The sequence below is a fragment of the Lagopus muta genome, chromosome 4, assembly GCF_023343835.1.
Source record: "Lagopus muta isolate bLagMut1 chromosome 4, bLagMut1 primary, whole genome shotgun sequence".
In the NCBI taxonomy this organism is placed as follows: domain Eukaryota; kingdom Metazoa; phylum Chordata; class Aves; order Galliformes; family Phasianidae; genus Lagopus; species Lagopus muta.
The window spans coordinates 66,034,479-66,176,653 of NC_064436.1; the positions used below are offsets into that span (position 1 = coordinate 66,034,479).

At 44.4% G+C, this 142,175-nt stretch overlaps 5 protein-coding genes across 7 annotated transcripts; 4 read left to right on the forward strand and 1 right to left on the reverse strand.

Annotated features, from left to right (window-relative positions):
• The first annotated feature begins 7,671 nt into the window (after positions 1 to 7,671).
• On the forward strand, positions 7,672 to 18,376 carry LOC125692442 (uncharacterized). The gene is made up of 8 exons (XM_048942949.1): positions 7,672 to 7,733; positions 9,661 to 9,808; positions 11,047 to 11,139; positions 13,842 to 14,181; positions 15,334 to 15,471; positions 16,729 to 16,858; positions 17,510 to 17,676; positions 17,902 to 18,376. The coding sequence occupies exons 2-7, from the start codon at positions 9,722 to 9,724 to the stop codon at positions 17,661 to 17,663; spliced, it is 942 nt and encodes a 313-aa protein (XP_048798906.1). The 5' UTR covers positions 7,672 to 7,733; positions 9,661 to 9,721; the 3' UTR covers positions 17,664 to 17,676; positions 17,902 to 18,376.
• Positions 18,377 to 31,998: 13,622 nt separating this feature from the next.
• On the forward strand, positions 31,999 to 40,172 carry LOC125692077 (octopamine receptor-like). Of its 2 annotated transcripts, XM_048942181.1 has the most exons (7): positions 31,999 to 32,048; positions 32,681 to 32,839; positions 33,598 to 33,779; positions 34,958 to 35,060; positions 35,163 to 35,448; positions 37,646 to 37,822; positions 38,409 to 40,172. In XM_048942181.1, the coding sequence occupies exons 4-7, from the start codon at positions 35,036 to 35,038 to the stop codon at positions 39,085 to 39,087; spliced, it is 1,167 nt and encodes a 388-aa protein (XP_048798138.1). In that variant the 5' UTR covers positions 31,999 to 32,048; positions 32,681 to 32,839; positions 33,598 to 33,779; positions 34,958 to 35,035; the 3' UTR covers positions 39,088 to 40,172. The 2 variants fall into 2 exon arrangements, with proteins under 2 accessions (XP_048798138.1, XP_048798139.1); XM_048942182.1 differs by lacking the exons at positions 31,999 to 32,048; positions 34,958 to 35,060 and having other exon boundaries at positions 32,494 to 32,839.
• Positions 40,173 to 40,299: 127 nt separating this feature from the next.
• Positions 40,300 to 81,678, reverse strand: EIF2AK3 (eukaryotic translation initiation factor 2 alpha kinase 3). The gene is made up of 17 exons (XM_048942163.1): positions 81,321 to 81,678; positions 75,801 to 75,930; positions 60,249 to 60,443; positions 57,558 to 57,688; positions 55,328 to 55,562; positions 54,871 to 55,033; positions 53,820 to 53,957; positions 53,190 to 53,312; positions 52,815 to 53,035; positions 52,375 to 52,487; positions 51,207 to 51,329; positions 49,892 to 50,041; positions 48,107 to 48,893; positions 45,113 to 45,280; positions 44,486 to 44,587; positions 42,559 to 42,621; positions 40,300 to 41,140 (listed from the first exon to the last, which is right to left on the reverse strand). The coding sequence occupies exons 1-17, from the start codon at positions 81,560 to 81,562 to the stop codon at positions 40,964 to 40,966; spliced, it is 3,261 nt and encodes a 1,086-aa protein (XP_048798120.1). The 5' UTR covers positions 81,563 to 81,678; the 3' UTR covers positions 40,300 to 40,963.
• Positions 81,679 to 86,377: 4,699 nt separating this feature from the next.
• On the forward strand, positions 86,378 to 101,477 carry RPIA (ribose 5-phosphate isomerase A). Its single transcript, XM_048942185.1, has 9 exons — positions 86,378 to 86,650; positions 89,537 to 89,597; positions 91,241 to 91,296; positions 93,890 to 93,949; positions 94,836 to 94,900; positions 95,009 to 95,077; positions 95,568 to 95,709; positions 97,013 to 97,112; positions 100,276 to 101,477. Exons 1-9 carry the CDS (start codon positions 86,465 to 86,467, stop codon positions 100,371 to 100,373), a joined length of 837 nt encoding a protein of 278 aa, XP_048798142.1. The 5' UTR covers positions 86,378 to 86,464; the 3' UTR covers positions 100,374 to 101,477.
• A 13,644-nt stretch (positions 101,478 to 115,121) lies between these two features.
• Positions 115,122 to 129,981, forward strand: SUCLG1 (succinate-CoA ligase GDP/ADP-forming subunit alpha). 2 transcript variants are annotated; one of them, XM_048942184.1, is made up of 9 exons: positions 115,122 to 115,255; positions 120,915 to 121,018; positions 121,926 to 122,042; positions 122,572 to 122,784; positions 122,871 to 122,928; positions 125,291 to 125,374; positions 126,212 to 126,363; positions 126,805 to 126,993; positions 127,664 to 129,981. In XM_048942184.1, exons 1-9 carry the CDS (start codon positions 115,204 to 115,206, stop codon positions 127,688 to 127,690), a joined length of 996 nt encoding a protein of 331 aa, XP_048798141.1. In that variant the 5' UTR covers positions 115,122 to 115,203; the 3' UTR covers positions 127,691 to 129,981. The 2 variants fall into 2 exon arrangements, with proteins under 2 accessions (XP_048798141.1, XP_048798140.1); XM_048942183.1 differs by having other exon boundaries at positions 115,130 to 115,342.
• Positions 129,982 to 142,175: the final 12,194 nt, after the last annotated feature.

Here is a 142,175-nt window from a genome sequence, read left to right on the forward strand (position 1 = left end):
AGTGCAAGAGGCTGATCGCTGACAAGTTGAGAGATACCAAGAAGAAGAACTTCAGTTGCATAATTTCAAAGTCATTTGACTTAATGTGTTGCAATAGCTATGTGGAGTGCCCTAGGGCTATATGATATGTGTAAGGAGCTGCTGAAAAACATTATGAAGAGGTGAGGTCAGCAGTCCTGGTCAAGAGCAAGCTGAACAACTGGTTCATCACAATGACTGGTAGCAGACAGGGTGACCCGATAGTTCACAGCGACTTCTGGAGCTGCCTGTAGAAAGTGAAGGATGGAGTTATAGTCACCAAATATTTGGTGCAAAGTCAGACAAGGAGATCAAGAGCCTCAGGATAATCACGTCTTCTGGTGGTGCCAGTTCATCAGATGTGCCAAGTCAGGTTGCTGTGTCCCACGGTAAGTGATGCAGATTAAAAATTGATGTGGGCCAGACAACAACCAGGAGGAAAGGCAGAACGGATGAAAACTACACGAGCAGGTAGCAACAGGGCAGACAAGATGGACAATCCTATTTATCTGAGAAATTTCATCACGCAGAACAGCAACGGATATCTCTACGGTGATCTGAAGGGGGGTGCAGCTGATGCCTGTGGATGTAGACCACCTGAAACAGTCACAAAGAGACCAAGAAAAATGGATACAAAAATCAAGCTAATCAGCAGTCCCTGTTCTTACTCTACGTGAAGAGAAATGGATTTTCAGGAAGTCAAATCACAAAAAAACCCGGTTGGTATTTGCAACAAATTATTAGACTGTCAGACCATGTCAGAAATAAAACAGTGTGCAATAGAACTTAAAGAAGTAAGTCAGTGAGGTGCGCAAATTCCTGTGATCTGGCTGCTGGATGGCTGGATAATCACTTTTGAGGTACCCTGCTATGGTAAAGGGAAAAGAACTAAGATGGTGGTGGTAGGAACACAAGTATCACTTTTCATTTTGATTTTTATTTTCTTTAACATTTTGTCAACAGAAAAGCAGGCCTTTGGATACTGAACTTATACCTACCTTTGTAAGATGATGCTTCTTAACCGTAGTTCGTAGACACTTTGGGTCTGCGGTATGTGGACCTGAGAAGGAGAATAGATGACATAAGGAAATGAGTCTGTATTTGCTGAACACAGTGGTGTGCTTATATGGCCACTAGTCAATGGGACAAAAAAAAAAAGAGAAAATGTCTCTGAAAATGCAAGTGACATAGACAAGGTAACTGAGAAGGAAATATAAGTCTTTTACATGCAGTAGTTTCAGGTTCATCCTTGGGCAGTAAAGCCACCTGGAGTTTCCAAACACTGGACCTGGACCTATCTTTGTCTGTGACACCAGGTCGCTCTGATGGACCAGATGGAGAGAGTTCTGCCAGACAGCAATCAACACCAAGCAAAGAAGAGGCAAAACCACATTTCCACATTCTCCTCTTGATGAATCTGGGTAAGTAAGTCTTTTTGCAAGTCTCTGCTAAACAGAAAATTCATGTTACATAGTCCCGAATTTTTGGATGGGAAACCTAAAAAAAATTATCAAATGTGCAGCACAGAGAGAGCCAGATGATTTAATCTGGGTTGCAGGAAGGGTGAACATGATAGAGGTGATTGAGCAGCATCAAAGGATGACAATCAATTTGAATTTCCCTAGAAGTGATGTTGATGCCTGTGTTGCTTCTCCCTGTGCTTTCTCTTTAATTAAATACCGAATGTTCCGTTAGTAGTTGGAATAACACGATGTTCCTGGGGAAAAGAAAACCCGAGTAATCCCTTTATCTGCTAAAATAGATGATTTCTAGTAGATTAAACAATGGCCTTTCAGCTACCAGAGCAGAGTTCAGGCCATAATTGAAGTCCTCTCCTTGGCCTCTCCTCGGTCCCTCGCAGCCAGCAGTCCGTAGAGCCCCATCATCAGAGATAACCTCAGTGACTCTTGTCTGCAGTGAGTGTTTCTCCAGATGAGGAGATTAGCTTGAGATAAAGCATATTACCTGAAAATAATAAGTGATTACGGTCCCGGACTGTCTCTCCACATTCATTTCATGCTGGTTAACCCTTGCAAAACTGGCTGTTGGCAGGGTTTTAGGTCTTTAAAGAAGGAGGGGGAGGTGAGGGAGGGTTTCCCATGTCTGAGCAGAGAAAAAGGAGATTTTTTTTCCCTTTCACTCTCTTCTCTTTTTTCTTTTTCTTTTTCTTTTGCCTTGTATGGATGTTCCTGGGCATGGCAACAAGCACTCAGCTCTGGTGTTGCTTCAGTCCGTGGTGCACAGAGGGGCCAGGGCTGTGCCTTGGAAAAAGACAAATGTGCAGTGCCATCACCCTTATTCTGTGGTTAGCAGTGCTCTCCCATTCCCTGGCACAGCACACAGGCTACAAGCTTTGCAGTGGGCAGTTTTCATGGGACCAGTTTTCTGGGATGTGAGCTCAAGGATGAAGAACAGCCCTCTGATGGTTTTTCTACCATAGATGTAGCTGTTGTGATAGGACAAAAGGAAGTGATTTCAGACTAAAGGAGAGGAGATTTAGACTGGATGTGAGAAAAAAGGTTTTTTTTATGATAAGTGTAGTGAAACATTGGCACAGGTTGCCAGAGAGGTGGTGGGTGCCCATCCCTGGAGACAATCAAGGTCAGGCTGGACGGGGCTCTGAGCACCTGATGGAGCTGTAGGTATCCCTGCTCATTGCAGGGGAGTTTGACCAGGTGACCTCTAAAGGTTTCTTCCAAATCTATGATTCTGTGATTGTGACTTGACAACATGATATTCATTGCTTCTGTTCCCATCAATAGGAAATCCAGAGAAATGCCAAAGAAGCTCGCAGGGGGTGATGGCAAATTGTCTGTTTATCCATGAGGAAACACATGAGTGTGTCATGGGTTTCTCGAAATTCATGTTGTTTGCCTAGAGAGGATGGAGAGAAGAAATATAAAAGAAAAAACTCAGACTGAAGAAATGCCTTGAAATCTGCTTATGGGGTGTTGGTGTTGTCACTCCTGGGCATATGCTCCTATGCTGCAGAAACTAAATGTCCTGATGGGAAAACCTTTCGGCCCTGTTCGAGCGGCTGGGAATTTTGTTAATCACTCAGTAGGGGCACTGCCTGCATTTCATTCCCAGGAGGCACCTTCCCAGCTCTCATGCCATTACAGCATCCTCTGTCTGTCATCGCGCTGGTCCCTGGGAGCGAGGGACGAGCAACTTCATCCTTCTTCCTCTAAACGCTTCATCAGCCGCTCCCCTGAAAACTGTAAATAAAGGCCGCTGGGGATAGCTTTTCTGCTTGACCCCTCACCTGAAATGAAAATAGAGGTGGCTGGATTTCATCCTGGTGTGGAGCTCCTTCCCGGGCCGGCTCTTTCCCGTCACTGTTGACAGTTACCTGCCAAGCCCCACAGTTACCTTTGATTTCGCCGTAATGACATCTCGGTACTTAGGATGGCTCTGGGCTTATAATCCTCTCTGCAGCCTTAACCAATTTATGGGTAACCTGAGAGCAGGCTCTCACTTCCTTGTGATTTTGCCTCTTGTTAAATACACTAAAGGTATCAACAAACTGAGCTCGCTGCAGTAATGTGGCTATTGAATGCCCAGAGTGTGCAATTATTTGAATGCACACCTGCTATAAATCTCTGCTTTTAGAGGGTAGCTGCATGTGCTTGCCACATTAAAACTGCATTATGTTTTCTTTTCCCAGTGTGTGCTGCTGAAACAAGTGCTTTGTTAGCAATAAGCAGGCAGTGCTCCAAAGAGATGCTAAGAGCAGGAGGGAGCATTGAGCAAAGCGGGATTTATCCACAGATTTGCTTTGTCTGTGAGTGCTTTGTCTTTAAAATCCTTCAAGACAAAGTCCTCTATCTGTCTGGTGTGTTTGGAGGGTAAGCACTTCAGGGTTTTCTGTTAGCCTAACAGCTTCTATAATAACTCTGTCTGATCTCTGGAGGACCTACCTGTGCATGCACAGTGCACTTATAAAAGAGCTTCGTGGCTGTGAGCAGTCTTGGAATTAGAGGAGGACAGAAGCCATGACTCCCCATATGCATTAATTGGCTCCTCTGAAGGAAATTTCTGGGCAGATGATTTACACAGGGGCGGAAGTAGGAGGGGGATCCCTGAGGAAAGCAAACACTTGAGACTTCAAGGTGAGGTGAGTTTGGTGGCACGCTTCTCTAATGTCCATCTGATCCAGGAGGTGCCCACTTCCTAAGCACAGATCAAAGACAAAAGGTGACTTCTGAAATGACATGCAGCCACCTCTCGCATTGCTTAAATTCTCTCCCTCTGCTAACGTTTGATCTCATTTTACTTCTCCTGTCAGTGGAAGCAGGTGGTTGCTTTATTCTCCCTGACAAGTTTGGGTCAGCTAATGGATGCAGTGGGAAAGAGACCTGGATGTGGAATCAATCCAGACCTTGGTTCAGTCAGTGCAGAGGCTCCTCTTCACTGCACTTGCTTTTGGGTGAGCTCTCGATTTTGACTGGTTGTGATCCTGCCAAACCTTTAAGGTGTGATTGTGTATCAACGTGGGACTCACAAAAGCCCGGACAGCTACAATCTAGCTGATAGAAAGAGAGGGAATATCTTCAGGTTGCACCAAGGGAGGCTGAGGTTGGATATCAGTAAAAACTTCTTCTCCAAAAGAGGGGTAATGCATTGGAACAGGCTGCCCAGGGAGGTGGTGGAGTCACCATCCCTGTAGGTTTTCAAGAAGCATGGAGATATAGTACTTAAAGACATGGTTTAGTGGGCAGTATTGGTGGTAGGTGGACAGTTGGACTAGATGATCATAGGGGACTTTTCCAATCTCAATGATTCTATGACTCTATGAAGCTCCTTGACATGGAGGCATATGTGCTGAGGACTTTCCATGACACACCACAAATGCACAGCCCCCTTGTATTGACTGATGCAAAGGGCTCATGTTTGCTTTTCTATGCTCTCAGCTCTCCATGGTGGCTCTACTGATTGCTGGTGAAAACACCAGACTCTTGATCAGCAAATCTGTGGCACATGTGATTGCAGGTGGCGGGCACAAGCCAAGCCAATATTGTTGAGTTAGATCAGGAGCCTCTCTGAGACTTGGCTTGTTTGCAAAGCTCTGCTCTGATTTGGCCTGCTATTCTGTAACATACGAGGCTGTTCTGCCCTGCTCCTTTAGCCTAACTCCAATTTTAACCTTCTCCTTCCAAGGAGAAAGGGTAGCAGAATTTACTAACAGGCAAGCTCTTAACAAAGCCTTGGATATCTGATACATATAATGGTCCCAGAGGCATGTTTACTTTGGACTGAGTGAGTGAGTGAAAACCATTCTGGAAGGGCTTTTTCACCCCCAGTGACTTAAACCTAACGAGGAGAAAAGTGATGTGGTTAAAGGGCTATTTAAACAGCAGCATTAGTGAGCAGAGTTAGGTTCTCCAACAATACGTGTATGTATTTACCTCCCACAGGTGCATAAATATGCATTGATTTGTATCGTGGCACACAGAATACTCACACATAGGCAGTGATGAGATTTTAGCAGTCCTCTGCTGATGGATGCTTGTTGGGGGAAAGAGTGTGAGCAAACAGTGGATTGTTTTTAGGAAGCTACAGCAGAAGTGCCTGAAGACTTGGGACATGACCACTGAGTTCACCAGCTGCAAGGAGACTTTCAGCGATGTGATTTAGGTGGCTGGAAGAGAGCTACAGGTGCCCAAGTGTGGCTGCAGGTGGAAGGGCACTGATTGCTTCACTTGGTGCCATAAATGCCTGCACCAAAATATGCAGAAAATTGGAGAAAAGCATGAAATAAACTCTATGGGGAACCCTGTCATGCTGGACTTGCTGCACTGTGACAAGAGTTCATGTTTTTAGACCCAAATGGATGACTGACCTCGTGCTGACAGAATGGGCTGTCAGCACTCGTCCCTTGAAGAAGAGTCTCCCCTTTGCACTTTATCTCCTGGTGGTGATAACGGGAAGGGAGATGTGCAGATTACACCCTGCCTCTTTCACACGATGGGGGTCCTGCTTGCCAAGCACTTCCCTCTTTCAACAACCTCACAGGGGCAATGGATCTTATTCCCAGCCCAAAGAGCACCTGTCAAGAGCTGGGCTGACAGGAGGTATGTCCTCCTTGGCCATGTTTTCTTGCAGTTAATTCATAATAACTGAGATGGTTGACCCAAACCTTGCCAGCACCCCGCACAAGAGCCATGCAGGCTTAGATAGCAGTGTTGCCATCTCAGGAGTGGAAAAAGACAGCAGGTAGAGGAAGATAGGGCCAAAGTGAAGTGAAATCTCTCTTTGTGCTACCAGGGTCTCACTGAGGCTATGAGACTGACTTTGTAGAGGTATGTAGCTACCTCTGAGCACAGGAAAATGTCCAGCAGTGTGCCAAGAAGGAGCTGTACTGATCAGGTACACAAATCTCATTGCTTTATTTTATCACTGAGGTCACTGACTGTAATTTAAACTCGTCAGGGCCTGAACTCTGCTGTCACACACTTGGTCTCTGGAAAACTCGCTCCAGATGCTGTTAAAACATACCATTTGCCTTTGACAATCTGGTCCCAGCTGGCACATTGGCCTTGCTGTGGTTTCATTATGCCCACTCACAAAGCATGATGTGAAGGGGTCAAAAGCATCAACATCCTCTGGAAACTTTTCTGGTTGTTTGAGGTGATCAGTGCCTGAAGAAACAGGGGCACTTCCATTCAGGTGCCTGATTTATGCCCCTGACCCTGGAAATCTCACCTCTCTGGAGTACTGTGAAAATAAACCAATTATCTTATTAGATAAGATTTCTTCTGCAGGTGTTTATAAAGCAACGCTGATATCAGTATTAGATTCTTCCTTTGTGATGGGCAGCCTGCTATAGAACCAGCATGTTGGGTACAGTCATGTGGGGTACAATGAAGCCTTCTCAATGGACTGCTCCAAGAGTAGGGGTGCTTTCAAAAACATATGGAAAGTGTTCAGCTGGGAAAAGATGGGGAGGAAAATGCACAGCAAGAACTGCCTGGCCAAACAGCTGCCAGCCAAGCAGCCCATTCACAGACTCATAAAATCATAGAATCATTAAGGTTAGAAAAGACCTCCAAGATCATCTAGCCCAATCACCAACCCAACCTTACCATGCCCTCTAATCATGTCCCTCAGTGCCACATCTCCACAGTTCCTGAACACCTCTAGGAATGGTGACTCCACCACCTCCCTGGCAGCCTGTGCCAATGCATTAGCACTCTTTCTGATCCCTTCTTGTGCGCTGAGCAGTGTGCGTGGGGATGCCAGGGAGGGATGTGATGTGTGAGCATCCTTCTGCCAGTTCCTTTGTAATGAGAGTCGTGGGGAACATTTCAGGGAGTTGGTATCATGGGAGAGGTAATGGCATTACAGTGCATAGGCGCCTGTAAGGAAGTTATGAAAGAAGTTGCTAAGTGCATAAAAACACTAAAGAAAAGAAAGGCATGTGGTTTGTTGACTTTTTCTTCGTATCTGAATTAGCAATGGAGAGGCACATATGCTCACTCAGAGCAGGGGAAGATGAGAGCTGGATATTAGGTTCCCACCCACTTCTAATTGGGATCCTGTTGGTAATTATCAGCTCCACCATTTGGTATCAGGGAAGAAGAAATGGGAAGCAATAGTGGGCTGCTCCTGCATGACCTATGCTGGCAATGTGCCTTTTAATTTCATGTGAACTGCGCCTGCGAGAAGACGGAAGGATCAAGCCATCATCAAGGAAGATTAGAATTTGGAGCCAGGTTTTGGAAATTGTTTCCTATCTCAGTAATGAATCAGACACCTTAGGTAAAATTCGGATCCTACTGAATAAGCATTTTGGGTTTTTTTAAGTTTAGCATGGCCAGGATTTCACTAATGACACCAAATGTAGCCAAGCACTGGTGTGCCTGCAGCTTGGAGCTAGCACCAGTATTATACCCTAAAACTGTATCACATTTATATTAGTCTCTGGATCTGATTCTGTTCTCTCTGTATGGGAGTTTGTCTGCTGAGTTAAAGGTGATGGGACAGTCCCTCCTGTGCTGTGGTGCTGTGCAGGATGCTGAGATGGTAAGAGTGAGTTTTCTCAATGTATGTAAGTCTTGATTATTTTAGAGTGCAGATTGGTTTCATTTACATCAGGAAGAGGATTCTTTCTCCCTTCTCTGGAAGGAAGACACTCTTGAGAGCTTACTGATATTTTTGTGTTTGACTTTAAGGCAGAAGTTTGTTCCTAATTAATTGAATAAGTGCTTTAATCCCTGGCCTGAGGGCTTCCCATAGAGCATTAGCTGTATTAAGAAGGAAATGGAGTGTAATCCCTTTAATATAAGCACAGGAGAACACGAGAGTTTCACATTTCTAGAAATAATTTCTTTCCTTGTTTTTCTTGTTTATCCTGATATTCATCTGCATAAAATACAGCAGGGATGAAGGGCTTCTCCTTCTGCCTGGCTCCCGTGCTGAGGTGCCAGCAACACGTGGCTCTGGCAATGGCATCCTTGGGCTCCGGTTATGCACTGATGCATAACGGGGTGAAAAGAGAAACAGCTCTGGAATTCAGCTCATTCCAATGGTGCCTGTGAACCCAGCTCCATGACTGCTTTGCTCTGTATCCAGTGTGCTACGAGTGCAGAGCAAAAAGGGATTTTCTGTCCCAGTGTGGGGAATCAGAAACCCTTCAGAAATCAGCTCCCATAGGCCAGGGCCCTCTCCACATCCTTCCGAAGAAACTGCTTTTCACTGCTTTTCAGTAAAGTCAGACCAGGATCCTGGAGCCGAGATGTCGTCTTTCTGACTCATGCATCATCACTGGCATTTACCACTATCTGCATTAACTGCAGTGCAGGAGAATCTCCTCTCTGCTCTGATATCCAGGCTCAAATGTGGCTACAGAAATTGGACTCTTGGATGAGATTCAGCTGACCAAACCTATGCTTTCCGAGAAAGCAGTTTATTTCTTCCCAAAATATGTGTCTCCACTGGTCACATGAATCAGGCTAAATGAGCCAGGAGGCCAGGAAGGTTCAGCTCAGAGGGAGACATCCTCTTTGTAGACATCTAAAATGAGTTGAAATTAGTCTTGGATGAGATGGATCCAAAGGTAGTTAATGCTTGATGTTTATGAAAGAGTAATTACTGCTTTGTGGGTATGGGACAGAAGACTGCCCCCCCTCAAGGGCTCAGAAAGGGGCTTTGCCCCTCTCCCGTGTTCCCAGCTTTAGCTGAAGGAGCAGGTAGCAGCTCCCCGTGTTTGCCTTGAGGTGGCTTCTCCCCAAGAAGCCCTCATCCCACACATCATGGGGTAAGGTCCCCTCCCACCAAGGCCTCCAGTGTTCTAGATTGCAGGTGTCTCACAAGGGGCAGGAGGTTTCCCTTCTCCATGGAAACCCTGCTGCCCTCAAACATATCCCACCGTGCACATACCAAGGCGCTTCTCCTGTCCTGGGAAGGGACACGGAGGTTCACCTCTCTGCCTTTTGGCAGCTGGTGGTGAGGTGCTGTCATCTCATCTCTTCTGGGTCCTGCCAAGCTTCATCTCCTGAGCTGTCTGGCTCCATAGGTGCTCGTTGCTGGATGTGCACACTTTGCATCGCTGAGATTGGATGATGTCAGTCATACTCCAAACACCGGTTTGGGGTACACAGGGGTCCTACAGCCACATCTGAATCCCCTTTTTCCTTCCAGGACCCACACCAAGTCTCTAGATCCCTTGCCTCTTGGGGCAGTGGGGAGGAGAAGATCTGGTATGCTGGCTGTTGATGGAATGACTTCTTCTGGTCCAGGTTCCTGGTTCACCACAGAGGATGCAATGAGGAAACCAGTGCATTCGAAGGTGAAAAACAAAAGGGGTTCCCTCCCTCCCTGGAGTTTGAGTAATGGAATTGCAGTCTGCCAGGTTGGGAAGATAAGAGGAGCTGGTGACAACAGGCTTCTGGGTCCTGGCCAAAGGCAGCCACTCGTCTGGGAAGCCCGGAGGGAGAAATGAGTGAAATGCTGGAATAGAGTAATGAGGATATAGAATATGTTCTTGCACATAATGAATGACACTGCTGGCAGGGCACAAGGAACCTTCTTAAGATGCTGTGTGCTGGCACAGTTATTGGTTCCTTTTATCTCAGTAGGCGCTTTAAGTATTTCAACTTTGTCCAAAGCACCAAAATGAGCCTGAAGGCTCATCTCACCCGCTTTCCTGTCTCCAGCAGTGAGCTGTGGCAGATGCCAAGGGGAGAGCACGGGAAACAGGATGAGCACATAGTGCTTCCTCCCTAAAGTCCTCTGCACGTCCCTAGAAGTTTACACTGCATTTGTTTTTGGTCTCCAGGCTGGTGTTGCAGCCTTAATATCCCTTGGTGGAATTTTCCTCCACAATTTCTCCGGTTGCTTTACAAAATATATATTGACATTTGCCAGTGCTTGACTTTAAAGATGTGAGGAGCACACAAGAAGTACTGAAATGTGAGATGGAAGCTTAACCTGTGTGACACTGGACCTCAGCAGTGATGAAAGTATATTAGCAGCTTTATGCTTGTGCATTGAGTATCTCTATACTTGTGCCCTGAGCCGTCCAGGGAGGCTTGAGAAAGGCACTATGGTGGTCTTCCTGGGACTAGAAGAACCTGAAAGGTTCTTGCCAAAAGATCTTGGACCTTCCTCGTCACCCTTCTTGAGGTTTAACTAAGCGAGGGCTTCCCCTGTTGGACTGATCCCAAGAGACACAGATTGCATTCAGGAGAGCAGTTTGTCCTCCTCTAAGCATAAGTAGGCAGGGGAGGTTCAGGTTGGATATAAGGAAAAATATCTTCTCTGAAGAAGAGGTAATGCATTGGCACAGCTGCCAGGGAGGTGGCGAAGTCACCATCCCTGGAGGTGTTCAAGAATTGCAGAGATGTGGCAGTGAGGGACGTGGGTTAGTGGGCATGGTGGGGTTGGGCTGGTGGTTGGGCTAGATGATCTTGGAGGTCTTTACCAATTTCAATGATTCTATGATTCTGTGTTTCTGTCACCACCTCTAGGTGACAGAAGGTGACCAAGCCCTAGCAGTACCCTTTTGTTTGCTTCCTCTCCTTTCAGCCGCCTGTGTCGCTGGGTATGTACAGGAGCATGTACAAGAAGGAGTACAAATGGCATGAGGAAAACAAACCACCCACTGAGGAGGACGTGAAGGTACTGTGGGCACTTCCTTGCTTTTCTCCATGCCCTTTGGTGCCAGCTCCCAGCTCTTGGCTATGGGACAGCCAGGGACTGGGCGGGCCTGAGGTTGGGTGCGTGCAGATGTGTGAGTCCCTTTGGTTCACTTTTGTCCCTACTGCTGTGACCCACCAGCAGTTCCATCGTCCCCAAATACCCAAGGCCTCTGTCCCCATCCCTTCTGTGGGAAATCCCCCTTGTGCCCTCCAGTGAACGCATTTGGGCGGGCTGTGCTAATTACACTCATTAAGCCAGGGCATTAACGACTGCATGCTGAACCGCACCTAAGCCTTGGACTCCTATTGCTCCCTGTGGGGCCGATGGAGTGATCAGGATCAGATCCATCCCAGTGCCGCCTTTAGGAGGGGGATTGCATTAGGGATGGAGATGTCTCCGTGCCCCGACACGGGCCTGCGAAGGCTTCTGCGGGGAAGCTTACGTTGTTTTCTTTCTAATCCCCTGGCGGTGCGAGTGACCCCCTGAGCTTTTTAATCTGATTTGCTGCGCTCCGCCTGCCCTGCCCTAATTGCTTGTGGCAGCCCGGTGGGGACAGCTGTGGTTTGCACCGGGCCACTGCCGAGAAGTGGTGGGGGGCATGTTCGCTTGCTAAAGCACTTTGGGCTCATTCACTCAAGAGAGAGAGGGAAAAAAAAGCATTTGGGCTGGGGAGGGAGAGTGGGCAACAACAGAGGAATCATTGTGTGAAGGTGCCCGCTGGGGCTGTCTGTGCAGGAGGGTGGTGGTGGCTCTCATCCTGCACGTCAGGCTCTGGCCGCACTGCCGTCCTTGGCCCTCTCCTCTCCTCCCCTGTTTCCCGGCTGCCAGCTCCCCTCCTCCTGCCCTTGGGAGCACTCCTGCTGCCAGCAGCCTTCATTAGTGGGGCTCTGCTGGGCTGGCGAGTGCTTCCCGGAAAGCCCAAGCCTCAGGTGGCCTCCAGGAGGGCAGGGTTAACCCCTGCCTGCTGCGGCATGGTGAGAAGCAGTCGTGGTGCCCAATCCACGCACCTCAACTTCTTTTATTATTACTATTTTTCTTGACAACTTTGGAAGGCTGTATGTATTATGTGGAAGTCCTCGTGGATTTGGAGGGAGGAAACAACTGAGATGTGACTGCTTTCATTGGGTTGCATCTCCCATTGACTCTTCATTGACCCTCTATTAACTTGCAAGGAAAGCTGTTCCACTGGGCCAAGCGCCGATGAGGTCCTTGGGAAGCCCAAGTTTTGCTTTTGCTTTTGTTAAGTGGATAAAACCACCTGGGGGATTTTCTGTGTGAAATGTGGGGTGATGTCCTGCTGGAAGCTGAAGACATCCTTGGGTTAAGACAGAAAGCACCATCTGCTCTGTCACCCCCACCATAGGTCTCCAGAGGCTCTTGTCCCTCCAGCGATGCCTCATGAGGAGCTCTTGCCATCCCTGTGGGAGGAAACTCCCAAATACAAGTGGTCCCCATAGATCAGCAGCCTCCTTGCCCTGATCTAGGCATGGTGAGGAAGTCACCTTGGACTGAGTGACGGCAAGGATTTATGAGGCCAAAGGACAAAGGGAAACTTGTTGAGGTCCAAAGCAAGAAGTCACAGATAGCTGATAGACAAAACATGGTCCTGGCAGAGCAGAAGTTTCTTTGGCTGAGCCTTTAGCAAGGATCAGTTGGCTCCACACAGAGCAGTAGCATCTGGAAAGATGCTGAAGCTGGCAGATTCCCTGAGCAGCTGTGCCAGCTGCCACCTCAGCCTTCCCCTGCCATGAATCCTTGTACGGATCTGTCCCTTCTGCTGGAAAGATCAGCAGCCTTCCTTCCCTGCTTCATGGGTTGTGTTATCATTGCTAATGGTTGAGGAGCTGGCACCCTGCAGTCAGGTCACTGCCTCTTCCATCCTCCTGCCCTGCTCATTGCCTAGGGATGTGCTCATCCACCATGGAAAGACAAGGAAAGATGGAAAGACAGAGGAAGATGGAAAAAAAAGTGGGCAAGAGTGACCAGCCAGAAAATCCCAACATGAAATCAGTTGTGGATTGAGGCCACAACCAGAGAGATCTGGGCTTGGTGCTGTCCTGTTGCAGGTGGTCTCAGTGCCCAGCAAGCCATAAGAAGACAGAAAGAAGAAGACATGAAGACCATCTAAGGGCTGGAGCACCTCTCCTATGAAGAAAGATTGAGAGAGTTGAGCTTGTTCAGCCTGGAGAAGGCTTCAGAGAGACCTTCCTGTACTTGTAGGGAGCTTATAAGCAGGAGGGGAGCGACTATTTATATGATCTAATAGTGACAGGAAAAAGGGGAATGGCTTTAAACAAAAAGAGGGGAAATTTAGGTTAGATGTTAGGAAGGAATTCTTTACTCAGAGGGTGGTGAGGATCTGGCACAGGCTGCCCAGAGGAGTTGTCTTTGGAGGCATTCAGTGCCAGGTTGGATGGGGCCCTGGGCAGCCTGATCTGGGGGGTGGTAACCAGCCTACGGCAGGGGGGTTGGAAGCAGATGATCTTTAAGGTCCCTTCCAACTTAAGCCATTGTATAATTCTAAGAAAGAGGCAGCCTTAATATTCTGTGCATTATTTAATGATACTTGTGTGGCTTCTTTGTGGCTGTGGTGTCCCTGTGGGCAGGTAGCAGTGTTTAGTGACGCTTTAGTAATTGTCCTCCTCACCACGTCTCCACTCACACATGACTTCTTTCTGCAGAAGCTCAGAGCCAAGGAGTTTGCCGTGCCCCAAGAGCCACGGGCAATGCCATACTATGACAAAGCTCTCGGGGAAGGGAGGGATGTCACACAAAGTGAGAAGCAAGAAGGCATTGACCTCAGTCCCAGTGTGCTGCAGCAGGCTCATGAAGAGCAGAGAAAGCACTTCAGTTCAGACCTCCCCCTTGCAGAAAGCCGTGCACCAAAGCAGTACCTCACCACTGAACTGACAGCAACCCAGGCGGACAGACCAGAGAAGCCACAGGCTTTCAGTGGGCTGGAAAAGGAACTGTCTTCTTCCCAGCACCTTCAAGCTGCTGTTGGTGGCCCAGGAGCAACAGGTAATCCCACTCAGCTGGTGCCAGGCAGATCCAGCATCTGACAGCTGTCTGCTGGGCTGTGCTATCCCAAGTCCCCCTGCCCCAGGCTGGCTGGGCACCAATGGGCTGCAGATTGGCTTAGCAGGGTAGCAGGCTCATGGCCTGCTTGTGTGGGTTAAAATGCTAATACAAATCCTTGCTAGCACATCAGAAAAACAAAATCAGTGCTCACCATCCGTGCTTGATCTTCAAAAAGCACAGGAGAGCTTCCTCTGAGTTCCAAGGTAGAAGGGAGGAGGGCAGCACTGCTCAGCCATTCTCCAGCACCAAGCAGGGGGATATGGGTAGGATGTCCTCTCTGAATTCCCATCTTGCACCATAGGATGTCTGTTTGGAGCTCTCAACTCTCCTCATGGTCAATGGGGAGAAAAGCCACAGATAGTTATTGTAGCCTAAATGCTGCCATGAAGATCCTAGGATCATAGAATTGAGCTGGGAGGGACCCTTAAAGGTCATCTGGTCCATCTCCCCTGCAAAGAAGAGGGACAAATACAGCTCCAGCAGGTGCTCAGAGCCCCATCCGGCTTGTCTTTGAATATCTGCAAGGACAGAGCATGAAATAGAGTGAATCCTGGCAGGACTTCCCTTTCTCCATGCACTAGAAGGAGAGCTGGGATAAGTAGCTCAGATGGACATGTCTCCATTTGGACAGATAACCATTTAAAGATGTCTCTTAACAACTGAAGGCTTCAAGCATCTCCTTGCTGAGCCCATCTTACACTGTATTGTGCTAGTGACACAACTGCTGTGGGCTTTTTCCTTCTTGCTCTACCCCTCTATAGTCCAGCAGTGCTGTATTTCTTGCAAAGTCTCTCATACAATTACCTGCAAAGGGTCTCAGCTCCTTTTAGCACTCCGGAGTGCCATGGAGACAGCATGGCTCCTTCCACTCACTTCACATCACCATAAATCTTTCCCCCACTGGCTTTGTGAACCAAATCAATTCCAAATTGATGCAACTCAGCAAAGCTCTGCTGAAGGGAATGAGCCTTCCCTTGATTTATACCAGCTGAGGCTCCAAGTTGTTATTTGCTTGCTCCCACCCGAGGGCAGGATTTGGGTAATTGATAGATTTTCCTATCTAATGCACTGTTGTCTTCTCTCATTTCTCAGGGATGTTGCTGTATAGGCAGAAGCTGGATCCCACCTGGGGTACCTACCAGCACTTCATGCTGGAGACAGGCCAGGCCCTGCGAGATGAGGCTCAGCAAAACAAGAATGTGGCCCTGTCCTCATCGGTTTTGATGGAAGGTCAGTGGGTGGAGGCTGTGGCAGATGACTTCAGCCTGACCTTGGGCTTCTTGAATTTAATGCAGGAAGTGAATGAAGGAGGTGAAGTAAATACAGTGGGAAATGCCTGCAGGATCCCCACAGCCATCCACCTGTTGGTGGGAAGAAGTAGGGCAGGGAAAATAATTTTCATCCAGAAAAGGTTGGAGCATCGTAAATAACATCTCTTCCATGCCCATTTTCGTATGGGCCACTCCAGGTGGTGCAGCTGAAGTTGGTGGGTATGTGTGCATTCTCACTGCTTTGCTGTGAGCGCTGACAGAACGTTTTCAGTAGGCAGGTCTATTTGGTCAGAGGGACACACGTGAAGGAGAGCACATGACAGCCCTTCAAGCCAGCTCCTGCATGGATTTTTGGGGGACAAAAGCAGAGCAGATGTGATGATCCTCACCTGGGGGCTGCCCTCCCTGCATGCATCCCCCCTGGTGTGGGGCTGAGCTGCTGTCCCATCTCCAGATATCGGTGGTTTCTGCACTAAGAGCAGCCTCTAGCAGCAGATCTACAGCCTGCAGACAGGGAGCATGTTTTTACCACAAAGTCACTGCAAACTGGTTTTATTTGGGGGCACTCGTGCACTTATTTCCATGCACCAAACATACAAATGGAAATAATGAAAGAGCCCTGCATGAACACCCAGTTCAGCCACACATCAGTGTCCATGCATCCTCTTGTAGTAACGTTGCACAAGATGGGCTGTGAAGTATTTTTCCTTTTTCTGCAAAGGAACTCATCCTTGTTTTACTCCTGATGAAGTAAGGCAAAGATGTGTTGCTCTGGCATGATAAAAGAGGAAAATGTAGACAGCAGGAGAAAATACATTGCAGCAGACCAGACAGTGTCCACAAGGGACAAGACACCTTGTGTGACTTCCATCACACTTAAGAGGCCATAGGAAATGAGTGCTAAAATATCTCCATCCCTACCAAGGAATCACTTGCATTTTCCCTTGGTTAACTCATGGTCATGGTAGCTCCAATGGGAGTGCTAAGAGCATGAAGTGCTGAAGGAGCTCAGGAGGAGGGGGAATGGTTGGACTGCAGGATGCAGGGGATAGAGACCCCCCCAGAATAGAATTGTAGAATCGTTTGAGTTGGGAGGGACTTTGAAAGGCCATCAAGTCCAACTCTCCTGCAGTGAACAGGGGCATCTTCAGCCAGATCAGGTGCTCAGATCCCAATCCACTGTGACCTCTTGATTGTTTGTACTCTCCTTCACTAGAGTGCTGTGACCATGACTGCAGAAGTACCTACAGCACCGACTTCCAGCACCAGCCTGCAGCCTGCACTGGAAGCTGTATAGCAAATAAGAATCTATCTCACATTTTCACTGAAGATGAACGCTTCCACCAGTAAGGGAAAGCTGGGCTGGGGGAATGGGTTGGGAGTGAGGACAGGGTCAGACTAGAAAAGTGTGGTTTTGGAGCTGGTTGGGGTTGGAAGGTGTTTCTCAAGTGTATTTCTCCATGTCTACATTATGCAATGTGTTCAAATGAATTCCCTTAGGGCCACGGCCTTTCACAAGGCTCAACCTTTTCTTGAGAAGTTTTATAGTGGGGTTGGTGTGATCTGGGAAGCTTTTCCTGGGGCAACCATTGACAGTTCCCCTCAGGAAGTAGGAACTGAGGTCCCTGTGGGATGGGCACAGGAGGGCACATCTCAGCATTTCGGTGCCTGGGCTTCTCCTGGGAAAGGAAGCTCTTGGATCAGACAGGGCAGGAGCTGTTTGTGAGGTGACTCATCTGCACACTATGAACAAACAGGCATAAACTGCTCCTGAGCTCTGATTTCTCACCTGGAAAGGTAATTCCTCCCCGCTGCCTCATCCCCTCACCTCCCCCTAGCATATATATTGCAGATGTACACTGAAGTCCTGATTTTGATTCACGATCTCGGATATAGGTGTGGGCTGCAGATGGAGCTGGTGCAATGGTTGACCTAGGTGGGTGACTGGTCCCTGTGACAGTACTGACTCCTCATGACCTTCTCCATGTTCTCCGCAGCAACCACTGGGTGTCTGAGTACAAGGACAACTACAGCATTTACTTGCAGAAGCTGAACTGGGCATCTCAAGGCCACACTGCAGAGCTTGGCTCTGCCTTGAAGCCCCAAGGGCTGCCTTCCCAGGGTGAGGTTTCACCAGACACAGCCCAGTGAGTGCTGCTGCACGGTAAGTGGCAGCATTACCCGTGTCTGTGCTGGGTGACGCTGTGCTGGGGAGTCAGTAGGATTGCAGAGGCAGAGGGATTACAGGGGCACATTCATGAGGTGAAGAGCCAAAGCCTGAGCAGCCTCATTGAGCTGGCCCTGCTTTCAGCAGGCTTGAGCCAGGAGACCTACATTGTTGTTCTGATTGATGTGAGGATGCATTACCCATGCTGTTTTGTGATTGCAGCTCCCTGTTCTCCAAGCTGAGGGAGATTTTCCACCAGAGATCCTGGAAGCCTGGAAACCTCTATTCCAAACCCACCGTTACCAAATATTTTTCAAGTGTCCAGCAGAAACGTTTTTACACACATATTTCATGAAGAAACCTGAGCTTTCCTCATTGTCAGAAATAGAAAGGGTTTTTTGGACAGTGCAGAACTAAAAGCACTCATCAAAGTTAAGTTTATGTACTTATTAAAAAAAAATCTGTGTTCATTTACTGTCTTAAAAGCCTTTTGAATGTTACTGAGAGCAGCCAGCGTTGATTTTGCTGTGTGTTTTTGGGGTTTAGGGTAATATCAAGGATTTGTGGAAGGAGCGAGGCTGCTACCAGCCTGAAGGTGGCATTGCAGGGCTGCAGATGCATGGAAGGTTCTGGGAATGGCTGGTGGCCCTGATCCCACCCAGCTCTGCTTTGGGATCTTTTGAGTGGGCACCAAAAGTGTCCTAGAATAGACAGTGTAGAAACCTTCCTCAGCATCTCAAACATGCTGCTTTTCATGTTTATTTGGTACTTTATTTTTTGTTTATTTGGGCTTGTTTATGGTACTCAAGGATAAGAAAGATACTTTGGACGGATACAGACAAAATATGGAAAGATAACAGTGACAACCAGTAACCTCTTTTACAGTAATAACACACCTAGACCAGGAGCAGGTGGTGATGGCATCTACAGACAAAGCAGCACACTGGTCGCTGCCCCAAGGAATTGACTGTCAAAGGAATCAGCTCTTCTGCTTCTTTGCATGCCACTGGCGTTTCACTCCATCACCACATCCCAGTGACAATTTTTGCCATTAGGAAAGCCACCTGCTCTCATCAAACAACAAGAAATAATGGCCTTAGGTTATGCCAGGGGAGGTTCAGGTTGGATATTAGGAAAAATTTATTCTCTGAAGAAGTGATAATGCATTGGAACAGGCTGCCCATGGAAGTTGTGGAATCACCATCCTTGGGAGTGTCCAAGAACTGTGTCAATGTGGCACCAAGGGACATGGTTAGTGGGCATGGTGGGGATGGGTTGATGGTTGGACTTGATCTCAGAGGTCTTTTCCAATCTAAATGATTCTATGATTCTGCTTAGACATGCAATAGAAGGATTCTTGGGCATGGGATGTCACTGATCCAGTCAGCATGGCATTGGATATCATAGAGATTCCCACTGCAGCTGTGTACAATGGGTAGAATTTGGAAAGCAAAAACAATGAAACGGCCTTTACCTTAAAAATAGGAAAAAAATAATACTTTTTGACAACATAAGTTCCAGAATTTGTTTGAATTCTTGGGGAACGGGACCATGAGAGTAGCAATGTTCTTAGTGGGACATGCACTTTTTATTGGTTAAAACAAATCCAATGATCTCACTGATAAGTTTACCTTATGAAAAAACGTCATTATCCTGACTCCCCATGCTGGAGACAGGCTCCTTAGACATGCTGGCACTGCTCCACAGCAACAGTCTGATAGGCAGACAGGGTCTGCGTGGCGATGAATTATGTATGTAAGGTAATTTCAAGTCATCTCCCCTGGGAAAAGAAAAATACACTGCTAATCACTAATCAACATGGGCAACCATGATGGAAACAAATGTCCAGACTGGACGATGAAGATATCAGAGTACTAACGAAGATGTTCAGTCAGGCAGACTGATGGGGTCTTTAATTGTGTGCTTATCTGCAATGAATGGTAAACCAGCAGGGGCACCTTGGAAGGTCCTCAGCTTCACATTGGCTCCACTGATGTGTGGCACTTTCAGTCCGTGGGTTATTCCTTCTCTCCTGGCAGCTGGGGGACTAAGGCAGATCAAATCACACCTCAGGTGAAAAACACAGAGCCACTGCTCTGGCCACAGAGCATTCTGCTATTTGTTTTCCCAGAATCACATTTGTTTTCTTTCCTATGTTAGTTTTTCCATCCCAAGAGACCTTGCTTTCTATGGAGGGGCCTTGCACTAGCAACGAAGTCGAATGGAAAGACAAATCAAAACCAACCAACCAAAACCACCACCAACAACAAACCGAAACAGCAGAGGGAAATAAGTGAGAGATGAGTCAGACTGTGGCTGCTGAAGATCAGGATGCATTTTCAAGAAGCGTGTCACCCCAGTACTGCTGGTTGATACTATTGATACTAGGAATATTCCTCCAAAGCATTTGGTGCTGGCCTGTGTCTGAAACAGGGAAGGCTCCCAGATGGAGGCTGGCTTGATCCTGTTCTCTGGAATGTAGCAGTGAATGTAGTTTGGAGTTTTCTCCTCAGTTCATGCATCACTTCAGGGAAAATAAGTTCTCAGTAGGGCTGAAGTGAAGGATGTTCTGTGAGTGCCTTGGTGCCATCTCCTGGGTGGAAGGGGAAATTCTCCTTTTAGGGGTGAATGTGTCCAGACTCCCACTTGGTCCTGGCTGTGCAGGCTGTCTCCTGTTAATGGGGTGTGTGAGTGTGGCACTGGGGTATCAAACTGTGCCCCATCCACTTTACTGTCCAATACTTTTTTTCCTTAAGATGCACAGTGAGGATGTCTGCTCTGGGAAAAGGATGCTCCATCCACCGTCATCTCCACAGAGTAGCATTTCCCTCTTTTAATTTTGTCTTTTGTGTTTCCAAGCATGGAAGAACAGACTGAATTCTGACCTTACTCCACACGTCCTTTATGGGAGAACTCGTTCAAAGTGATTGGGCATTAGTGCAGTAAGGACTGTTAGAAGTGAACTGAACACAGCAGAGCCACAGCAGTGAGATCAGATTGGTATAATGTGTCATTTGTAAAAGAACAGAGCCAGGTCCCTCCTCAGCTCAGCCACCAACCCAGCAGAAATTATAAGCAAAGGCCAAGAGCCCAACTTAGGAAGTGATGTATTTCAGCAAAACTATTTTCATTCATTAGGGGATGTCAATCAGAGCTTTGGGAGCAGTATGTCTTTAATGTAACTTTGCCAACGATGGGGCTCAGAAGAGATGGACAGAAAGGACAAGAAGAGAGAAAAGTTTGTGACAAAGCAGCTGATGGCTTGATAGCTGGCAATAAAGCAACCGTCAGCCACTCCTCCCAATTTTCATCATATGGCCTATAGAAGACACAAGCACTGCCATGCTCCCAGGGAAAAATGGTGCCATCCAGCCATGCTTTCCTCCTCAGGAGTCAGTTTAACATCAAACCAAGCCTACAAGCATCATTTCCTTCTATTTTTTAACAGTGTCTAATTGAAACACACTATCATATTTGCTGTCTCAGTTTTAATTCTTCCACATCCAGCTGGAAACAGACAGATGTTATGTGCTACTCAGTGGTAGAATGGGATGCCAAAACAATAGGAAAAATAAATAGATTTTATTTCTCTACAGGCTATTCCAGCAGATGAGACAAGGCTCCTGGCCAAGTTGCTAATAATAAGCCAATTAATTTAGTATGTTTGCAGAGCAAATGGTCACATCAGAAAGCTTCTGATCTAATCAACATTGGAGAGTCTCCCAGCCTGGCTGTGCTAAATGTTAGCACTGTCGATCTCAGTTTGCAGTATGAGATTGCTCTGCATTTACCAAAGGAATGTGCAAGGATGTCTGGGACTGGGGAGTGGTGGTGAGTGGGGTTAAATCCAGCTGGCCATTGATCTCAGGTGGTGCTCCTCCTCAGGGGGATTAAGTGCACCCTCAGCAACTTTGCAGATGACATCAAACTGGGAGGAAGTGTTGATCTGCCTGAGGGGAGGTCTTACCAAGGGATCTGGATAGACTGGATCGAGGGGCTGAGGCCAACTGTGTGAAGTTCAACAAGAGCAAGTGCTGGGTCCTGCAAAAATAAAAATAAATATTGGTGAAGTAAAGGAAAAACAGATGAGCAGCAGCTGATGGGCCTGGGGAATGTGATAAGCTATCGGTCCATGTGGCACGTGGGGATGGGGTCCTGTGCAAAGAAACCTGGGCATCTTACAAAAAGACCATGAAGCTGGGAGGAGGACCTCAGCAGGGAATGCCCTTGTGCTGTCCATGGAGCAGAGGCCACACTGCCAGCCAATGGCCGTGGCGTTTCAAGGACATTAAGGTGTGCAGGAAGGTGGCTGAGGGCACTGTGCAGTGGGATGTGCGCCTGAACATGCTGGTGCTGAACATGAAGATGCTGGCGATGAAACTCTTGGTTCTATCACTGCCTTTGTGCCTGCTCAGTGCTGCCTTGAAACCCAGCCAGCAAGCATGTGAGAGATGGTAGGCATTTATCACTTCTGTTTCTTGCATCTGTTTTCTGGTTGCTTAATAAGAAGCAAATGGTTTGTATTCCAAATGGAGCTGTGCAGCCAGTGTGAGAAATACCAGCTATTACCTTTGGTGCTTTGGCTTTAAATACAGTTCTTCCTCAAACCAGCCATGGGCACGATGCTGTGTTTGCAGGAAAAAACATCACTGTGCCATTTCTGCTGCAGTTTAGAGTAGTTTGGGAATGGGCTTTGAACTGGAATCAGGTCATCTTCTTTCACTGACACATTTTTAGCTTTCTAGGTAGAGGTCAGGAAAGCAGAAGGTCTTAAGAAAAGGCAGTATTTAGTCTTTTGGAAAATTATTATCATAGAATCATAAAATGGCCTGGGTTGAAAAGGACCACAATGATCCTCCAGTTCCAACCCCCTGCTATGTGCAGGGTCACCAACCAGCAGACCTGGCTGCCCAATTTGCCCAATCACCAAAGCAGCACCTTAACTCCCCAAGACAAGCTGCTACAGAGGGCTAGTCCTGATTAGTGTGCATGAAAGCCAGTTTAGGATGCTCAGCTTTATGGCTAGGGTTTGGTCGTGATCATTTTCTGTCTAACATGAGTGTGTATTCATGTGTATGGATGAATATTTCTACGTGTGTGTGTGCTTCAACCCAGTGATAGGCACAATACTGTATTTGTAGGAAAAACAGTATCCAGATGTCAAGCATTGCCAGAGATCTCACTGGGTGGGAAGAGGGGTGCTTTTGCTTATTTCAGGAATCCCAGGAGCATCTCCAGGATAAGCAAGAATACTTTATTTAAGTTTAAACCCTTAATGCGTTCCTGCTGAGAGCCATGGCTCAGCAGTGGGAGTCTGTGCATCCCTGTGGTTTGGGTAGCAAGGATCTCCAGGGAGTTGTCTGTCTAACTAAGGAATAGGATCCCAGTTCCTCTTTGGGGATGGTCTGAGCCCAGCTGTAATTCATACTGATGGTATCGCCTTGGTTTGGGACTGACATACAAAATAAAAACTAAAGTCAGAGCACCGAGGTTAAAACAGGCTGTTTTTCAAAGTTGGCAGGCTGTTTTTCACACATCAAAGTTGGAAGTGAAAAAATACAGATTGGCTCCAGTTCTGGATTTTTTATCCCACATTTATCAGGGATGGTGATGAGGACAAACCACAGGAGGACAGTGACTGTGGCTGTGTTTCCAACAACCCACAAATGATTACACCTGGATAACTGTGGCTTCTTTAATCCTCTGCTCAAAGTAAATCAGTGCATTTGGTAGTCTACACCTCTGGAAGCTCACAGGCTCTCCTGGGTATCCCAGGAGCATTTTCTGGGTTAAAATGTTCTGCTCATTCAGCTCCTGGCATTAGCAATCTCCCTGCAAATGACTGTGTGAAGATTCAGAAATGTTTCCCTTTCCCTGTTACCAGGCACAAAAGGCTGGGGTCCATTCCTGCTGACAGAAACACTGTCTGCAGCCTGCTATCCAGTTGGTATGGGATTTTTGTGCATTAAGGAGACTGAAGCTTTTTTTTTTAACATCAATCTCATCAACTGTCTCTTCTGGATACCAAGTATCTGAATATGTTCTCAATACCATCTGTTTGACCAGAGAGGTGGTGGATGCCCCATCCCTGGAGACACTCGAGGTCAGGCTGAACGGGGCTCTGAGCACCTGATGGAGCTGCAGGTATCCCTGCTCATTGCAGGGGGTTGGACCAGATGGCCTTTAGGGTCCCTTCCAACTCAAACCATTCCATCAAGGTCTCATTCAACTGAAACCATTCTCAGATACTGCCCAGAAGAGCCTTTATAAAACATATTTTTAGCACATCTTTCTGTTTTGAATCACTTCAGACGCTTTCTACTTTTCCAGACCGATCTTTTAAAAGTATCTGTTATCATTCAAATGGTGGAGGATGCTGGTGCAGGTCAATTATTCAACACACTCTTGCTTTAACAGCTGAGCTGTAGAATTGCATGTATTGCCCTTACAGACGTGCAGTGCCCACAAATGAGGTGCTGGCTGCTTTTAAAATGACAAACTTGCTATCGGAGGAACCTGGGGAATACGATCAATACATAAATCAACACCCTGGGGAAGAGAAATGGGATTGCAGGGTTTCTGCTCTGAGAGAACCAATTTTGTGAGTCACGCAGCTCACGAGTGAATGTTAGAGGAGTTCTTGGGCTTTAACTTTTTGCAGTGCAGAAGTTGCCAAACTCAACTGATTGCTCGGCCTATGAAAAAAGAAATGAAATAATTTCATCTGCAAGGTTCCCCTCCTAATGCGTGTTTAATTAAAAACTTAATTGACTTGAGCTAAGTATTTTTGGACCCTGGTAAAGTAAATGAACATCTAAAGCTCCCTTGAGGCCATTATAACAAGCACTATCCAGAAAAAAAGGCTTTACCATGACACAGAGCAAAACCAAGATGTATGAAACAGCCAAGATGGTGGTGGGTGGGTCTGAACTGGGCAGTGGGCACCCCTCACTAGGGCAGGGTTTTGTTCTGTTACTGGAAACTGTTCTGGTTTCTGCTCTCCAAGAGATTTTCTTGCCTGTGTTTCTATTATATATAATACATGTATTTAATGGAGTAGCATTTTGCAAGTAGTCATCTCACTGGAAAAGAGCTTGAGCTGTTCTAATTAGTGCAGCCTTTGAGGACATCTTGTGTTTTCACTGAGAAGGGAACAGCACACAGTGCTCTCTGTTAATGGTCTTGTAACAGGAGCTTTAGGAAAGAAAGGGGAAAAGCCCCATAAGACCAACAATTAGAAATGCCATCTTGATATCTCTGGGCTGAAATAATCTAGGGAAATTGCCAGGTAGGCTAACACCTGAAGATCCTTTGAGAGGACCCATTCCCCAGGATGCAGCTTTGGGAACTGCAGCTTTCTGTATCTGTGGGCTTGGTTTCCAGCAGGGTCTCAGCCAACCATCTCTGCTGGGGTTGCACGCAAACCTTGGAGACCACTTAGCAAAGAGAACACAGGGACATCCACAGAGCCACATGCAGCTATTTCTATATTCAAACGTTACTTCAAAATTAATTAAAACTGATTCAGCAAATCTGCTAATATAAAGAGTCTGGTTTCAAATTCTTTGAATCCAACCTCCATTCACCCAGTATAAACTATATTTGTCTAGCAGAAGTTATCAGCAGAATTTAGGCCTAAAATCCAAGCAGCCAAAGCACAGATTGGACTGAGAACTTTGGGTAAGCACCTAGCTATACATCTCTAGACTGATGCTGCTGGGAATTCATAAATAAGCCAGGTCTGTGGTTAATACCTATAACAACCATAAGCAGCGTGTTAAGGATGCAGAGATGGGAGCAGCTGACACTGGGGTAACAGTCTAACACAAAAGATATCTGCAGGAGGAATCATAGAATAACGAGGTTGAAAAGACCACCAAGTGCAACCCCAACCCATCCCACCATTCCCACCAACCCATGTCCCTCTGTGCCACATCTCCATGGCTCTTGAACACCTCCCAGGACTCCACCACCTCCCTGGGCACCCTGTGCCAATGCATTACCAATCTTTCTGAGAACAGATCCTTCCTAACATTGAACCAGAAGCAATCAGGCTTATGGTGCTGCCTCACAGGACCGCTCGGGTTCCTCTTGATCTGGACTGTGCTGTAGAAAGGCAAATTTCACAGGACCAGGAAGAAACAAGGCAAGAAGCAGCTTGTCTAATGGGTACCTAGGGAACTCAGTTTTTAATGAGGAAAGCCCTAGGGACTGGTATTTTAGTATGGTTATGCAGATTATCTATACAGATAATCACTGAGTAAAATACAGAACGTTCATAAAGGCTCAGAGCTGGACTCTCTTCACTTCCAGAAGCTGCTCTGGTCATGATGGAGAAGTGTCTTTCCAAAGATGCCTCTATCTGCATGATGAGATCCACTCTCAGAGCTGGATGCCTTCTTTTTCAGCCTGAGAATTATGCATTTGTGAGACGTTCAGCTTTTGCTCTCTGTGTTTTATCTGGTGAGAAGCTTTCTGCTGTGTGCAGACAATGGGATTTGAGAGCAGTGCCACCGCAGCTCTGACAGACTCTAAATCATACGGGCTTCATTCCAGCACTCTGCTCTCCCAAGGATGGGAGTAAAATTCATGGAAGAAAGCAGAGGAGGAAGAATATTGTTCCATTTATTATAGAAATAATATCTTAGTAATGGTGAAGCCTGACTTCCCCTGAAAGCAGTCTTTTGATTGGAAAGCAGAATGTAGCCACCCTCTGTTGTTATGTACAGAGACTTTTTTTAGTACCTGCACACATACATTCATAAATAGATATATAGTACATCTTCCCCTTCTTAGTGTTACTCCTTCCTAGACACTCGTGTGACAGAAGCTCAAACAGCAAAAGCACGTGGGATGGAAGTGGGAGCAAAGTGCATATTGTCTCACTGAGATGAGAAAGGTGTTCAGCAGAATTGAATGTTTCCAAATTTCATTAAGATCAGGTTGCCAGAGCCAGAGCTGGAGCCAGTCATGAAAAACAGTACAGTAAAAAGAAGGTAATTTTATGTTTTACTATTCCAGGTCAGGCAGAGGAAAGCAAGAAGATCATTACTGTGAAAGGAGGTCTTCTGGGATCCTTAGGACTCAGCCTGACCAGCAGTACATTTTTGGGCTTTGTTCATGAGCTCTTGACTAGATAAAGCGATTCGTGCTACAGTTTTTCATTCATTTCTCCATTTGCTCCTGGAAAGATGAGATTTTGACATGATGGATTTTTGTTCTGTTCCTAAAAAGTCATGTATTCCATCACACAGTAGTTCATCTTAGTAGATGAGGTGCCCGGTCCATTTTAAGCCTCTTTCATGGTATAACAGATGGATTTTCCCTCTCTGCTGCTCTTTCTGAGCCCAGCAGCCATGCATTGGGCACAGCTGGGCAGCACAGCAGAGGTGCCAGCATGCACTTCAGTATCTGACCAGCATGAGTCATGGTGCTGGCTGGCTCCCCCAGCAGCTCCATCTCTTGCATTCCTGTACTGACCTTGCATCCCTGCCCTTCTCCTGTCATCCAGATTTTATGATCTCGTAAGGTTCACACATTGAGTAATAAACCCTTGAAATCTAATGCCTGATTTCCACCACATGCTCCTTCCATCTCCCCAAAGCTTGCTTACTTGTGAAGCAAAACACCGCAGCCAGTTTGATTTCCCATCCAAGTGAAGCAGCGCGTTTCTCATTCTGTGAGTTTAAATTCATCCTCATTTCACCTAACACTTCTGTGAGTATTCAGATCAGGTGTGTGTTCCCAGCACATCTGTGGGCAATTATCCCACACAGATCCTGCATTGCTCTGTTCAGTTTTCACCCGTGGAGCTGCAAGACATGGCGTGGCATTAGTTAAGCTAAAGACAAGTGATGCTGATTTTGAGATCCTCAAACATATCCTGAAGTGTGGAATGCTACCAGACAACTTCTAATTCTTCATCTGTGAATCACATCGGTAAAAAGACCCTGGCCTATCCTGGATTTGGGAATGCCTTGGAAAAAAATAGGATCCATTTGCTGTTGCTTCATTCTTCACTATAGTGTAGTCTCTGTTACGTTTGTGCTTGATGTCTAACCCATTTGATGTGGCTGGGCAGCGATAAGATTTGAAAGGAGATACTCAATTACAGCCAAAAACAAACCACAGTTACATTTATTGATTGTTATAAATGTAATTCAGCTGTTTGCAAAGGAGAATGTGGTGTATCATCGTAGCATGGGAAGGTCTGAGATTTAATGTTCTGGCCCCAAAAAAGCATCTTGTTCAATTCTTTTGCTTTCTGCAACGTTCCTGTCTATCTGAGTTCATTTTAGCTCATGATTTCCTACCCTGAATCCTCCCTGAAGGTGAGGCACCTCCGCTTGTGCCAAGAGATGAAGTCTTTGTTAAGCAGCTCCAACCACACCAGAATCACAGTGTGTGTGAATGAGGCCGGGTGCTGGGTTCTGCTGATCACAATTAAGCAGCAAGAGGATGCATTTTCAGTTAGGACTGTAGACCAGGAACAGCGATGTTCTTTGGAGCAGACTGGTGGACCAAGAGCTGTCAGCAAATCTGTGCCATTCAGGAAAAATTCTGCTTTGGAAATACTCTGCCCACCTTGCTATGGAGGGATGCACTTCTTTGAAGTCTTTCAGGGCTTTCAGAGGTATCTATGATTTTTTTAGGCATAGCTTGCCCTTAGGAGACCCATTGGATCTTTTGGCTCCATCTGTTCAGCCCAGTGTGGCTTCCTATGCTGAACAGCTGCATGGTCTGATGGAGGCAGGAAAACCTCAGAGAAGAGCTCAGCTTGTGTCTGTGATACATGAGGAACTTGTGGTCCTTTCCAACACGCTTCCCATGTCCAAGCAACAAGTTTGTCCAAGCTATGGCAGCAGAGGCTTGGTAGGAGCAGGTCTGGGTTTGGTCTCTGGGATGTGCAATGGTGAATGGAAGAAAACAAAACAAGGGAATGGTTGCATTCATGTCACTGTTGCTCCTAGGTGTTGCCAATATGGATGTTTCCTTTTCCACTTGGACAATGCTCTGTTTCCTCAAGTTTAATGGGTTGCAGAAGCCATTGCTACGGGAGTTGCCATTGAAGGCATTGGTTTGTCTTTCAGTGGTTTCCCTTCTGCAATATCTGTAGCACAATGCCAGGTGTCCACTGGATACCTTCCTCCCATCTCCTCCCAATTACTCAGCCTAATCCTTGTCAGCCTGCCATCAAGCTGAGCAGCCTTGTGAGGCATTAATGTGTTTCGTGGCTGTAGTTAGCTTGCCAGCATCGATGACATTTGGAAAGACAGTGATGAGTCACACAAGACAAATGATTGCTGCCTTCTGCTTTTTTATGTATGAATATAATTAGATCTTTTCAGCACAAGAGAAAGCAGCCCTTGTCCAGCTTGTCAGGACAATAATAGAAAGGGAAAAGAAAATCTTTGGCAACTTACTTCAGCCTGAGAAGTGGTTTTCATGGTAAGTGTCAGACATGACTTTTTTTTTCCTCAGAGATTTATAATACAATTTCATTGCTGTTGCCAGAAATACAGCAGAGCCATGAAACACAACTGTTGGATGTAAGCAAAAATTCTGCAGCTATTTAAATAGGCACTGGGCTGTGGCACTCTGTGGGATAAATTGCCTTTTCCCACTGTTTTTTTGTGCTCTCCTCCCACTCAGAACACCACGCATCACTCTGGCACTGCTGCTCTTTCCTTCCAAGGTAAGCATTTGCAACACCCCTCCCTCATGTTAGACACTAAACGTTATCACACAGAACCCAGAGCTTCTTGTTTCAGACCTCGATGCTGAATCATTGAGCAGTTTTTGGCAAGTGATGGAGGCTGACAGAAACGTCCTGATGACTCAGCTTGAGAGTTGTGGTACCTCTTGGGCTTGAATTTCTCAAAGGGCTTTGAGAGCCCAAAGTGCCCACTGAGTTACACAGTGCAAACCCAGCCTTGGTATCCCAGTCTGGGCACTTATGGGGAATGTTGTCCTTACTCACTGAGTCTTGGTTGATGGCTCATTAACACACAGGGGAAATACCAAGGCTCCTTCTGGACAACAGGCTTTTGTTTGCAAAACACTGTGATCCATAGGAGAAAATGCAGTGGTGTAAGCAGGGAAAGCAGGGTGCCCACGTTACAAACCTGACCATCTGATAACCAGGACGTGCCCTTTCACAGACAGAAACATTTTGCTGAGAAGCACTACCAAATTTCTGTTGGATTATCAGTCAGTGTGCAAGGACTGTGAGCTGACAGCGTTACATCTTTTCCCAGGGGATAAATTGCCCAAGGTCCCCTCAAGGTGTCAGATGAAGATTCAGATGGTGCTGCTTGCTGCCATAGAGAGGAATGATAGTCCCACAGTCTGTGCTCCAGAGATTCCCATGAAATCACACTCATCTTTGTCCTGCTCTCTGTTTGGGTGCTCTTTGTTTGCATTCCCAACACCAGTAAAGACTGGGGTGTGTCAGCACTGCAATGGGAGGCTTTTATTCTGTTTTCAAGTTTGGTCTTGAAAGTTTTGAAGGAAATCCTTTCTGCTCTCCAAGTGGAATCCATTCGGTGACCCCAGATTTGAAGAGAGTGCATAAACAGGAGGGGGAACGGCTGTTTATGAGGGTGGATAGTGATAGAACAAGGGGGAATGGTTTTAAACTGAGACAGGGGAGGTTTAGGTCAGATATTAGGAGGAAGTTTTTCACACAGAGGGTGGTGATGCACTGGAACAGGTTGCCCAAGGAGGCTGTGGATGCCCCATCCCTGCAGGCATCCAAGGCCAGGCTGGATGTGGCTCTGGGCAGCCTGGTCTGCTGGTTGGTGACCCTGCACATAGCAGGGGGTTGGAACTGGATGAGCATTGTGGTCCTTTTCAACCCAGGCCGTTCTGTGATTCTATGAAAATTGCCCCATAGGATGAAAAATGTTGGGCATTCATAAAAACACCCCAGTACTTACAAACACTTGCTGCTATTTTCTTCTATTCTGTCTGTAACTCCACATCTGTATAAATCTTCTCTCTGCCTTCAAATAATGATTGCTGCGACAATAAATGCCTGATGAACTCTGTTCTAGGCTCCAGCAATTCCCATGGATTTCACAGGGTATATTTTGGGAGGATCCTGATTTTTCAGCAGTGATAGAGGGCTAAATGTCATTCCATGCTCTTTACTTCAAGTTTGTAACTTAGACAACTGGGACAGGCAAAATGAGGAGCATGTATCCCCTCCACAGCCTTTGGAGAAGGGAGCAGAGCAGCAGTGCTGAGCACTGAGATGACTGCAGAGCTTCACACCTGGCTGAATCAAGATAGAGAGGAAGGCAAATGCTCACTTCTTCCTTCTAGTCTTCATGCAGTTGCCCTGCATAAACAATGCTGAACAAGGGGCCTTCACATGTTTCCTCTTGAAAAGACAAAGAGAAAATAAAACACATCTGACATTCCTCAGGGCCTATTTATCCAGTCCCATGTTATTTACAATGTAGATAGAATCTATAATCATAGAATCACAGAATCACGGACTGGCTCTGGTCAGAAGGGACCTCAAGGATCATGAATCTCCAACCCCCTGCCACATGCAAGGCCAACAACCTCCTCCTTTAATACTGGACCAGGCTGCCCAGGGCCCCATCCAACCTGGCCTTGAACACCTCCAGGGATGGGGCATCCACAGCCTCTCTGGGCAGCTGTTCCAGCACCTCACCACTCTCATAGTGAAGAACTTCCCGCTGACATACAACCTAAATCTTCCCTCTCTCAACTTCAAACCATTTCCCCTTGTCCTGCAGTTATCAACCCTTTCAGTCGGCTCCCCTCCTATTTGTAGGCTCCCTTTAGGCACTGAAAGGCTGCAATGTGGTCACCCCATAGCCTTCTTTTCTCCAGGCTGAACAAACCCAGCTCCCTCAGCCTGTCTTCATCTGTCTTCTCCAGCCCTCTGATCATCTTCATGGCCCTCTTCTGGACATCTGTTCATTCTGTTCCTCCCCAACAGCTCCCTAAAGAGGAGGGAGGGAGGTAGGTAGGTAGGTAGACAGATAGGCAGATAGATAGATAGATAGATAGATAATTGTGATATCACTTTTTATTTTTTTCCCTTTCCTTTTCCTGTTTAATTTCATCGCTGGAGTTGAAAAGCACCACTTAAAGCAGACTTCATTACCTTCAGAGAGTGATCTGCTATTTCTGAAGCAACAAACCCGACGTAAAACACTCCAGACTCCCTCATCCAAAAAAAAAAAAAAAAAAAAAAAACCAAAAACCAAAACAAAACCAAACCATTCGTTTTGCAGACGAGGGACCCGAGGGGTGGAGGCTCTGGGAGGCGGGGCGGGGCGGGGCGGCCGAGGTCTCCCGAGGGATTGGGGCCGGGGCACCGCCTGCTGCCGGTAAGTGCAGCCCGGCTGGGGGCAACGGGAGACCCCGGCACTGAGCCGGGAGTGCTGGCTGTGCCTCCCCGAGCTCTCGCTGCTGGGGGTTTTCTACGCGGGTTGGGGCTTTGCGTGCTCGGGGGTGGGGACTTTGTACCCGCAGGGATGCGCAGCTCGCCCGTGGGGATTCCGCACCCCCCAGGATATGGGGTTTTGAATCCCGGGGGATGGCGTTTTGAACTCCTGCATCACGGGGTTTTGCATCCCGGGGGCTGCGGGTTTGCATCTCGGGTGCAGGCAGCCGCAGGGTTGGGGATCTGCAGCCCCCACGGTTGGGGTTTTGCACCCCCACCACACGGGGTTTTGCATCCCGGGGGCTGCGGGTTTGCATCTTGGGTGCTGGTATCCCCGGGGTTGGGGGGTCTGAACCCAACATCTTGAAGATCTGTAGCCCCAGCGGTTGCTGTTTTGCAGCCCTGGGGTTGTGAGCTCGCATCCCTGCAGGTTGAGGTTCACACCTTGGCTTTTGGGGTTTTGCACCCCCGACACCTGTGGGCTCTCTCACCCTCACACTGCAGGTTTAAGTTTGCCCTGAGTTTTACTGCTTCCTGCCAGCTCTTCGGAGAAGAGCAGCAGACTCACTTCTGCAGGGTTTGATGCACGGCGGTGGAGCAGACGATGCTCGCATGCAGCCCAACTCCAAGCACTGAGTGGGAATGGACTGTGGTGTCCTGCATGCTGCATCCCACTGCTGCTCTATGATGCTGCTGTGATGCTTCACCCAGCTGTGGCCGTGGTCAGGTTTGAAGGTAAGGATCGTGCTTGCTGCTGGTGTGTTTCCAGACCTGCTCTAGAGTTATTCTGCGCTGATTTGGGGGTGGGAAGAAATCATCTTTCGTACTAAAAATGCTACTCTGCAGATGGAAAAGGAGAGAGTAGTGCTGGGCAGTGCTTGCTGGTGCAGCCGTCTTTTAGGCATGCTTTATATACCTGAAAAGCTTTGTGGGTCCCTTCCAACTCAGGATATTCTGTGGTTCACTGCTTTACAGGTGGGAGCACAGTGGGGAGGCATAGCTGCATGTTGTCCTGTGCTTTTCCTTGGTTAGCAGGGTTTGGCAGCAAAGTACATCTCTTGGAAGGATGGCCCATCCTGTTTTGTCCCAGAAGTTTTAAGATTATTGCTTTTCTGCATTAACAAGGCTCCAGGTGACTCAGGAGAAGCATTTCTTAGCAAGCAAGAAAGAAGTTGCTGGCTAATCTGTGTAACACAGTGTGCAGACGCGCTTCCAGGACTCTGTGGGGATGCTTGAAATGCAGCCAGGAGCAGCAGGACCCTGTTGTCTGCACCCTGATTCAGCCCTGAAGTTTCAAGCATCCAACAACCTTCTTTTTGCTGAGTATTTCTTGCTGGAGAAATGGCATAGAAGGCCAGATGAGGAGCGCCTGGTTTCCAGCTGCTCAGTGTGTCTTTGTGTCATAACAAAACAATAATACGCGTGTTTCTTCGATGCTTTGTGAATGTGGACATGTTTGTCACCTCTGTTTGAGCACTGTTGTGTCCTTCTAGATGTATCCTGCATTATAAGCAGCTTGCTGTTAGAATTCTCACTAGGAAAGACCTTCGAAGCCAGCCTGTACAAGTAACTAAGGTGGTACTCGAGCATCATAGAGAGACTGCAAAGACAGACTTCTTCTCCTTGAAGTTTGAATGCAGCACGTGCTCACAGATCATCACCAGAGCAGCTGTGTGTAAGTGATGATCTGCTTTGTACAAATGCTTACCGAAGAATCACGTGGGCATGTGTGATGGGCAGATGTGACTGCTAAGCCCGTGTTTGTGTCACATCTAAACACCTCAGGCAGCAAACACAGCGCTCCCATCTATAATTATTCAGGTGCAAAGGAAAAACAGGAGAAAAACTTGAAATTGAGTGAGATCTGAGTTTTCTGTGTCTTGGGAGCCCATCTTAACGCTGTGAGGCCTGACCCAAAAAATTGCAGAAAAGCTTTTATGAGGCTCAGTGACAGAGCATTAAATGGTAGGAGAAATTTAGCTGTGAAGTGGCAGACTTCAGTGATGATGCAAGGGAAGGAACCTGATTGCTTCCTACCTTTGTGTGTGCAGCAGTGGGCTCTGAGCTGAGCACTGCCGTTCAGGAAGGAGATCTTTAGATCATGAACAGGTCATCTTAGTGCTAAGTGCCAATCAAAAGCAGCAAACAGCATTAGGAATTGCAGCGAGGAGGGATCAGAGACAAAACGGGGAACATCATTATGTCATTATATAAATCCACAGTACTTTCACTTCTTGGAAATTGTTTGCAGGTTTGGTTTATCACAGTGTTAGAGGAGCTGCAGGGGTGTCCAGGAGCCTGAAATTGCTTCTGTATGAGGAATAAGCAAGTTGTTGAGGGCTCTTCATGCTGACCAAGCGGTTATGAGGGTGCTGGGGAGTGTGACAGACATTAAATGGCCCATCACTGGCATATTGGGTCATGGGGACATTTATCCTGACCCACTGAGGAGCTGGGAGCATCCCTGCTGTGCTCAGAAGGGAACACAAGTCTGCTGCACCCAAGGCTCTAAATTAGTTGCTTGCCATAAGGATTACTGGCAGCTCTGATTGCGATTCAGAGCATGGGATGGAGCTGCCTACTGTTCTCTACCTGTAGGAGAAAAATCATACCTTCAGAGCCTCAAAAACAAACAGGACAATCCAGGCTATGTTATAAACTATGGATTATGAAAGCACCCAGCCTGGGTTAGCAGTCTCACCTGGTCTGTGGATAGCATGAGGTGATCCCAAGGATGTATTTTGAGGCTACGGCTTCTTGCTAAGTGGGACTTAGCAGAGCTGCTTTAATTTGGCTTACAGTTGTTTGCTTGAGTTCCCTCTCTTCTCAGCACTCTTCACTTGTCCTTCACAGGAGAGGTTTTAATTGCCAGGGAGAACTTCAGCCAGCACAGCACGTTGTACCAGACGCTTCTGAGCTGATGACCATGGGATGGTGATGGCAGAGGCACAGCAGGGTGTGTGGATTTTCCTTGAAGCCAGCAGAACATAAATGTTTTCTGTACTTCCTTTCACCGTGCTTTGAAGTGTTAATATTTCCCCCTTTTTCTCTCTTTCAGCTCTTAACGGTGGGAAGATGCTGATGGACAAAAACGAGTCGTGGCTCTCTAATTTCTCTTCTACGTCATCCTTTGTGAAAGGAGCTGGCAGATGGGCAGGGATCGGCCTCCAGGAGGTGGCCATCGGGCTCGTACTGACCCTCATTGACTTGGTCACACTCCTGGGAAATACAGTAGTCTTTATTTGCCCGGTGGTGGAAAAGAGGCTGCGGACTGTCACCTACATGTTTATCATGTCTTTGGCCATGGCAGACTTCCTTGTGGCTTGCCTTGTCATGCCGTTCAGGTAAGAAGAGCTCGCCCAAGATCTGAATGCTGGGTCAGTGATTACAGATGTTTCTGTGCCTCAGTTTCCTGACCCAAACCTGTTAGTGAGGTTTCTTTTGTCATGAATGGAGAGTTTTTTCTCTTGCTGGCTATGGAAGGGCTACAGGGTGATGGAGGCAGTCTGAACGTTGCTGAATGTTTTGGCAGCATTTGGAGGATGAGAGGTGGGGACAACCCCTGGTGTGTCATCATTAACTGCAATGACTGCGTGGGGGCCACTAACGTTTCAAAGGTAGAGCAAATCACGGAGGATATTCTCCCCTCATCTCTCCCAGTCTGTTGAAATCAGCACAGTGAAATTATGTGCAGTTGGTTTTATACCGCTTTAACCTTCTGCTTTATCTTCTGGTAGTGGGAGGGAGAAGTAAAAATAACCCTTACATCTTTACTTGTGTAAGAAAACTTAACGATTTCAGATCAGTGGACTTGCTAGGCTATCACAATGGTGTTGTTCTTCATATTCATGGCAAAACACTGAATTTTCATTGTTCCTTCTGGCTCAGCCAATGCTGAGTGGGGTTTGTTGGGAAGATTGGTGACCTTTCAAGACAGATCATTTGCTTACATCAACAGACAAGAAACGCTGCAGTGTGCAGTGGGAAATCAAATGTGATTCACTGAGTCTGGGGAATTGTTTTACACATATTACCATGCAAATTGATAACTGTCACTTATCGAAACAAAGGCCATCTCCTCCTCACTCTGTACAAAAGTAAGGATTTTGCTTGAGTAGAAGTAGGGTAATTTATGCTCACCCCATATTTAATGAAGGAAGTGGTGGAGTCCCATCCCTGGAGGTATTAAAGATGTGTGGATGTGGCTTGAAGGACATGGTTTGGTGCTGGGACTTGGTAATCTCAAAGATCTTTCCCAACCTGGAAGATCCTATGGTTCTATGAAACCAAGGCAACTTGTGGGCTCTGCTGTCTCATGCTGCAGAGTGGCCATAAGTCTGTGTGCGGCAGATGGCTGCACTGCATTCAGTGCTCTTGGAGCTGGATAAAGCAGCTGCAGTCTCTTACCCCAGGGACTTGGTTACAGCTTAGCTGTAGGATGACCTAACTTGCTCGTACCCCATTGAAGTCACTGGGAATGAGGCAGACCTCACCAGGAGATTCATTTTGCTGATGGTTCTCAGCTGCACATCCACGTAGCTTTTCCAAATTGCAGTTTGCTCCTCAGCAGGCATGGCAGCACATGTCAAAAGGAAGGAAAAGAGCTGGAGCCCTTCAACAGCACTGTGCTCTGCTAATGCACTCAGAGCAGTTATCGTGCTTTGAAACAACCTTTCCCAGTAGTTTTAATGAACTGCTGCTAATTAAATGCAGAGCAGGCGTTGATTCCTGGCTCCTGACATCATGTTGGCTGTTTCTGCCAACCTAAGAGCCCACCTAAGGGCACTGCAGTGCTGTTGCTCTGCTTCCACTGTATTTGACCGTAAAGCTGTGAAGTTAGAGGATAATTAAAGCTCTGCAGGAACAGATTGTTACTCAGCTCTCCACATCAAATCCACACAATGGTTGTTTCAGCAGCACTCCAGGAGCTACAGAGAAGGGAAGCAAATTGCATCTAGCTGAATGCTATAGGAACACGCATCAGCTTTCCTACAGCTGCCATATGTTCCTTCCATCGCTGCTCACTTCTTACAGGCCCCTCTGACTTTGCTGGGAATGATTTTGGCATAATGCCTGCTTTTTGCTGGTGTGTTCCCTTGGTTGAGGCGTTTCTGGGCTATATAAGGTACAAGCTACATAGGCTTCCTCCTAGCCTCTACTCTTTTAACCCAAGAGTTGAAAAGTGGGCACCTTCCACACCTTAGGAACCGAGGAGGATTGATAAAGGTCAGTGCTTCAAAGGGCACTGGAAAAAGCGGTGATGAACAAAGCTGTGCAGACGTAAATGCGAGGAACTCTGGGAACAGAGCACTTCTTACAACACAAGCAGGGAGGATGGGCTTGATCTTCTTCAGCCTCGTTCTATGCATGGGTTGATGCCTTGGATTGCTCTTGGAGGGCTAATCTCTGGTGTGTAACTGACCTTAACTTTGCTGTGCACTCCTCTTGAGCACCTCCGTGTGAAAAACATTATTTCAGTGCAATCCTGAAATACGTTAAATCAGCCTTTCCAGCTTTGGTTTCTACCCATTTCTCTTGCAGCATCATTTACGAGGTGACGGGGATGTGGTTATTCGGGAAGCTGTTCTGCAAGGTCTGGATCTCCTTTGATGTCATGTTCTGCACCGCTTCCATTGTCACTCTGTGCTTTATCAGCTTGGACAGATACTGCTCTGTGGTGACCCCATCTCACTATTCCAGAAGGATGTCCCGTGGCAGGTGAGTGCAGTTGCTCCTCATTCCAGCTCCCTCCAAATTTTCACTTGGCCACAGCCTGTAGCAAGCAGGGCCCAAATAAGCTGTTGGCATTTTCTGCCCCAAATCAGAACTGTGTGAGAAAAGAAACTTTGCTCCATTTGAAGTTTTGCAGAGTGTTCCTCCTGTCAAGGTTTCATGTGAAACACTGAAGTGAGGACTGCAGGGTGGAGAAGGTTGTCTGAGGGTAATGGCTGGAAGCTAATACTGAAACCAAGCAGAAAAATCTGCCTGCTGTTACTTTAAATATTAATAACAATCCTTTGTAAAACCTTTCTTCTTGTTTTGTTTTTTTTCTCCCACCTGGCTCAGAGCACCTCTTACACTGACCCCAATTCTGCAAGCCACAGATCCTAGTACTCAGTTATTAGAGCTGTTCACGTATAGACTTATTGTACTCCAGCTTGTTCTGTGCTCAGTGGTTTCTCAAAGCCCTCTGGGACTACTGAACAGTGATATCCCACAAATGTTACCATGGGGATTGAATTGTACTGGATGTTCTCAGCTCAAAGTAACTCAGACCCTCTCTCCTCTCCCCATCCTTTGGCAGATGCGTTGTGATGACCTGCACAGTCTGGGTATACTCCTCCCTTATTTCCTTCCTTCCCGTCATGAAGGGCTGGAATGAGATCCCCGGGGTGGATTTCGATGCAGGCACAGAATGTATCTTCGTCACCAACTGGATTTTTGCCATCGTAGCATCTGCTCTTGCGTTTTTCGTCCCCTTCATGGTCATGTGCAGTATGTACTTCTTCATCTATCGAGCTTCCCGGCTCAAGGCCACTCGTATCGTGTCTCAGACCCTGGACATCCACTACCACCCTAACAGCAAGCGGCAGAACCACCTGCAGCTGGAGAACAAGGCCACACGGACCATCAGCATCATCATTTCTGTCTTTGTGCTGTGTTGGCTGCCGTACTTTGTCCTGAACGTGTGGCTTGCTGCCAGGGGCAGCAACTCCGCAAGCACAGTCCTGGTTGAAACCTTCAAGATCATCACTTGGTTGGGGTACTGCAATTCCACTATCAACCCCATGCTCTATGCTTTCCTCAACAGGGACTTCCAGCGGGCCCTGAGGAAGCTGCTCATCTGCAGGCACAGGTCTCAGGTGGACATTGGAGAAGACATGGTTTCCATAGCCACCTTCACCAAGACTGCTCCAGACTTGGACTACAGCATTACAGTGCCAGTGCCCAGTGATGCCCAGCAGGGCAAGCCCAAGCAGTAGAGTCCAGAACCAGTTACTGGAGGAGGTGGACACGGTCTTGAATGTTCTGTACCTAATGGAAGAATAACTGTCTTGAAAACAGGGGAAGAAGGGACTGGAATGTGACAGCTGGGGGCATATGGTTAAAATGCAATTATACCACAGTTCTATGAACAAGAACCAGTTTGCTACAGCAAATGGAGCAAATTCCTTCCTGGGTAATTATTTTTTAAAATGAGTGCTTCCTAAGACAAATTCAATCTTCATGCTAGAGAAATATTTCGGTATAACATCAACTTGACTTCCTCTGTATACATCGTGGTCACTTCCTACAGCTTACGTTGAAACAATCTCTCTGATCCAGCAATTATAGCTCTTGCACTTTACATTATAAATTTAACCAGTTTTAGTAGTGCACCTGTGTCATTCTGCAAAGGGGAGGTGATGGGAAGGATGTGGCCAAAGAGCAAAGTTGGTGTTCAATAAAGGCAGCACGGGGCTCAGCTGCACGCTCTCTGCACTCTGAGCTGCAGCTTACAGGTGCCCAACACCAGCAAAGTTACTTGCCTGTAATACACTGTGAAGTCTGTGCAGCTCTGCCACGAGCTGAGCTGTACAGCACTGATGGAGCACACACTTGTAAAAATGCTGAGATACCTCATGCGTTGCTTCCTGCTCTGTCTGTATCTCATTTCCTTGCAGCACTGGGCAAGTACAGGACAAGAAAGTAAACCAGTTACAGATACAGACTAGCTGCCAGTTCCAGCTGCATGAGACTGCCACCTGCAGCACACAGCTGCAGGTTTTGAACAGAAGCCACTACTACTGTTTTAAATAAAAAAGTTTATTAAATCATTTAGACTTTAAATAAGTCACAATAATTAATGCGCTCAGCGATTATAGCGAGTGCATTCTGTACACCACCAACCCAAATGGATTGATTCTGTATTTTATAAATAAAAATTAACATATTTACAATGAGAAATAAAAGCACGGCATTAGGCAGTTAAATTAGCAGATTACACAAATGCCTACCAGTTGATTTTTCTTTTTAAAGTACAAATCTACAAGATTACATACGACACGTATGACTTCATTAGGTTTAAATTGTCAGAATCACAACATTTTTGTACATAATTTTTTATTATGGCTCTTCCAACTGTTGTCTATAAGCCCTCTTTTAATAGCAAAAAGCTCCTTTCCCTTCCCTACAGGTTTATCTGTATAAAATGCATTCCCTAAGATCTACTACAGTGTAGAAATATGAAAAACTTTCCTGTAAAGATTGGCTATGAAGAGTGACAGTATGTACAGCTGTGGTAATTTTTTTGCTTTAAAAATAGTGCAGATTCCCAGTTTACCTACCAGAGACAAAAAATGGAGTCATCATTTTGTGGTTTTTCTTCTGTTTTTCTTTTCCCAAATCATCTTCATTTCACCGAAGAGCAAGTGATTCAGATCTACACTCACTAGGCTTAGAGACTGTAATTTGCTCTATAAAAATACAGTATTTTAATTCTATTTACATGTTACAGGTCTCTCACTTACCCAGCAAGCAGACATATACAAGCTTCAGGAACAACAAAAAAAAGGGTATAAAAAAAAATCTTCCAGAAATCCCAACCCCCCAGAAAGAGATAAAGGAGCACAACATTGGTAAGCACAGTCGCTGATCCCACCTGCCAAGGAGAGTTCAGATAAACAAAATGGAATGTGGAAAGTGTGGCTTTCGTTGGCTGTCAAAGTAAACAAAACTCCATCCAACATCTTAAACATTGGCTATGGCAAAAGAAAGCATAAGTAAACATTTCCAAGATAGACATTCTGCATCATAGGATCCTTCTGATGAACAATCCCTTGAAAACCTGCTGAGTGGAAGAAGTGATCCTGAGGATAATTATTTGCTTGGTTGTCTTGAATGCTTGTTTCCTGATAGACTCATTGTCCGTGACCTCTGCCTCAGCACTGGTTTGGCTGGGAGTTCCAGGTCCTCAAATACAGGATTTTCTATGATTGCAGCCGCCTCTGGTCTTTCAGTGGGACTCGGAGAGAGCATGTCCTTCACCATGATGTACTGAAAGAAAGCACGAGACGTGCTGCTCAAACCAATTCATACCTTCATTCCTATTTATTTACACCCATTTATTTATTTACACCCAGGAGGGGAGTAAACTCTTCAAAAGGGCTGACAACAGCAGGACTAGGGGAAATGGTTTTAAGTTGAAGGAGGGAAGATTTAGGTTAGATGTTAGGAGGAAGTTCTTTACTAGGAGAGTGGTTAGGCCCTGGAACGGGCTGCCCAGGGAGGTTGTGGATGCCCCGTCCTTGGACGTGTTTAAGGCCAGGTTGGACGGGGTCCTGGGCAACCTGATCTGAATGTGTATGTTTGGTGGCCCTGCTAGGCAGGGGGGTTGGAACTACATGATCCTTGGGGTCCCTTCCAACCCGGGTGATTCTGTGATTCTGTGATTTAATGCTCTGATTTCGTGTCAGTATAAACAACCACCTCCTTAGTAATCTGGGCATTACTGCTTTGGCACAGAAGTCAGGAGGGATTTAAATGTTGGAAAATACAGCACTGTAATTTATTCCTTAAATTGTTTTTACTATCAAGGACAACAATCAATTTGGCAAACCAAAACTGGCCCAAGATTCAATGGAGTTGTAAAACATTTATAAGATTTGAAATCATAAGAATTTTAAAATATTTTAAGTGTCATTCATGAGTAATTTTGAGCTTCACATTTAATCACCATGTTTAAAGCAATGCAGTAATTTTTGATGGTGATGGCTTTCCTTTAAGTATGAGAACAGTCTGAAGGTTTATCTCAGTTACTTAGCAGAACATCTTTATTAGTGAAAAACAATGTCCTGTTCCAACTGAGCACAGCACATCCCATTGGTCCTGTCACTTGGCAGCTGTAAAACCAGCAGGGAAGCTCTCATTTAGCTACTGGTCTGAAGTACCATGAAAACCCAAAAGCATCTCAGCTTTTTACTGGAGGGCTTCTGTACATCACCTCCTCCTTATCTGACAGTGTATAGCTCTAAGGATGACCAATTCAGTATATGGTTTTCTACTTGAGAGATGCAATTCCTGGAGCTAGATCCCATGCAGCCACAATTCTACACCATGCTACCACACTGTCTCCACTTCTACCTGTCTACAACTCTGCATGTTCTCTTTGTGAATATGGATTTGCTGCAAGAACTCATGGCAAGAAGTATGCAACATAAATGACATCAAGTGCCAAAGGGAAGCTGAGTAACACTGTGTAGTTACTGGAGATAAACCCTGTGACAGAAGTATCAATGTCCACAATATTATAACTTTGAAACACTGTAAAGTACATCACGGATAGAGAAATGTGTCTTAATAGCAAAGTTGATGGGGTTGGTACTTTGTTTTTGTTTGTTTGTTTTCTTTTTTACTTGCACAGCAATTGGAAAGCAAAGAAAAAAGCTACAGTTATTAGCAGGAGACATACTTACCTCTTGTGCATATTTCTGAGTGAACAACGTTGGAAAGTTCAGATTTCTAACATCGCTCAGGGTCTGCAGAAACATTAAGAAAAAGATGAAGCTTTTCCAAAACACCATTTAACACTATTATTCTTATTTTTTTAACCTATGCAAACAAATCAGCCTAATGAAGAAAAGCTGTATTTTTCAGTTTTGTTTTAGAGGTTAAGATCACAACGTACTTTAATGGCTAAGTTGCTTGTTCCCTAGGCACGCAGCTCAGTCACTGCACCTTCTATAAAGAGCACATTGGCTCCACCTAGTGACAGTTCCCCCCCAAAACTACAATACTGCAAAACTTTGAGCACAAAATACAAGAATTCTGAAGTTAAAACACACCCATTATTACTCCACTCAAAGTACAAACTAACCAGCTAATAGTGATGGGCAACAGTCAAACCCCAGTTCATGAGAATTGGAGTTTATTACAGAAAACTGCTGCAAACAGTGCTTTCCTCTACCAAGTCAGGCTGCATTTAGTGATCTGTTTTCAAACATCTAATTTGGAAATGAAGGGTACTGTCACAGGGTAACTACTAACAGCCTGTGACAGTGGCAGGTCTCATATTCTCCTTATGGGTATTCTTCAGTCCTTGGTCACAGACTCCTAGAATTTACTGGGCTCATAGATCAGACAGGGCATTCTTTGCTTCAGCACATAGCAGTAAAGACTGGCCAATGAAAACATCAGTGTAACAAGCTGGAAGCAAATATTACAGAAGCCAAGCTCCAGAATAGACAATAAATGGCTGGAAGTTCTTTTTGATTTTATCAAAAAGAGTTTAAATAAATCAGGGAAAGTTAGGGCAACCTTCTTACCCTCCTTCTAAGAATCAAAATTCCTGGGGTATTGAGTTAGATTTAGGATTCACTCTGATTACCTGCTTTGCCTCTGTACTCAGAATAGAAACAGGAAGGGCAAAGCTTGTAATCAGTCATGCAGGAGACCTAAAAACCAAGGAGAGTTATTAGGTGTAAGTGTCAGTAAAACTAATTTCATTTAGGGAATCTGAAATTGGTTTTAGGGCAAGCGGTTCAGATTCAGCACTGTTATTCCTCCTCCAGACCATGCTCTTATTCATTAAAAAAAAACAACAAAAACCAGGAAGCAAGACCAGAATAAGCAAAGTATCTGGCCAGCCTGCACTCACAGCATGATTTTAACTTCTCTGCTAAGCAATCCATCTTCACACGAGCATTTCAAAGCACTAAACATACTGATTTGATAAATACAGGTTGTGACAACTCTCATTCTTGTGTAGGTCATTGGTCACCATGTGCAAGAGAAAAAACCTTCTGGCTGTAGCTCTTGCTCTTCTCTATGGACTTTTTCCTGATTTCATGCATCTTAACAGCAAGGAACATACATCAAAACTTCAAATTCACATTGGATTCAATGAAAATCACCTATTACAGGGAACATGGTGCTTCACACTGAGCGGGAATTACTGCTAAGATTTTATTATTAGAAAATAAACAACAATTTTTCACTTTTTTCATTAAAGAAATGCACTGGAAATGCAAAAAGAAGAAATAGTGAAAATGCACAGCATGGCTCCAGTTCCTGAATGAAGAATGAGTTGGTAGGCTTGTAGTTGCAACACTCATTTTTTGCTTAAGATCTCAGATATCTCAGTTCAGTATTTCCTCTTACTTGGCACCACAACAGAGAATGTTTGTAAAGAAACTGCAGCCTCAATTCAACTGCACATATAAGGAAGGCTGCAATTCATTTCCAGTGATTCAGGGAATCTGGACAAGGCTGATAAAGATTCCATGTTCCCAATTCCAAGGCTTTTTTAAAGCTGAGAAGAACCTCTTGCAAGTGTCTTACGAAGCAATTCTTTTGAAGAAGTGATCAAGCAGAGGCTAACCCTTGCTGCTGCACCATACCTACCTTGACTCTCTCCATCTGTGTGCTGAAAGGGTAAAGCAGCTCGAAGAGGATCAGTCCCAAAGAGAATATATCCACTTTGTGAGAATAGGTGTTCCCACAGATCTGAAAATTCAGAATTCAGGTGAGGTCAGCCAGTTTGGTCACAGGATTACGTACAGTGTAATCAAACAACTTCCCACACAGGGGAGTGATCAGCTCTGTGCAGAGCAGAAAAGCACAGAACAGGTGCTAACTGTAACAGCCTTCTGACACATCAAACTTGAGCAAGTGTGAGTAAACAACTCCTATCATCAGCTCCCCTTTGCAGACCTAGCCACGTTTCAACTGAAACCTCCTGAAGAATACCACGTTCTTTATTGACTTGAATATTACACAGCCTAATACATTAAGAGCAAGATAAATCAGTGCACCAAAGAACAGGTCACCAACCCTTTTTTGTGTTTGTTTTTGCTATTTTATGTTTAAAATATTCATTTTGGAATTCAGTTTAGCTCAAAACTCTACTTCGATGAGAAACAACGTAAACCTGATTGTAACAGTTTACTAGAAAGACTACTTGATCCTTGAGCTCCCAGGAATTCAAGTGTCTTCAAGGTGGTGCTGGAAATAGTTTGAGAGAACACAAACCTGTTCTGGGCTCATGTAGAGTTTGGTCCCTACTTGTCCTGTGTGTCTGGCATAAGCTGGCATTGGGGTGAGTACCAATTCCTCCTCCTCATCTTGGTCCATAGCAGTTACCAGTCCAAAATCCCCAACCTTTACTACATCATCCATTGTGAAAAATATATTGGAAGGCTGGGAAAACAAACAGGTGGAAAGAAAAAAGCACATTATAAACAAGTCTGTGTTTTGGCAGATTGTGGGGAATGGCACAGGTAAGCTATCTTAACTCTCCAAACATATGGCACATTCACATCACGTGTTACAGATCTGACTGAAGTTTTCTTGTTGTTTTTTTAATTCCAATCTCTGAGTATTACACTCATTCACAGTATTATTAACCAGTGTGTGGTACAACACCTTATCTTATCAATAAAAGTAGACCTTGTTCCTAGATTTCCAGTCTGCAGTCAGCTTTGCATAGTTTAACTGTGGGATAACCGTTTCTGTAACAGTGCTTAAGAACTCCACAGTTCCCAAGAATTCCTATTTCAAAGTCCATCCAATTTCCTCAGTTAAAAGCAAACCCACTCTGTGCCAGAAAAGACAGAAGAAAAGGCTACTAGTTTTCATAAGCATGTAGAAACACAACTATTTGCTTATTGCTGAGCTACTGAGGTATCTAACTTGTTAGTTTCACATTACTCATAGCCTGCCTGTAAAACTGCCACCTGAGCCAGGTCTTATCACCCACTGTACTTTTCAGGACTGAATGTCCTTTGGAGTCACAGCTCATTTAGTGCACAAAAGCTACTACCCTGTTAAGCCTGTTTTGGGAAAGCCTTCTCAAGTTGTTCAACCAAGTAAATAAAATACAACCTCACGTTCAAATAGTTGCTAACACTGACCTTAAGATGTTCCAACAAAACTCCATGCAAATGATAAGAGTGAATCAGCTTCAAGACCACCTATCTAAGCTTTATTGAACAGCAAACTAAGAGTCTGCAGAGGGTTACAACAGACAGTACTGTTAAGAAATGTGTTAATTAATAACATGTAGCAACATATTGACATAATGATTAAATTGCTTCTCTGGTCATTTCCTTCAGCACTCAAGATTTTTCAGATAATGGCTCAAAGTAATAGCTTAATGCTGGATGGGTTCATGAGCTTTTTCTAACTTTGGTTATCTTTTTGTGTTACTGAACTTGAATCCCCTTTAACTGCCACGTCCAAGACGGTATTTTCATGTTCTGCTTCTACTGCTACCAGATGATTACTGAGGAGCTACAAGAATGGTTGTAAGCATTTCAGTGCTTTCTACACTGAGATAGGCAACAATGCCTCCTCAAGTAACAGGTACTGCATCTCCATTTGACAAAAGCAAAGGAGTCAATCCCTCACAGCTTAGAAGAGCAAGACTAACTTCAGCTGGGCCCTTTAACTAAATTCTGGTACTGTGTAACAAATACTAACGCTCCCAGAGCTACAACTTCCATCAAGACTAGGCACAGACGAAGCAAAATGAAAGGAAGACACAAAAGTCTTGCTTGACTTCAGTCATCTTCAACATCAAAGGTAAAAACAACCACAGCCTTTCCCATGCTGTACAGCGCTCACTTCCAGAATTAACAGCCTGGATGTTATCAGACATTAAAAGATCATGAATCCCCCAGAAATTTGCTTTTGGAGAGTCAGCACTGACTCAACATTCAACTCCAGAACAGTTCACATTTCAATCCTAGAGCAGTAACATAGAACTTACATTCTCCCAAACCAGGATTAACACTGCTGCTGTCCTGCAGTATTTCTATGGAAAACAGAAGATGTATACCAGAATTATCTGCTTCACTTGAAAGGACAGAACAGGTTTCAAAATAGCTTTCTTTGCCATACAGCTCAGCAATGAAGAAACCTGTATAAAGTTCCTGAACTACAAATGCCATAAAAAAATGCCATAAACTAAAAAAGCCATAAAAATGTATGGGGTACAAAAAGTCTTGCTGTAAAAAAAAACAAACCTGCAGTAATGAATAGTTAATTTTTACTTCCTGGAGCACTACAACTCCAAATTGTTATACAGATGTGAATTCAGCTTTTTTAACATCCATCCTGAGGTCAGTGATAGGTAGTTAACTATCTTAGTGAGACTCTCCTACTGGGGCCGCTCAGCCTACAGTAGAGGAGGCTCAGAAGGATCTCAGTGTCCACAAATCCCTGTAGGAAAGTGCAAGAGGACAGAGACAGGCTTTGTTCAGTGTTGTCCAGGCATAACCCAAAGCCCAGGAGCTCTCCCAGCACATCAGGCAGCACTGCTGTGCTAGGCTGGAGCACTGGCACAGGGACCAGAGAGTGGGAGTTTACTCCAAATCTGGGTTTTTCTTCAAAATTTGCCTGGATGTGGGCCTAGGCATCCTGCTCTGAGTGTTCCTGCTAGGGCTGGGCTGGGCCAGAAGGACTCAGAGGTCCCTGCCAGCCTCATCCGTTCTGTTGTTTCCTTCCAATACTGCACTACTCACATTAAAAACAAAACAAAACAACAACAACAAAAACCACCACACCACCTACCTGTAGCAGCACATGATCTGCCAGCTTAAAGCAGAACTTGACACAGATGAACACTCTGGCACTGCTGTTAGGAGCAGTCAAATGTGTAACTGCTAACACCCAAGCTAGCAATGCCATTTGAGTCAGTCCACATGTTTCAGGAATTTTACAACAGTAGAGCAGAAACAGTTCAAGTTACAACAACTCCAAAGAAAATCTCATAATCTCATGGTAGTAAATGAGAAAAATGTTGGTGTATAGGACACTGCCAGCATGGGAAATCATAGAATCACAAGGTTGGAAACGACCTACAAGATCATCTAGTCCAACCGTCTCCTAATCACCATTGCCACCACTAGCTCTAAAATAAATATAAATAAAGGAATTTAAACCACAATTTGGAAACTTCAGACATTTGATCACGACCATGCCAACAGATAAAAACATTTCCAATAGTATCCTAGGAATACAAACCTTAAGATCCCTGTGCATTAATCCTTTACTATGCAGAAAATCAACTGCTTCAGCTATCTGCAGAAATATCTGCAGACACTCTGTCCTTTCCCTCTCCTCTATTATGCATCGTCTGCTCATCCAGTCTTTAAGGTTCTCTTTCCTGCAGAGCTGCATTTGGATGTAAAGATACACCTTTGGAGAGGTGGGCTTGACTTTTTCTGTAGTATTTTTAGAAAGGTCCAGGCTTAAACTTGTTGGCCTTGGTGGAGAAACAGATAGGGGACTTCCTGAAGATTTCTTGTTACCAGGTTCCTTTGTACTTGTTGGCTTGTCCTCAGAAAGACTTTCATCACACGAAGCATCAATTTTATCTTCCTTACTAGAAGCATTTCCACAACCAGAATCCTCGAACACAATAGAGGAGGAGGTCCCTTCCCTCAGCTGTACCACAGGAACAGCTGGAAGACAGACTTCCAGGGAGTGATCCAACTCGGAGTGACCCAGCCCATTACTGTTGATAGTACTGTCTTCTACATCACAGCCCGTAAGAACGCTGTCCTGAAGGTTTAACAGTGGATCTGCTGACTGGTGCAAGTCCCTGTTGTCTGAAGCAAAAAATTCCAGAGGAGAGAACTCACTTTCAGATGAATCAGACTGACCACGTGGTATTCCCACAGAGAAAGACCTTCCCTTCTCCGATGAAGTAGCAATAACTTCAATGTGGTCCTTTGTAGAAAATGGCTCTGTTCTGATCTTGAATGATGGGACGTCCATTGGACTGGGAGAACTGAGTGGCCAATCGGTGCTAGGAAAACAAAATGAAGAGGTCAGTACTACAGAACTTCATCCCACTAGAATGCATTTTCAGAAGACTTTTTCTGAAAACAAAGTTCTGGCAAAACAGGAAATAACTATCCCTGTGTGGGAGCCACTAACAAGCAGGATTTGTCACCTATTTTTCTCAGCAAGTACAATATCTTCTAATTGAGACAAGAATGTTTGGATAGCATCTCCCAAATGAGAAAAGAAAAATAGCAAGCTCTACTGCCAAGTTCCCAATGTGCAATCAGGCTCAACTTCAGCTCAAACAAACCTCATTCCTTTAGAGCAAGCATTGACATGACTATTTAAAGTGCCTGTAAGAATTACAGCTGTGAAATGTTAATTTAGTACCTAAAATACAAAATCTGCTGTATCCTAAGAATTAGAATAGGCATGTTAAGATGTTATTATGAGACTACTAAATAGTGGATCATAAGAATATTAGGTCCCATTCTCTCTTGCCACTTTTAAATGTTGTTAACATACACCCACCTTTTCTGTACAACTAACACCTACCTTATCTAATTTTTCATTTTTAACCTAATTCTACCAAGCTTTATAACTCATCAGATTGATAAGATCTCACAGATTTATGCTGAAATAAATTAATTGAAGTACTGAATCAGAGCTATCAAAACTAAGATAGACAATAAAAAAAGGACAGTTGTGGAAAGGAACAGAGAGAACAGAGCTGTTAAAGGTTAAAACCAAATCACAGTAGTAAACAGTGCTCTGATGTTCCTCAAGATTCCCAGTTAGGGAAGTGATGTTAAGAATTACAAGATGTTTCTGAAGCTTAAAGAAGGTCCTTAAAGAGGACCCAGAAATTAAGAAATGCCAGGCATGAATGTGATACATTTGTATCTTGTTGAACTGACAGTTTGACAGTCAATAACTACTTCTTTCCTAGTTCATCTTCCAGTTCCCCTGTTCTGTTGGCATACAACCTCAAGTTCAACTGATCAAACACCCACAGGTTACCTTTCATCCTTTAACCACTGTTCATCCATCTTTTCCTGCCATCCCTCAGGTGGAGCTTCCAGCCACGCGTTGAAGTACCGGACAATACCTGGATGCTCAAGTTTAGCCAATGCCTTCACCTCCCTCATCACCTTCTCACGTGCCAGTTCCCTAGGATTTGGGGTGAGAAGAAAAACAGTGACATGGTTACATAAAGCAATAGCACAGCACAGAAAATTCTGCAAAAGAATTTAACCAATGTTAGCCATGTGTAAGCCAGGCTCGCAGTATCACTCTTCACCCCAAAGAAGACCTTTTTCAAACTCCCCACAGTAATTCCCTTATGTTAGAAGCATGGAGGAGCAGAGTGCTCCTAACAGCTAAGCATTTATTCACCTTTTTTCAAATAATTACAGGCAACAAAACTGAAAAGAAAGGTGCATCTTGTTCTCAACTGTTTACAAGGACAGAAAACAGAAATCCACTAGACAGCAATATTCTACAGGGATGTAGAAGACACTGGCACACAGACAGATAGAAATACCTTCGTGTTTCTTTTTTAATTGGCACAACATAAAGACCATCTTCATTCTACGGACCTCTTGTTAAGACCATAACACTCCATCAAATGAAGTTTAATGGTTTTATTCAAATGATTTGGATATGCCTGGAAAAGGCTACCTTAAATTTCTGAACAAAACCTTTTATCTTAAGTAATCACGTTTATTTAACACATTCAAAAAATAGTAATTCTAGATTTCACAGCTTTACCCCCCTCCCACTACTGGCCTGCCTGTTTGCTGTTCTAACTTGAGATTTCCAGAAGCAGTGTCTCCCATCTCCCACTAAAAGGAAGTTCTGTGTAGGATAATTCAGCATCAAGGCTTGACCACCTATGACTGAAAGAAAAGGTAGGGGTTGTGGGACCGGAGAATGAAACACACGGATAAATGGAGTCAAAAAAGCAGGAGAGGAAAGGGGATGAGAAAGAAAGGATGGAATAGGAAAGGTAAGGAAAGAAAGGAGAGAAGCAAATTAACAGTGCTACAAATAACTAGTGCTGTTACTAAAGGCTCAATTCATCAAGGAAATCAATGGAGTTTCCATGTAGCTGCAGCATCCTCATAAGGGTCCTGCTATGTTATTAGCTTAGCCAAACAGGTCACCCTTCTGCTGTGAATACATATGCCAAATTCCTGATGCCAAAATTAAATCAGCCCGCCCATTAAAAAGTATGTCATTCATCCTAATGCAGAACCTGGGCAATCAGTTCAGGAACTGTGTAAGATCCTGCCAGTCACTAATTTTTCTAGTTCTCAGCAAACTCAGTCAGTACCTGTTTGGCAAACGGATCCTTTTGATAGCATAGTTGCAGTCATCCACTTTATTTTTGGCTTCAAAAACGACTCCAAAACCTCCACGGCCCAGACACTGAATTGGTTCAAAATCTGTCAGATATCTGGGAGGAGAGGGATGTGAATAAGGGACAGAAGAATGGATGGAGAAAAATACATTAGCAAGAATAGACATAAATGAAGGCTGTGATGTTTTGTTTTTTGTTTGTTTTTGTTTTTGTCAGGGGAAGGGGTTTAAGTGTTAAATAATTCTGTACAGGCAAAATGTGCTGAACGACTTCAAGCATTTCTCCTCTTCCTCCTCTGCTCACCCACCCACTGAGGCAATCAGATGGTTACCTACTTAGGAAACCGACAGGCGCTGATTATGCATTTATTCAGCGTCTATCACATCCTCAGCAAGACTCCTCACACGTGCATCTGAGTGCATCTGACAAACTGAAGAAGCCTTGCAGAGTGCCAGGTTTTATGACTACAGGATCACAGACCACAGATATTTCAGTTAAATTCCCGTGCCCAATTCAGGTGGTGATAGATGAGTATTTTCCAAATCATGACGTGCTTTTAACCCCACCACAAGTAAGTATTTCTGCTACTACCCTGAGCACATCTTCTGAATTATCACTTCTTAAATCTCACTATCTTTCTTCTTCATTTTAAATAGTCCATCTCCTATTTTTGGCAAATTAGGAATGGTCACATTTTCTCCTATTACTGACATGCCCCTATAGACCCATTTTAAACTACCCTTTCCTAATAAGCAACAAAGGTTTCTTCCGTATTTACTCTGCTTGTTCTGTAGCATACATCAAACATATTTCCACCTGCAATTTCCATGTTCTAATCCAGAAGCACAGAAACAGACAGAATGAGAACATTAAGAATCAATCCTTCATTTCACCTATCAGCAGGAAGTATTTGAGCAACATTCCCAAGCAGAGGTCCTGTGCTGGCTCTGAGGGACTCTTAGACTAATCATAACAGCAATCTCCAATTGATAATGGGGCAACAGGGTTCTTTTTCACTGTTCTGTGGAGTAGGGGAACTACAGGTAAGTAAGAACTAATGACCATCAACTCTTTTTTGCAGACAGCATTAGTTTTCACACCGACTAAAAACTCTGCATGAGCAGTACTGAACTGAATTCACCTTGATACATATCCAGAGCTCTTGACATCACTCCAGCTGGTGTCCTTAACATCTCCACATGCAGGTTCATATTTGCTATCAGTCTGACACTGTGTTTCAGATTCCTTCCGCAGCTAACATGGTGACCAAAACAAGAACAAAAACAAAAATTCAAGTCCTAAGTACTTGAGATCAGTTTGTACCTGCAGATAAGGCATTCCATTATTTCAGTGTAAGCATCTCCAAAGTAATCAGATATGGTTGAAGCAATGCTAGCTGAAGCAGATAAGCAAATTGTGCGTGGCAGCTGACAGCCTTCACAGATAGATTAAATAATGCATTTAGGCTACGTTATCTCATAAATTATTAACACCACACAGAGCAGAATCAAAACCAAAAGAAAAAGGCTAGAATAAGACCTTCTGTATCTGGGATTGAGGGAAAAAAAATAAAATACTCACTCTGCTGTAGGGATGGGGATGGAAAAGTTTGCGTACAATAAAGGTCGTGGCCACGATGCAAAATAGAATGGTGCCAACGATTTCTTTCCACCAGTGAAGCAGAAGAACAGGATCTTTTTTGCGAATGTTTTTGTAATTCATGTCATCAAAAAACCTAACAGTGATCTGGGTGCTACGTTTATTTCTCTCTCTTTTGTAGTAGGGTAAGTAATATCCGTTATCTGCATATAGAAGACAAAAAGGGCACAGATTTGTTTGTTACACAACTACAAAGCCAATGTTTCTCATAAATAAGCCTTCTCAATAGACACTGGGTGTTGTGAGCACACTTTGTTTTTGTTGTGTAACACTTCAAAATTCAGAAGGTCAACCTACCATATGGGTACTGCAGGACTGAAAGTGCTCCATTGCTGTATTCTTCATGAGAGTACTTGTCATTGCTGAGACACTTATCAAATTCATCTGACCCCACCAACACTGGAGTCCTGGAAGGAGAATCTAAGCAAAGAAGAGACAACTTTCTGAGATGGATGATTATTAACAAGATTCTGCCCTTGGATGACTTTCATGAGAACTCCAATTGCATTATCTTAGAAAACATGAGGTTGCCATAAGGACCAAAATTAATGCAAGGAAACACAAAGGAGGTAAAAATCAAGAGAGGTAACCACCGCTGAACACTACTTTCCAGCCTAAATGCTACTTTCCAGCCTACATACTATTTTGGACAAGTCAACTAACTTCATATTCACATCATGCAAAAAAAATTCTTCTTCTGGTAAAACAACTGTTTTAGAAGACCAACACTGCATCACTTTAGAAGACCCCATCAAATCCACAGAGTCACTTACAATTCAAATACCTCATTAAAAAAAAAAAAGAATTAATAGAGCACAGATGTTCCCAACTGTAAACTCATTCAGGAACTAGTAGACTAGCTTGAAAATTATCAGAAAGATGCTCTTAGGTCAAAGACAATAAATGAGACTCTGAGTTGTTACTTACGGATTAAGGGTTTCCATTTAATTTTGGGGAGGGGAATAATTGCATTATCATTCCTGGATTCCAGAGCCTTTGGGCTGGTTGGGAATTTTTCAGAAATTCTGACTGATGACTGCAGATACAGCTGGCCCCTGTACATACCTGAGAAACAAAAGCAATAATAATATAATAAATAATAATTCAGACTTGGTTTCCTTCATTCTCAGACTCAAATCATCCAGTTAAGATGTATGGTTTAGAATACTTTTAAAAGCATTTCTCTATATTCTGAGAATCTGAGATATTGACTGATTGAATTCAAATAGAACACATTCCCTTTGCTCTAGAAAAGCATGAGATCAGAACATCTTCAAAAAATTGCCACCAGTTCTGAAGAGTTACCAAGCATCTTGGGCTTAGCCTAAGTAAGATTTCCTTCAAACTTCCCACCCTTGTTAATGCTGGTGAACACTATTCTTCAACACTGCTAACAGGAAGGCTGAAAGTATCTGTGTAACCATTAATAAGAAAGGCTTCAAGAAAGAGGCTAAGGGAAAAAAAAAAAGTCCTTGAAAACCAAAGCACATCTTCCATACAGAGACAGACAGATAGCTGAGAAGAAGGGCCTGGAGCCACTATTTCAAACTGTCACAAATCACATCAAATTAATTCTAATAGCTGGATAAAAACCTCAATCACATATGAGCTTAACTGAAATATCTTCATGGTAAGTTACTGCAGTCAGTGCAGAGGAAAAAAAATAATGTGAAACGTTAGAGGACTAGAGGGAGATATTTCTTACAGCTTTCTGAGCAATAAGACTGCATTGTTAACTATAAACCTACCTCTAAAAGTTTCAAGATTTGCAATCATGTGCAAAGTACTGCACCTATAAAGCAGTAAATAGAATAGAGTACAATGTTTTAAAACCTATTTCTTCTTGGTCAAAACACAACATCATTTATTTACCACTTTAGGCCAAATAGTCATAAAAATTAATTCTACCAGTATGGAAAGATCTGCTTCACTAAAAGCTCACAGAAAACGACGATGTTTACAACAGCTGGTGCCTCACCCAAATAGACACTGGATTCCGTGGCCCCTCTGGCAGCTTCCACAAGATCCTCCTCATCTTCCAACACTTCACTGTTTGTGGTGTAACTTGTGTCATCAAACAGACTGATTGGAATTACCTTGCCATCCTTAACCAGCCATGCAGAAGCAATTGGAGTGCAAAACTGAAGAAGACAGAGATAACAAGGAAATTAATGTCATATTAATTAGATGTTATGTAAGAGATCAAGTGCTTGAATACCTCAGTTTGGTTCATGTAACAGATGTAGCAGCTCAAAAACACAACATCAGTAAAATAACTTCCAAAAAGGTGGGTTTTTTTGTTTTGTTTTGTTTTTTTTTTTGTTTTTTTTTTTTAAACACAGAGACAGCATCTAAAACCCAGGATGAAAGACATCAACAATGAAGCTGCATATCTTCTACAACTGTAACATTTATTATTCTGTTTCTTCCCACACCTGGTATTCCCATTCGAGATGTCCTCCTCGTCTGTTAAAAGCCATAACCTTCCAGTCAGCCACTGAGACTTTTATCACTGTATCTGTCATCATTGCCTCCTGCTCATCCACATCTGAAATTATTTTTGTTTCTTCTTTGTTCACATGCAATTTAAAATTGCTCTCAATGTATCCTGCTCTATTTTCTATGTCTGGGACATAATGCAGCTCAAAGTGACCAACACTGAAATTCCACCTAAAAGAAAAAGAGAAAAAAAAATATCTGTAAAAGTTAGTTATATATTCTAAGCAAGTACCATACCCTCAATTCAAAGACTCTTAAACTGAATTACCTGTATTTGGCCCAGTAAGACACAGTAACACAGCTGTACCAGGAGAGGGAGTGCTAATCCTATAACTGTATCCAGAATACAAACCAAACGAGAAAGAAATCTTGTTGTCTAGCATGACATCCAAGGTTAGAAGACAGCTGATGAAGTAGTGCCAATGACATTAAAGGTATAGTATATGGAGAGGGCAATTAAAAATCATCAAATAATAATAAAGCTAGGTCTGTTTAGGGAAAAACATGTTACACAGTTGATAAAAGCATAAAGCATTTAGGAAGCAGCATTCTACATAAGACATAATTCACTAACAAAGGATATTTTATTTTAAATGTAAGGCTTTCAAGCAAGAGAAGGGATGGTGCTTTCTTTTTTGTTTGTTTCTTTTAATCCCACACAGAAACCGTAACACAGGATCTCTTTGATGGGTAATTTAACAAAGCCAGGACAGCTCATGTTACAGGTTAACATACTCTGAAACTAATATGGCTGTATAAGGAACATAGAGCTCTCTTGCACAGCCTAAAACTCTTCAACTTCTGTAAACAACAAACTGGGACAAAACCAAAATTACTCTCAGAAAAATAAAGAGCTCTTATTTCCACCACATAGAGCTGTAATTATGTTGTAGACAAATACAGAGGGGAAAGAATGGGAAGTTGGTATCTGAAAGAGCAAAAAGAAGGAAAACACTCCTTTAACAATATCTTTGGGTACCCAGGGCACCTCTATTTCTGGCTACAACAACTAAAGAATTCATGTACCAAAGGTACCATGGTATTTTTTTGAAAGGCGTGCAAACAACAAACGTGCTTTCATGACATACCTCTCCCTGGCAGTATCAGTCTCTAAGAATCAAGATTTTCTCTTAAGACTTCTCATTTGCTAATCTAGTAAAGTTCTAATTAGCTTCTTTCTGACAGACTGCAGACACACTATCTGTCAAATCCTGCCGCAAACAGAAGAGGGAGCAGGTGAACAGAGAATGACTAGCTCTCCATTGCACTGGTGGGCAGTTACTGTATCTTTGTATAGCAGCCAGCCTTGTAAACTTGTATTTAAGCATGGTGTTAGCTTGTTGTTTTTTTCAGTTGTTGTTGGGCTGGGTTTTATTGTTTGTTTTGGGTGCGTGTTTTTTTTTTCTTTTTAGAAATCTCAGTGTGCTGGAAACTTCAGAGTGAGAGCATGAGGGAAGTCACAGACCAAAGCAATTTTTACAGCTTGTGAAGAAAAGAACACCTAAATCATGAAACAAAAGGAGATGCAAGAATGAGGCTTTTTGAAATGTCTTCAGTCTTAAAGTGTTCATTTATTGTCAACTTAAAATGAAACTAAAACATCAAGTATAAAAAAACTGTCAGTTACCATTAGTAGGCCAGATTGGATGGGGCCCTGGGCAGCCTGGTCTGGTATTGAATGTACAGGTTGGTGGCCCTGCATGTGGCAGAGGGGTTGGAGATTCATGATCCTTGAGATCCCTTCCAACCCTGGCCATTCTGTGATTCTCTGATTCTGTAAAGAACTTAAGAAGAGAATCAAAAAATCACAGAAGGCTTTCAGGCTATCTCCTGCTATACCAAATGATCAGTTGAAACAAACAATAGAGACATTTATCTTGTGCAGTAGAGAAATGACACACTTTTGAGATATATAGGGACAAGAAAAGTCACTGTCATTTGCCTTAAGAGAAGTAAGTATGGACAAGTACTTTTTCTAATGGTCTAAAACTGAAATTACAGATTTTCTTTTTTTTAGAAACATCGAAGACCAGAAGAGATAAGTGCTAAATAACAAGCCTGTGACATTACTTCGGAACAAACTCCCTCATTCCTTTTCTGCCAAGAGCAAGAAGGTCAAATTCTTAAAGTGTTACGAATTAAAACCTATGTAATTATAATACTCACTTCTCATTACCACTGCGGGGTCCAACAGCACGGACTGTTTTCTGAGTGCGCCGTAACAGCAGTGTGTCCTCCTGCTCTGCCTCATCGTCATCCCAGCGGCGACAGCCCACAGCCGAGCAGATGTACTTCACCTAAGAGACAAGACAAGAGACTCACAGCTTGGAAATGTGAACAGCTTCAAGAGCAAAAAAAAGAGCATCCAACACGAATGTTCAAAACTAACAATTGTTACAGTGCATTTTCAGCTTACAGGGGATATAGAGCTCCTTCCAGTACTTGAAGGGAGCATATAAACAGGAGAGGGTACTGGAAACTTAGCTGTGGCTTAATTTTTTATTGGACATACTGATTTACTTGGTTTATTATTACTGATTTTGTTTGATTTGAAAGGATGAAGAAAGGTTGAGGGAACTGGGCTTGTTTAGCTTGGAAAAGAGCTCTGGGGAGACCTCATTGTGTCCTTCCAGTACTTTAAGGGAGCTTATGAACAGGAGGGGGAACGGCTCTTTACGAGGATGGATAGTGATAGGACAAGGGGGAATGGTTTTAAACTGAGACAGAGGAGGTTTAGGTTAAATATCAGGAGGAAGTTTTTCACACAGAGGCTGGTGATGCACTGGAACAGGTTGCCCAAGGAGGCTGTGGATGCCCCATCCCTGGAGGCATTCAAGGCCAGGTTGGATGTGGCTCTGGGCAGCCTGGTCTGCTGGTTGGTGACCCTGCACATAGCAGGGGGTTGGAACTGGGTGAGCATTGTGGTCCTTTTCAACCCAGGCCATTCTGTGATTCTATCATTCTATGATTTTAGATGTTCAACTTGATGGATGTCAAAAAGCATGGTTTAAGAGAACTGCTTTTGCAAAAAGTTCTAGGAATCCTACAGCCTGGAACATCTTTGACTTACTGACTCTTTGCATAGTTTTCTATTCTAACAGAAAGAAATCGTAGTTCCTCTTTTTCCTATGATATCTATTGACAGAAAGATAATTTCTAGAAGTAGGTTCACAGTATAATTCTGTTTTCGTGCCGTATCTGCCTCAGCATAACTCTATTAACTTCAAATTAAGTACTATTGATCCATATAAAATACTGCAGAGCCATCCCACTTGGTCTTTTCAGCTATTAAAATGGGGTGGGGACCTCAAATTAATGCTGTCACACAGACTTTGCAACAGTCCAATTCTCAAACAGTATTTGGAATACATACAGCCATTTGTGTTGTGAAAGTAAGTTGGACACACTTTCAGGAAGCGTGAATTGACATTACAGTGCCAAGGACAACACACAGAATGGCTCGGGTTGGAAGGAACCTCAAGGATCATGAAGCTCCAACTCTCCCACCACATGCAGGGCCACCAACCTCCCCATTTAAAACCAGACCAGGTTGCCCAGGGCCCCATCCAACCTGGCCTTGAACACCTCCAGGGATGGGGCACCAACAACCTCTCTGGGCAGCCTGTTCCACACTGCCAAAACTTTTAACATGGAAGAGTAAAGCACTATTTCCTGCATGCAGCACCTTTGGCACTGCAAGTCTGGGCCTGAATCACAGCAGGAACTGAAATTACCACTTCCTTAACAGTTGGTACAAGTGCCCTTTGCCATCAATGAGAAAATCTAAATGGTTTCATAAACTACTGCTTTGGACCTTTATCATGAGTGATCGTTACAGAAACTGCAACAGCATTCTACACGAAAACACCTGGTTAAAATGGAAAAAACTGTTATGGCTTGGTTTTGTTTTGAAAACCAAATATTATCATTTTCTTTTTACATGTTCTAAAAACAACATTTCTGATTTTAGCAAATATCTGCTATTCACTACACAAAACATCTGTGATCACTTAAATAATGCAGGAAGTGGAAAGGGGAGGATAAGAAAGTCAAAGGCTAGGACTCAAAAGAATGCAATCAATTCCTGTGTTTTAATCCTTTCTTCCTTCCATTTTTAAAAACACACACCATTTAACTAGAAGATTTCAGAAAAAAAAACCACTTTCTGAACCAGTCAGATAAAAAGTAGTTTTCAACTTAACTTCTGCATGAGTTTAAAATTTAAGAACTCCTAAGGTAGAGTAAACTTACTGGCAACAAGAACAAATCTCAGAAGTTCATGTACCTTGAATGCTTTTCTTGTTTTCAATCAGATACTCTTTGCTAGTTGAGAAAAGAATTAAAATCTTTAATTGTGAAAAACGCATCATCTAAAACTTTATTTGATGTTCAGTAAACTGAACTGTGAAGGCTGTTCCAGGCAGAGCCACATAATAAAGCTGAACTCATCTTCCAATTCTGCAGAAAGGGGTCATTTCTTCCCCTTGCTCTGAATTTGCTAACTCAGCACAAAAGTAATCCAATAGAAGCAAAGAGTTTTTCTCTTAGGTTAGCAAATTGATTCTGCTTAGCAAATGGCAAGTGACACAGGCAGCACAAGGGAGAGAGCAAAAGCTCACACAAGAAGACACTGCAGCGATGCTCTCAGCAGTGTCATCTAACCACAGCTGCTAAGTCTTACTTCAGCCTGCTTCATTTGTTTCCCAAGAAATTTGTACTCTGCTCTTTGGTGCTGTGCAATCATACACCAGAACTGTAGTGCAGCTTAAATCATAAGAGCAATCTACTTGCAAGGTAGTACTAGAAACAGAAGATACACAAATCTGAGACACACAAGACAACTTTTGAAGCTCTTACCTTCCCTGAGTAGGAGCTTAGCCCATAGCTTGTTAAAGACTTCCCCCCAACTAAGACAACATCCTCGCCCAGTTTGTAGGATGACTCAAGAAGAGATTCAACTGTGAAAGGAACTGCTTCCATGCTCTCTCGGTCCCGATCCCACTGGAAAAGATCTCCATCCAAGGAAGGAATTATCATCTTATTTCCAAATACCTAAAACAAGCCAACAGAACATAAGTTACTACTTCTAGCAAAACATACAGAGATGCAAAATGAAGCACAGCGTGAGCATGTATAGCGATTTACACTGCAGCACCTTATTTTATGGTTTTGTATCCCAGAATCTTATTTTTCAAAATTACAAAGAACACTTTCATGTTAAAAAGAACAAAAAATTACAAAGAACACATCATGTTAAAAAACAATTCAGTTCTAACACTTCCTCCATTTTAAGCATTCAAAGCACAATCAGTTGATTTCTATAATCCAAACAGAGAAATAAGGGTAGAAGTAGTCTTGAAGAGACTCAACAGTGGCTGAAAACTAAGCACGTTATTGTGATTGTTTCAAGACAGTGGCATTCTAGGTAAAGCTCTAAATTTCTACACCTTTCCCAGAGTGAATTTAGTAGTAAATACAGAACTGAGCATTCCCTCCAGATCAGACAACTAAATTCTGTTCTAAAAGAAAAGCTCAGGCTGTATGTGTACTCTTTTGCAAGTGATGACTACACCAGAAAAGCCACCCTCCTTTAAAGCAGACAGAGCAACAACCATTGACAGACCTTACACTGCATTTATGGCTTTTCAAACAGTAAAATCCAACTTCTCCCCAGATCGCCTTATGCTTACACACAGATCCCTTCAAATTCTGATTTTTCTTAAAGCACACAATAGGTCAAACATTCTTCACTGGGATACAGTTTCATCCATTACACAGATATTCAAGGAGATCCTCATTCGGAAGCATGAGTCATTGCCAATGAGTACTAAGGGACTTATTAAGAAACTCATTATCAGCATGATAGACCATAACTAATACTGTGGAGCCGCGGTGGCTGCGCCCATCAAGGAGAGAAACCGTAATCCCTCTAATCTTAGCTTTTGAGGATATGGATTAACATGGAAGATTTTAAGGCTTTTGCAGACCTTCTGTCCATTTGGGCAGTACGCTACAACATAATTACATTATATTCAGACTCCTTACACATTCTAAAGACTACTTCTGGTACATGTATATTAGTTACTTCAAAGGAAACACACACACATGATCCAGGAGTTTTCTGCTTGGATTTAATTTAAGTTCTGATGTTACATCTTCGATTGAAATGCTCTCTAACATGAAACTTCTTATTTTAACTGGGTTGCACAAGAGCATACAGCACAAGCTGAGATTCACATAAAGAGGAAGGAAAAGAAAGATCTTGTCAATGTGCATGTGTCATGACTGACCTCTTTTCTTGCAGTGCTTGGATATACCTCATTCAGAGAAGAAGTTTAGGGCAATTACCTGATAATGCTGGTGACTGCCCCTAAGATCCCTAAGGGTTCTAAGACCAATGCTTCCTGGCTTTGAAAAGCTGCATGATGACTGACAATTAAAAATTCTTCTCAGGAATATAACATGTAATTGAAGAGATGATAAAAATAACCGCATGAATAGCAGTGATCTTTTTTCTTTTTTAAACAAAGCAAAATGAAGTATGTGTATTTTCCTCCTGGATGTTTACATTGTAACTAAAAAAGGCCAAAGCATACCAGAGGAGACACTGTGAGAGCTGTGATCCACAAAACATGCTGCAGAATGGTTTTCCAAGGAGGGGAAGAGGACACGTACACATATACATGACTGGATACGTGCATAGAAATAAAACAATAAAAAGCAAACTTTTGTGCAGGGGGTCATTTGCAGAAATCACGTGATTAGTATGAAAATAAAGCAAACAAAAGGTTTATATAAACATTCATATGCAAGAGAAGCCTTGTGATCTTTAGAAACAAAGGCATGCAGATCGTGGAAAACACTTTTTAATAACAAAAGAAGCCTGTGCCAAACTTATAGCCTTAAGCAAGCTTGAGTACTTTGTTACAATATTCAGCACAGAAAAGTAGCATCAAAAAATGTTTTTGTAATATAATCCTTCAGAAGCACATAATAACAATCAAAATTTTTAGCTTGAGCAGTACTGCATTAATAAATTATCCATAAGGCTTCCTCCCACACCCGGTTCAGTTACCTGCACGTAATTTGGAGAGCTGTGCTTTATCTCCAGCAATACAGATATCCCATATGAAAGAAAAAAGAACAAACAACAGACACTGGTCTTTTCACAGGCAACTTTCCAACCAACCAAAAGCTAAAGCAGCTCCTATAGCACTGTGTTTCAGCACACAGAGCCCCAGTCAGGCAAACCCTGTTTTGCCACCGAGGTGTCACAGCTCTGTCTGTGAGCCACATACATGTGAGCAGTCCTACTCTGTCTTCTGGATCAGCAGCACTGTGCTACTACTTCAGTTTCCTGCAGAACAGCTACACGCACCCTCATCTCTCAAGATATGCCAGCAAGGACCTGAGGCTGACTTCAAGCTGGAGCCAGAAGAAATTCAGCCAGGCCACCAGCCAGCTAAATTCATATAGCCTGGCCAAGCTACACACATGCTGCTGGCAGCCAGACAGCTACTTGTGGGTTCAGACTTCCAGATATGCTCCCTGGAAGTCACAACAGCAGGGGCTGTGTGGCTTGGTATACTCAGAGCACCTTGCCATCACTTCGCAAAGTGAGGTATCTTTTCTGAGCAAGGGAGGCTCTCAATTAACTCTGTGAGCACTGGGCACAACGTGACACATGGCACTCTGAGCATTTCTCTCATTTTGAAGCTCTCTCTCCAAGGCCTCAGCAGTAATTTTGGGAAAATTTTCCTCAAATTAGCACAAATGTTGGCCATTTCTGGGAACAACACACCCAAACCCCCAGTACAGAATAAGCTCGCTTAGCAGCACTTGTTTGTATGCTCCCAAGATATGAGTCAAACCAGGTCATGCCTTGTATGCCTTCAGAAATTTTCCAATGGTAGCTGCTCATCTGTTACAGCCTTGGTCCTCAGCAGCCACAGACAACAGATGAGACTGCTCTGGTTAGCTCTGCTGATCACCTGCCCATGCTCTCAACCTTGGGAATGTGCCCACGGGAGCAGAGTGTCCTGTGTGACATTGGAAACAAAGGCTGAGAAAAGGCACAGCTGCTGCTGGTGAACACATCAGAGCAGCAAGTACAGGCAGCAGAAAGTCACAGCACTGAAGGACAAAGAGAGGAGGAACGGATGGGGTTAAAGTGACCATGGATAAGTGCAAATAGATATTCTGGTTATCATCCATCACAAACAAGGTATTTCATAGAAAGCTCCAACTGGATTAACAGAAGCAAAAAACAACTTCAGCTTCTAAGATGAATCTTTCTATTAATGGGAACATGTGACATGGCAGAAGTGGGGATTGTATCTGATTAGACAAAGCTCCTTTATCACTAAAACAGCTTTATTCAAGTAAGGGAACTGGTATGCAAACGTGTATACTTGCAGGTGCAGATATATCCATATAACAGAAGGGCATCTGTGGGCACACAAATGTGGTTCTACATGCAGAGGCTTCAGGAGCACAGAAACAGTATCAATTCCTCAGAGTTGTACAGCTCTAGTAAATCAGAATCAGCAAAGGGACTTTCCTTGAAAGTATAGCAGCTAGCATCGGCATGCAGCTCAGGTAAAGGAATGACATCACCCTGTATCTCAAAAGCATTACCTCATCTCCTAATCCAAAGAGTGAGTCACCCAGGCAGTCAGCTGCAAATCTCTTGGCACAGAAAATGTAGGTTACCACGATGCACTTACACATTCCTCTGATCTGTCAATGTAAATAGCTATTTGTTCAGCTTCACTGGTCAGCAATATGGCACATAATTGTTAAGTAGCTTGTCTTTCAGAAGTAACACTTTAAAACAAACAAAAAACAAACAAAAAAACCCAACACATTAACTATGGAGCCCTAAACAACGCTGCTCTTTTTGCTCATTAAGAGTTTGAAGCTCAAGTTGTCCATTGGCTCGGCGCAGGGTGCTGCAGGCCTATCAGCAACGCGGGCTGCTCAATCTCCAGGCCGACGGGGTGAGGTAATGCAGTTTCTAAAAAGCCTTCACAAAAAGCAAAAAGGCATAACGATCCGAAATGGCATACGCTACCAGGGAATTTGCTGTCTAGACTTTTTACTGGAAAGGAGGGCGCTGCATGAGAGCTCCCATGCCAGGTTGAACCGGCGCAGGGAGAAAGCTGCTGATTTATTGTAAGGAAGAAAAAAAAAGGTCATGTAAACAGAGATCAAAAAGCTTCCACGAGCTGTTTAACAGCAAGCGTAACATTCATTTCCATACCTAGCCATCCTTACCATATAAAATGCAGACATCTGAAAAAAAAGTGATGCCAAAACAGTCAATACTGCTATCAGACGTGCCAGACTTCCCAGCAGCTCCAAGGGAATAACTCATCAGAGGTAAAATACCTTCCTTAGAATAAGAAGCAGAATTTATTTGTTTTTCCAACACTTCAGCTTGTGGATTTCAAACCTTACTCTGATCATAAACTACCATTGCTGTAAGAGCTTCAGTACAGTTACTAATTAACTAAGCTATTTGACCTTAAATAAAGGTTCCAATTCTTTGTCTCTGTGATTGCATCTACAGTAAAATTACTGTAACAAACAAGATCAAAGCCAACATCAGGTGTGCTCTTAGAGCTACTTCAGTGAGAACTGTGTCTTTTAAACTCCTTTAAAATTCATCCAGGGAACATACTAAGAGAGAATATTAGCATTTTCATTATAAAGGCTGGAAAGAAGCAGCTACACAAATCAGGGAAAGAAAAAGCAATCACTTCACATCCCATGTATAAAAAGAAACTGCAGGCATGTACAGTAAGGTTACCTCTATACTAAGCTTCTACAGTTTTTTAGGTCTCACGCAGGGCATGGCCTTACAGTGCACCTAGCTCAGGTTTGTCTGGAACTGATTTATTAACCACCTTCTCAATACACGTGCTAGGAGGTATCTGCACAGATACACTGGTTTATTTCTTTCTTCCAATAGGAAAGCTCATTTCTGCTCCTCAGCCTGGGTTTCAGGATGGCTGATGCACATTTTCCCTTCAGAGTCCCTGCTGGTTGCTGCAGCACAGGTTACACAAAGACAACAGCATTACTAACAGGCAAACCCTATTCAAACAGAAATACACTGTTGTGAAGGGACCAGCCAGAATAAGGACACACTTTTCTTCACACTTTCTTATAAGAGTTACCTATTTCTGCATAGCAGCTGTTTGCAAATCATGTACCTGCTCCTAACAGCATCCTATTTCTGTTAAATAGCATACACACTGAAAACATCTTCAAGACCAGTGCACTGAGAAAGGTTGCACCTGAACTCTGATATATCAGTATTTTCTGTTGCAGTCTGGGGAGGCATCATAAGACCTTCCTGCTCTGAAGAAGGCAGCCTATGCCCAAGCAGCACATCAGAGCAGTTAAGGAAGTAGGTTTCATCTCAGTCAGATTGTGATACAGTGAAAAGGCACACCAGCTTTGCATAGGATTAGCGAGCACATGTGATTTTAAAACCTCAGGATGACTTTTATAACTGTGGTTCACCCAGAAACAGGAGTTCACAGGATTAATGAAATGTCCAAATCTGCTCCTCTGCTCCTGCCCATAGTAAGATCCATACAAAAGTAGTTTTAATACATTCTTTTCTTCTTTCTCCACCATGTCTTATACTCCACTACCTGATAGTGTCTGTTTCATCTTCCATTGGTTAGAAAAGATTGGACCAAGACATGGACTTAACTTTCAAGGTCCTGTGTATCACGTATGATTAGTGCAGAGTACAGCCACAGAGCAGAAGCAATGCTATAAGCCTGTGCCTAGACAAATAGTAAGGAAACTGTTTGGAAACTCCTTTTTTTTTTCCCCTCCCTCCTCCTTCCTCAAAGCAACATCTACAACATACTTCCAACAACTTCAACCTCAGCAAGTTTGCTGATGAGACGAAGTTGGGAGGATTGGCTGACACGCCTGAAGGCTGTGCTGCCATTCAGCAAGACCTGGACAGGCTGGAGAGCTGGGCAGAAAGAAACCGGATGAGGTTTAACAAAAGCAAGTGTAGAGTCTTGCATCTGGGGAGGAATAATTGCATGCACCAGTACAGGTTGGGGGATGAGCTGCTGGAGGGGAGCTCTGCAAAGAGGGACCTGGGTGTCCTGGTGGATGACAGGTTGGCCATGAGCCAGCAGTGTGCCCTTGTAGCCAAAAAGGCCAATGGCATCCTGGGGTGCATTAAAAAGAGCGTGGCCAGCAGGTCAAAGGAGGTGATCCTCCCCCTCTACTCTGCCCTGGTAAGGCCTCATCTGGAGTACTGCGTCCAGTTCTGGGCTCCCCAGTACAAAAAAGACAGCGATCTCTCGGAAAGAGTCCAGCGGAGGGCCACGAAGATGGTGAAGGGCCTGGAGCATCTCTCCTATGAGGAAAGGCTGAGTGAACTGGGTCTGTTCAGCCTTGAGAAAAGGAGACTGAGAGGGGACCTGATCCAGGTCTATAAATATCTAAGGTGTGGGGGGCAGAATGGTGAGGCCGGACTCTTTTCAGTGGTGAGTGGAGACAGGACAAGGGGAAACGGCTGGAAACTGCAGCATAGGAAGTTGTGCAGCAATGTGCACAAGAACTTCTTTACAGTGAGGTGACGGAGCACTGGAACAGGCTGCCCAGGGAGGTGGTGGAGTCTCCTTCTCTGGAGATGTTCAAGACCCGCCTGGATGCCTACCTGTGCTACCTGCTGTAGGGAACCTGCTTTGGCAGGGGGTTGCACTCGATGATCTCTGGAGGCCCCTTCCAACCCCTACAATTCTGTGATTCTGTGAACTTTATTAAATGGCTGTGTTTGGTATCTCCAGCATAATTCTACACTTCAGATCTTAAAACCTGATTGAGTGTCAGGACCCTTGCAGCTTACAAAACTGCTTCCTACACTGGAGCAGTGCTAACAGTAATATATGACAGCAGCAGAGCAGCTTGAGAATTAAAACATTCCTTGCCAGCACAGGGGTACAGTATTGCATTTGGCTCAAGTTAGCCATTAAAAGAATTAGTGCTGCTCTGTCCTCTGCCCTCCCTTGAGCAGCCATGCAGTGAAACAGGAAACTGCAGCATGTTAACTAGACTGCCTTGGCTTCAAAAGAGATCAGTTCTCCAACACTGTGTTGTGCAATCAGATCCCTCTTCTGAAGAGCAGCAAACTAAAATACCACTGTTACTTTAATCACAGTCAAACAAGGCTTGGGATTTTGACTGCAGAGATGCCAGCCTGCTTTGCTGCCATGGTAACAGACTTTTAAAAAAAACTGTTCTCCTTAATAATAATAATAAAAAAAAAGCGCACAGTACTTTAAGAAAGATTTTATTTTGACATTATTCCATCCCCCTCTCTTTAACACTAAGTTTTGTTTAAAAAAAAAAAAAAAAAAAAAAAAAGAAGACTTCAATAGTATTCTGGAAGTTCAGAGTGGTCCTTTCTAAAGCACTCTGGAGCTGCTGCTACTGAGTCTACCCCCTGAGGTCACTGAAACCAACAGCATGTAGAGGAAAAGGTCAGTGAGGAAAATGAAGATTATGCCAAACCTTTCACCTAGAGAAGCAGGCACTGTATGGAAGGTCATTAGTCATTACGTCAAAATTGGTATTGTTCCAATACTGGGATGTCTGAAGATGTTTTAACTCCTCTTCAGCATGCAGGACTATCATAGAATGGCCTGGGTTGAAAAGGACCACAAAGCTCATCCAGTTCCAACCCCTGCTATGTGCAGGGTCACCAACCAGCAGACCAGGCTGCCCAGAGCCACATCCAGCCTGGCCTTGAATGCCTCCAGGGATGGGCATCCACAGCCTCCTTGGGCAACCTGCTCCAGTGCATCACCACCCTCTGTGTGAAAAAATTCCTCCTATCTAACATCCCAATATCTAACCTAAACCTTCCCTGTCTCAGTTTAAAACCATTCCCCCTTGTCCTATCACTATATGGGCTTTTATAGCATCAATAAGAAGCTAAGCAAGATGCTTCACTTAAGAGATGAGCAGTAACATGACCCACATCACTTCAGCAGTCCAGGATTTAAGCTGATCTCTGCCAGGCTGGCTGTGCTTCTTCCCTGGTCCTGCCTGGACAGGGTCTTTTAGATAAGGACACAAAGTCCCAAGGTTAGGGGAAGACGGAGTCACAGAGCAATTCCTATGAGAAAAGAGATCCCAATAAAGGAGAACAACAAAAATTGCAAATGCATCCTCTTTGTTCAAGAACACAAAGGTTGTAGTGAAGTTCGAGGACAGAAAGCATGAAACATGCAGGGATCTTGAAAGATTAACAAAGTTACCTGTGCATGGAGGGTAAAGTCCAGATGAAATTTTGGAAATGGGATAGCAGCAGCTGTGCTGTTGAAGGAATGATTTGCTGAGCTGTCTGAAATGTTTAACGCTTGAAACAAGCACTTCCTTTTACAGATAAAGTTACAGGCCAGAAGTTCAAAAGCAGTGCAGGGCAGAATCAATCACTTTGTTGCATTTTGGACAGCCAGGTTCCAAGTACCCAAGTCATTCTTGCTGTTCTGAAATGAGTGTTTGCCTAGGCATCACTAGAGCCAACCCATTTCAAAACAGAGAACACTGGAGCTGCTTAACAACCAATACAAAACATGCAGTGTACCATATGTAATTAAATTAAAGGCTACTACAAAGATAACTAAACAGAGACAGCAAGATGATGATAAAGGACCTTTTCAAGATTTGCTGCAATACATTTTGACCACGCCTGTCAGCATAACAGATGAAAGTTGGCCATAACCATTAACCCTGCCTGAGTGACTGTCAGGGAAAACTTTGCTGGCAGTGCTCAAGGAAGAGCATTGTGAGAATTAGGGCTGAGTGCTCTGATATCACACCAGCCATAACACTTCGTTATTTCAGCTCCCCACATGCCCTGGAACAGTTGCACCCCCTCCCCCTCAGACATTGTTACAGCACAAGTTAGAGACACATGTCTGCACTTTATCAGAGCTTCATCAGTGCTAACTACTTCAAGTGTCAGCAAAAAAGCCACCAAGCTGCTGTTATAGGAAGCCCTTTTTTTCTTTAATTGCATAAGTCATTAAACTTAGATTATTGTATTTGAGGATGTATTTATCAAAACAGCACAAGGTCACTCTTCTAAGCAACAGATCTACTTGTCACCCAACCAAAACACATGCTGCTGCAGCACATTAATCCCTAATTTTGCTCAAGTGTCAATTAGCAATTCCCCTTAACAAGTTCCTACAACAGCACAACTTCTAGCCGTGCAGATACTTAAAAACAATTTGTCTTTTGCTAATGAAATTTTGTCCACTAAATATTAGAAAAATGACTGCCAGGAGAATTATCATTTTAATTTCACCCAGAAACCAGCAAAGACCTACACTCAGCAACAGGCAGCAAGGCTGCAAAGCATTCACTGCTTTACTGCCAAATGCACCTTGCATGTTGCCAGCAAAATAAAAAGAACTGTCTGGGTCATCAGTAATCATAATACATCTGTGTAGTTAAAGAGCAGTCACATCTATTCTCTTCTTGTAAAGCACAGGCTCCACTCCCCTTGATAGCCCTAATAAGCCTTTTCTGTCTCAATTGCAATTAGAATTTATCTTCCTTTGAAGTACAATTCTGGACACTCACTTCTCATTCATTATGAGCTTTTCCAGGACCATTTAAGACTCTAATATCTCTCTGTGCCCTCAAGCAGTGTAGGATCACATTTCCTTCCCCTGCAGAGGAATAGAGATGGCAGCTGATAACCTGACACAGGACCTCTTACCACACAATATTCAGTTATAAACCAACCACCTCTAACCCTCAACAACACTGCTATCAATCCCCACATCTTGTGTTTCATTCAGGATAGTTTAATTCCATTTCTATTACAGGCAAGATGTATAATGGAGAACTGGCTTATGCCTTCCTCCAGAGGAATGACATCTCCAGCAACAGAAGCATTTGGTGGTCCTGCATCTACCCCAGCAGTATACAAAAAACAAGGAAGAACTACAGGACATGAGGAGCTCTACTAATATGCATTTCCAGACAATTACAAGTATATCACTTTACCTGTCAGGAAATAGGATTCCTCCAAGTTACGTGCCTCAATAACAAGTCAATCATTTTACACACTCTGTCTACTTAAACTGAGTGGCAATCTGGGGCTTTGCACCTGGCTACAGCATAGAACAGCTGGAAAATAATTTTGCAGCACCACTAGAAATTTTAAACATTTTTATTCTTCCCCTTCCAGAGTAAAGTTCTGCTTTTGAGAGTTTTGCACATACTCTGAAGCATAAGACCAACTTCTCTGCGGATGGCAGACAGACCTTGCTGCACAGCATTTGCTCCTGCAAGCAGCCTGAATTGTGCACAAAGCCAAGTGCCAAGCAGAACAGATTGCCTCTGTTGCTGACGTGTCCTGTGCCAGATGTTTTAAGATGCACGAATACATTAAAAGTTAAGATTAACCCTAGTGAGCCAGGCAGAACAACTTGCTTGTAAGGCAAAAAGCGAGAGCCGAGACAGCCATTTTCTCAGTGCTCTTGTAGATTGGATCGTATCTCCTTTTATTTTACCCAGTGACTGCTAGGAGCAACGGGGAAGATTTGTACAGGTTTGATAGAAATTCGGAATATTCAACACTGTAGTCAAAAGCTGCTATAATAACCCTCTAAGTGAAAGCACTCAAACAAGCTTGACTGCATGACTGACAGTGAAGTATTCCCCACCCATACCCAAAAAACACACCTCAGCTTCCCATTGGATGATATTTACAGAAAGTGACTTAATTAAAAACTAACTAAACTAGAAACCGACGGGCCAAACAAAAAACCTCATTTTAAATCAGGTTAATAAAATGCTGCTGCAGGGATGCTGTAAGCGATGGGTGTGATTTTCCTGCAGCTGATGTCACAAGATTTCTCTTTCAAAGAGACAGTCAAATTATTCACCCACTCCCAGCCTCTGCGAGGGCACACAGAAGAGAATCCACAAATCAAAAGCCAGGACCCCAGAGGACACGCTGACCTCTCATCTTGCCCTGACCTGCTGCACTGAGGGTTTGGCAATTTCTTCTGTAAGAGGCCAAAGGAGGAGTGAGGCTGAATCTTCCCCTGTGTTCCCAAAACAACCCAGGATAACTCACATCCCTCTCTATCCAGGACTGGGTGCAGCAGATGCTTTATCCAATGTGCAGCAAAGTCCAAGCAGTTAGCACCTGAAAGTGACTGGCTTTGCAGCAGAAATTCTCATTCCTTTTCTTTTAGGAAACCAAAGCACTGAAAATTCTACATGTTTATAACACAGTTAAAGCAACAAACAAACAAACCCCAAAACATTTATATTGCATATTAAATGCTGTTACTAGCAGAGATTTGGAGACCTTGAAATTGTTTCACAACTGCCTGCTCTAAGCAGCAGCCTTGTACTCCAAAGGAGAAAAAAGGAACAAACTGCTGAAGATATCCATAGACCCACTTTGCATACAATACAAACAGATTCGTGCTGACTTCAGAGTAAAACATTTTTGCATCTTTGCATTTCTCTGAAGGAAATCCCAGGCTATACTGCAAAAACAAACAAACAAACGAACTCTGGCACTTATGACCAAAAAAAGATCTCACAGTTCCTTGAATTGGTAGCAAATCTTGTTTGGTGTGGCTACACTATGAACTTTTAGAGTGATAAGGGTGTAGGTGACTTGCTATAATATACAAACCTCCATTTTTCCAGTGTATGGTGGCATGTTTATTATGGCTCCTACAATGTCACATCCATGGACTCAAATGCTTTTTGTTCCATAGTCTCAAATCTCTCCAATAAGAAAAAAAAAAATAATGCAGTTCTTACTTGGGGATGAGTCCATAGCAACAGAATTATGACCAGGGCAGTTACTTTTATCGAGTACATTCCCATATACCCTCTACCTGGACCACTGAAAATACAACTGGTGCCACTCTGCCGGGCTGAACTCCCTGCAGTATTCCTGACAGCAAAGAAAAAAAAGAGTCATGAATCTTTAAGCTGTTACTGTCACATCACCACAATGGAGCATGCTACTTGCTTTTTCTCTTTCTTACACCAGGAGAAAAGCCACCAGCTTTTCCACAGCAGTATCTTTACAGATGATCTACCTTTTAGCCTGCCTCCTGTCACCCGTTCTCCAGCCTCCCTTTGTCATGCTCACCTTTACTGGCTGGTCATTTGAATGCGCTGCCAAGCTTACATTAATTCTCCTTGTGTAACTGAGAATACATGAAAGAGACAGAATGCCATTAAGCAATTCAGTATGAAGCTATGCAAATAAGAGAACACATCGCCCTTGTTAGTACATGACAACAGTCTCGTAACAGTGTGTTATAAACCACTTCCATTGCTTGAGAGGCAGCTCTAATTTTAACAGGTCGACTCTCCAAAATGTGTTCTAACTACAGATGGTGCATTCAATAAAAAGTTTAAATTTAAAGAGTAAATGTTTTTCATTCAAATTAAGTTCACTTGTGGGAAAGGTAAGCTTCAATGACCTCACCCTGAACTTCAGCAGGCAATCTTCACGTGCAGGTAACGATAAATATTGACTGTGCAACACGCAGCATGGAGAGAATGGCTTTTCATTTGAACAGCAGCTGAAGTTTTGATGCACAAGGCTGAAATGCAATCTCATACATTTTCAGCACTGGCACACTGACCATGGTTTTGTACACTGGAGCTTTGAGACAAAGAATTTTACTATTTTAGTTACCCAGACAAACAATCAGTAGTTCAGCAGACTCTCCTTTCTAATTGATCTGTTCACACGACAAATGATGAACAACTCTTTTTGTCGGCATCTTAAGAAGTAGTTTCAAGATCTGAAGTGTTTGACAGAGCTGCTGGAACATTTGAAATCTTACTCTCTTGCTTTCCTAATTAACACACAAGCTCCAAATAGACAAGTTAACACTTTGCAAGCAAGCAAAGGCAGTAACTGCAGTTTTATTAAACAATTAAAGATTGAATTCTTCATGTCTCTTAAAGCACATTTAGAAATGGATTTGATACTTTGGCACCAGGACTTGGAATTGATTGCGCTCTCACCCAAAATCAATGCAAGTTTTACAAGAGTTAAAAAGAACCCAGACACAGCAGCACACACTCCTGGTTCTGAAGGAACACAGTAACACTCCAAATGTAATGCAGAAGGAATTTGCCACCTACCATTCCTAGCAAGGTGTAGATAAACAACGTACATAATTACGCTATTTTAAGTGGAAGATAATATTCTGGTTGTAAGCAGAGAGAACTTTATACCTCAAAAATGCTGGAAGAGAAAGAAGAAGTAATTACTTGGGGTAAAATGCCACGTGCCCACACAGAACAGAAGCACCGAAGTGGAAAGACAAACAGTGAGACCCTGGGGAATTTAATATGCTGACTCAAAATACAGATGGCCCAACAACACTAATGAAACCAACTTCAAATAGTCCCTAAATTCACTATGAAATCTTTCAGCTGAATACTGGTGTTTAAATACTGAGACATTTTAATGTAGTTAACGTGGAATGCTCATTACTTAAGTTTTTTATAAGCTTTATGTCTCAACAAAGGCTGTTCTAAAAGGCCTACATTCATAATTCTTAACAGCTTCTAAAAGGTCAGAATGAACCGTTACTTACTTTTATCAGTTACCTCTCCATGTTAACTGCCAAAAGCCATCGGTGCTTTGGCCACAGATGCAGAAATGAAACAGTTTGAAAGCCTCTCAGAACATTTCCCATATACATAACATTCAAACTGTAATTTAGGGATTCCCATAACTTACTAACTTGCAGTCAGACAAATGAACTAAACAGTGCATGAACAAAGTACAATTCCTGCTGTTCAGGCATCCACCTTCAGTTTCTAAAGTCACACCACACTGTAAGATCAAAACTCCAACCAGTTTAGACACAAAAACAGATTTTTAAGAAGACTCATCCAGTACTACATGCCAGAATTCTTGGTATCTGAATATCTTGAACCTGGGCTCATGTCTTAGTTTGTAATGAAAAATTATTTTCTTTGTACAGATTACAAATGTTTGTTTTATACGTGGTGGTTCTATTTCTGCTCCTAATCTGAAACTGTTCACAGCAACTGGTTATCAGGCCAATATTTCAAGTTCCTAGTACAAAAGATATCTGTGAAGATGACAGTTCCTACTGGACACCTTCCTTACCAAGCTCATTATAGCCTTCATATTCTTTTCAGTTCTGCTGTAGAAAAAGTTTGAAAAAGTTCTTCTTTCCCATAGTGTTTCTTTTACAAAAGAATATAAATACAAAAATATATCTGAACAAGCATCAGAAGATTGCATCTGGAAATACAAGTCTCTCAGAAACAAGGGAACACGGGTCAACATTCACTTCAGTTTTGCAGTCAGTCTGAGCTGCTTATTATCAGCTCTCACCCTTCAACTACCAGCTCTCACCCACAGCATCAAACCAAACCTTTCAACAGAGGTCACGTAGATGTAAAGGGGAGCCACAAACAATCACACTCATGCAGACTGAATAACCATCATTCAATTTTCATTCTTTGCTGTTCATCATGTAAAAGTATGGTATAGGACTGGTTATCAACTTCAACCATCTGTGACAGTGAAGGACCAAGCATTTTGTCAGCACCACAAACCACTTCATAGTTGGTGTTTTTACTCCTCCTAATTCTAGGAGAGCTCAGTATCAAATCATGGATTATTTCGTTAATGTAGGAAGAAAAAAAGCAAGAAAACTTCTCCTAATTTCTAGCTTAAATGAATTTAAAACCAGTGGAAATACAACCACTGATGGAGGAAATGGCACCAAACAAGATATTTAACTCCCTAAATTTCCTTGTTACAGCTTATCTGCAAGAAATGATGCAACCCTCCCCCACTAAGTCCTTCAGCGTGACCTTCAGTGCTCCATTTCATCACTAATACATTCTATTTCATTGCTAATACATTCTATTTCATAGGCAGCCTGCTTATCTAGTATAAGAAACAATCTTTTGTTCATTTGTTAAGTCACAAGGACTTTTGCTTTTGTTGAGAGGAAAGAAAAAAAGTGACAGGACTTGCCAAAACATACTCCAGTAACACAAAGCAGATGATCTTTCTGTTCCATTCAAATTTCAAGTAACTTGTTTCCAGTCAGCAACAGCACACAATTCCCAAACCCAGTTACATCATCTCGCTTGATAGTTACCAACCCTGCCAATAGTAGGACCCACTCAAGTTTGAAACAGCAACATGATGTAAGCCTCACAAAAATAAGTTTGAGACCAGCTGTCAAACTTTGTCCATACTAGTTTTGCTGCATTATTTAATAGATATTAGATATAGAAGAAATGGCATTCAATTCATCACTGACAATTCTGTTTCAGAAGACAGTCAGGAGAAAGATCAAGCCTTACCTCTGGTTTACTGAGGCTGGATGACACCAGAGAACCTGATCCCACATCCAGGTCCCATTGTTTTCTTCCACTATTCTCAGGATCCAGCGCAGCAATTCGCCCATCCAAAGTGCTGATAATTACTAAAGATCTGCAAGTGGAAACATCCAGAGTCAAAACCTCAGCAACAGGTAGCTGAAATCAGATGTTTTCTAAAGTTGGAACCCCACTGCGTTAAGTATAAATCTATGCTGACATGTGCCACAAAACAGCATTTTGTTCTACCCCGACCAACAAGAAGAGAAAACATAATCCTGTTGCTGAGTATCAAACTAATTTATATGCTATAAGACACTCTCAGAGTTCATTCCCAAGGGAGAGAGCTGATTTCTTGGTCCTACATGCATGTGATACCACAACAATACAGGATGACATCTTTTAAAGTAGTTATGAACTGTATAGATCCAATTGATTTCACAGAAAACTTTAACATGTCAAAGAATCTTAGAATGGCCTGGGCTGAAAAGGACCACAATGCTCATCCAGTTCCAACCCCCTGCTATGTGCAGGTCACCAACCAGCAGACCAGGCTGCCCAGAGCCACATCCAACCTGGCCTTGAATGCCTCCAGGGATGGGGCATCCACAGCCTCCTTGGGCAACCTGTTCCAGTGCCTCACCACCCTCTGTGTGAAAAACTTCCTCCTAATATCTGACCTAAGCCTCCCCTGTCTCAGTTTAAAACCATTCCCCCTTGTCCTATCACTATCCATCCTCATAAACAGCCATTCCCCCTCCTGTTCATAAGCTCCCTTAAAGTACTGGAAGGACACAATGAGGTCTCCCCAGAGCTCTTTTCCAAGCTAAACAAGCCCAGTTCCCTCAACCTTTCTTCATCCTTTCAAATCAAACAAAATCAGTAATAATAAACCAAGTAAATCAGTATGTCCAATAAAAAATTAAGCCACAACTAAGTTTTCAGTACTTCTGGATGAAACAAGGAAATCCTGGGGGAGATTTATGCATCCTGAAACAAAGAAGTCTCACCCAAGACAAACACGATGCTAGAAATCTTCAGCCACTACAGACAACAAAGCAAGCAAATTGACTTACGCCACTTAAGCTTTAAGTAGCCTATCTGGAAATGCATGGCAACAGCAAGCGAGCTGCTGGTTTCTACAATGCCTGAAGCTTATCGATTCTCCTAGGTTGTAGTGCAATTAGAACAAGCCATCCTGATCGGGCCAGAATTCAAGCATCAACTAAAACCAAACCAAATACATACACACACCAACAGAATTCACTGGTAGAGAACGCCCAGAGATAGAACACTGCTGAAGCAATTTTGAACTGCCTTTTTATTTCCTTGAAACTTGTTGTGCTCTGACCAGAAAAAGCCAGGGATGTTAGGCAGTTTTGGCTCACTGCAAGCTGACCGACTTTCAAAGGCAGTGGGAGTGGGGTCTGATCTGTGTACTGAGGGCAGAGGGATTTAGTGACCCAGAAGGACTCTTCATAAACATTGGTCTCAATGAGAATGAGCAACTGTGCAAGTAAGCCTGACAGACAGATTGGAACATGGGTGGGAGGGGGTGGAAATGCTCATACAGGTGAGTATAGGAGCAACTAAGTACATCTTCAACCTGTAGCAAAAATAATTGCAGCCCTTATTTCCAAAGGCAGCCAAGCAACACATTCTTCCATAATCTTCTTAAAGAAAAGTGTCAGATGTGCAAATATTTGAACAGTGGAATACGTGTGTTTGTATAAACCAAGTACACGTAATTATTACAACCATGCAGAAATCAAGATTGGGTTAATAATAAACCAGACTGCAGGAGACTGTTCTCAAGCACTGTAAACATGTGCCTTAAAGGCCTTGGACACACACTGAATAGAATCTGAACGTTTTACTGGAAAACAATTCGTCTGAAGCTCTCTGGCACTGCATAAAAATATTATTCCAAGTGGTTCTATTTCAATTTTACGTTGGTCAGCTGAGAAGTTGGTTATGGAAGAAAAGCTGGAGTGGAGACAACCTCAGCAGGTAGGAAAGGCAGATTCTAACATCACAGGGTGATCTGCCCCCTTCCCAGCTAATTTTTCTTTATCTAATTCTTCCCACTTCCATTAACCCTAAGTAAGGAGTATTTTATGCCTGTGTCTTTTCATATGATCTTTTCTCACCAGATGTAAATATCAGCCTTCCACCAAGAGCCCTCGTTATTGAAGCCTTGCCACCCAACGTGGCAGTCCTTGAATACGTACCCACACCATAAATCTCAGATAAATCATAATGAAACTGCACCTAAGTTTTAAGTTCAGCCCATTAAAAATGAAAGTATTTAAAAAAAAAACAAACAAAAAACAAGCCTTCAGAGGGAACTTCTGCCCCAACAGCACATACTCTTTGATTAAGCTACTTCAATCAACGGCTACAGCATATCCCACATACCCCAAAAGCCCCCAACACTTTCTGGATGCTGCAGCACTCTTTATTTGCTCCATCAGTTAACAGTTGGCAAGTGGACTTTATTTCCCAAACTCCACCTGCCGAACAAACACTGTGATGAGACAGGACCAGGACCAACCCATCTCTATCTCTGGTCCCATCTTCACCTCGATTTCCAACAGCATTCCCACACGTCACAAAATACACAGTAACAATTCCTACCTCTTGTAATAAAATCCTTAGTTATTGCATTTTTCTATATGTTAAAATCTAAGTGCTATCCTCTCCATCTCTGATCAACTCCAGTGGGTTAATATCCTGTCCCTTGGTTTAGCGCTCCTAGTTCATCTACATGTGCCCTGTTTACACTGATGCTTGTGTTATATACTTCCTCACTGTCAGACTTTCCAGATTTATCCCTGTGAGATTCCATTGCTTGTTGCTTTGAGTACTAAAAGCAAGTAGTGGTGACAAGAAAAAAAGATTTTTCCCCAACTTCCAGCTGTTCTGATCAAGCAGTAGATTAACAGTCTGACAACATCAATTAGGTGGCTACTTCAAGAGACTGCTTCACTCAGCTTAGAAACAGGCAAGCACTTCCTTTCTGTCACCTCACTGTGCTGAAGCTTACTGTAGCATACAATGCCAAATACTCACAGATAGCACATGGTTAAGAAAACGAAGTTTTATCCTAGGTTAAAATGACTGAGTTTTATTCATCTTTCTGCAAGCCGCTGCTGATTGCAGTTAGAGCATTCAGTCATTGGCATGAAGTTGAAACAGGATTAGAGAGTCATTAAGGTTGGAACAGACCTCCAAGATCATCTAATGCAACCCCAGCCCATCCCCCTGCCCACAACCATGTTTCTCAGTAGCACATCTCCACAGTTCTTGAACATCTCCAGCAATGACGACCCCATCACCTCCCTGGGCAGCCTGTGCCAATGCATTACCACTCTGAGAAGAATTTTTTCCTAATATCCAATCTGAAACAGCAGTATTCTTGATTCTAGCACACATCAACCAGCCTCCTGACTAACAAACGTCAGTAAAAATACACTTCCTGTACTTTCACCTTGTTTCTAGCTACAGCTCCACAGCACCTTACAAACCAGGTAATGGAGGAGGAGAAAATCCCTGCTAGGTCCTTACAGGTGGCCAGCAGAAAGACTAAGACAAAAGCTTATAACTGTGCATACACATATATCCAACTGCAGCAGCCAATAGACTGCACTAACACTATATTGTCAGATTTCACTTTCCAACATGAAAAAGCATCTAAAAATGCTTCCCCCTCAAACACACCACATCCAGAATTAGTCTCTACAATTAACTGAAAAATCTATTTCCTTACCATTTTCTCTCATCTTTCACTAATTTATTATTAAAGCACAGTTACAGTGTTCCCCCTCAAAACTATGCAAGAGACTCTTAAAAGACTTTGTCATACATTTATAAAAGGCCTCTCCTGAGGCTCGTAACCACAGCTACACCCCATGAAGAACACAGCAGTTTTTGAGTTCTGGTGGCCTGAACTCAGCTCTGCTCTACTTCACATAAGCGAAGTATATTTACCTACAAACAGAAGGAAGGGGCCAAGACATAAAGGAAGATGTCAACAGAACAGAGGAACACCGATTCAGCCTGTCCACTCACTTTCGCTGTACTAAAGAATTACATCTAGTCAAACAAGTTCTTTTTGTTAGCAAAAGAAAGCAGAACATATCATTGCTTAGGTGTAATATTTACTGCTATTCTTGCTTCAGTTGGAAAAAACACAGTCCTAATTTTGGACTCCAAAGCCATTTGGGGCAGCTATTTGTCAAACTATGAACGTCTGCTCCAACTTCTAATCTACCTATCTGTAAGCAAAGAGCAAGGTAAGCCACCAACCATCACAGAATGGCCTGGGTTGAAAAGGACCACAATGATCATCCAGTTCCAACCCCCTGCTATGTGCAGGGTCACCAACCAGCAGACCAGGCTGCCCAGAGCCACATCCAGCCTGGCCTTGGATGCCTCCAGGGATGGGGCATCCACAGCCTCCTTGGGCAACCTGTTCCAGTGCATCACCAGCCTCTGTGTGAAAAACTTCCTCCTAATATCTGACCTAAGCCTCCTCTGTCTCAGTTTAAAACCATTCCCCCTTGTCCATCATGTTTACTTTCTTCTAGGAAAGAGAAATTCCTCAAAACCACAGTTACATTTATTTGCCTACAGGGAAAACAGTTCAGAGTGAGTTTTTTTCAGCCTATGCTAAGACCTCATTGCATTACACTGATATTTTGTAGCTGAAGAACAATCAGCTGAGGGGAGCAGACATCTCACAAACACAGATGAAAGAAAGAAATGCAGGCAAATACTACAGCCCCATCATTCAACAGCAGCAAATCTTCCCAATGCACTGATCAGTGAGAGAATCCCTACATTTAACCCTGGACTGAAATGATCAGATTGAGCATCTTTGGTGAGCCTCCATTTAACTCTATAGATATAAAGCAGAAAAAATATTTTTCAGTACTTTTTCGTGCTGAATAAATTAAGGTCACATTAAAAATCGAGTACAGCAGAGCTGTAATAAAACAGCCAGGAGTTGGATGGCTCGACATAGAAACAGATGCTCCTGCTGGTAACAGGAAAATCGATTTGCTTTACACATAACAGGATGCAAAGTTAGCAGCCGGTTCTGTGCTCAACCAACAGAAAGCTCTTCATTTTTAGAACGGGCTCTCAAATAAAGGAAGCATTAAGTCATACTTTGACTCTGCGGTTTATCACCTCATCTGCTCTCAGCCAATTCCCAAACAGGCAGCGAACAGCCCAGTAACGCTGCCACATTTGACTCATTCATTAAAAGCATCCCGCCGCAGCTTAAGGTCGCCAGCGGTTACGAAGGGTCGCATTTCCCCGTGCTGCGCTTCCAAAGTCGGCCATCGGGCAACCCGTCCCATCCCCCTTTCCTCCCTCCCACTCCACAACGAAAAAAGGGTTGGGCACAAAGCACGCTGCACATCCCCAGGGCAGGACGGGGCCGCGCCGCCCTCACCCCGAGCCCAACCCCGGCCCCCGGTCGCACGGCTCCAGGCGCACCTGCCACCGCTCCGGGCCTCCCCGCTGCTCTCCGCCTCCTGCTCGCCGAGCGGCGCGGCGGCCACGTCGTCCTCCACCGTCACATCGGCCGGCAGAGCGGCGGCTGCCGCCCCCAGCCCGAAAGCGGCCTCCTCCACCACCGCCGCATCGCCACGCGGAGCTTCCTCAGCGCCCGCCGCCGTTCCCAACAAGAAGAGAACCGTGAGGGCGGCCAGAACGCTGCGGCACCGCGGGCCCCGCATGGAGGGGCCCCGCCTCGAGGCAGCCGTTAGGGCATGAACGCTGCCGACGCCGCAAACGCCGCTGCGGAATGGGCGCCCGGCGCCCCGCCCGCAAGCCACGTACCGGCACTGCCGCCGCCGCCGCCCGGCCCCTCACGGCGAGGAGCGAGCCCGTTGGTCAGCCGGCACGTCACTCCGCTCTCGGCTTCTCTCTCATTGGTGCAGTCGAGGGAGAGGGTGGGAGGAAGAGGTGTTTGTCAACAGAGCCGCCGGGCCAATCGGATTCACGCCGCTCTCTCCCCTCCCTGCCAACGCGCGGCCAATCGAAAGCGCATGATTCACCGAGCTGCTCGCGGATTGGTGGAGGCGGCGCGCCACATGTGTTGCTGACTGGAGAGCAGGGCTGCGCGGCCCCGCCTCTTCCCGGCCGGCCTCCGCCGGGTTGGAGACGTGGCTCTTTTACCGTGTCGGCTGGGCGGGGACAGCGGCGCGCGCAGCTCGGCGCGTGGGGCGGGGAGGGGCGACTGATCGGGCGGGAAGGGGGGCCGCCGTGCACGCGCTGTGTGTGAGGGGAGAAGGGCTGCGCGAGGTGCCGGTACAGCCGGCGTTTAATAGGTGCCGAGCTGATCTTCTGTTACAGTTCTTCGTTAATGTACCGTGCTGTTCTAAGCAAAACGAAAAAGTGGCGTTCATTGCTTTATAACTGAGTCACACGCACCATTTCTTGGTGCCTGGCCAGCAGGAGTTATTACCTCCACATTGGCTGCCCTTCATAAAGGCGCGTGCCATCCTGGCACTCCTGATGCTTTCTAGAATCTCCCCTGGTCTTTCTAGGCTTCCTGAGGAGGAACACGGAGGTTCTTTCCCACCTTCTGGGCTGCAGTTATCCCTAGAAGATGGGGGGGCTTCATTGGTTACCAATGGACTGAAATTTACCACACCACTGTTAAGTAATTCACCCATATATCCTCCCTCACAAACACAGACCATAAATGTTCATAAATACATCATTACTAATGTTTTAATCGTGTTCATCTAGTAATGGGCCTGGAGGAGAGCTTTCTGGGGTTTCTGCTGTGCTCAGCCTTGCCAGCTATAGATTTCTATTGATGTGCTTCACTTCCAATAACTGCTGTGCTTCCCATCACTTCTCATTTACAGCAACACTTCTCATTTCCTCCATTTTGGCTATTTATCTTCAGCCTGCTAAGAAAATTGGAACGGCCAAAGTGCTTTTGCAGGACATATCCATACTTCATTAAGCCAGAACTTCCACCTTTGTGCTGGTTCTTGAAGGTTTATTATGCTTAAGGCAGCAACAGCCTTGTGCAAATGTCCCTACCACACCCACGTGTATTACACGCAATCACACAGTCTGGCCCAGGTTGGAAGGGACCTCAAGGATCATGAAGCTCCAACCCCCTGCCACACGCAGGGCCATCAACCTCCACATTTCATACCAGACCAGGTTGCCAAGAGCCCCATCCAACCCGGCCTTGAACACCGCCAGGGATGGAGCATCCACAGCCCCTCTGGGCAGCCTGTTCCAACACCTTACCAGTCCTCACCTTATGAACTCATTGCCTTGTATTTCTTCCCACCCCCTATCCCAGATCAGCAGTCTCCCCATCGCTGTCTTTTGTTTTTGGGAGCTCCAACAGTTTACAAGTGAGTCTTTTCTCCACATTCCCCTTTGCCACTGCAGCATAAGGAATAGCAATCATAATCTAAAAGCTATTATTTTCCTGGCTTGGAAATGTACTTCTCTAAAACACTGATAATCTTATTCATAAATCCTTAAAGCCAAACGCTGCAATACAGCTGCATAATTTTCTCCGTGTTAAAAACTTGTGTCAACAAACCCAAACTTCCTGCTTTTTGCAAAGCATGACTCACGCGCTGCTTTGTCTGAGTGACATAAGAGATCTATTTCAATCATATGACAATAACTTAAAATCCAACCAGCCGTTTATCTGGAAATCAAAGCTTGCACTTGCAGGGCGGATGGTTGCTAATAGGAATGACGTTTTACCTAACTCCACTCCAGAACTGCCTGCTTTTCTTGATTGACTTGCTCTCAGAGCATCGAGGCACAGCAATGAAAGCTCAGCATGCCACCTCGTGGCTGCCCTGCACCGAAGGCCATTAGTAGGCTGCAGCGTGATCGCTTCTAGCCTGTCATTTCTCCCAGAAAACCTCAGAGCTTCAGAAAGACGCACATAATGTAATTAGTGCATCACCACCTCTGCTGGTATCTTTTCATAAGCAGAATAGAATCAAGCACCAGGTCAAATCAGAGATGAGAAGCAGATGTTACACAGAAGAAATGCCACTGAATTGGAGTTCACAGGATAAAAAACTAGGTATGAAGAATGCAATTGTTGGAATGTAACTGGAGGAACAGGCTTGGAGAGCTACTGCCAACCAGAATAGGAGTTTGTCTGGAAAGATGAGCTAGATGTGCTTTAAAATGCTCAATCTACCACATGGTTTCTCTTCTGTGTTGGCGGAGTTTCACCTTCATAGGTCTTGCTGTCTTTTTTGGCTGTTTCATGCCATTTATCAAATGCACAAGACACACAGCTAACCTGACAGAGGCTCTGCACCTCCACAAGGATTTCACTCAAGTTAGTATGCGTTTTGTAGTAGCTTTCAGCAAGGCTTTTCCTGCCACAGCTTCCCATTGCCAACTGGCTGCTCTCGCTGCCTTCCTCATGCAGGCACAAGGTCAGGAAACAACTTTCAGTTGTTTTATTGCTCAGAAAAAGCAGCTTCCTGCCAACGTGTAGAAGGAACAGGAAAAATTGGCAAGGGATGGACTGGAGGATGGGAACACTTCTTTTTGTGGACGCTGCTTAGCCAGAGCATCTTAAGCTAGTTATAACATTCCTATTCAGAGTTGTTATGTGTTGTTTGGCTGAGCCAGCTCAACCTCCTCTACCTGGCAAGAAACTGCTCTTGTTGCTTTTGTGGAAGGTGAATCAGTTCATCACAGGGTCAGGGGCATGCGAGATCCAGTGCAATCCGTATATCCAGGACCAAAGTGCATGGCGGGTGAAGGGAGTAAAGAGCAGAATCTTCTCTTTTTGTCAACCACAAGCTGTTATCTCAGCTACTGTGTAATTTCCTAACATGTAATTTCAGCCTCAGAGGCAGGATTTAGCACTTGGAATCGTACAGCCGTTCTCCCAGCCTGGTAGTCCATGCTTCTCTGCTCTTCAGTGTGGCATTTTGCTAGGGTTAACATCCTGTTGGACAAGGAAAACAACTGTTCAAACAAAGCAGGTTCAAGCATCTTCCTCTGAAGCAGAGATGAGTTTGGCTCCCAGAGAGGCTTTGACAAGGGACGAACACGGGCTTGTACAAAATGATTTTGAGCCATTTGCAGATAGAGCTGGTTGTCAGTCGACGTAAGGGAAATATTTCCTATTTCTCAAAGGTCTTGTGCTCTCTTTTTTGAGCGTAAGCAATTCTCAGCACCATATGTTAAATATTCTGGGAAAGATTGCCTCGTGCTCACTGGATTTATAACTCACTGGGATAAAATGACCAGGAAAGTTCGTTGCCAGCTAACAAATCTCCAAACCACCCTGCAGCAGTCACATGCCCTTAATAGCAAGTCACCTGCTCTGTACAGAAAGGTAAGGCTTTAATTCACCCAGATAAGCCCGGGTAATGATAATAGAGGCTTTGTTGAAAGAACACCCCATTGTTCAAAGACTGGTGTGCCTGCCCAGGGAAAACAAAAGGAAATGTTTCTAGCCTTTAAAAATCACAGCAGAATTGGAGAGGTTGGCAACAAAACAAGTCAGTCATGCATAGAATTTTTTTTTTTAAGTCAACAGCAGCTTTTCTGTTGTGCAAATAAAAAAGAGATCGTTTTCTACTCATTGTGCTCTGACCTTGTACCTGCAACTCCCATGATTGCGGCACAGAGGTTTTTTTTTACTGAGATGCCTGCGCTTGGTCTTAACTCGGCTGCCGGGTTTGAAAACGCTGCTGCAAGTGCATCTGAAGGTTGATCTGCATCCCTGATATTTTCTCAGGAACTGTTTCAGCAGATGCCATCTTGAAAGAAAAAAATTGGGTTTATGTGCTCCCTGACAGAAGACTTCCATCAGGTTTTATACTGTCTTGTGAGTTCTGCTTGGTCACTGCCTAAGTTTTTTGATGATACGGGTGGTGAGGCACTGGCACAGGTTGCCCAGAGATGTGGTGGTGCAGATCCCTGCAGACACCCCAGGTCAGGCTGGACGGGGCTCTGAGCACCTGATGGAGCTGTAGGTGTCCCTGTTCATTGAAGGGAGGTTGGATTCGATGGCCTTTCAGGTCCCTTCCAACATCTCTCCTGTAGGGAGTGCCCTTTAGGCACTGGAAGGACGCTCTGAAGCCTCTCCTTCATGCTGAACACCCCCAGCCTGTCTCCATAGCAGAGGCACTCCATCCTCCGCACGTTCTCACGCCCTCCTCTGGATCCCCTCCGGGTCCTTGAGGCGCTGTGGGCCCAGGAGGAAACGCTTCCACGCGCCCTACAGGGGCTCTGAAGCCTCTCCTTCATGCTGAACACCCCCAGCCTGTCTCCATAGCAGAGGCACTCCATCCTCCGCACGTTCTCACGCCCTCCTCTGGATCCCCTCCGGGTCCTTGAGGCGCTGTGGGCCCAGGAGGAAACGCTTCCACGCGCCCTACAGGAGAGCCCCGACCCCCGCCTCAGTGACAAATCGCCGTACACACGCGTTGCCGCGCCGCGCTCTGTCATGCATTGTGGGAGCTGTAGTTCGCGGCTCGCCGCACTACAAGTCCCAGCCTCCCGAAAGAGGAGGAGGAGAACAGCGAGGAGGAGAAGGAGGAGTGGAAGTGAGCCGGCTCGGCCCAGGCCTGCAGCCCGCACGGGAGAGCCCCCCGGGGGCGGGCCGCGGCGGCATGCGGCTCCCCGTCCGGCTCGGCCCGCTCCGCAGCACGCCCCTGGCTGCCCGGCCGCCGGGGAGGGGCAGGGCCAGGGCCAGGGCCGGCGGGCGGAGAGCCTTCAGCCGCGGGCGGCCCGGCGGCACCATGGCTGAGGAGGCCAAGAGGCTGGCAGCCTGCGCGGCGGTGGACAAGCACGTCCAGGTGAGGCACCCGGGGCTTCTCATCGCCTGCCTTCCCTGCTTCGCACGAGTTAGGAGCCTGGTCTTGCCTCGTAACTTTCCCTTTGCCCACCGCTGCGAGATGGGCTGGGGGAAAAGCTCGGGCTAAAGCGCCTGTCCCAAAGCTTGGGGTGCTCTGAGCCCTGATCAGGGGTGCTCCCAGTCCTCTGCCGGGCTGTGAGCGTTCCCTCCGTGCTCAGGTAGGGCTGGAGCTGCACAGGCTGATGGTGAGCACTTGGAGGGTCAATGGTTAAAGCTGAGCGGTGGTTTATCTTGGTGTTTGCTGTGCAAGCTATGTTGCAACAGCAGTGATGAAAGAGCATCAAGGAGCCTGATGTGAGCATTTAGGGGAAAAAACCCTCTTCCTTCCTGCTGCCCCCAGACCCAGTTGTCATTAGGCTCCATCCTGTCCCGTAAATATTTCACTTATTTTACAGCCTTTCCTTCCTCCTCCAAAGCTGGAAGTGACGGGAGCCTGGTGTGCATCAGCTCCTGGCTGAAAGCAAACCTTGGAGTTGTACACTTAGGGTTTTGCAGCAAAATGCAACTTTTGCGCTATTCTATGGTTAAGCAAACTTATGGTGATGTTTCTGTCTGCATCCCAACTGATTAAAGTTGAGGGTCTGGTTAACGATTCAGTAAAACAGGCAGCAGTGGAAGTAGCACTGCAATATTTGCTGTGTGAGTTGGTATGAAGCAGTGGTAGAGAAGCAAGTTTGGAGTCCCCACTGAACAGCTGGAAACTCTCAGCTATTGCAGAAAATCTGCCTCCTCTTCAACTAATATCAGGAGGGTGCAGCTGCTTTTTGCAACAGCTTTGTGTGCAGCCGTTGCTATCACTGCTAGCAGAAGGAGCTTTGTAATCTTCAAAAATGCTGACTTTAGAAACACAGCTGCAGACTCCTTTTGGAAGATGCTGTGGTGTTCAGGCTTGGTTGTGCAGGACAAGTCTCATTCTCCACTCCGATGTTGGGGCTGTTACCCTTGCTCACAGCCGTCCCAAAGAGCAGCTCCTTGGGCAGCCCATGGCAGAACTTGTGAGGAACTGGGAGGATTAGCAGAGGAGAGTTTTTTGTCTCCCTTTTAAAATTTAATTAAAGGTAGGTATGACTTCCACAGTGGACTGAAGATACCTAAGAGGAAAATGAGGCTCTCACTGTCCCTTTAAGGCACTCAAGAAGCTGCCCCAGCCCTTGGAGTTGAGGGCAAGGAGTCCAAACTGCCTCATACGTGGCCAAAAATGAGCCTCGCTCCTCTCCCCTTGCAGCTGCTGCGCTTGGCTCTGGCAACTGAAATCCAGAAACACTGGGTGCTATAGGCTTTCTCCCGTAGTAGTGCTGCTGGCAGTGTTGCAAGCATATGGCTGTGACCTGTTCCTTTCCCCTTTTGCAGAGTCACGCTGGTTAGGAAGGGCTGGACCTGTTCTATGCTGGGTTTCTGAGAACTGTTTTATTTTTTTCTAAGCTTTCAATGTGCAGAAGAGAGGGAAATCATTAATCCTGGGGGACTGCAATGCCCTGAGCTCCACCTTTCCAGGCAGGCTCATGTCCCAGTAACATTTCAGTTGATTGAAATGCTGTAGCTGTGGCACTGTCCACAACTTGTTGCACATGGAGGATAGTTCCTAAGCTGCTTAACATCCAAGAAGTGACACTCAGCAGCTGTGTGCCTGTGCCTGCAACTCCAGCTGGGTTGAAATTGAGCATCTGAAGTCTCTGTAGCAATATTGTGTCTCCTTAAGTCAATTTCAGCTTTGGATCCCATCCAGAGAAGGGGCAATTAAATGAAAATGAGTGTACAAGAGGCAGCAGGTAGCTCTGGCTGGATGGGAGGTTGAGAGGATAATAACTGCAGACTTATATAGAGCATCCTCTTGGGAGGTAATAAATCCATGCACCCTCAGCCTGTGGCATGCTTTAGAAGCGCGTGTGTGTTGTGGATGAGGCCACAGTGATCTGTAAGCCAGACCAGATGCAGAGAAAGCCCAGGGCTGAGCTGTGATCCTCTCCAGCACACGCTGCCAGGCTCACCCTTCTTTCAAGTGTCGCTGGACTCTCTTGCAGCCACTTACACACTTCTAGAGGGTGGTGTTCATTATCCTCTAGGAACCACTACCCTCTTCTTTGCATCCGTACTGTTTGCTAACCATACTGTTGGCAACAGCCCGGCACTATTACTATGTGGCTTCTTTGGGAGATGTTATCTTGAGGTTGTTTCAGCTTTTTCCTCTGTGGGTTGTGTGGATTTCCTGGCTTTCCAACAGGAGCACTCTGGATGGAGTGCTGTGTTGCCTGCCGTTGTGCCGCAGAGCTGATGGTTTCCTATCGCCTGCTTTCAGAAGGAAAAGGCTTGTCTTCTGCCAGGGCTGGGACTTTGTTTCAAAATTGCTGCTGGCTAGCAACACTCAAAGACTGAGCTGCCAGTTCCCGTGCAAATGTGGTGATGAGGAAGTTGTGGAAGTGGTTGTCAGTCTTCTTCCTCTGCACTGGGTTTTTGTGGGGGAGGAAAAGCCCTGCTTTCTTTTTACAGCCCTCATCACAATTCCTCAAGGATTAGTTGGAATTCAAACTCTGATTAGTGGTGCTGAGGCTGCCAGTAACAAGCAGTGAGAATGCACTGAATGCCTCAAGAGCCAGAGCACAATGATGTTTAGTGACCACATGTCTTTTAAGGAGTGGGTGAGTTGCTTAAAATCTCATAGCCACCCTCTCCTAGAGGAAGCAGCTGCCCTGCCATGCTGGAGAGTTCCCTTCCATGTCTGAAGCATGCTAACACGCGGTGTCCCCTTGCATGTAGCCAAAATACAGAGTCTGGGAAAAGCAGAAGAAGCCCTGTTAACAGCTCTCCTCTGTCTCTTTTTGATTTGCAGAACAACCAAGTTCTTGGCATCGGGAGTGGTTCTACAATTGTCCACGCAGTGCATCGATTAGGTAGGATGCTCCCCTGCTGCAGGAAGTCCTCTTGTCCAGCTGCCCTCGGCTAATTGAAAACCAACCCTAAATGATCAGGACTGGGAGCTCATGCTTTAGGGGTATTCACCCACTGCTTTGTCCTTGAAGCTGAAGGTTCGTGGTCCAAATTGATTGCATATGGAGACATGAGCAGGGATTGGTTTCCTTGACTTTGCTTGGCAGGGCTGAGCATTGCCACCTGCTCTCCCTGGAGGGCCAAGGAATGAACTTTATTGGCACCCACCGCAAACTGGAGCTAAAAATCTCCCTTTTCGTTCCAGCTCTGCCATGTCTTGACTTGCTTTGTGGCTTTGGGCCATGCAGCTGCTCTGCTTCTGTTAACCCATTTGTATGCAGCTCATGCTGCTTGCTTACATCCACAGTATTCACACTGAGGGTCCTGCTGAGGCGTAAGCAGAACAAGGGTTGAAATCTGGCTGCGTCTTTTTTATACCCTGCAGCTGGGTTGATCTGCTGGCCCTGGGGGACTAGTTAGCTCAAGGTGTCTTTCAGAACATTTCAGCTTCTTCGCAAAATATTCAAGAGAGGGAAATGCAATTTTGCAAAGCGAATGTGAAGATAATTATCATCAAGCCTCATTACAGAGGGTATTGAAATCTAAAGTTTCTTTTCAGCCTTGGGGCTCCTGTTTAGAAGCAGAGCTCAGAGTGTCCTACCTGCATGACCCCAGCTTCTTGGGTAGAGCTGGCCCAGAGCAGGGCTTAGAGTAGAGCAAAGGAAACATGGGATCAGGGTGGGACCTGCTTGCTTGCACCCACATCACCCCACGCACAGATTTGTCTGGGAGGTGGCTTGAGAGCTGCCATTCAGCAGTCTGGGTTTGGCTCAGTGTTACAGCCATTCTCCACTTCAACACTGCATCCATCTCTAAACAAATGCAGCTTTTTGAGTCTACTGAGATTAGAGTTCTAACAGCACACAGCTCTGTGTATTACATTTTAACCCTGGCAGTGGGGTTGCCTTGAAGTTTACAGCCCACCTCTTTGCTCTGTTGCTGACTCTCAGGCTTTTGGCTCAACCCTAAGTATTATATTTGCTAAAATAACATTTTGTCCATAATTATATCTTAGTAATAGATTTTAGTCATTTGAGGTTAACCCGACGGAGGAAATATTTCCTCCCATTTAGTGCAATATTTTATTAGTCATTTGCCTGCTATATATTTAAATGTTTCATAAGAAGTGGACATGATGTCCCCAAGGCAACAAGCCAGAAAACTTCTCAGACAGCTGCTGCAGCTCTGTTTACAAGGAGCACAGCAAAACCTGTCTAATGGAGCGCGAGTGGGAGTGGGGCTGAGTTCCCAGGTGATGTTTTGCTGACGAAGCACAACCCTTGCTCTGTTGCTGGAGACATGAAGGTTAATGGCTGTGTCAGGGGCTGGGTTTTGATGGGCGTTCAAACATCTCTGTGAAAAAGGAGCCTTAGCTTTGCAGGGTGGCACCTGTTTGTGCTTTGAGCATGACTGAGTTATTTGCAAGCCAAGCAAGTAATTGCAGTGATTCAGAGGGGCTGTTCTGAACTGAGATTTCTTAAAGAGAAAGCTGGTGTGATTTTTATTCTGCAGTGAACAAATTGAGTCTTCTGCTTTCTTCGTACAGCTGAGCGGGTTAAACAAGAGAACCTGACAATTGTCTGCATCCCTACGTCTTTCCAGGTAAGCTCCTTCCTCCTTGGTTTTATTCCAGCCCGGGTGCTCACATACACGGTCATTCCTTTGACAGTGGTGAACCAAGCACATAATGCAAAAATCTCCTTTGATTCCATATCAGGCCCTGAAAGCTATACAAATCTTGGTGCAAGCTTTTGTGTTTCCAAGAGGAGCTTGACTGAGTACATCAGCTGGGTTTTGCAAAATACTGCAGAAGAGACATCAGCTTAATTTTTCCTTCACAGTGCAACTTTTGCAGAGATCAGTTCTTACCAACCTAGTTGTTGAGAAAGATGGAGGGAAGAGGGAAAATGTGGCTCAGTGGTAAAACTGCTCAGAAAGCTTTTGAGCTGCTTCCATGCCTTCAGGCAAATAGCTTTGCTCTCTCTGCCACATTTCCCTGAGGTGGAAATGTGCTGCTGATAAGCAGCTGTGCACCTTGTTCCCTTGGGGCAGGGAAAGGTGACATCACCAGCTGGCAGGACAGAGACTACCTGCAGGGTTTCAAGGCTAGATGACAGTGTCCCAGTCAGTGAATTGGGCATTTATCCTTTTCTTGGTCCTGATGTGGATTCTAGGGTTGTACCTTTGTCCACTGGAGGACTTACCATTACTTCTGTTTCATACATACACTACAGTGGCAATCTCTCTTCAATCTGTCTCAAGTGATCCCCACCTGGGGATGTCACCTGCCATTTGAACCTAGGGAAGCTCCTTTGAGTTCAGTTGTTAGGTCTTACAGAAAATATTGATAAAGATCACACGGTGAGTGTGGGCTGGAGTCTGCCTTGCCTTGAAGTATTTGTGTAACATCAGAATTTCTTAGTGGTGAAACAACATGGTTGGTGGTAAAGGGTGAGCACAAATCCCCCCAGCATGGGGCTGATTCTTATCTTGTGCAGCCTCTTAGACCTCACAGAATCTTTAAGGTTGTAAAAGGCCACTGAGATCACGTAGTTCAACCTCTACCAATTAGGAGCAAAGCATTCCCAAGTCAGCAAAACAGCATCTTATTTTCGCTGTGTACAGGTGTAAATGGCTGCCTGAGGTCACTGGCAAGGAAGAATTGCTTTCAGTGGGCTTTTATTCTTCTCCCTTCCCTGTTGTAAGGTTGGGTTATTCCATCACCACCACTAAAGCTAGTGTCAGGGTAAGTATCCATCCCTTGGCTTTTGCGTTGTTTCTTCTTTTCACCTGGATGCCTGCCGAGAGCATGGAGCGAAGCCAATCTTGGCAACGACCTGTCACTCATCTAATCCCAAAAGGACCCACCCTTCCAGCCAGCTAATGTGCCTTGGACTGCATTGGATTCCCAGTGCTGGGCAGTGAGGTTAACCTGGTCCTTGTGGGTAGGCCAGCGCTGTGCAGTTTCTGCCGCTTTGTCCCCTACTGTGGGAGCTCTGCTTTGGATTCCTGCCAGTCTGCTCTCATCACTTTGCAAGCAGAGAGCCTGAAGAGAGCCACCTCGTTTCCACACTATTGACTCTGAGCCTGTTAAGGGTCCAGCCTGCATGTACAGCACAGCATTTTTCAATGCTTTCAGTTCCCAGATCTTTGAAATCTTTGTACATGAACACCATATTGTGAATGTAAACCCACTGATGGCGGTCTTTTCTATTTTGTGAGCTTGTGACAGGGCAAGTCTAGTGCATAGTATGATCTAGAACCCACAGCCCACAGGTTTTAAAACTGCATGCTAAGGAGTGCTACTGTAATGTAAAAGATTGGGGTTGTATCTCACTGCTGGGACTACTCCTGGCTAATTCTTGTAATTGTTTCCAGGATGCCAATATGTATAGCTGGTGCACTTTGTTAGCAGGTAAAGCTTGGGATGAATTCTAGGCTGTGACACACGTTTCTCTGAATAGCCAAAGTTCAGTCTTGAAAAGAGTTTTGTGCAAGGTCAAATACAGGCAATGATTTGTGAGATGTAAAATTTAACTCATTTCAGGTTCTGTAAGCTTGAACTTCCACTTAAGAAGCCAATGAATGGACCAAAGGGAGCATAACTGCATTTTCTTCGTGTTCTATTGCTTCTAGAGGGAAACTCACAGCCACTTTGAAAAAAAATAGATCACAGCCACCAAAGAGCTATTTCAGGAGATGTTCCACACTTTTTCTATGAGTTATGCTTTTCTTTTTTGCTTTTCTGTTGTTTGCTTCTTTTCAGTATGAAAAACATTTTCATTGTTAGTCCCATATGATGTAAATATTTCGTTTTCCTGCTCCAATTTTTCAGCCAAAGGAAATCAGAGGGAACTCGAGAATCCCATACCTGCCTTCATGCTTAAATACAGGTGTCTCCCACCAGGCTGTTAGCCCCATGCTGTTCAGTATGGAGAGACCTGGATGCAGCCCCATCCCTTTGCACCATCTAAGCATTTCAGTTCAAATCAGCATTATTTTGATGAAAAAATTCTGGTCTGGAAGCATCATTTCCTCCATGCCATACATTTCTGCTGCTGATTGCAGCCCCTCAGCGAGCTCAGGATGCAGCACTGCAGCCCCCATCCATGTGGCAGCAAGGAGAACGACACGACGAGTCTGATTTCCTTTCCTGCTGCTGGTAAATAGTGTTTGCTGTGTTCTTGGTGCACAGGCCCGTCAGCTGATCCTGCAGAATGGCTTAACACTAAGTGACCTGGACCGACATCCAGAGGTAAGTGGGACTGCAGGATTGAGACCTTACTGACCTCCCTCTAACCCAGTCCTTCATAAAGCTCCAGGCTCATCTGTCCTTGCTGAGGATAAAAACTGCAGAACGTGAGAGAACTGTCTTTTTTTGGTTTTTTTTGCTCCTGAATGTAGTTTCCTCAAAGCTGTGGTCTGGCTGAAAGACTGGTTTATGGTGACTGGTAGGACCCAGGCCAGTACAGAGCAGGGACAGAAGACTGTCCTGTCTACTGAACCAGGCTCCTCCATTTTCCACAAAACAAAAATCACTGAATTGTAGAATTATAAAGTATTCTGAGTTGGAAGGGACATACAAGGACCATAGGGTCCAACCCCTGGCTCCACACAGCACCACTCAAAATGCAAACCCAAATCCTTCTTTTGGAGGCTCTCTAATATTCATGTCCTTATATTGCGGTGCCCCAAACTGCACACACCTTGCAGTGAGGTGAGGCTGCAGATGCTCTAAAATCCCAACTGCTGATCCCGTGAGGTGACCAAGAAGGGCAGTGCTCATCTCTGGGTGGTCACTTAAAATGACAAGTAGGGTGCTAAGCTAGTGGCCTTCTCTTCCAGCCTGGGGCTTGCTGGCAGGGGATGTTGCATTGCTGAAGTGTTGTCACAAACATTTTTGCTGGGAAACCCCAGCTGTCATGCAGATCCTTAGCTGAGAAAACTGGAGGCTGAAGAGACTTGCCTTGCAGGCCAACAGTTGGTTTTGTTTTGTTTCTTTTCTCAATTTTTGCATGCTTGTGGTTGAACTGGGGCTGGTTTCCTTGGGTGGCTGAGCAGACACTCATCTCTGGTTGGGCTGGCATAAACTCCAGTGAGCTGGGTGAGGTTTTCATACTGAGTTTCTTGTCTTCCTACAGCTTGATGTTGCCATTGATGGAGCGGATGAGGTGGACTCTGATCTTAACCTGATCAAAGGAGGCGGGTGAGCCTTGCTGTCTGTATGTCTGTATGTGGCACAGGTGCTGGGTGTCCTTGAGCTGCACTGAGGAGCAGGCTAATGTTTAGTTGTTTTTTTTTTCTTCCCTTGCAGTGGTTGCTTGACACAGGAGAAGATAGTTGCAGGATATGCAAAATGCTTCATTGTTATTGCTGATTACAGGTAAAATATTACTATTCTTTGTGTGGAAATATTTGGATGGCCCTGTGTTAGACTGCTACAATCCTAGTGTGTCAGGGGAACAAGAATTGGTGGAAATGAGCTTAACTCCCAGTGCTTCAGCAATTGAATTTGTTTTTTTTTCCTTAATTGTCATCTCAGCAGGCCTGCTTAGAAGTCAGCAGAGCTTGGGGGGAAAAGGCTGCTCTGCTTTTTCTGAGCATAGTGATTGTCAGCATGGAATAAATTTACCCTTCTGTGCGTGCAGCTGCAGGACTGTTGAAAACTTCCATCCTGCTTGTCCAAAATGTGTCAAAACAGGGCTTATGAGCAGAGCTTCGTGCACTAAGCTGATTCTTCCTACGTGAGTGCACGTGCAAACTGATTGCCATGCCCTCCAGGGCCTTACACCTGAGGGATGTGTGAGAAAGAATGTGATAAGTGCATTGTTAATGGTGGTGACAATTAACACTGATCCCTCCTCAAACCTCAGGAAAAAATCAGAGAGCCTTGGGGAGCAGTGGAAGAAGGGAATCCCTATTGAAGTCATCCCCATGGCTTACGTCCCTGTCACCAGAGCCCTGACCAAAAACTTTGGAGGTGCTGCAGAGCTGCGGATGGCTGTTAGCAAAGCAGTGAGTGTCCTTGATCCCTCTGTGGCCCACAAAGCCACCTGAGTGTGGCCAAGAAGATCTTTCATCTGATCAAATCTGTTTCCTTTAATTGTACTTAATGAACTGTGTGTTTAGATGTTGGGGTTGCTTGGTTAAGTCTTATGTCTCCTAGAGCAAGCAGCTCTGAACAGTGAGAATAAGGTGGCTGTTCCGTGTCTGAGGGCTGCTCTGTGTCTCTCCTTGGCCACAACCAACCTGCCATCCAGAGCACAGGTTGCTGTTTTTGTGGAAACACTCTCTGTCCTGCTGGGTTCTCCATCTCACAAATACTCAAGTTGTTGCTCTGCAAGAATGTTTAAGGCTGGAGGGCAGTCTGTGCTGCCAAAGTGTATTGAGTTAGGTGGGCAGCTCTTGGAGACCCCAAGCTGCTGTGTGACACACAGAGCAAGAGTGGACTAAAAACTGAGCCTGCTTTGTCTCCACTGTCCTATTCTGGCTTGAACAGTGGGGCTTGACCAATGCATGTGGCAAAGGAAGAGAGGACTGTCTCCAGTTACAGCTGGAGCTAACATCTGAAGGCTGAGCACTTTTAATAAGTTTAATCCCTTGGCCCAAGAGGTTGAGGAGCTATATTTAGGAGCCTGAGAAGAGAAAGCCACTTGTCTTCCATGAGCTCAAGACCAGCCTTGCCTGGGGAATGCAGATCCCAGTGCTCCAGCATGAGCTGTGTCCTTGGAGATTCTGTCTCATGCGGTGGTCTTACCCCCTGGTCCTTCCCAGCATGTGTGGTTTACAAACCCTGCTCAGGGCTGCTGAAACTCCTTATTCTCAGCCCCAGCTGTCTCATCTTTGTTAAAAGGACTCAACTTTGGGACTTGAGAGAGTGTTGGGCACATCTGAGGCACCAAAGGCCATCAGTCCTTCATCTCCAAAACCTCCCTGTGGAATGCAACAGCCCACCCTTATCACGAGGGTGCAGAAGTCTTGTTTGGGCTTCAGTTGCCTATAGTTGCCTGCTAAGGACATATCTCTAGTGGATCTTGTGGAAAGGATCCTCTATCCTCTATTGATGAAATCATATCAATTTTTCCAGCTTTTGTGTGATTATCTGTGAACCATAGGCAAGGCAAGGCATAGAACAAGGAAGGCACAGCTGCCTTGGGCAACGGGTTACAGGGTTATTGTTTGTATGGAGCAGTGGACTGTGCCCTTATTTACTCAAATGATGACCTTCTCTACACTGTTGCAGCAGGGATGGCTCCCGGTGTAAGGCTGTGCTTGGTACAACAGGAACTTGTGGTGCTGACATAGGTTTGCTTCCCAGGGTCCCGTGGTGACAGACAATGGGAACTTCATCCTGGACTGGAAGTTTGACAAGGTTCACGAGTGGAGCAAAGTGAACACTGCCATAAAAATGATACCAGGTAATGTCTGTGCTGTTAAAGACCAAAGGCTAAGGCTTGGTCTGTACTAGAAATCCCTGACCTTGGGAGCTAGGAGCATGAGACTGTTTCTGTTGTTCATGAGCTGTTTCTGGATCATTAAGCCCAAGGGTGGTGACACTTCAGCAAAGCAACATACAGAGGCTTGCTCAGTCCCATCTGTATGTCTTGGCTGGATATTTTGGTGAAAGTCTGCTCTTGAATCTGGTTGGCTTTTGAGTGCATCTTTAAATATTTTGAGTTTATCCCAGATAGCTGTCTGCCCACTACTGTGCACAGCAGAGCTACCATTAGCTTTACTGCTTTTTGTGTCTTACCAGAGCAGGAGCAGGGTGGGATCCTGTTGCACAGACCTCCATGTCTGCATGAAGTAGCACCACGATTAGAGTACAGCTTTGGGCAGAAGCCATGGGTTTAGGCTGAGTGAAGTGTCTGTCCCTGATTACTTCAAGTTGCTTCTGTTTATTAGCTTTGCTTCCTTCAGTGCTTATTAGGAGGCTGATTTGCTGAAACCATACCCATTTCCTTTTGTCTGGATGTAGGAGCAAATTGCTGGTGTGTTACCTCTGCCTTGGCTTGTCCTGATGCCTTTGCAGTCTGAATAATTACCTGGCACTTGCTCACAGCCGACAGTAGATGGCAGGTTAAGACCTTCGGCAAGAACTGATCTAAACAAACCAGTGTCTGATGTAAATAGACTGGTGGCACTGCTAGTGTGGGCTGTCCTGGTGCAGTGCTCTCTGTACCTTAATGCAGTTTCAGTCCATGGCTGCACAAATGTATTTTATTAGAATTCTTTCTGTGCACAAGAGAAACGGTGGCTGGTTCTGCAGAAACAAAACACAGAGTCTTTTCATGGGCTCCTTCTTGCATCTCTCAGTCAAGAGGGATGAAGGGGAAAGAGACAGATTGGAGGTGGTTTCAGCATGCTGTGGTCTAACCATGAGCTCGTAAGTGAGCCTGCTAAGAGGAAAAGAGCATCTTCCCTACCCAGAAGTGGAAGAGCAGAATTGTTAAAGTCTGGATATACTGGTGATAGCAGGGCTCTGTGCACTTTACATGTGGTTGCCTTGTCCTACTTTTTTTTTCTTCAGCCTTCTTGGAGTGTGTTCATCTGGTAGGAATTGGGTTTGAGGCTTGGCTGTGCAAGCAACCAATATGAGTGTTTACATACAGGTCCTGGATTGCAGCAGGAGTTGTTGGTGAAATGAGGGCTTGCCCAGCATACTTGGTGCTGGCTCTGAGTGTTGGTGGCCTCTGCCTCTGGGGGCCTTGGCAAGCTGAGTGCCACGTGTGTCAGCAGGCTGCCACCTGAAGGGACTCTGAGGGCTGTAGAGTTCTGCATCACTGTGAATTGCAAACATTAGAGTTGTTTGAGGATTTCATGTGCCTCAAAATAGAGGTAATGACATCCCCAGGCCATTTTTTCCTCTGTGTAAGGAAAGACCAACTGCATGAGCAACACTTTGATGCTCTTCTTTTTTTCCCCTCTTCTTTGGTCAAAAACATAGAACCATGACAGGCTTCAAACCCATTTTGCCCTTAACTCCTCTTAATGTGGTTAACTTCTCATGGGCTTTTCTGCAGTCCTAATATCTATGGTATCAAAGCCTTAATGGTATCAAAGCCTTAATCAATATGAGAAGGAGGATATTCTCCCCTCTGCCAGAGGAAGTTTCAGTGTGATTCATAGAATCAATAAGGTTGGAAAAGACCTCTAAGATCATCTAATCCAACCATCAACCCATCCCCACCATGCCCACTAACCATGTCTGTCAGTGCTACATCTCCATAGCTCTTGAACATCTCCAGGGACAGTGACTCCAGACCACTTCCCTGGGCAGGCTACTCCAATGCATCACCACTCTTTCAGAGAATAATTTTTTCCAGATCTCTCCTAAGGAGTCTGGATGGGAGCAAAGCCTGGAGGTTTTATACAAGCCCCTGCAGCTGGCTCATGTTTTCCATCTGCTTGGTTTGGAAGCTGCTAGCCTGGGTGCTAACAGGATCTGACTGTGGCTCAGTGGCCATTGTGAGGCTAAGAGCATCCCATAATTATGTAATTAAATTCAACCAAAAGTACATCTGCTAATGGGCCACAAATTGCAGATGTAGTATCAGATCTGCTTTGTCTTAACATTGTTCCTTACTCTGTGGAGAGAGTTTCCTCTGGAGTCAGCTGCAAGGAAAAGACTTCCCAGATGCTCCCTGTGTGGTTGATGAAAGATCACCCATGTCAGACACCTCCCAGAAGATTCCAGCACTGGGGTGGTTCTGGCACTAATTCATAGAATCATAGAATGGCCTGGGTTGAAAAGGACCACAATGATCACCCAGTTCCAACCCCCTGCTGTGTGCAGGGTCACCAACCAGCAGGCCAGGCTGCCCAGAGCCACATCCAGCCTGGCCTTGGATGCCTCCAGGGATGGGGCATCCACAGCCTCCTTGGGCAACCTGTTCCAGTGCATCACCAGCCTCTGTGTGAAAAACTTCCTCCTAATATCTGACCTAAACCTCCCCTGTCTCAATTTAAAACCATTCCCCCTTGTCCTATCACTATCCACCCTCGTAAACAGCCATTCCCCGTCCTATTTAGAAGCTCCCTTCAAGTACTGGAAGGCCACAGTGAGCCTTCTCTTCTCCAAGCTAAACAAGCCCAGTTCCCTCAACCTTTCCTCACAGGAGAGCTGCTCCAGCCCTCTGATCATCTTAGTGCCCTCCTCTGGACCTGCTGCAGAAGCTCCACATCTTCCTGTACTGTGGGCCCCAGGCCTGGACACAGCACTGCAGATGGGGCCTCACAAGAGCCGAGTAGAGGGGGACAATCACCTCCCTCTCCCTGCTGACCCCCCCTTTTTTAATGCAGCCCAGAACACAGTTGGCCTTCTGGGCTGCAAGCACACACTGCTGGCTCATGTCCAGCTTCTGATCTGCCAGGACCCCCAAGTCCTTCTCCACATGGCTGCTCTCAAGGAGATCCGTATAAATACCTGCGATTGCCCCGACCCAATTGCAGCGCCCTGCACTTGGCCTTATTGAACCTCATTAGATTCTCACTAGAGGCCCACTTCGCCAGCCTGTCCATTTCCCTCTGGGTGGCTTAATTGGCTCACTGACTGATTGGCTGATGAACTCTTGTTCCCAGGCGTGGTGGAGACGGGGCTGTTCATCGACATGGCGGAGGTGGTGTACTTCGGCATGGAGGACGGCTCGGTCAGCGTGCGGGAGAAGCAGCCTCGCTGATGGCGGCGGTTCGGCCCGCTCCGCTTTGCCTTCGGCCAGTTTGATTCAGCTGTTGTAACGGTGCCAACCTGACGTTATGCCTTAAGAGCAGCGGTTATCGCAGGAGGTGGACGGGGAGTCGGTCAGAATCCGCTGATATGATACTGAATGTCTTTTTAGAAAAACAAAACAACAAAAAAAAAGAGATGCTCTATTTCCAGATATATATATATTTTTACTTTACAAGAATGTTGTCCTTTTTTTAAAGAATCAGTTAAACGAATTGCTTTAACGTTTTTATTTTATTTTCTAAGAAATATTTACCAAAAAAAAAAAGAATACTTTTTGAATTCTGTTGTTGTTTTCTGTTTTTCCTTTTTTTGAACTGAACTTGAACCTTCCTGGTCGCTCTTAGTGCTCGGTGATTGGTGTTACTGTCCTAATAAATCATCCTTAACCACTCTGGCTGGGAGGATGATGTGCATAATGGGAGCACATCCAGTTGGGACCGACTGATGCCTTATTTGGAACCTTTTTGGTTCGGTATTTTATGCCTTTTATTTTTCTATACCACTGTTTTTTAATAGTTGAGGATGTCTAGTTAATCCTCTGTGCATATGACAAATCTCTGAGCCTAAGGACATTGCATCCCTGTGTCTGGGACATTAAAAGGGGCCTTTTTGGGGCCTCTGTGTGGAAGAGATGTTCATCCTTTGAGCCAAATTCTGTTCTACAACTGCATTGATCTAGTACCTCTGATTAAAGTCTGTTCCAGTAGCTGGAGATATTCGGGATTTCATCCTTGTATAATGAGAGCAGAACTGGGCACTTGATGAAGTTTACAAAAGCACATTTGAGCATTTTAGGGCAGTGTTCAGTGGCAAATTATTTGGTTTAGAATGAAGGTTAATTATCACCTCTCACAGCTGGTTGATTTGTAGAAGGATAGAGTGGAATGCAAGGGAAAACCGAGTCTTCCTGCCTAAGTTTACCATATGTAGCAGGAGAGAGACACTTGTTCAGTATCTTGTTCTCTGTGTATAGGTGCTTTGCATGATTCTGGTGTCAAAATGCAAGCCCTCTTTTTGTGTAATAGACACTGAAATAAAGAGCTGTTATAACAGATGTTCATCTTAAGGTGACTATTTTGGGAACAACACAAAATACTTGTTGAGACTAACTTGTGCTCTGATTCCACTAAAAGCTTCTGTCTGCTTTTTCCCCTTACATGGGCACTGCATCCAGACCCTGTTGCATTTGATTTCTTTTCGCTTAAGGTAAATACACTACTTTATTTTACATTAACCAGATTCTCTAACCATCACTTGTTAGTTGCAGCACTTGCCGTTCACCTCTCTTAAATCTGATGTCTGAAACCTGTGTGTGTAAAATAATTTTGTCTTTCTTTAAATTTTGCCTTTCCTGGACATCCATTCTGTTAATTCTGAAGCACTTCACAGTGACCAAACTGGCTACCATCCAGCCAACAACTTGCTGGAAGTGCTGAAGTTTCTCTTCTCACAAATCTGATGCTGCTGAAGCTGTTCACAAAATCACAACTCCGTCTGGATTGCCGTGGGCTGTTTTCAGATAGTCTTGGACTCCTAATGTAATTCTAGATAAACAGAGAGCAATCAAGCAAAACTTTGTGAGGAAGCTTCTTCTCACACAGCACGCTTCTGAAAATGAGATTAGCAGGAGGAGTGTTGCTGTTGACTCTCTGAAGTCAGGCAGCCCCTTCTCAAAAAGCCAATGAAACCATTACCGCACCATTTCTTTCTGGCCTCAGACCAAATATGATCTCATCCAGCTCTGTGCTTAGCAGGGGCTCGTTAAATCTAAGCCTGAGCACGGCAGGTTTAATTCTTCAGCTTCTCTGGGTGCTTAAGATGCTTGTGGCACAGCCTGGTACTTCTGTGACAGCCTTCTCTGCTGGGGGAACTTTGAGCAGAGAGGCTGCATGTGCATTTCAGTGTACCACAGGGTTAGAATTAAAACATCTGCAGTGCTGGAGAAAGATTGGTGTCTGCACTGGTTCTGGAGGTTTTGTGCAGATTTTGGCACAGATTCCCTTCTCATCAACACAAGGCAATGGAACAGCTGCCCAGAGAGGTTGTGGAAGCTCTGTCCCTGGAGGTGTTCAAGGCCAGGTTGGATGGGGCCCTGGGCAGCCTGGTCGAGTATTAATTGTGGAGGTTGGAGGCCCTGCATGGGGCAGAGGGTTGGAGATTCATGATCCTTGAGGTCCCTTCCAACCCTGGCTATTCTGTGATTCTGTGATGCCTGGTGGGGCTTTGGGCATCCTGATCTGGTGGGAGGTGTCCCTGCCTATGACAGGGAGTTGGAGTTGAATGGCATGTAAAGTCCTTTCCCACTCTTCCCTGACACAACTCCATGCCATTCTCTGTTGTTGTTACCAGAAAACACCTCACTTCTAGGCTGTCCTGAGGCCTCCCCTCAGCCTCCTCTTCTTCAGACTGAACAAACCAAGGGATCTCAGCTGCTCTTCATACACATTACCTTCTAGGACCTTCACCATTTCCACAACTCTCCTTTGGATGCTCTCTAGTGGTTTTATATCCTTATATTGTGTTCCCAAACCTGTTCACAGTGAGGTGAGGCCACACAAATGTAGCATAGCACAATCCCTTCCCTTGCTTTCCTTTCAGTTGTGTTTGCTGCATTTGATTTTAACACCTCTGGTTTTGATTTGACTTCAGCTTTTTAAGCTGCTTTCCAAAACAGACTCAAAAAGCCTGTAGTAACAAGGCTGCTGTGTCTGCTCAGGAAGAAGAGCAGTGACATATTTTTTGAAGATGACATTGCAAAACAAATCCAAAACAAATGGCAAGAGATGTCCTTCCAGTGCCCAAGGCAGGGAAGCTGTGACTATTTAGGGTGCGATATCGCAGCATTCCCTGTTACCTTTCCCTGTTACCCAATGCTTTTCATGGTGAGAGGTTGCAATCCATCCCTGCACGCAAACCCTGGCATTGCTTTCTGTACTGTGGGTAATGCACAGCTGATTGGCCACTTGCACTGAATTATGGATTAGCTTGGCCTTGGAGAAAACAAATATGTCTAGGAAGATCAACAGCAGCAGTAAAATTAATGAGGAAGAGGGGAAATAAAGCACTAGTATTGTTCAAAAAGGAAGAAAAGAACAGCAACACAGATACAATAGTAGAGTGCTTCAGGTAGGACTGAATTAACCTTTGGTTAGCAGGTTATCTAATTAAGCTGAATTAACTAAGGAGAAATAAATTAAGAGTTTAGTTAAAGTGATTCACCTTGTTCCATGTTATCAAACAAGTTTTACCACCGGTCAGGTTTTTATTATTGTCTCTGTGGGTCTCGTTTTATGATCTAATTATTGTACTGTGGAACCTGACATAGAAGGAAACTGAAATAATTGAGCAGGCAGCACAGAGTATGTCTGCTCCATGTATTAAAACAAATGATTCCAACCCAAGTGATAAAGAGAACATGAGCACATTATAACCAGTAAGAAAAATGAGCTGTAATGAGTATTAATCAGGTATAATGAGAATTAATATCCTTTAAACATATAGTCAGAACCATCTCGCAAACGAGGAAAGCCTTCTCTTTGCCCATCTGTATGTAATCAGTAAGTCTGGAGGAGCTGTTAATATCCAGTTCAACTTGGGATGTTGAATTAGGAATATTCTTTAATCACTCCAAATTCAGAGTTAATCCAATGCTGTATCTGTAAAAATGTGCATGTAAACTTGGTCATGCATAAAAATATCACAGAAGCCAAAGTATCTGCAACTGGGATCATCCCTTCTTTGTACACCAACACCAACCTCCTCATTCCCTCATGGTACTCTTCCAGTGCAAGGCTGATTAAAAAAAACTAACATCAAACATCAAAATCGGTAATTAAGCATAAATTCCCCTAAAACATTTTCAAAGCCTTAATTTCAGTAGCTTGTAAGATATGCTACAGTGCAGAGTCTTCTGCTAATCAGGTTCTAATAAACCATCCAGTTTAATTCCAACATGATGTATTTGGAAATGACAAATTAAATTGAAAAGCACCACTGTAGATGCAGACAGTACACTGTGACACTTGTCTTACTACCTTAATTCCTTGCTTGAAAAAGGAGCTTTGCCTTCCTCTTATCCTTAATGGAGTGCAGCTTTTCAGAGAGGATCTTTCCATTTTCTTCTTGAGTTTATGTATGGTTTAGTGAGGATTGGACCAGTCCAGCAAGGAATCCAAATCTGTCAGCTCCTTACCAAAATCTTGTACACCCAAATTCTTGTATTATTGAAGAGCAAGTTGTTATTTAACATTTTTCTCTGCTGAGATGGTAAGAAGTACAATTCTGCCCCAAGCCTGTAGCACTGCATGGGGTTGTTGTGACCAAAGTGCAGGACCCAGCACTTGGTCTTGTTGAATCTCATATAACTGGCCTATCCAGATTCCTGTGTAGGGCATTCCTACCTGCGGACAGATTTCCTCCCAACTTGGTGCCATCTGCAATCTTAATTAGACAATCTCAATCCCCTCATGCAGATCATCAATAAATATATTAAACAGGACCAGCCTCAGTACTGAACCCTCAGGATCACAAGTCACCAGGGTATGGAAGAAAGGGCAGAGCATGTAATTTGGCCCAAAGTCTTCCACAGCTTTGGTAGAGCTGTGATGTGTTCTTCAGTTCTGTAATACAAGCCCTTCCTTACTAAGTGTGCAGTGTTCCTACTTTAAAACTTGCTGTTTTAAATCCTCCAGATTTGGGATATTTTAGTTATAAAGGGACAAATAAGCCTCTTTAAGTCAGCGGCTGCTTAGAAGACTTCAACATTTCTGGATTAAATAAATTCTGGACCACATATTAAAAAAGAGGGAAAAGAAATCTGATTACCTTTCTGGTTTTCATTTGGTACTGCAAGAGAAATAAATAAGATGTGGTCAATGTGAGAGAGCCCATTCTGCAGGTGCTCTGTGGAGGATAGCAATGCTTTTCCTGAGTGAAATGCATTCAGTGGAGACATTCATGCCCCAAGGCCTACATTTATTGCTCAAAGAATACAGACAATATTTTAGGGATGTCATTATTTACAGGATCAATATTGCTATTTAGCCAGACAGCTGCGAGGCGTGGGCAAATACCATCTGTTCTAATACATTTCTCTGTCTATCGATCTCTCTCTGTGTGCGTTTTGCTGATCAAATAGAGAAAGCAGAAACAGGAGCAACTTATTCCTAGTTTTACTGCATCAGTAATAGCATTTGTCCATACAACTTGCCAATCGAAAGCTACGTGTGCAGCTTGAGCAAGCGTGGAGCCCTATGGAAAGAGCCAAATCAGCTCATCCCATCTATTATAGACAGGACCTGACCCCTCCTGGCACACCTGCCCCAGTCCCAGAGCCCAATCCTTATCATACTGCTCTTCAGGATACAGGAAATCTTTACAGTTCATGCTGCTGTTTGAATGGGTGGTAGGGATGTTTGAGTTTCCTCCTGCAGTGCTCTCATCCATTGAAAATCAGCTCAGTAGAAATCTCTTAGGGTGGTTAACTCTCAGCCATCTCGACAGCTAGAGGCAGGAAACTGAACTGGAGTCAGTGGCACAGCTATTTGTTTTGGAAAAACATCACTAGGATAAAGCAAGATTAAAAAAAAACAACACAAACCCCTCAACTTATGCTGTATGATAGAATCAGAGAATCAGAGAATGGCCTGGGTTGAAAAGGATCTCAAAGATCATCTAGTTTCAACCCTCCTGCCATGGGCAGGGTTGCCAACCACCACACCAGGCTGCCCAGGGCCACGTATATAAAGTCTTATACCTAGCTAGTAAAGTCTCAGTTTTTCATTTGAACTTGGACTTTCTCAGCTCTAGAGCTCCTAGAACTTGTTCCACTTGTTGCAGGATGTGTGCTTACAACTGGAAAAAAAAAAAAAAAAAAAAAAAATTACTTTGGAATCTGTCATTTATGCCTCTGTAAATGCGTCTCTTTAGACCTGATGACCGGGTTTGAAGACCCAAAAGAACAACACAACACAGTGGATGCAGTGCATTAGGGATCACAGATGGCTTCTAAACTGTTTTTAATCTAAATTCTATCTCTTCTCAGTGGGAAATTGGCAGCCCAATGAGATGCCAATGGACCCTGGGCAACCTGGTCTGGTGGCTGGTAACTCTACCCACAGAAGTGGGGTTGGGACTCGATGATCTTTAAAGACCCCTCCAACCCAAGTCTTTCTATGATTCTGTGGGTCTCACACAGCCTTAAAGACCCTGCAGGCCAGGGTTAACTGCCATCCTTTATTGGGTGCACATCAGGGCCAGCAATGCTTTCTGGATAGAAATACTGTCCTGAAAATATAAAGAAAGAGTTACATTTCAAATACATTTCATGTTTAAAGAAAAAAAAAAGATTTTTTAAAATTCAATAATGAAAAACTTTCCAGAAAATATTTTGAAACATTATTGGCCTCTTTTTTTCCCTCCCATAGGGAATATATTTTGTTTCTGGTATTTCTTATACGTGTACTGGTGGCATTTCACTAGTTAGTGATGCTGCCAATCCCTGCAGCATCAACAGAAGGGATGTTCAAAGACAGGAAGAACTCATTTTTGTCCTTCCCCAGGAAAGCAACTCTCTGTAGCGCTGAGGCTGATCCGAGAAGACCTGGGCAGGTTGTTTACCTTTTAATGGCACCAAGAGCTTATTTCTAACACTCCCATTGATTTTACCTGATGCTCTCACAGCAGTGATGCTGCAAATTGGCATTCAGGTTAAAACTGCGCTGGTGTTTCACTCAGCAGCAGAACTCCTAATGATCTTGAAGCAGATAGATTTTCCCCTGCACTTACCCTATCCACAGCAGCATCTGGTCATAAAAAGGACAGTAACTCCATGCACCTGCAGTACACACACACAGTCCATCCATGTGAGTACAGAAGTGAAGTGCAGGCGTTCATTTTTCCCACCCACCTCCATCTGCATTTTCCAAACATTAGGGTCAGAGTCATCTCACTTACGGCTCTGCAAGACAAATAAGCCTGTTGGTTTTTAGGAGCATTATTTTACAATTATTTTACCATGAGGATAGTAACGGCACTGGCACGGATTGCCCAGAGGAGTGGTGGATGCTCCGTCCTTGGACACACTCAAGGTCAGGCTGGACGGAGCTCTGAGCACCTGATGGAGCTGTGTGTGTCCCTGCTCATTGCAAGGGAGTTGGACCAGATGGTCTTTAAAGGTCCCTTCCAGCTCAAACTGTGACTGTGTGATTTTGGGGTGTTGATGCTGCTGCAGTGTCACATAGCTGCTTGGAGCCAGGATGAGCTCAGTGGGGCTTCCTGGCAGGGAACGGGGATAACAAGGACACGTCAAGGAGTAATTAGAGAAATGGATAAATTAACGTGAACAGATCACTGCCCATTGCTAAAACTTCAGAAAACAACACTGGATTCAACCCTTCCCAAAACCATCAATAAAATAAAATCTTTATGCAGGCAATTCAAGTTTTATATCTTTAGAATAGCTCTGTATTTTTATCATAGCACAAATGGCAACCAAATGTGATACTTTCCACATATACGAAGGTAACATCCAAATCTTTGATGAATACACGTGCCTACTTGCTCAAGATACCAAAATTCTTTAAGACTGCTTAAATAAAACACCTTAAAATAATGAATACAGTGGGAATATGACTGAAGTCCATCAAATAATTGATAAAGGGGAAGAAAATATTTTTCTTTCTCATGGCCTTCCTCTTGTAAGTACATATTTGTAATTGACTTGTCATCATTGACTACTTATACTTATGAATACGACAGCTATCCGAGATACGATTACAGCCATGCTCTCCTTCACACAGTATTGTTAATTTACTTGTTTCTCTGCAGACCATTAAGATGATGCATACATCTGTGCATCAGCTATTTATCCTAGCTATTGCTTAGCTATGCACCAGCTATTTATTTTAACTATTGCTTAGCTATGCATCAGCTGCTATCTTAATTAGCTATTTTAAATCTTAGTTAATGGACATCTAATTTTTTCCCTCATCTTGGGTACTTAGCCTTAAAAGCAACATCCAAAAGACCATGACATCAACCTAGTTACTCCAGTCTAACCAAGCAGGAACAATAAATTATATACAAAAGAATAAAAAGAGCACTGGGGCACTGCCATCTGTTCCAATTTGCCACACGGCACTCATGGGCACAGTGGATGGTCCTATGGTAAAAAAGGAGGAACAGCATTGGGAGAATCACTGCAGAAGGCACAAATTTCCTATTGCTGCATGAGGATATTCAACCCAAGTCATATTTTGTCATCTGGGTATGTCCAGTTGGGAATGTAGGATGAGCAGTGTGGCCCTCCTCAAGACTTGGGCTTGGGTGATTGCAAACCTGTGAATAATCCCATTGATTCTGTACAGAATTAGTATTGACATTGAAGAATTAACATAGTGGGACACAAAGTTCCTGCACCTTTCCATTTCATTTTTGGGATGAAATTGAACTGGGTTTTCCTTCGATTAATGCTTGCCTTGGAAGCAGTGTAGCGGAGTCTGCAAGACCATCTTGGTGCATGCAGAGGGATGGAGTGAGAAATAATGAGAGTTCAGAGCAACCCCAGGGTTGTGTGGCTCTGCAGATGTGAGCTGTGTACATCTGGTTTGCAGACAACTCATCAGCAATGGACTGCAAGGAAGATGTCTGCACATTATCACAGTGGACAGGTGGGAGCTTTCCTGCCTTATGCAGAAACAGAATTTAACATTAAAATGTTAAATTTTAACATTTTGTGGGATTGGGAATGGAGAAGGCATGCGAGATTTAGTGGACATGGTAGTGATGGGTTGGGGTTGGATTAGATGATCTTGGAGGTCTTTTCCAATCTTAATGGTTGTATGATTCTATTTAGATCAGCATGTGAACAAAGATACAATGCTGTGAACACGATGGAAAGCTGAAGCTGTGGAAAGCTATGGATGCTGTGAAAGGCTGTTTTGTGGGTAGGGGTTTGACCTGGGAGCTGGGATGAGTTATGGGGATTAAGCACATCGTAGCTCATTAGGATGAGTTGTTCCCACCAAGTCTGGGCAGCCTGATGTAGTGGTTGGGACTGGGCTGGAACTGCATGGGCTTTAAGGTCCCTTCCAACCTCACCCATTTTATGATATGATTAACGAGAGCCCGTTAGAGGGCTAGAGAGCACAGGCATAGCAGCTTCCTTCCAGGACTGAATTCCCACTGCTGTCAGTAGCCAGTACAAAGTGCAGTGGGGAAAATGAGCTCATTTGTTTCTTTTCAAAGAACAAACAACAACAACAACAACAAAAATTCAAATCCTTTAGAAGTTTCCAAGTGAAAAATTCCTGGCTTTGATTAAAGACACCTCGTGATGTGCTCTCAGATCTGGAAGAGAGGAGGGAGGCAGCCTTAACGCTTTGTCTATTCAGAGCTGGATTTACACTGACGTTTAAGTGTATACTTTTTAGTCAACTTGTAGATACTCCTTTAAATGGTGTTTGAATGGAGTTCACATACCTGCTCTGCTGAAAGACGCCCAGCTCTTTTCTGTAGTGCACCTTCCAACCACTCACTGGTGGTGAGGCACACCTGGAGACTTTCAAGGTGATGCTGGATAAGGTCTTGGGCAACCTGGTGTTCCTGTTCATTGCGAGGGAGTTGGACTAAATGGCCTTAAGAGGTACCTTCCAACTCCAAAGATTCTACATTTGTCCCTCTCTCTCTGTAAGCATTCCTTAGAGAGTTTGCTGAGCTACAGAGCCACAGTGCAGAAGGAAGGAAGCCACATCAGGAGGAAAGTTCCCCATCACCTTTATCTTGAACATTGCTGGCTGCGAGACCAAAAATCCATGCCAGAGACTGTGTGGTTTGTAAGGATGGAGTTGGAGATGAGAAATCGCTGTTAGTTTGTTGTTTCCTCCATCAGTTTCTTCCAGATGTAAATAGGGAACCTTGCTGCAGTTGCTGGTTATGATGCCAATCCTCTGACTATTGATTTCTGTGGGATGATAAGACCAATTCCCATTAAGACCTAGAAGTAGGAGTTGTGTGATGACACCATGCTGTCCCTACTTGCAAAATACATCCTCCATCTGACCCATAGACTCATCTGGCAGCTCTGACAAGAGGTAGCAGTGAGAGCATGGAGTGTACTGAATCATAGAACCATTAGAGTTGGAAAAGGCCTTCAAAGATCATCTGGTCCAACTCCCTTGCAATGAACCTACATCTACAGCTTTGGGTGTAGATGGCAGGTAGCTGCTCAGAGCCCCATCCAGCCCAACCTTGAGTGTTCCAGGGATGGAAGAGTGTTGACTTTTGTTTCAAAGCTAAAATTTAGAGGCTGCTTTTGAAGCAAATAATATCCTGCCAGATGCTGCTTTGCTCCAGGAGACAGGGATGCTGTTTGCAGAGGTGCCAGGTGGGGTGTCCATGGGTGATGGGCCTTCCAACAGCCTAGTAGCAGCTCCCTACAGAACGGGAGATTTGCAGCCAAGGTGGGACAAGGTTAAAGTGATGACACATGGCCATAGAAGCGAGCTCATCCTGGAAATTGTCTTTAGCTATTTCCTGAACCACATCTGACTTCTCTTAATTTTTTTTCCCACTGTTCTTATTCTTTCCCCCTTGTTTTTATTTTTGCTTTCCCCTTCAGGGAATTCTTTCATAGCAATTTCACAGGAATTCGGTTTTGGTTTTGTTTGTAACATAAGTGTTGCCAGTGGAGTGAAAACAGAATCCACAGGCACAATTATTGGTCACAACAGAGTGAATAAAGGAATTAATTCCCTCCAGCATTGTTATGACTTTCACGTGCACAGCGATGGCACAGGCTGCTGCTCTAACTGCGGTGTCTTCAGGAGAAGGAAAATTCTCTGAAGGTTTGTGGGAGATAATTAGTTTGAACCAGCCTCCAGAAAAGATGTATCCTCCTTTGGGAACCTCAGAGCTAGATGCAGGGAATTAACAGGTTCCTATGGGTGACATGAGAGGAGACAGACATCGGGCTGCTCTAAGGAGGGAGGAAGAATACTCTTCCCCTGCCATTCACTTGGCTTCTTTGTGATGCAGTTATTTGCCTTTCTGCCATGAATAGGGCAGGGATGCAGCCAATCTCTGCAGTAGTGTGGCACTAAAATTAGCTGCCTTTGATAGAAAATGCCCTGAGTTTGGCTTCATTATGTTTGCTTGATGTTTTTGTTATTTCTTAAATATTTCAGCAGGAGGAAGCAGGCCTTCATGAGCTCCAACTGGCAAGCATCAGCAGCACCAAGGTAAATGCTATTGGTTAATCCCAGAAAAAGTGTAGAAAAGTGACTTTTTTCCAACAGTGAAATTATCAGCATAGAGAAGGTCATATCTTTGTGGTCACTTTGATTTCCTGCCTTCAGCAAAGCTTTTTGTGCCCTTCCAATGTCCCCTTCTCCTCCCTGACTGTCTGCTTCCTGCAGGTTCCCTTCAAGCCCGACCAGTCTGAGGATTTCAGCAGGGCATGAGGTCATTACTCAAGAAAAGCCAGTCCTAAAGCATCTTCCAACAATGGCCTGAGGACAGGAGCCTGGTTCTGCTTTGCTGCACAGTCCTTGCTTTCACTCTTCAGCCAAACTTGCAACAGCCCTGGGAGAAGAGTTAAACAATGAAGCAGCTGTGACATCTAGTGGCACTTGAGGCTAATTCAACTCAGACAAAAATACCCACTCTGAATATGACCATATGTATATTTGACAATCAAACCTTCATGCCCAGCCTGCAATTTCCTCTATGATGAAGGTATGGGAAAAGTAAAAATAATCATTTTTGGTCAGTGGAGGTGTAGGGTTGTTCAGCCATCCATTGCTTTTCTGCCACAACTGGTGACGAAAGGTTTCTTAGAATACGAAAGTAGAAGAAAATGCTTTAAAGGAGGGATTTGAATGTTGTTCTGTGGGTTTCCACAAGTGCCAAAACAACTATAGGAATGAACAGGGAAAAAATGATGGGGGTGGGCTGATGGTTGGCAGGAACTGCTGTTTTGTCTCTGCTGATGGCACCAACAAGGTCTCCCAGGGCACAAGAGCTGGGACAGCACATGTGTACTCATCTGGCACATAGGACCTGAATTTCCTCCCTAGCTGCATGCCATTTGGACAGCAAAGGCTCATGTCCAGTGCCTAAAAATAGGTGCTGAGTGCTGTCTGTTATGCCCTATGGTACCCGAGGCACCTGCAGAAGGCTGGCTGGTTGAGTATAGGACTTAAGGGAAAACCAGGCCTTCCTGGAGGGGCAGGGAGAAGCTGAAGGGGTGCTGAGAGGTGGCTCGAGCTGTACTAGATGCCAGTCCACAAGCAGCTTAAATGCTCCCTGTGTTGTCTGCAACAATCTCATAAAACAAGTCATCAGGAAATCCAGAAGAGGAGATACATGGATTCATGCCTGGAAATGTGCATATGGGAAATAGCATGCTGTGTGTGCTAGGAGTGAGTTACCTGTGGGAATGGAGAAGGTGAGCTTGGCAGGCACTTTCTGTACCCATCTCAGGTTCATGGGAAAGAGAGAGACTGGCATTTGATGCAGGTGACAATTCTATCCAGGTGCTTCTGAGTGCCAGTGCTTGGAGCACAGTCTGTGTATATGCCATGGAAGTAATCATAGAATGGTTTGGATTGGAAGAGGCCTTTAAGAGCATCTCGTGCCAACCCTCCACTGTAGGCAGGGAGACCTCCTTCTAGACTAGGTTGCTCACAGCTCCATCCAGCCTGGCCTTGAGTGCTTTCAGTGAGGGGACATTCACAACCTCACTGGTTTCACAATAAAAAATTCCTTCCTAATATCTAGTCTACATCTACCCTCTTCCAGTTTAAAATACCAGACATAGGCTCTGGAGTGCAGACAGGACACCCTGCAAAATGCAGGTGTGGCTTTTCTACCCCTGGTGCTAGGAAGTCCAGATGTTTAAGGGTGATTTATTTACACTGCACATTTTGTCAGATGAAGGAAACAAACAAAGCATTAGCATTGCCTTTTCTTACACAGAAGAAGCCTTGGCTGGGAGGAATTGGCTGATTTCTGTGATGGCCCCAAGGAAGTGCATAGTCCCTAAGCTCCAAATTCCCACAACCGTCCAACCAGAAGGTAAGCAAAGGAAAGAAAAACATTTTACCATTAGTTTTAAGGGAGTATCAAAAGAAGTTTAATTTTGTGCTTGCAGCGAATTCTTTTCATCTAAAGATCTAGGAAAGGCAAAATGTGAGCAGGAGTGTGATTTTATCTTATGCTCCTGCTGGAGTTCCCAGGTAAACATTAACATGACACTCTATTCCTTTTGGTTGTTGTTGTTTTTCCTATCTGAAGGTCGAGCCCTCTGCAGACATACTGGGCAGAAAGTCCTGTGTTTAACCTCACGAAGATCTGCTTTCAAACAAGATCAAAGCCCAGCTCTAAGTAAATGAGCAAAAAGATGTTTTCACTGGGATTCGGCTGTTTCTGGACGTGTGATTTCCATAAGGTTCAGCTCCAAAATCCACATTGCTCTTAAAACAAGGTTGCACACTTAAAAATGTATTAGGAAGACAGTGCCATTCTGCAGTGGCTGAAAAGCATTGTTCAGAGATTAAATCCCATGGTTTTTTTCCAACCCTTTGGCTGCCCCACACTGAGACAGAACTCAGTCTGTCCCAAGCGGTGCAGGGGAACTCCTGTGCCACCTGAGTGCTGCTCACTGCTGTATTGTTTCTCCCTGGGTTGAATGGATTCTTTCTACTTAGCTGATTGAATCAGTTAAATTAGTGTTGGCAGAACAGAGTGTTCTCTGCTAGGAACAAAGTCACTGCATTAAACCAACCCAAAACAGGCTTATTTCTTCTTATGTTGAAGTGAGTAGAGCTGGCTTCTGTCCCACAACATTTGTATTACGGGGTAATGACTTGTGTCAACATGAGGGAATTGGGATTGTTCAGTTTGGAGAAGAGCGGGCTCAGGGGAGGCCCTATGGCTCTGTACAGCTCCCTGAGAGGAGATTGTAGCGAGCTGGGGATCCCAGGTAACAGTGACAGGACGAGAGGCAACGGCCTTAAGTTGTGCTGGAGGAGGTTTAGGTTGGATATTATGAAAAATATCAGAAAGAGTGGTAGTGCATTGGCACAGGCTGCCCAGAGGAGGGGAATCAATCTTGAAAGGGTTGATAACTACTGCACAAGGGGAAATGGTTTCAAGTTGAGGGAGGGAAGATTTAGGTTGGATGTCAGGGGAAAGTTCTTTACAGAGAGAGTGGTGAGGTGCTGGAACAGCTGCCCAGAGGTGCTGTGGATGCCCATCTATGGAGTTGTTCAAGGCCAGGTTGGATGGGGCCTTGGGCAAACTGGTCTGGTATGAAATGTGGAGGTTGGTGGCCCTGCATGTGGCAGGGAGTTGGAGCTTCATGATCCTTGAAGTCCCTTCCAACCTGAGCCATTCTGTGATTCTGTGATTCAGAGGGGTCCTGGGCTCGCTGTCCCTGGAGGTAGTTCAGGAACTGTGTAGAGGTGGGACTGAAGGACACGGTTAGTGGGCACAGTGGGGATGGGCTGCATTTGGACTTGGTGACCTCAGAGGAGCTCTCAGTGTTCCCCTCCCCCAGCGCTGGGGGCTCAGCGCTCGCACAGGCGAGGCGCTGCGGACTATAGCCCCCACAATCCCCCGCGGAGCTTTCCCGCCCCTCAGCTCCCTTCTGATTGGCTGACACCGTGCGGAGGACCTTCCCTTTGAGCCAATCGCAACGCGGGGCTGCCCGGCGGCGTGCCGGTGGGGCAGTGCTCAGGCGCCGCGTAGGGCCGCCGTGGCGGTGTCATTGCGAGGGGACGATGTCTCACTGCAGCGCCGCGGCCGCCCGCCTCCTGGGCCGCTTCCTCCGCCGTGAGTACCGGCCCTCGTCCCTCAACGGCGTTCCGGGGTCTTCCGCGCTGCTTGGCAACCGGCTCCCCCCGCGGCCGCTGCTCCGGGGTAGGCCGCGGGGCCTGCGCTGAAGGGGAGCCCGGCCGCCTCCTCCTCTTCCTCCTCCTCTTCCCGCCGCCTCGCAAGGTCACCCGGGGAGGGGAGAGCGGGGCTGAGCGCTCTGAGGAGAACCCGCGCCTCGGGGAGCTGAGGTTCCTCTGCATGGAGAAGCCGCTGCGCTCTGGGGTGGCTTTTTCTGTGGTGTGACCGTGGTGGAGAGGAGCCACGTCGGGCTTTTTGGGGGCAGCGAGTAGAGCTGGAGTCTTAGTGATACGTTATCCCTTTTGGAAAGGGCGAACACGAGGACAGGGTGAGGGAGCTGGGCTTGTTCAGCCTGGAGAATAGAAGGCTGCAGGGTGACCTCATTGCAGCCTTGCAGTACCTGAAGGGAGCCTGCAAATGGAGGGAATCAACTCTTTGAAAGGGTTGATAACTGCAGGACAAGGGGAAGTGGTTTTAATTTAAAGGAGGGTAGATTTAGGTTGGATGTCAGGGGGAAGTTCTTTACAGAGAGAGTGGTGAGGTGCTGGAACAGCTGCCCAGAGAGGCTGTGGATGCCCCGTCCCTGGAGTTGTTCAAGGCCAGGTTGGATGGGGCCTTGGGCAGCCTGGTCTAGCATTAAATGTGGAGGTTGGTGGCCCTGCATGTTGCAGGGGGTTGGAGATTCACAATCCTTGAGGTCCCTTCCAACCCTGGCCATTCTGTGAACACTGATTGTGGAGCTCACCTGCTGGTTCCACACAGGACCACCCAAAACTCAAACCCTTACGTATTCACTGGGAGTCCACAAGCAATCTGAGGCTAAATTTTCAGCTTGTAAGCCTTTATATGCATTGCTTTGAAGATTGTAGTAAATAAATAATTAAAAAACCCACAACTTTATTTTTCTTTCTTTGTGCTTATTTTGGGCAGTTAATGCTGCATCCTCTACTGGAATCAGTATGGGCATGTCAAAGCACAAGAGTTGTTTCTTGGAATCTTAAGCTGAGGATTTGATGTGTTAGCCTTGCATCTTGCAGCTGGCAACAAGTGAGCAAAATTAAGCTTAATTGTTTTCAGTGAAACTCCTTGCAAGAAAAGCTTTATGTTTCTAATGTCCCTGTCCCTGGAGGCATTCAAGGCCAGGCTGGATGTGGCTCTGGGCAGCCTAGTCTGCTGGTTGGTGACCCTGCACACAGCAGGGGGATTTAAACTAGATGATCATTGTGGTCCTTTTCAACCCAGGGCATTCTGTGATTAACTTGTAGGTCAGGGACTCCTAATGTGATTCTGCAGTGCTTTAGGCTGTGGTGCTGTGGCACGCCCACCCTCCTGCAGGTGTCCTTTCCTGCTTCACGTCCCCTATAAGCACCAGTAGAGAGCTGTGTTGCCTCAGCACGGTGTCTCTGTCTATCAGTTGAACTCTTTGAGCTCACTCCTGTGAGTCCAAGAGAATTGGTTCTGTTGGTGGATGGGCGTATAGCATCTCTGGTGTGGGTTAATTTGTACTCCAGCAAAGCTAATTTTTTACAGATCTTTATGTCTTTGAAACCCCACTTCATTCCCTTTACAAACAGCAGTCAAACAGATTGAAGGAAGAGTGCTTACGGTTCTTTTTGGGTCGTAAGGGGAGAGGTGGACTGAGTGGTTCAAGAGGTGTTCTGCTTGCAACGGTTTATAAACTTAAAGAAACTTCTGAGAGATCAAATATTCCTTAATTGAAACATTTTTCTGGTTCATTGCTCTTAAATGTTAAAAGTCTGCTGGAACCTTAAATTTGGGATGTTACGTTGGGTGTGATTAAAGGCTTTGGAAAGCTCTTAGATTAAATCATGGAAGTAGATTAGGGGCATAGCTCTGGCAAAGATTGCTGTAGAAGTAATGATGCAAATGGAGGATTTGTTGGGTGTGTTAGTGTGAGCAGCACTGGGAGAGGGGCTCCCAGCCCTTCAGCTGCATGCATTCTCAGTGAAGTATATATGGGAAAAAGGTTGTTGTCTTGGAAGAACAGGAGTGCCTATTTTCTCCTTAAACTCCTTAGATTTGGAAGGCAGCTTCACTCTTTATGACTCCGTGGCCCAGTGCAGCCAGTATTGTTCTTTGCAATGAGTGGGGATTTTTGGTTAGGGAACAAAGAAGTGTTGAAAGAAATAGAAATTCTTCTAAATGTTGCTTTCCCATTAGTCCTACTTCTGTGTAATGTGGTGGGTGTAGCATAGTCATCACATCTGTCCTTCTATAGACTGGTTAACTTATTTCTTAAACTCTTACGCTGCGTTCATAGATGGGGATTTCCATAATTAACAGGAACTTGGCAAGAGAAGAGTGAGGGAAGAGAAACTGAGGAGCAGTAGCTAGAAATCCTGTCCTGAGCACATAATATCTTTCTCCTTGTCTGAAAGAGAATTCTGAGCAATCCCTTGATTACGTGGGATCTCCTTGTCCTCTTCCAGCAGAAAAACTTGGGTATTTCCACTGGTGCTCTTTGGACTTGACTCCTTTCCCTGACTTTGCCCTGAAGTCCATTCTTCCCATTTGTACTGGAGCCTATTTATTTTCTAAGGCTTTCTTCTTTTCTTACATAGGAAATAGAAAGGAATATCTTGCTTTGTCTCTAAGCTCCCAGGGCATTTCAAGAAGTGATAGAGGGAGAATTTCATTTATTGCTTGTCAGTCTCCTGGCAGTGGAACTACCTGCTCAGGTCCTTCTGGAAAGGAATCTTTGTTTCTTTCCCTTGCTTTCATGTTGTGCTATTCTGTGAGCACCTTCAGATCCTTCCCTGCCTTCCAAACTTCTTTTTTTTTTTTTGGTCCAGGATAAATGTGGGCAAGAGAGAAGCACTCTGATTTGGATTCCTCTCTATAGCTTTAGGGAATCTTGTGTCCTGAAAATAACAAGTTTCCAACTCCATGAAGTTTGAGTTGGGAAGGGATTGAGCCCTGCTATCTGTGCTGCTGGGGTAAGCTGTACAAAGGTAACTTGGGCTTTATTGCTTTAAATCAGATCTATTTGTTTTCCTTAAATACAAATGCAAACTATCAAAAACCAAAAATTATGTGGCAGAAGCCAAAGGGATTGCCTGAGGAAGGTTACCTGGCACTGTGTTCTGCTTTTCTGAAGGTGCACTACAGGCCTTCATTGAGCACAGTGGTATTAATGTTATTAGACCTCTGATCTGACAAAATACAGCATTTTCACTGTGCTTCTGATTGGATCTGGGTTTGCAAGTCTTGTTCTTGTTCTCTGTGGCTTGACACAAAGCCTGCACTATTGCAGTTTGGCCTGTAAGTTAGAGCTGTACATTGAAATAGGGTCAGTGATGAGGTTAGCTTTTAGTGGCTGGTTGCTGAAGCTTTGCAAGCAGAAGAGCAAATAATTTCTTGTCCTGTCTTCCTGAAGGCACATGGATTACACTGTGGAACCCTGATTTGTTCTAACAGAAGCAATTCCTTGAACAGCAGTTGGAAGCTGTGAAACAAGATGAGCTGGTGAATGAAAGTCTAGCTGCAAATTGAGACTTGGGTTCTATTTCTGACTCTTACCTGCTGTGAACTTGGGTGTGCCGTTTCCATTTCCACCTGTTTCCTTCTCATCTCTTGTCTGTTAAATCTCTTGCTGTTTGCACCCAGGACTTGCAGCCTGTGCCATGTTCAGCAAAACTGCATTTCCAGCCGTACTTCTGCTGCTCTTACTGTGCTGGTGGCCAGGGAGAAAGTTTTCTACTTCAGATGAGGTCACAGTGGGAAATAGAGAGCTGTATCGTGCCAGCTGTAAGGGATAATAAAAATCTCTCATCCTAATCTATCCCAGAAAGCACAAAGGGTTTTTTTTATTTCTTCTTTTCTTTCAAAACATATTGCTCTGCAGACACGTGTATATGCTGAGCTGCCTCTACCAGAAGTCATAGAGTCACAGAACAGCCTGGGTTGAAAAGGACCACAATGCTCATCCAGTTCCAACCCCCTGCTATGTGCAGGTCACCAACCAGCAGACCAGGCTGCCCAGAGCCACATCCAGCCTGGCCTTGAATGCCTCCAGGGATGGGGCATCCACAGCCTCCTTGGGCAACCTGTTCCAGTGCCTCACCAGCCTCTGTGTGAAAAACTTCCTCCTAATATCTGACCTAAACCTCCCCTGCCTCAGTTTAAAACCATTCCCCCTTGTCCTGTCACTATCCAGACCTAGTCAGCAAACTGCTCACACTTCTAGCCAGATTTTTCTAAGCCAGCTGTATTTTCTCTAAACCAAGGTTACTTTGTCATTTATGAGGTATTTTCAAGACTAAATCCATAAAAAGTTTTGGAATTTAAGCAGTTTTTCAGTTATCGGTGCAGAAGAATAAATCTTTTCCAAGCTATCAAAGTGTGAAAAAGAAAAGACTTGAAAGCTTCTTATCCTTGAAAAATATATCCATGTATATGCCTGAAAGCTGAGAATTGGTCAACTTAAGGTTTTGAAAACGTTTTTGTGAAAGGTTGTAAATATCCGAAAATGGATATGGGATGGACAGCTGATCTTGGCACTGTGGAAGTGCTTTTATGGTATGGAGAAAGAAGGTCCTGCTAACAGTCACCTCATTCCTGCATCAGCAGTTTATATTGAAAAATATTCTTTCTGTGTAATAGCTTTTGCTTGCTTTAAGAAAACCTGGGATTTTGGGTCTCCTTTATCACTTTGCAGAAATGTGTAGAGGATGGGGATGAATTCATTTGTGAATGAAAGCAGTAGATAAGATGCTGCCATCTGTTGTTCGTCTTACTGGGGTTCTGATGTTCAGTGTGGTGTATGTGCATGGTCTGACCCTCAGCAAACTGGGTAAATTACCGATGTGTAATACCTTAGAAAAACAAGTCATTATCACTTAAGAACTTCCAGAGCTGCTTTTAAAAGCAATTGGATCAATTCATCTTAAAAAAGGGGTGACCAGCAGGGAGAGAGAGAGAGAGAGGTGATTGTCCCCCTCTGCGCAGCTCTTGTGAGGCCCCATCTGCAGTGCTGTGTCCAGGCCTGGGGCCCACAGGAAGATGTGGAGTTTTTGCAGCGGGTCCAGAGGAGGGCACTAAGATGGTCAGAGGGCTGGAGCAGCTCTCCTGTGAGGAAAGGTTGAGGGAACTGGGCTTGTTTAGCTTGTAAAGAGAAGGCTCTGGGGAGACCTCATTGTGTCCTTCCAGTACTTGAAGGGAGTGTATAAACAGGAAGGGGAACGGCTGTTTATGAGGGAGGATAGTGATAGGACAAGAGGGAATGGTTTTAAACTGAGACAGGGGAGGTTTAGGTCAGATATTAGGAGGAAGTTTTTCACACACAGGCTGGTGATGCACTGGAACAGGTTGCCCAAGGAGGCTGTGGATGCCCCATCCCTGGAGGCATTCAGGGCCAGGCTGGATGTGGCTCTGGGCAGCCTGGTCTGCTGGTTGGTGACCCTTCACGTAGCAGGGGGTTGGAACTGGATGAGCTTTGTGGTCCTTTTCAACCCAGGCTGTTCTATGATTCTATGAAAACATAAATGTGTATGTACTTATTTGATAGGACATTTTTTAACGTGGAGCATAACGAGGCAGTGGATTAATGGTTTGCTTTCTCTTTTCTGCCTTTCTCTAGTGCACCAGAATGGAGTACGACACTGCTCTTACACAGCATCAAGGAAAAATCTATATATTAACAAAGGCACAAAGGTTATCTGTCAGGGTTTTACAGGCAAGCAGGTACGTGTATGTGCAATACTTCTTCTGTCACCCTGCTGGTGCAGAAAATTATTTGGCCATGAAATATAGTAATGCATAAGAGAGATTATAGTTTGTTCTTTGTTGATAGGAAGCAAAGCTTTGTTGAAGAGATCCCTTTGGCTGTGTAGTTCTCTACTTTCCAAGTCCAAATAGCATTTTTCTTAATATCAATAAACTATAGATTTTTGTTTTTCAGTGTGCAAACTTAAAACTTTGTTTTTGAGTCAACTGTGTTCTGATTCCTGACTTTATTTTATGTTTCATTTTTATTTTTGTGGTTGGCTTTGCTCTCAAGCCTTAAGCCCTGTACAACTGAAAGGGCTTCTTTGTAAAGGGAGACTTGCTCCCTTTACAAGCTTTAAAAGCTACTTTTGTAAAACCTTACAGCTTTGAAAGTGATCTTTCACACGAATGCCTTTGAACATTGATGCCCACAGGAAAAAAAATTGTTTTAATTTGAATCTCACATTCACTCTTTTACACATTTAAAAGGGGAGAAGACTGCTTTTTGCTTAATCTGTCTCCTGGTTATGGATGAGAATGGTAATTTCTTTGAATTTATCAGCTGCCATAATGGATGTGGAAAATAAAACATGGCTGCTACGTCTACAGGTGTATCAGCAACACAGGACAAATTGCTCTTTGGTGTGCCTCAGTTTAAAAGAAACAAAAAACAAATACAAACTGATAGCATATTCTGAATTGACTTAAAACAAGTTGATGCACTCTTCAGAGTAGCCGATTGTTTATTGGGGGTGAAATCACCTCATTGTAAATTGAGGTGCAATAAATTGTCTTCAGAATTATAGATGTCATCAGAATTGTTTTTTTTTCACATTTTATTTGTTGTTATATGCATTTTATCTTTGTTCTTTTTCTCTCATAGGGCACCTTTCACAGCCAACAGGCATTGGAGTACGGCACCAATCTAGTTGGAGGAGTTTCTCCAGGGAAAGGTGGAAAAACACATCTGGGTCTGCCTGTGTTTAATTCTGTGAAGGAGGTAATTTGTAGCAGTGACTGAAGGAGCAGACAGTTCAGTCCAAGAGCTAATGCTGCTGAATGCTTCCATTCCTCATAGTGAAGAGACAGATTTGAACCTTGGATGTCACTATGCAAGCAAGGAAATAGAAGCCTTGTGAGAGAGGCTTTCTGTGTGGTCAGGCATGAATCTGCCTTCCACTCTGATCTTCACACTCAGCAATGCAAATATCTTTTCTTTGCAGTAGGCTTACGTTTTATGCCTGTAGCTGTTTCCTGATTGATTTTGGTTTGTGTGATGAAGCTGTGGCCAAGTATTATCTAACAGTGTTTTTAGGGGAGGTCTTTTTCAGATAGTACTTAGGTTTCAGTTCCCTGTGCTCTGTATGTCCATCTTCAGTGAATTTAACACTTGCATGTTTATGGTAAACTGTTATTTATCTATTTATTTCACTTTTGCCTGTAGAGGACTTACTTGAAGTGACTAGTAATCAGATGCTCTCTTTGGGCTCATTAAACGCTTGATACCTTTTTTATTATTGTCCTTGTAGGCCAAAGAACAGACTGGTGCTTCTGCCACGGTTATATATGTACCTCCTCCATTTGCTGCTGCTGCAATCAATGAAGCAATCGATGCAGAAATCCCCCTGGTTGTTTGCATTACTGAAGGGATTCCCCAGCAGGACATGGTTCGGGTTAAGCACAGACTGCTTCGCCAGAATAAGACTCGACTTGTGGGCCCAAACTGCCCTGGGGTCATCAATGTAAGTGAATTCTGAATTTGCTCCAAGGCTGAACCATTCTTAGTGATGGTTTGAATGCTTGATTTGTCTTCTTATTCTTTCTTTAGCCAGGAGAGTGTAAAATCGGTATCATGCCTGGTCACATTCACAAAAAAGGAAGAATTGGTGAGTTTTTGAATATTTATGCATCATCTAAAAGTAACGTTTGGTGCTCTAGTATTCTTATCCACAAGGCTAACCTCATCCTACCCAGAAGGCACTTAATATGCTGTGGAACACTTTGTCCTTCAGTTTGTAAGTTAGCTTTCTCATAAATCCTGAAGGCCAAAGACTTAATGATAGAGTTTGTTTCCTTAACACGATTATTCGAGCGTACTTCCAAAGAGAAGAGTTTACAAAGAACTTTCTAACCTGGGAATTCAGGCAGTAGTACCATGGTGAGTGGAACTGACAAGCACACCCACTTCTCAGACAGGGGAGCCGAGATCAGAGAGGCAGAGAATTGTTCATAACCACACATTAGTTACAAACCCTTTAGCATGCAAGCGTTGTATGCTGATTTCTAGTGGTTCTTTGTCTTAAGCTATAGAAATAAGAATAGATTGTAACTCCTGCATTGCATTATTTAAAAGGTGCTCCAAAACATACATTGCTATCTTAATAAATGGAGCTTCAGAAACAATGCAAGCAGCATACACTGCCATTATCTGTCAGTGAGGTATTTTGCTTATCTTAAACACAGCACCTTTTAATGTTTGTAATTTTTCTGGTGGAAAAACATGTTTGCTGTGAGGAAAGCTGTTCACTGTACTGGAACTAACAGTACTCAGGGCAGTTTTTCTAACACAGAATCATAGAATGGCCTGAGTTGAAAAGGAGCACAGTGATCATCTAGTTTCAACCCCCTGCTCAATGTGTGCAGGGTCGCCAACCATTAGTTTGACCACTTCTAAAAATGGAATAAGCTGTACCTGGTGATGCTGGAATGGAGGAAGCATTAGCACTTGTGTCAAACTGGAAATAGAAAAATCAGACCACTGCAGTTATTTCCCTTCTAGATAACATTAAGCCATTGCTCTATGACTGTAACAGTGACAATTGGTATTGTCATTCAGGCTTTCTTCTGAATCAAAGTTCTGTTAAGATCTTGAGTGTCTGCTGGAGTCACAGGACCATGGAATCTGAATGAATGAATCTTTTGCACATCAAGTGCAAAAGGATGTTTTAAATCCTGATATCCTACTGCTGCTAGAAACGTTTTTGATAGTGATCCATGAGCCAGGGAGTAAAGATGTGAACTTTGCCACCTTCCCAACTTCATTTGACACTCACATTTGATGGAATGCTCCTCAGCCTTCTCTTGCTCTGAGGCATTGAGCTTTGAAAACAGCCTCAAATTTTGGTCTATAGTATCTGAATCTGAAACATAGGAAGTTCTCTGTGGGCTGTAGTAAGAAATAAACCCACTTCTTTGCTGGTAGACATCTGCACTCTTCTATGGTATAAACAGCAGACAAAGTTAAATGTTAGTCTAATAGTGCATTTTGCCTTCTGTTTCTGGAGTATACTAATTACACTGCTTGTTAAGTGGCTTGAAATAGATGGAAGATAATGTCTGTTTTTCTTGAAAAGCTTCCTTCTTGTAGTGTTAACAAAAATCTTGACTTTAAAAAATGGATAAAAGGCATGCAAGTATTTTGTCCCCAACCTACGATTCAGTGCTTAACTTTGGCTGCAGAAAATGTAGTTAGGTCTGGCTGGGGTTGTGGTCTCTTGTAATACTGTAATATAAACATTAAATATGTATTGTAGAACAATCAGTTGCAGCAGCAAGTATCTGAGGAATGGTAACTCTTTTATGTCATAGAATGGCCAGGGTTGGAAGGGACCTCAAGGATCATGAAGCTCCAACCCCCTGCCACACGCAGGGCCACCAACCTCCCCATTTAATACTGGACCAGACTGCCCAGGGCCCCATCGTGGAACACCTCCAGGGACGGGGCATCCACAGCCTCTCTGGGCAGCTGTTCCAGCACCTCACCACTCTCTCTGTGAGGAAATTCCCCCTGAAATCCAACCTAAACCTTCCCTCCTTCAATTTAAAACCATTTCCCCTTGTCTTGCTATCACCTACCCTTTCAATGTAGCATCTTTGGGTTCTGGAAGAACCTAATTGAGTTGCAACCCTGTTTTGAGTTCAAGGTGTAAGCTATTTTTATACAGGACAAGGTATATATTCTATTTTGTTTCCAACTTTCTTTCCTGATGAAGTGGTAGTGTGAAGAATGCCATCTCAGCCAACATAACTGCTTTGCTGGGCAGCTTTAATCTCTTTACAATTAAGTGTCAAAAATGCTAATCACGAAATAATACAAATGTAATCTTTTATAGTTTTCATGTTTTGGCAATGATAGCTGAAAAACCTGACATCTTGTGTTCAGTTCAGTAAGGTGATTTTGTTGAATTTAAGAACAGCTACCTGCAGTCATGCACTCAGTGTCAAGTTTATCTCCCTTTGTTCCCAAAGGCATTGTGTCAAGATCTGGAACCCTGACCTATGAAGCTGTTCATCAGACAACGCAAGTTGGATTGGGGCAGTCCTTCTGTGTTGGTAGGTTTCCTCAGAAGCAGCGTTAGACTCACTGGCTTTTTCTTCACAGGAACACGTCCAAAATAATTTCTTTCTGCAAGCCTAGAAATTGTTGGGTGGCTTATCATTATGCTGAGAAATGAGATCTCTATCTGTTGTGAAGATATAATCCTTTTCTGTTACCATTTCCACATCAGATGAATAAAAGCCTAGAAAACATCTTTGAGCAGAGAGCAGCCAACAAACGTGGCATCAGTTTAGAAACAAATTGTTCTGAGAAGTTTAATATTAATGTAAAAGGACAGAGCATTCTTAGGCATTTAGTTGGGTGTTCTGAGCAAGTTGGCTCATTCACTTTTTTTTTTTAGCAGTAAAATTCTGTTGCTGGAGTCTTAACTCAGCTGTATTTTGTGTGGAGTCTCTGTATAGGATGTGATGTTTGGCTTATGGTTTGGAAGGTGAATAATCACAGAATCACAGAACGGCCAGGGTTGGAAGGGACCTCAAGGATCACAAATCTCCAACCCCCTGCCACATGCAGGGCCACCAGCCTCCCCATTTAATACCAGACCAGGCTGCCCAGGGCCCCATCCAACCTGACCTTGAACACCTCCAGGGATGGGGCATCCACAGCCTCTCTGAGCAAATCATTCACAGATGTTTAACTTTGGATAGCAAGCTCTCTGTGAAGTAGTGGAGGAGAGATTTAGAGCAGATTCTTTGGCACTCCAAGAGCTGTCTGTCTTATGAGTCTTTGGGAATAACCTTCCTGTTGAAATTTGCTTTGAAACTGTTAATGTAAATGCAGTGTCATTATCTTGAGTTATTTTTTAATTCAATTTTACACTTTTTTTCCAGGGATTGGAGGTGATCCTTTCAATGGAACTAATTTTATTGACTGTCTTGATGTCTTCCTGAAGGATCCTCATACTGAAGGAATCATATTGATTGGGGAAATTGGAGGAAATGCTGAAGAAGATGCAGCAGCTTTCTTGAAGGAAAATAATTCTGTAAGTTTTGAAGAGCTTACTTCCAAATATGTTGTTGGTTAGCCCTTTTCTGCCATGTCAAGAAAGCTTGGTTCAATTTCTAACCTCTGCTGACAAAAGAGCAAAGGATACAAGCTATCATACTTTGATATAAGAGGAATTTAACGTGATTAAAGCTCCTAATTTCAGTTTAACTGTAGAGAATCAGCTCCAGATTTTTAATTCTATTATGATATTTGTAGGGAACATTTTGCTTTTTTTTTGGAAAGCATTTTGTAAAGTATTGCTTTTTATCAGGAGGTGAAGTATTTCATACTTCTAGCTAAAGGTTTCATGTGGTCTGAGATTTCCAGCTCTTTGATGTATCACCTAGCCAAAGATGTATTATTTGAAATCTGTTACCTGGAGTTGCTTTTCATTCACCCTTCACCATGTAACTCAGTGTCTTTTCTTTATTGACAGGGTTCAAATGCCAAGCCAGTAGTGTCATTCATTGCTGGTCTCACTGCTCCTCCAGGCAGACGGATGGGTCATGCTGGAGCAATCATTGCTGGTGGGAAGGGTGGAGCCAAAGAGAAGATAGCTGCTCTTCAGAGCGCTGGTGTTGTTGTCAGCATGTCCCCTGCTCAGTTAGGCAGCACCATCTACAAGGTTGGTTAATTGGTATATTTGTGCACTCACACTAAGCAGGAGTCTGCTTTTGAGGGAATAGGAGTTGGCAGTGCATATCAGACCCAAATACTCTGCTGCTCGAAGCTTGGTTAGTGTAGTTATGACTTAGGTGATATGCAGCAGTAGTTATATGTAGTATTTCCTTTATAGGAAAGTGAGCAGCAAAAATGCAGAAGTGATTGCATTTTGCTGTGGTGTACAACTACTTGTTGAACTGTGTTTTCTGGGTTCTATCAGAGGAAGCAAAGAACCCAAATTAATTTAAAGCAACAAAACAGTCTTTGAAAGTGCAGTCAATATGGCATATAGAAATGTCTGTTAAGTACTAATTCGGAATTAGAGCTGAATGCATACAACTGAAAAACTTCTGTATGCTCTTACAGAGAATTAATGTTTTTCAAGCCAGTTTATGCTGTGTCTGGGAGCAAGTGGTTCCTTGGTATCACTGCAATCTAGCTCAATTGCTTTTTGTAGCCAGTGAGTTAATGTGAGGTGAGAGAAGGTTTGTACACATGAAGTATTTTTTAATTTAGTTTTCAATTCCTAAAATTAGATTTAAAATAAATACAAAGTAATTTAAAATATAATAGTAATAAAAGCCTTTTTTTTTTTTTGTCTTCCATCTGAAATGTCTGTTTGCTACTTGCAGGAGTTTGAGAAAAGGAAATTGCTGTAAGAGAAGATACTTTGGAATACTGTCTCCAAATCATCAGTGCAGCACCTGACCTCTGCTTATCTTCTGTTTGCTAATCTTCAGTTGCCCAAATGACTGACACTGGTCATGGAATTTGACTTGGAAGCCATAAACCTTTAGGCTAAACCTGTTTTGATGTCTCCTCGTTTCAGACGTGATCACTGCACTGTAAATCACAGCAAATTAATAAATCTACTACTAAACCTGATTCATCTTGAATTCCTGAAGCAGAACCGTTTCTTCAGCCATCATAAAGAAACTAATCAGCCTTGAATCTTTTGTAACTTAAGCACTGCCCAGTTTAAGGTAAAGTCGCTTATAGAGATGCTTTTAAAGATCAAGGCACTGACTTTTTATGCACACAAGACAGTTTGCTTTATTTTTAAAGATCTTTCTTGTTTGTTGCTGACAAGTATGTTTGAACAATAGGCCAAAGTTTCCGTCCACTAAACCAGAGCTGCTGGATCTGAAGGGGTTGCTTGTTGATCCATGTAGCTGGCTGTGACTCCAGTCCAGACTTTCTTTTCAAGGCTGAGCCGTGCACAGTGTAGTCCTCTGCTGACACATCACTGTTGTATGGAGAGGTGGAATTTTTATGCAGAAAAATGAGTGTAACTTCCCATGCGAATATGTATATTCACAGTTGTAACTATGAAAATAGTTTGTTCTTTGGCTTACATTACATTGCTTTCCTCTTTAACCTGAGCTAGGATTGCATTGTTTGCGTGTTCTGAAATCCCAATAATACTGGGACATAATGGACAAGATTGAGTGATCTCTGAAAAAGAATGCAGTAAGTTATCTTACTTGTTAACCACTCCAAGCATTGTAATGGAAAGCCTTTTTTTACTTTGGAAATAGCCCGAACACAGTGCCTATAAATTAGTGTTGTAAGCTTTATCAGAGTGGGCTAAACCCAAGATTGCTTTCTTTATATAAAAATCCCTGTAAGCTGGCACTTGTCTAAAGCTAACCTTGTTCCATAAAGGTGCTGTTACAAAAGCTTGTCTTGTTATTTGTTTAAAACTATGAGCTTTCTTTCTCAAGCGCCTGTGCAATTTTGCTTCCTAATGCAAGCAGTGACCATATATCTCAAAGCTGACATTTACAGTTCTGAGAGCTAAGCCCTGAGGAAATGTGTGAAAGGACAGATCGTATATCTGCTGTTCCGGATGTGTGTTAGTGCACTTCACATGCGGTCAGAATTGGTCAGATGATGAGGTCCACAGGATGCAGGAGTTAGATGCTGTAAAACGTCGGCATGATTTGCTAAAATGGACCTGACATCAAGTCACTAAACAGCTGGGAGCAACACTGAACAGTAAATCATTTGATAAAACCTATGAAAGCAGGTAGGAATTGAATGCTAGATCTGCTCTTGTTTTCAAGTAGTGCCTGATTCAGTCTGAAGCAAAAAAAGACAAATCAGTGCCCTTTAGCTCAAGAAATATCAGTACTAAAATGTCTCCATCTGGGAAAGAGTGCAGTTCTTCACCAGTGAATGTCAGGATGTTGCAGCCTGTCTTCTTGTGATCCTGCATCAAAGCTGACTCATTCTAATGGTGGGTTTCTCCACAGCAGCTTTAGGGATGGGTAATGCTTCTTGATACAACCACCTGAATTTCATAGAATTGCAGAACGGTTTGGGTTCAAAGGGACCTCAAGGATCATGAAGTTCCAACCCCTCTGCTGCAGGCAGGGCTGCCAACCTCCATATCTAATACCAGACCAGGCTGCCCAGGGCCCCAGCCATCCTGGCCTTGAGCACCTCCAGGAACGGAGCATCCACAGCCTGTCTGGGCAGCTGTTCCAGCACAACTGAAGCGTGGTAGTTTCCTGTTAAGGATTGCTCAATGGAAGCTGCTTTAGAGGCACCAGCAATTTTATAAGTTAGCCATAAACTCCATTTTACTATTTTACTCTGAGGAGGCATTCCTCATACGTTGGTATTTGAAGGAGGGTTTAAAAGTGTGACCCTGATTCTAATGGTCACAGCAGATATTCAGGGCTACACGTTATCAGCTGCCTGGTTCTGTACAAGCCTGGGGAAGCAGTCTGTGCCAGCGTGAAGCAGAGGATCAGCTGAAGATGGAGGAGAAATCTGACTGTGATAGAAAGGCTTAATCTTTCCAGTTTTCTCTTGCTGCCTAAAAATGCACACTTGTAAAAGGCTGATGATGTTTGTCATTGATAAAGACAGTGAAAAATAGATTCACATCCGTTTCATACCATATGTGCTTATGAATAAATATTTCAAGTAATCTGAACTGGAAGATTGTTCTGGTTTCTTTTCTTTTTTAAAGGAAAAAGTTGAGCTAGTGTTGAGCCTTAACCTCTGGCTACTTTATAGCTCAATAAATAGGTTTTGTGTGCAAGAGAAGCACGTCTGAGGTTGCTGTTCAAATTCTCATTAGATTTTAAGAACTAATCCTCCCTTCTCCACCCCTCGTTCTCCTTGATCTAGGCTGTCCACAAATAAATATATGTACTATAGCTTGAAATTAATTAAGAGTTCTGGCACTCATCTTTCTTCTGTGCTTTTGTTGTCCAGAATTAATATTTTATGCAACATTTTTGGACAAATGAGTGTTACTTTTTTAATACATAAAATGCTAGCTAGATTCTAGCAAATGGGTATTTATAACTCAATTTATTGAAACTCACTAACAAAAGAAAGCATTTATGCCTATTCCTTTGGCTAAAAAAGATCTTTGTTCTTGGGAGCCGGAGAAGGGAGGAGAGGCTCTGAAAGATGGATGCTGAAGTGTCAAGATGTTCTTAAAACCATAGGGGATAACTGAGAAAATGATGCTGATTTTCTCAACAGCTGTTGTAGTTTCTGAGGTGTGCCCCAATCCTTTGCCCCTTTGTTATATATGTTTTATCCTCTCGGATTCCTGTTTCCTGTGGTGCTGACACAGTGCTAATTAGAATTGGATGGATGCTGCATTGAGATGGTGTAGGTGATTTTGGTTGAACTGAAGATGCAACTTAATTCTTGGTGGATCGAACGGCAGATTTAAAGTCTTAAGGTGGGGAGGGAGCACTCACTAATGGGCCTCACCAGTCATGAGTGGGTTAGAGGTTGCACTGTGGCAGAAGGCCACTAATTAGGTGGTCTGAAAGTAGTTAAAAAATGTCCTTTGGCCTGGGGCAGTGACTGACCCTGACACTGGTCCGTGCAGGGCTGGTGGCTGGGTGCCCTGTGATAGGCATATCAAAATAGGCTGGAAAATGTTGGAATCTGAGCACTGAGGCACAGCACTGTGGTTTCAAGAACGGCCACAGGAGCTGGTTTCTGATTCTCAACCAATAAGCTCTTAACTGTGCTGAAACTGTGGAATGAAGCATTGCCTGCCACTTCTTGCTGGTCAAGATTAGATTAAAGCTTTTCTTCAGAGGGACTCTGCAAGTCTGACACGGGCAGGAACCTGCTGGCTGCTTCTTGAGGTGGTGATGGGGAGCCCTGTGCTGCTGAGGCCACCTGGCAGCAGGCTGTACCTGCTGGGGCAGGGCTGAGGGCTGTGGGTGCTGAGCACCACGGCTGTATGGTGATGGGGAGGCTTTTAGAATCACAGAATCATCGAATCATTAAGGTTGGAAAAGACCTTTTAGATCACCAACCCCAACCCATCCCCACCGTTACTACTAACCCACATCCTTCAGTGCCGCATCTCCATGGTTCTTGAACAACTCCGGAGGTGGTGACTCCACCACCTCCCTGCCAATGCATTACTGCTTTTTCAGGAATTATTCCTAACATCCAATCTGACCCCCCTGGCACAACCTTCCATCCCACCAACGAGGAGAGGAGGAAGACCTCCATCTCTCTTCAGCCTCCCTTCAATCCTCTGCTGCTCGTAGCATCCCAAACTGATGATTAAAAACCAGCTGCTTTCTGCAGTAGAGATGTGATCTCAGAAAGGATTACATGAATCAGCCTGTTTGTGCAAACTACAAATTCAGGGAACTGGGGGGAAAAAAAGCTTTCCTGTCCCATAATCACTAAACTGCATGCGGCAGTGTTTGTGCTGAGAGTAGACGCGATAGTCTGTAATGATGTCTGTGCTGTGCAGATACATAATTAAAGGTCTCTTAAAATCTGTTTTGTTGCTGTAAAAGACAGCGCAGTGAATTTATAGTTTCTAATGCATCTGTAAGGCTATGAGATGGCTGCTTTAAAAAACAACAACAAAACAAAAACCAAAAGACCCACAACAACCCACCAACCTGTTTCCATTTGATTTGCTCTCTAGGTGGCAGATTCTGACACCAAAACAGTTCTGAGTTCCCTCTCTTAACTTGAGGTCTGAAACTGTGCCGGTGAAATAGAAGATGAAAACAAAAGCAGCACTACTTTATTCTTTCTGGATGTTGTATTGATTTATGATCATATCCCTTTATCTGAGCTGGGGAGAGGTGGTAGAGAGCCCAGCTGGTTTTCCTCCCTGTGCTCTCAGCCTGCCAACAGTGCTGCTATTTCTTGTTGTTTTTCAGTCTGGTATGAGTAATGTTGTCTGAACTGAGTGGCTTTAGCAGTCAGATGGGACCTGCCTTAGAGAAATACTGATCTTTGTTCTGATGTGGACAAGAAATATCTTAGGCTGTCTCTTCAAGAGCTTACCTGCTGTATTTGTTGTTGTTGTTGCTTTTATTCTGTTGTCCAAGGCTGGAGGGCTGACAAGGAGCGCAGGTAGGGATGTTAGGGAGGAGAGAAATGAATTGTCACGTATGAAAGAAAACAAAAGCAGAAGCAGAAACTTAACCAGTGCATAATAAACTGAGCTATGAAATAGTCACCCTCTGCTGACTCTCTGGAGGACAGCAGAAGGAGATGAGGCTCCTTGGAAGAAAAGCATCTTCTGTAGAGCCACATACAGCAGGCTGTGCACACTGAAGGCAGCCAGCAATGAGCAGTGCCATTGGGAACTGGAATAGTCCTGCTTTTCTGTAATGTGTGGGACAAGATCAGTTTGGCTCAGGATCTTTAGCCTCAGCCATTGTGTGGAGGAGGTTAACTGTGCAGAAAGGCAGGAAGGGGTCTTGTAGCTTAGGAGCTGTGGCAATAGACGTGTATGTAGTGACTGACATACGTGTGCCTCTGCACTTAGAAATGCCTCTGAGGAATCGCAGCCTAAAGGGCTGTGTCTTGCCCAAGGTCATCCTCTCCTTTCTTGCTCTGCCTTTAGGCTGCAAGTCTTGCTGCTAACTACCAATAGCTGCTGGGAGAAAAATCAATAGGTGGGGAAGGCTTCTCAGCAGTCATATAACTGGATAGACCTTATTTATCTTTTGGTAGGAAACTATCAGATGAGTTCAAGTCAGATACTGAACTTTGTCTCCCACAGTATGGATGATTTGGGAATGAATCATAGAATCCTTAGAGTTCAAAGGGACTTTTAAGCCCATTTAGTCCAACTCCCCTGCAATGAACAGGGACACGCACAGTTAGATCAGGTTGTCCAGGACCACATCCAGCCTGGCCTTGAATGTCTCCAGGGATGGGGCATCCACCACATCACTGGGTAAGCTGTTCCAGTGCCTCACCATCACTGTGCCACTGTAAAAGACCTTTTCCTTAAATCCAACCGAAGTCTACCTTCTTTAAGCCTGAAACCATTTCCCCTTGTCCTGTCACAACAGACCCTGCTAAAGAGTCTGCCCCCTTGTTTCCTGTAGCTCCCCTTTAGATACTGAAAGGCCGCTATCAGGTCACCTCAGAGCCTTCTCCAGCCTGAGCAATCCCAGCTCTCTCAGTCTGTCCTCGTAGGAGAAGTGTTCCATCCCTTGGATCATTTTTGTGGCCCTCCTCTGGATGCTCTCCTACAGGTCTGTGTCTCTCCTGTACTGAGGACTCCACGTCTGCACACAGTACTCCAGGTACTGTGCTTCATAGATACCAATCTAGACTCTGGTTCCAGCCTCGTTCTAAAACACAGAAGGATTTTGGGTCAAGATCCATATCCATCTCCCAAGGTCTTCAGACATAGTAGAATTGGGTGTTTGGAGTTAAGCATACAAGAAATGAAGCCAGGGCAGCAAAATCCCTGATGTGTTCAAGTAGACACATTTGATCACTGATCTACATTGACTAGATTTCTGGTCAAACTCTCATAAGAGAAACTCATACACCCAAAGCATGCATGATTGCACTCACCTGGGGACAATTAGGCTGGCTCCCTCTACAGCTGCACTACTGTAGCCCTTGGCCAGGACTTACTCGAAGTCATGTTTAAGGTTTCTGCCATGCCTCACCCCAAGCCAACTCTCCCAAAGCCCACACTCACATTTCAGAAGTCACTTGATCTTCCCTCCTGATTTCATGTCATACAGTTTATACTCAGTATGCATGGTTACTGTGTTATCCTCACTTCTGATACATTGGAACATAGCAGCAAATCTATATTTTTCAATTTGTCCTGTTTATGGTGCAGTCTATTTCTGTTGCAAAAACACTGTTTGTTTATTTAATGTGTCTTTTATAAATCATTTGAGAATGCCTCTATCTGATTCTTGTACAGGGAACAAAATCATACAGCATTAATCCATTCTTTCTTCCAATGATTGTAGCAATGATGGGAAACAATATAATTAGAAGCCATTCTTTCAGCATGGAAATTGTAATTGGATTGTGCATTTTATAGCAGCAGCTTTCACAAAATAAACAAGAATTAGTCAACTAAAGAAAATATGCCTGGCTTGTTTTCCAGCCAGGGCTCTGTTCAGTGGTTAACTTAAGTTTCTGATGTTGTTTTTGTTATTCTGGTAAATAAGACATTCATAAATGCTTCTAGGCTGCTAAAAGGATTTTTCCTTCTGGAAATAGGTGTCAACACTCCACCTGAAGCAGGCACTATGGTCATGTCCTCCTTGCTCTCCACCCTGAGGTTCACTTAGAGCACCTTAGGATGTACTGGTGCTCCTGCGGAGCAGATATGCTTTGAGATTTGGTTGAGAAGCCAGTGTACCCTAAAGGTGAGCAATATACCAGTATGCAAAGAAATGAGGAGAACACAAAATAACCAGTTCTCTTGTAACTGGATCCAGAGAGCCTCAGTGATGGAAGAGAAAAGGCAGGATGGGAAAGGTGGAAGGGATGGGGGCTGTTGTATTTACTGCCCAGCTGTAACACAGTCATGGTTGAAGCACAGAACTTGGGTGTTCTTCCTAGTGAGGCAGCCAAATCACACCTTTGGCTTACCCCAGTCCTTTCTGCCCTGTTCCCATCCTAAGGTCCTCTTCAGTAGACACTCTTGGGAGACATTTTGAACAGCCTTTACCATAAGATCCAACCTCATGAAACACTGTGTTTTATTCAAGGCTTTGCTCCAAGCAAAAGTCCTGAAAATTTTTTTACCTAGACTTGCAAAGTATTTCAGTATGGAAGAGATGGCTTTCTTAGTGACTTCAGTATTTGTTTCAAGTGAAGAAGCAAAAAAAAGTGCAGGTGAACTGAGATTCTGCCTTCCTCTTCCCTCCATAACCTTGGCCTCTGGCTCCCAATGGGGATGCTGCTTCTGGAGCTGTCAGAAAATCCTGGCTTCAGACAACTGATGACTGCATTGTCAACTTATACAGCAAGGCCCATTTGAATTTTTGTCAGACAATGAAATGTGAGGGTGGGTAAACACCGTGTATGGAGACTGTGTTACTTTTGGTTTACGGTTAAAATAAAACCAGTAACAACACAGCCTCATGAAAATCCTCATGTTCATAAATTTGAGATCCTCCCCTCAGTCCCTCCTTGCTCCATCACTGTCCTATCACCAGCCTGGAGACCCTCCCCTGACAGCTTTATGGCTGATTGCTGAAGAACAAACTGTTATTCCTTGCAAATTATTTTCTAGATTGCCACAAAGGTATACATCATTGTGTCACAGAGTGGCAACTATATTAAATCTGGTTAGATAGTTAGGGTGGGTTGCTGTCATAAATCAGCCTTCGCCTGCCTTGTTGTGGGGGAAATGCAATCAATAGTTGCTGCAATGGTTTATACAGTTAAAAACATTTCCTTTTGCAAAAGCATTTTTAATACTTCTCCAACTCATTAACATCCTGTCTGTTTAGTGCTCTGAAAAAAGTCAAACATGTCATCCTCTTGGATATCCACATCGCCACTTCCATAATGCATCAGTACGAGCTTTTGGAAGTGGTTAAAAAGGGGAATTATTTCATCATGATAAAAAAAGAAGAATGAGAGCAGCCCAGCTGAAAAGATTGCTTTGTCAGTTCTGATTTAATGTGCAAATAATGCTAGTGGGGTGGGGAGAACGCCTTCTCTGGGATAGATTGTTTTGATGTTGGTAGAGCCTGCACGCCAAGATTTACAGCATGAAACATTTTTGGTGGATTGTTGTAACGAACCAAGTTTTGTTTCATTTCCTTTTAGAATGTGAAGATCAGCTGAATGTCAGTCATGCAGTAACTTGAAGGTGGTTGGGATCAGAGGCACTCAGACTTCACTTTAGGCTGAAGGCAGCACTGAAGTCTCCCAGTGACTGCATCTGGACCAGGAGTGGCAGTTTGCTATTTCTTGCCCCATGGCTGTGGAGAAAAGCTTGAAAATCTGCCTTGCCTGCAACCTAAGGGCTCAGACGTTGAAAGGGAATTATGCTGCATGCTCTGGAGATGGGTGTAGTCATAAAATCCTTTTGAATTTGGCAAAGACATAGGAATCATTATGGTTGGAAAAGACCTCTAAGATCATCTCATCTAGTCCAAACCCAACCCATCCCCACATCCCTCAGTGTCACATCTGTATCTTAAACCTCCAGGGACAGTGACCCCACCACCTCCCTGGGCAGTCTGCTCCAATGCATCACCACTGAGAAGAAATTTTCCCTAACGTCAAACCTGAACTTCCCCTGGTGCAAACAAGGAAACCTTTCTTACAGGGTCAAACAGTTGGAAGTTGAGAGATTGAAAAATAGGGTAGAGGCTGCTCTTGGCAGCGAGCACAAGAGAAAAGCATAGCCAAGCTTCTGGCTCTGGTCAGGCCTACAAAACATCTTGTTCCCATGAGGCAGGAATACAGAGCGCTGTGTACCCTGCCAGCTCAGTTTTGGGGAAATTTTGCAGAGAGACTGCAGCTGGAGCTCCTATCAGTAAGAACATTGTTTGACTTCACTAAATACACCAGGTGAACAAAGAGAAGGTGCAATTAGCAGCCAGCTGGTGTTTGATTTGTGACTATTTTTATCCTTATTTGCTTTTATGCATCTTTTGGTCTCATTACAGAAGTGAATTCCAGCCTTGGGATTTGAAACCCATATTCTCCACATGTGGCTCTAAAGAACAGCTCATAAATGCCAATTATCCCAGGCAGCAGAAGGGCCCTCGAGGGCAGGAGGCCACAAAGTCTGACAGCTCATTTAAGCCAGGGACGACCTCCAGTTTGCCTCCTGCTTGCAGCTGAGCATTAAATCATCCCTGCTCTCTGCGTTAGGGCCAGGTGAAACCCTGTCATACAAAATAACAGCAAAGCAAACAAAGATTTGAACCACATCTTCTACAGGTGCAGCACCTATGGAAGATCCATGGGCTGCTGGAGAGCAGAGAGAGGCCAAGGGACAGCTTGGGATATCCAAGTTGACATAAGCTGGTTACTAAATTGACCACTAGGTCTCCATTGAAGGTATATCAGCCTGGTCAGCATGCTCAAACCTCTATCTGGATGTAGAGAACTCCAGAACTGAGTAGCGTTTTCAACATGATTGGATTAAAAATGAAAGGTACATATTTGAATTTTGACACAGAGAAGGGCAAGTTTTATCACCTTTAGTCCCCCAAATATTGAAGAAGTTATCCAAGCCTGGGACTATCTTACAGCCCTTTTGAGTTTGATGTGAGCCCAGACCTAACCACAAGTTGGGAGTCCTGTGGAGAGAGCAGGGGCAACTGGAGGAGGAAATGTTTTTCTCTGAGATCTTAAATCTCAGTTGAGGCTTCCTTTTTTTCCTTTAATGGTTAAGAGAGCAGCTCCAGGTCTGTAAAAGGATTTTGGTGCCTCTTTCCTATGCTGACATCCTCAAAACAATTTCAGGCCTCAAGGTATCTCAGCTTCTAAAGATGCTTCTCATGCTACTGCGTTTATGAGCAAAATAATCTTTGCAGAGAAGTGCTTTCTGCAGATCATTGGCTAAACTAAAACACTTCAGCCCATGTATATGGGAGTCAGATTCAGTGATGGGTCTTTCTGACATCTAACACCCACACACCTTTTAAATCACTTCTGTTCTGCGGAATTCAGCACATCATCTCAGCGTTCACTCCTAACGTGCTTTTTATTTCTTCTTCTGAGCCTGCAAACCCTGCTTAATAGTGCTCTGGATTTGTAATACAGCCAACAGTTCTTGGAGAACTTGAATCAAAGTCTGCTATGCTACTCATGCTAAGTGCACAACTCAGCTGGTAAGAGGAGAGGGGCTGAAATGAGAGAAGATCATAAGTTAACATGGGTTGGGAAGAGACCTTTGGAGGCTTAAGGTCAGCTTTGGGGTCACTGCAGTAAACTCAGGTTGGTAACAGCTTTTGTTTCACAAAGCTGGACATGAAAGCATAGCTGCAGTTCTCTGCTCTGTATGCCCAACATGGTCCTGCACTTCAGTTTTCTACTCACAGATTGATTCTGCAGCACCCCTGGTAGATTTAGCTAATGTAAGCTCTTTGCCTGCATGAACACCTGAATTGTCTCTTTTTGCTCTTCAGTACACATTGCCTGGTCCAGAAATGACACAACTCATCTTCAAACTGTCAAAAGAAGAGAAAAAACTTATAGCTTTTGCCCATTGCAATTAATATCAAAGTTGTGCTTCTGCTTCAGAACTGTACTGTATTCAGAACTGTTCTCTCCAAAGGGAATGCTTATAAAAATCTGTCCAGTGAGTTTATTGGCTTTTCTTTCACTTGGACTCCATAACTCAAGAACATGTAAATAAGATACTAAATGGCTTGTCTCTTTCCCTATGTGCTTTACACACTGCAAAGCTTCATGAAAGATGTCCATACAGGTACCAAAGAAAAATAACTGATGTTACAGGAAACATTTCCTGTTGACTTGAGTGGTCAGGGAGATGATGTCCAAAGCAAGACCAGAGCCTCTGTTTGTCTCTTCAATGATTGCAACAAACTCAGCAAATCCATCAGCCAATCCCACTTTGTTGAGGCCCAGCTAATGTTAGTGCTTCACATTCTGCTCATTCCTGATGAATTCTGTGTGTTATCTGGACTCATAGTGAAATCACATCAGTGACCAGAAAAGCAATTTCTCCTCATTAGGCAGTAAGGATCGAGATCATTTCTTTGCATGCTTATTTACCTAAAGTGATCCATCCCTTCACTTCACTGGCTCAAAGGATGTTGAGGCACTGGCACAAGTTGCCCAGAGAAGCTGTGAGTCCCTGGAAATGCTCAAGGCCAGGTTGGACGACAGAGCCCTGGGCAGCTTCATCTGGTGGTGGGACAACCAGCCCATGGCAAGGGATTGGGATTGAATGGGCTTTAAGATCCATTCCAACCTAAGCCATTCTGTGATACTGTGAATACTGGAAAACTCCCCAGAAAAGCTGAGTTCAGAAATTCCTCTATGTTTGACTTGTTTCATGATTGCAGGAGATGGGTAGGACCTTACACATTTCTCTGTCTGCTGAAGAACCTTGAAACAACACAAAGCCCCTTATTACCTTCCAAACACCAAATTAGCGAGAACACAACTGTCTGCACACCTACAAGACTTACATGACAAGAAGCAAGCAGGACATAGAAACAGACAAGATGATTAGTGGTGTCATCCCTTCTCTCCAACTCATGCCAGCTTTAGACTAGCTTGTTTCATCAGTTCCTACACTACCATCTCTGTCATCTTTTAAGAAGGCGCTCATTCCTATGGAAAGAACAGCACAGACATTGAGAAGATTTAGGCAGGTCAGAATCTGTCTGTACTGTCAGCCTTCAGTGAGCATTCAGGTAGATGATCATGCCATGAAATAGAATCATAGGGTTGGAAATCATTAAGGTTGAAAAAGATCCCTAAGATCATCTAGTCCAGCTGTCAATCCATCACCACTATGCTCCCAACCGTGTCCATGGGAGTGAAGTACATGAGTTGTAACAGGTCATATTTAGGTATAATCAATGAATACACAGATGTTATAATTAAGAAACACACAAGAAAGTTAAGCTAAACAGCTTATCACACTAAAGAATAATAAAGCTTACCCTTGTCCTGGGCTCACTGAGAAGACTCCAAGAGGAGCAATCTCCAAAAGAGATTCTTCCCCTATGGTAGCCAGCTCTTAAATGGGGTCTAAGAGAGGTGGAGGCGGGCTCCACCCCTTCCAGTAGCACAGGTGAATTGCCTTCACCCATGCTCCAGAGCTGACTCATTGCTTGCCTCAGGTGGTCAATCAGAGGTTCAGGCCATGATTCAGCAGTTCCTGTACATACTTACAAGGAGCCACAAAGCTTTTCCCTTTCTCCCTTTACCCTGGTCCTTCTGCATCTTGTTTTATTTGTTGCTCTATCTCTCGTTCTTGAAAAGTTTGCCTGTGCATCTCAATAGGAAACACACAATGTTTTCCATATGCTAATATGAAAGATATTTGTACAGCAAGTGGATTCTGATAGCTGTTGTTTAAATAACAGGTATGTTACAAAAAGACAAGTCTTCACTGAGTGAAAAGAGGTGTTCTTCTGTTAGAGACAGTCCTTTGCATCTCCTAAAATCAGTACCATTTGTTGATTTATTCAAAAGTAATTTGTGTATTAGAGAGACATTGCTGCCTCCTTTGGTATTAGATAAGGGGGCTGAAAAGCAGAACTAGGGTAAAGATTTATTCAGCAGTTATCTACATGAACAAGGACCAAACTTCTTAAAACCCAAGTATGAAACGAGGTATGGGAGGAGGAAGAAACCTCGGCTGATGGCAGCATCTGGCCAAGCCATCAGTACAATGAAACTACAACAAAGACACTAATGTTGGCAAGCCATATTTCCAGGAGAGAAATATAAATATCCTTGTAAATGTTATGTGAGTCCATATTATGACTTATATAAAACTCATGCTCAGAAGATAACATTAAACTGGAAGCCCTACAGAGAACAGCTGGGATGGCCACAGGAATGGAGAATGTACAGCCTGCAAGGTGGCCAAAATAATTTGCTTTGGAATGGCAAATATTTGAGGGAGGATATGTTGTTGAAGTGTTGCCACCTAGGAAAAAGATGTCAAAATGCTGGTCTTCAAGACCACGACCTGCTAATATCACAAAACATGCAGAATCATTGATGTAGCAACATTCATGGTGTTTTCCACTCCAGGTGTAAGGATGGAGGTTAGTGGTGGTTTGTGAGAAAAACTGTGACCTTCACTATTCCACGCCTGGGCATTCTGTCTCTGAAATTAGCTCAGTGGGCAAGGAGGTACAAAATGATTCTCTTATTCTGAAGCTCTGGATCACCTGAGGAACTTCCTAAGAACAATTCTCTATGTAACTCCATTTGATGTTCTTTCCACTCATATGTTTTGCTTTATCTTAAGATTTCTTTGCATTTCCAGTCCCTTAATCTCATTTTGTCTTTCTCTCAATGCTCTACCATGTGCATTCATCTTGCTGACATGGTAAGTTTTTCATTTTCTACTGAGAAATGACTCACTTATTGCAATAAGCTTTCCAGCTCTTCACAGGCTGCTTACAGATGCCCTTTGAATTGAGCTTTGAAATGGGCTTCATGAATAATAACAAAAAAATAACCTAGTGATGCGATTTGACTTTAGCTCTTGGAAACCCATATATCATCTTGAACATCATCAGTTAAAAAAAGGTCCTCTGAGTGTAAGAGCATGCCAAGTCAGAAATAGGCTCTGTGCAACTTGTTTATAATTTTAAATCCAGACAAATGGAGAAGTCAGGTCATTTTAGTCGCATGTAGCCTTGGATAGAGGCATCCATTGCTTTGATCACTCGGAGACGCCCACATCAAGGCTGAGAAGATGCTGTGGTTTCCAGATGGCTTTTGTTCAGCAGGGAATGGCACAGCTCAGAGGCAGCAGGTGCTGGTGGATACCTGGCAGTCCTGGCATCAGGCCTTAGATGTCTTCTGTCCTAGAGTGGAACACGGTCAGTGTGGTTGCACATGTGAGGCAACATTTTGCTCATTGCTGATCTCTTTCAGGCCTCTTTAATGGTGGGCATAGGAAGGATGGAGGATGATGGTAGTGGTTGACCAGTGGGGTTTGGGATGTGGGGTTATCCCCATGAGTATGGGAAGATGAAGGGAATAAATGTGATTCATGGGATGTGCTCTGTGCCTTTACATGCAGCTTATTTGTAAGCAAAACTTTAATCTCACTGGGCACAACTTCATGAATGCTTTGGGAATCCAGATATGGATTTACAGGTGTGGGATTGATAACACAGAGTTTCCTTCCTAAAGGAATCCTGGTCAAACTATGAAAAAGCCCTTGGC

Coding starts and splice junctions, on each gene's coding strand:
- LOC125692077 (XM_048942181.1), top strand. CDS start 35,036: ATGGTGATGGCAGAGGCACAGCAGG. Junction 35,449..37,645: donor TGCCTTGTCATGCCGTTCAG/GTAAGAAGAGCT, acceptor TTTCTCTTGCAG/CATCATTTACGAGGTGACGG. Junction 37,823..38,408: donor AGAAGGATGTCCCGTGGCAG/GTGAGTGCAGTT, acceptor ATCCTTTGGCAG/ATGCGTTGTGATGACCTGCA.
- LOC125692442 (XM_048942949.1), top strand. CDS start 9,722: ATGCTGGCTGTTGATGGAATGACTTCTTCTGGTCCAGGTTCCTGGTTC. Junction 9,809..11,046: donor GGAAACCAGTGCATTCGAAG/GTGAAAAACAAA, acceptor CTCTCCTTTCAG/CCGCCTGTGTCGCTGGGTAT. Junction 16,859..17,509: donor GAAGATGAACGCTTCCACCA/GTAAGGGAAAGC, acceptor TGTTCTCCGCAG/CAACCACTGGGTGTCTGAGT.
- SUCLG1 (XM_048942183.1), top strand. CDS start 115,204: ATGTCTCACTGCAGCGCCGCGGCCGCCCGCCTCCTGGGCCGCTTCCTC. Junction 122,043..122,571: donor TGTTTAATTCTGTGAAGGAG/GTAATTTGTAGC, acceptor TTGTCCTTGTAG/GCCAAAGAACAGACTGGTGC. Junction 122,929..125,290: donor TCACAAAAAAGGAAGAATTG/GTGAGTTTTTGA, acceptor TTGTTCCCAAAG/GCATTGTGTCAAGATCTGGA.
- RPIA (XM_048942185.1), top strand. CDS start 86,465: ATGCGGCTCCCCGTCCGGCTCGGCCCGCTCCGCAGCACGCCCCTGGCT. Junction 93,950..94,835: donor ACCTGGACCGACATCCAGAG/GTAAGTGGGACT, acceptor GTCTTCCTACAG/CTTGATGTTGCCATTGATGG. Junction 95,078..95,567: donor ATTGTTATTGCTGATTACAG/GTAAAATATTAC, acceptor CTCAAACCTCAG/GAAAAAATCAGAGAGCCTTG.
- EIF2AK3 (XM_048942163.1), bottom strand. CDS start 81,562: ATGCGGGGCCCGCGGTGCCGCAGCGTTCTGGCCGCCCTCACGGTTCTC. Junction 55,034..55,327: donor ATCTCGAATGGGAATACCAG/GTGTGGGAAGAA, acceptor TGTCTTCTTCAG/TTTTGCACTCCAATTGCTTC. Junction 44,588..45,112: donor TCTACATGAGCCCAGAACAG/GTTTGTGTTCTC, acceptor CTGAATTTTCAG/ATCTGTGGGAACACCTATTC.